We start from the raw sequence: 144,179 nt of genomic DNA, 5'->3' as shown, positions 1-144,179 counted from the left end.
TGTTATTTGGACATTTATATAGGCTGCTAGTTCCAGGAAAGCTTTAAATAGTTTGCGAAACTCAGAATCAGCATTTTGTGGCAAATCATAAGCAAGGTTTCTTGTCATCTTTACTAATTCTAGTGCACTGCAAATATCGATTTCTTTCGCTTGAAGATTTTCTTGAGAGATTCTAGGTCAATCTCATCTGTTTTGAAGTGAAAATCGGAGCTTGGAATGAAGGACAGTATTCCGTATAAAATTAATAAAGTTTGTCTTGAATGTTCACCAAATTGTTGGCTGACACAAAAGAGCTGCAACAATTGGAGTCAACATTTCTTTGAGAAGTAATACAGTGTTTTGTCTATCGCACCATCTCGTTTTACAAAGTGTTATCGTTCTCGTATTCTCCAAAATTTGGTTTCAACTATTTCCTTGCTCTAGAATAAAGGTACCCTTTGTACTCATCATAAAAAATGTTAGGAAATTTTCACTCATCCTCTTTCCGATTATTTATTTATCTGCTTTTCACTCTTTTCAGTTAAAAATGTTCATTTTCTGAATTTTTCGGGACGGACTGCAGCCCCATTAGCCCCACCTGCGTACGCCATTGCGTTCTATGCTTTCTTTAAGTAGCAGCCACATTGTTGGCAACCGAAATGGAAACTTTATGAATAGTGCACTTCTCGTTATCATTGGAAGTAACGAAATTACTTGATTCGTCTGTGGATTTTATTAGACAATTAATCGATCACTGTTGCGAGGAGTAAATGAAGAAACTAAAACAGAATCCCTGCACTTGCAAATCTCTGGTTCTCATATGCCAGCACAATACACTATCTCTCACCCAGCACCCTAAACAACTTCTAGCCATCACTATATGTAGTTTGTAGAAGCGAAACCACTATTCTCTGTGTAATTTAAGTACTTCTTTCAACATAATTTCTTACATACTGCTATAGTATTATCATCCCTTTATCTTCTATGGCACAAGCATTATCCCCTGCTGTTTCCTGTTAGATCATCTTCTATGGTACACTCACGGAATTTATTGGCTTATTCCTCTAATGACCACCTAGATGAGATGTCAGCATTGTACCTGCGAAGTTTGGCAGCTGGTATTGGTAACTAATGCGTGTAACGATGAATATACAGGTTTGAATTTGTGTTTATTCTTGAATATATAAAAGTGATGTGATATAATTCTATTAATACTTGTAAATTTACTTATAAAGTGGCAAATCCTCGATCTCAAAGGATAAAAAAAGGGGGGTAGAAGCTCTACTAAAAGCATAAAATTGAGATAAATGCCTCTGTAGCATAGTGGTTTAAGCGTCGGATTTGTAATTCACAGATCTGTGTTCGAATCCAGGCCATGTTGCTTTCTTGTATTTCTATTTTTTGACAATCTAACTGGGGTCGCGGTGGCTCAATGGTAGAGCAGTCCCCTTTGATGCATGAGGTCCTTGGTTTAATCCAGCTCGCGCCAAATGAGCTTTGTGATGAACAAACACTGTGTGTGGGGGTTTTCTCGGGGTTCTCACGCTTTCCTCCCACTTTCTTCATTCCACCATGTCCTTCATTTCACATCATCACCGTCTCCTTTAGCCTAGCCGGCATAAACGTGGGACGAAAAACTCAAAGATTTCATTTCGTTTCCTTTGACAATGTACTGATTATGATTACACAGGTCTGCAAAAATAAAACAATGCTAAGCTGTTTCGGTTTATTTATTTATTTATTTAACAATCACCAGATACAGCTCAGAGGCCATTTTACACTGGATATCAACAACAACAATAACAATGGAAAGGATTTGGGAAGGTATCGGCCAGGGCCTGTTTAGTAGGTACCATCCCGGCATTTGCCTGGTAGGACTGAGGGAAACCCTGGAAAACCTCAGTCAGGATGGTCGGTAGCGGGATTTGAACCCACGACCTCCCGAATGCGAAGCCAACGCTCTACCACTTGAGCTACTTCGCTTTCATGTTTAGTTAACTGATTCGTATGTGTTGGGGTGCGCTGAATCCAGGAATGACAACCGTTTTGTCCTCGGACGTTTGGGTTTCGAACAAACGGGTGGTCATTGTTGAACAAAAATATGCACACAAATATGCGATTTACAGAAACCTATTAACAGTGTAACACAAATTAATGTACAGAAACACGTACACACGTGAACAAAATAGTAATACCACCCTTAATCAGATTGATTTTGAAATCGTATTTTTTAAAAGGTCAAATTTGTTTGGAGCTTGTCCTTTTGTAGGTGGCTGCCATAAAATCCCTAAACAACATGCAGCAGTAGTCTGCATCATTTCCTTGTAATGTGGGTCTTTTCGGTTTCCCCAAAACGTTTTGATGACCACAGTAAAGGCAAACCAAGCCTCTTTTTGAGTTGGAGTCATTGAACTAATGAACTCTTTGTCTGATATGAGTTTTCGTACTCTCACACCGTACTCTCATTCATAACACATTACGATATGTATCAGTGATTCCCATCCAGACCAATATACATATATTTTCATGTTTCGGGGAGCACAAATACATTTAATCTTCCATGTTCATTTTTATTTTCGTGTGATGCATTCGCAATTTAGCGATTTCCAGCTACCTGACCACGTTACATTTCGATTGTGCAAAAACTTGACGTGCCAGGAAGAAACGGGGGTCATTTTCGACTTCGGTGCACCCAGAAGCGTAAAAATCAGCTAAACTTATGCAAAACAGCGTTTTGGTTGCAGACCTGTGTTATTGGTTATTTTGTTCATTTGATGGTATACAGCTTCTTGTTGTTCCTAATGTAATAAATGAAAAAGATTGGCATAAGTAGGCACCGTTTAACATTTTTTTTCGGCAAATCAAGATTATCGTGCTAAAAACGCAAGGTACAAGAATTATTAACAATGATGAATTGAACTTAACGATCGAATATTCACCACATGAATAATTTAAGACACACAGAGAATTTACCACTATCTTAAGGCTACCAAGGAAGAGCCTTCGACGAACTATTTAAAAATATACTACACTACTATTATACGCTTTCAAAACTCTTTCTGCAGCAATTTGGGTTCTCTCCTCTCTTTTAAATTCATTATAATCATTGGCATGAAAAGTTGAATAATCTCGTTTGACGTTAAACTTCTACCAGAAACCCATTATACTTTTCTCTTTTTCAGAAGAAATATTCAGATCTTCAGAGGAAGTATTCATAAAATGTTCTTTGTGTCAAACATTTTTGTTGCATTCATTTTATTTTCCCTCTACACTTTCATGATGCATAAAACTGTAAGTGATTAGGTTGAATTTGTAGTTTATTAATGGAAAAAGCATTGCTTGGTATGGGATTAAACTTGCGACCCATGGCAAAAAGAAATAGTGTATACTTACGCTCATTTTCTACTTAAGAGCAACAACAAGCAGTATATAAATAAGTAAACAAAATAATTAAAATAATAATCAGTTGGATTTTAGAGAGAAAAATAAAAGAAAGGAGTACGGCCTGGATTCGAACATGGATCTGTGAATTATAAATCCGACGCTTAAGCCATTAGGTAATGTTTTGGTCTATGTATATAAGGAAAAAAATACTAACCGCATCTAAGATATTATGATATACATAAAAGGATGAGTTATAAATTTGGCAATATTTCGGTCACAATACAAGTATTTTTTAGCCAACGTGATTGATTCGCGAAATCCTTACAAATCACCTGTCCCTTCACCTTTCGTACAATCAGAAGTTTTAGGTTGTTTTCGCGACACTACGAACCCAGCTCGATCGTAAAGCAAAAATTCTCGAAATAGACTTTGTTGCATCTTTATCGTTGCGGCTGCCAAGCTACATACAACACACGACACTGCACAAACTTTCACGGCACAAATTATCGATACCACTCTCGATAGCTTCAATTGTTTCTGTCACGCGACATACAAGCCACGCAAACGACGCATATGCAAATATTGGAAAACTTAAGACTCATCCTTTTATATACAGGGTGTTTCAAAACAACACCGACAACGTTTGGGGGGTGATTCCTGACACCAAGATAAGACAAAAAGTATAGACCAACATGGATGCACAAATGCTTCCTTTCCGGAGTTATAGGCTGTCGAAAACATGAAAAAATGAACTTTAAAGGTTCATAGTCACAAAACTATGGGACCTACCATAGTCGGGTCAAGACTTCACTTAGGAACTAATATCTGTGCTACCCAAAAATACATGTTTCAGAATCCTAGGGTACACACGTAACAATTTTTTAAGAGGGAGTTTGGCTACGGGCATATAATTTGAAGTACTCACCAACTACCTGTATAAAAACTGTTGCTGAAGTACCGCAGAATTCTGAAACATGGATATTTGGTTAGGACATATACTATCATAGTTCCTTAGTGAAGCCTTGATCCGACTACGGTAAGTCCCGTAGTTTTAGAGCTATGGAGCTTTAAAGTTCATTTTTTCATGTTTTCAGCAGCCTATAACTCCGAAAGGAAGCATTTGTGCATCCAAGTTGAGTTGGTCTATACTTTTTGTCTTATCTTGCTGTCAGGAATCACCTCCCAAACGTTGTCGGTGTTGTTTTGAAACACTCTGTATATGTATGTGAAGAAATTGACAAACATAAAAATTGTGTTGTTATTGTAATCACAACCTCTTAATTAATTATTTCCTCTTTTCTTGTAGATATAGAAAGACGGGGACGACAGTTTACCCTGAAATATGGAGAACAAAGGTGTTACCTTACAAATGTGCCTGCCTATTGATGCTTGTCTTAACCACAAGTCTTATCTTGATGTCTCACTTACTTATGTATGAGAACAAAGCCGATTCAAGAGACAATTCAATTTATACACAAAGCACATTTCCACCACCAATGCTTAACAAAACAGCTGCAAGAATGAGTAACTGTTTCAAAGGAACTGGATGTTCTATAATATGCAAAAGTATCAAGGATATGCGAAATCCAGGACAAGTGATCGCTGAATACATTCTTGACAGTGAGTATTCTATGAATTGTGGACCCAGCAATTCTACAGAAATTGAGTTTGACGATTGTCTGTTCCCAAACAATACCTTAGAGATCGGTTGGGTGATCCCAGCTTCTAGTCTTAATAGAATTACAGTAACAAGCCTTACTATACGACACTGTTACCTAAATGAGATAAAATCTGGTGCCTTCTTACAGTTCACGAATCTATTGAAACTTACATTGTGTGAAATGAATACCACAAAATTACAAAGTGGCACATTTGCCGGTCTCGATTCATTACAAACCCTAAATATTTGGGACGAACAAAATCTACACACAATAGAAGCTGGTATTTTGGGTCCCCTTACAGCATTAACATCGTTACAGATGCAAAGATGTATAATGAACGACAAAGTATTTCGAAACGTAACACAGTCACCACAATCTGGAAAAGTATTGAACGCAGATTTCCGAGATAATGTAATTGAAGTACTAGAACCAGATACATTTCAATATTTCACGAACGTCGAAATGTTATTTTTATCAAGAAACAAGATATCACGTATACAGCCTGGAACATTTCAAAACTTAACACAGCTTGAATCACTGTATTTGGACTCCAATCAGCTCACCACGTTACCACGTGAAGTCTTTGCTTCTAAGTTGGAAGTTGAGAATTTGGATTTAGGAGGTAAGAATTCTTGTTATTTTTCTGTTACTACTTACTAAATATATTTTAGTATATTATTTTTAATATTATTACTATTATTGTACAAAGTTCCAAAAGAATAATAGGTTCTATTTTTAAACAGTGGTCCGTATTTCACAAAGATAAAACATATGTACACATATAAATTACTTGCAAAACCAAAATTAGACTTTGGTTCGGCAATTTGGAACAGCATTTCTAAAACTTTGACAAACAAAACAGAATCTGTGCAAAAATGTTTTAATCGACTTATTCACATAGCTATGAATATTTGAATGATTATTGGGGTTTGGAGAGTCTTATGAATAGGAGAAAAAATTTCGACAGAAAATGCATGCAAAAAATATTAGATAATGTACGTATATATCAGTGAATACTGTTTACGAAACATAGATTGTGAAGTACCCAATCAGCATAAGAAATAGCAAGATTTTAGTTCAGCTGTGAATTGGAAATGTGAAATTTTAAAAAAACTGACAGGTTCTTTAAGCACATTTTAGACTTACTGTATTAAACAAGTGAATGTTTTATGAGATCTAACTAATAGTTTTTAAGCAATGACGTTTAGAACCATTAAGCTAAAATTTAAGACTGCTGTTCTTAGCTTTTCGTTGTTTTAGATAGATAGAGAATTTGATGATTTTTACAGCGTTGACAAGGAATTATTTCTGCTTAACTGACTTTTATTGACATTATGTTTTTTATTAGTACTCATCTTTATACTGTTTTATTTATTATTATTATTATTATTATTATTATTATCATTAGTATTATTATTCCATCGAAATGTAGTGCTCTGATACCATGTGCTATATTTTTGCCAAAAAGCTGTTCACGGCACTGAAATAAAGATTATTGTATTATTATTTGTGACTATGTAGTCCTATATAGCCGATTGATTAGTATGCATGGTTTCGTGTTCGATTTCTGCAGAAGCACAGATTTTTCGTGCCACTATCATTCTTCTCACCTTATTAATTTTTTCTTCAAAATATATAACACACCCACATTCATTATAATACACATAATACTACACTTTTTTTACTTTATACTTCCTTGATTTAACAAAATATAGAATTACGAGGATCATTTCATAAGTAATGCACACTATGGCATTATTGCGGAGTGGATGACGAAATTGAGGTAAACATTTCGCCACTTGAAGCTGAGGTCTTGAGGCAGCAGGATTTGTGCTTGTGCGCTCTCTAGTGAACACAGAGAGGCAGTGACAAGTGTTGGAAATGGAGGTGGAAGGTGTCTCGGGTAACGTGTCTATTGAAGGTCAGAGGACGTACACTCATGTCCAAAATTATTGTCGCATGTCTATAAATATGTTGTTGTAGGAATATAATTTGATAATGAATTCGTCCGCTATTTCTTACAATGTTAGTATGCGTATAATCGGCAAAGATATGTATGTGGCAAATTTCATGTCAAAAGAGCAGTAAATAAGAACAATGAAACGAAAATAAAACTTTCTTGTCCATTTAGCAACATTTTTGTTTTACTCATTCTAATTTTCGTATTTATAATTCTTTTCCTATGAAATTTACGACGAATATACATTTCCTGATTATACACATAGTATCAGTATTAAAAGTGCCCTACAAAATCATTATCAAATGATATTCTTACAAGAAGACAGTTATAGATATGCGACAATCATTTTGGACATGAGTGTACATAAAGACTGAAACTTTACGTGGCAAAAACCCCACAGAAATTCACAGTGCCTTACGTGAAGTTTCTGGTGAGAACAGTGGACCGTAGTACAGTTTCTCGTTGGACTACTCGTTTGCGTAGTGGTCGTGTGGGCATAAAGAATGATGCAAGACCAGGAAGTCCGAAATCATTGACCGATGAAAAAAAGTGTGAAACTTGTGTCAGATACACTTGAACAAGATCCCCGTGTGACGTGTAAGGAACTTTCTGACATCAGAGGAATTCCATCTGCGTCAGCATACCGAATTCTGACAAGTGATTTACAGAAGTGAAAAATTTCTGCCGATGGCTCCCCCATTTCTTGACTGCTGAACAGAGCAGACAAGTCTGGACAATGCAACAGTGCTGAAACAAAGATTCAACGTTGAAGGTGAAGACTTTCTGCGTCGCATAATTGCTATTGATGAAACATGGGTCAGAGACTTTGAGCCGGAGTTGAAATCACAATCTAACGAGTGGAGAGCTGCACCTTCTCCAAGCCCAAAAAAGTGTCGCTGATCTCAATCAAATGTTAAGCAAATGATGATTTTTGCTTACGATCACCAAGACATTATCATAACAGACAGTGGAAGAAGTGTCACAGGAGCGTATTATTGTGAATTCCTGCTGAAACTGCGCAGAAAAACGCAAAAAAAAAAAAAAAAACCCGACCGCAGTTCCTCAGGGTGGGTCAACTGATTCTCCACAACGTTCGCCTGCACACTGCTAATGCTGTGCGTCAAAAGCTTCGCGGAAACGATTGAGAAATGTTACCTCATACTCCCTACAGTCCGGACATGAGTTCACCAGACTGTTCCCAAAGTTGAAACAACGTATGCGTGGACGTCGGTTTCCACGTCTGGAAATGGTTTCTGCAGCCGTTACCTGAACCATTTGAAAATTTCACAAGAATGGGGTCCTTGACGGAATACAGAAGCTATTCGGACTCTGGGATTCCATCATTGCCAAGCAGAGAGATTATATTGAAGATTCTTTTCAAACAATAAACATATAAGTCACAAAAAATTAGTATGCATTACTTATGAAATGACTCTCGTAAATTGAAATATAGAAACTGTCTGATATATATTTTCTTTACCAAATGATATGAAGGCTTATCTTATCGTGTTAAAGTGTTTACCTCAGCGAGATCACTTCGAGAACCGCTAGTGTATCTTCCTCGGTCGCTCCAGGTGCGAAAATCAATGAATACGCAGAAATCATATATTTCAAGGTGTCTAGTAAAATTCTACAATGAAATTTCGTGACCTTTTCTTTACCAAATCATAAAATTTCCTAACATTTTCAAGAGCGAATTTGGGTGCGAATTAGGCCGAATTTTCATCCATGCGATACAAACGTGCTTTGCTTGCGATTTGGTAGCGTCTAAAGCCGACCATAGACATTTTTGGTGTTGAATTTTGATGTTTTATAAAACAAAATTTTCTAATCTGTACTTACATTTGCACAGTTCAAAAAAAAATCGTGACCCAAAAGCTAAATTTTGTGACTCTTTCGTGACTTTCATGACCGTTTTCTGATTTCGTGACTGATAGACAGCCTGTATTTCTTAGTTCGTAGCTGACATGAAATAAGAAGTAAATCATATGTCGCCGAACGAACAATTCTCCTACTCACAAACACGATATATATAAACGAAACTCAAACCTTGTTTATCAATCGTCAAACCATCACTTCAGAGAATATAACCCAAGCAGATTTTACTTTATAGTCGTACGACCACTATTACACTCCTGAGCTTATGAATTATGCAAACACGACTCTGAGTGTATACATAATATGAATTAAAAGTAAGTTCAAATTTGATAAATTTTAAATTTTCGGAATAAAATCATTGATAATACAGTCTCAATTTTTGTCAAAGTTACCTTTACTCAGATTTAACTTCGTTTTCTTCGTTCTTAGATAATACGATACAAACATGTTTATTTTAATATGTGATATGCTTTTTCTAATAGTTTTGACTTCTTAATACTACGGTTGGACATTCCTAGATGTTGGGAAAGAACTGACACCGCAGAATTCTCTGTTACTTATTAATTCACATTATGCATAAACCCAGAGGTGTGATAGCAGTGGTCATACCGTTATAAAATAGTAAAGTCTACATAGGTGATATACTGTGAAGTGATGGTTCGACGGCTGATAAATAACAAGTTTTATATTTCTCTTATTTACTAATAACTTTTTAGTTGTAAATGATAGATAGGATCATTTGTTGGCCAACATACCATGAATTATATTTTATTTAATGTTACGAAGGTAAGTCAAAAATTATTCACAATTGTGACAACTCTTCTTACTCATATTGACCTCTGTTCTCGCTCATTTTATTACGCTGTTGTGGTCATGCTATGAAAGTTTGATCCTAATCCTCCATTTGCATTCCTTTTGTTGCAAATAGATCATGGCCGCTGCATTAGAAGTTTGCACCAAAGAGGAATAACGAGCAGTGATCCGGTTTTCGTGGTCGAAAGACGGGCCGCAATCCATCAAAGACTTTAGACACAATACGGGAATAGTGTCTTCCAGCAACGGAGTGTCTACGAATGTACTGAAAAATTCAAAAATGGTCGCACACGTGTTACGCACGAGAAAAGGGCCGGACGTCCATCTACGGCCACAAATTATGACAACATTGAGCATGTACATGACATGGTTCTGTTAGACCAGCGTTTCCCAACCGGTGTGCCGTGAATGGGTCGCTGGTGTGCCGCGAGGAATCGACACAAAATTATTAATTTTATAGCAATCAAATTGCAAAACGTAGGGAAAAATGTATATTTGTATTTCACATTACTATGAACCTCTACTATGAATCTACAATTATAAGTTCCATACCGAGTTAGTGTTCTGTACATTTCTAATGTTGAAAAAAGTATTTGTTACCATTGTTATGACCATTATTGCTTCTTTATTGTTGCAGACTATTTCGTAACTGGAAAATTTAAAATATAATTCAATCCTTTCGACAAGTTACCTACATTTGTGTTTTAAAAGTAAAAAAGATTTGTTTGTTCGTTCGTTATTTAGTGATCTTTCTTCTTACTAAAAGGTTGGATACAGTTTTTAAAAAGAAAGCGTATTTTTAAAAACCTGAGTCGAATATTTCATTGCAATTGTTTTCTATTTTTAAATTAGAATGAAAAATAAGCATAATGATTTACCACGGGGAAAACCACTGATAGAGCTTTCTTCTCTGTGAGAAGGAGATCAATAATCACAGAAGAAATCACTGTGTTTTATATTAGAAATAATAATATCTATAAGTGTGCAGCGAGAATCCAAGTAACACCCGTAGTGTGCCGCAAATTGAAAAGGGTTGGGAAACGCTGTGTTAGACAGACGAGTGACTATTGATGAAGTGTCATATCGTTTAGAAATTAGTCATGGTTCCTGATACACCTTCCGACCACAAAAACCTGATCACTTCTCGTTGTTCCTCTTTGGTGCAAACTTCTAATGGAGCGGCCATGATCTATCTGCAACAAAAGGAAGACAAATGGAGAATTAGGATCAAAGTTTCATAGCATGACCACAACAGCATAATAATAAAATAAACGAGGACAGAGGTCAGTATTAACAATGTGGAAGAGTTGTGTCAAAATTGCAGATAATTTTTGACTTACACTCGTAGTATCTAAGATATATGTGAGTTCTATACAAGGGCGGCCATGTTGTGGTTTCCAAGGGGGGGGGGGCAAGTATAAGCGACGTTTCAAAAATAGTTTCAAATTTTGCTGTAACTAATGTAAAACTTCTATTGGATTTTTTATATTCTGAAGTACAATTTCCTCTTGGGGGGGAGAGGCGAGCGCCCCACCTTGCTCCCCTGATGGGCGCCCTTGGTTCTATGTATTCATTAACTTTCGCACTTGCAGCAACCGAAGATAAAAGCACTAACAGCTCTCGAAATAATCTCTTCAATCCCATCAAGAAAATTGCATTTTTGTTTAAACTTTTCATGACAAGTTCTTCCGACATTGACAGCCAAGCAGCCAAAATCCAACGGCATATGTCTGACACTGATGTACATTGCAAACTGCCTCCTAGCGTCGAAGTTTCTTTATTGAATAGAATTGTCTTACAGTAGCTTTGGATGGATGACGCGTACAAAATATCCAAAGCTGCAACACACAACTTTCTCCTAAATTTAGTAGTGCGGCCTATATTCGAGATTTACCTTTTCTATAATCTCGTGTCAAAAGTCTAGGTGTGGAAAATCGTCTTTGCTGAATTTCATCAAAAGGGAGTTTCAGTTAGTTCACAATGTCAACCAGCAAACAATGCAATGAATGATATGTCATTTACATGGTCGGTCCTTTTAAAATAATAATAATAATAATAATAATAATAATAATAATAATAATAATAATAATAATAATAATAATAATAATAATAATAATAATAATAATATTTTCAACCTCTTTCTTTTTATTATACCTAGATGCAGATACTTATTAAATTAATAGAAAAATCTTGAGTCCACAGCGACGGACTGCTGGTGCTGGTATGTTAGAGCAAACTCCGTACTACGTGAGGAGCAGGAGAACAGAAATGTGCACTAATTTCCGAAGAGAGAAAACTGTTGACGCGCGGTTGTGGTGTGAGAGTGGCGAGAGTGGAAAGTATATTGGATGTGTCGCGATGAACCGTGTTCAAGCTTGTGACGGGTTACAAAACTCAAAAACTGAGATCCAACCTAAATATGAATAAGGAAATACGAAACTGCAACTTACACTTTTGCACATTTACAAAATCTTACATTATAGTCTCCACTGTCCTCCTCGCTAGTCCAGTGGCTAGCGCGTGCCTTTGTTTCACGTGGCTTCAGATTCTATTCTAGTAGAAGTCCATTAAACGCATTGTGGTGGTTCAAATTCCACCTTGAACTGTCGATTCACGTTTCATATAGGGTTGAATCCGAAAAGAGACGTTAAATTACAACAACTACAGTCTACATCTTGGACAATGCAGTTGTTTATCTGACATAAAAATCTGTTTTCACGAGAAAATTGTATTTTCAAATAATTTCAAATAAACATGCTAGTTTCTGTAGCAACTTCTAGTCTCAAAGAACTTTCCTTAACTTACTCATCCTGACGATATAGGTTCCTACTAAACGAATATATCCACTACGGCACTGGTATATTTCTTTTCGCCCATTAAATACTCCTTTATAAGATACTTTTTCTCGACAAAATTTCAATTTTACAAAATGCTATTAGATACGGCAAGCCATTTCTTGACAAAAACTTTAACAGGAAAGCAGTCACAATATTTGTAATTACAGTGAAACCTCTCTATGTTGGCCACCATCGGTTCCAATAAAACGTGGCCAACTTAGACGGGTGGCCAACTTAGAGAAAATAAGTGTGATTGGTGTATTTTTAGAATAGAATTTCTAGTATTACTTGATTGTAAAATTTTAATAAGCAATGGCACGACAGCTAGTTTTAAATAATGTATATACGGTAATCATAACAATATAGAGTACTAGAAAAAATTACTACAGTATGTTTAATATATGTTCTTTTACCTTCCTGAAAACTAGTCTGGTACACTTAGTTATTCTGACTGAAAACACAATAACACAAACAACCCTAAAAATAGAAACATATGTAGGCAGTTTAATGAAATTGATATTGTAGCACACTAAGGTATTCAGATTGAAAACAGAAAAGCAAAATTATAAATTGAACAATTTATGTGCAGTTTATATGACTTTTTTCGACAGTAACATATATTTTCTGTTGATACTTTTCGAAAAAATAGCAAATCAGTTATTATACAAATTTATTCATGGTGGTGCATTCTAAACGTACTTCTTTTATTCTTTTTGGCACATATGCACATCCTAATTTTGTAGTTAACTACCTCTTGTTAATGAGCTACAAGCGTTTTCCTCGGAGCAAAGTATGTTTCATATCTCAAAACCCCCGCTACCTTTCGACAAGCCATCAGGTGCCAATAGTTGGCAATTGACATGGTTAGCTTTAACCTTGAAAATTTTCCGGAATTACTAAAGCTTCCCACTGATGAAAGGAGCTGATATAGCTAATGGTTTTACCAAAACAGACAAGGTAAAGAAATACGTACAAAGATTTCCTTAATTCCTGTACGTGCTTTTTCATATTCACATCTTCCTTCACCACCCCTTTATGAGGGTAGTGTTCTGGTCATTGACCTCCAAGAACAAATCGTGCAAATCTATGTTTCTTTGTGTCCAGTCACAAATACAGAACGTCTGCCTCTCATATGGGAATACGAAAAAGTTAAAGAAGCAGTTCGACTTAGAAATGCTTTTTTTACAATTTATTTCCATTTGTAGAGTTGAAAATTCTAAAAGGAATGGTGTTTGTTTGATCGCGATACGTTCAGTCGTTAGCGAGTAACAGAGGAAGAAAGATTTTGTGATGACGTCATAGGTGGGCAAGTAGCGAGAGCAGGCTTACACACTACACATTACCAAGCATTTCGTTTGTGAGAGGTGCGGTGGTACGTTCTAAGTGCGGTTTCCTTTTCGAGAACTGATTGTAAAGACTTACAAATATCATCTGCATGTAGAAAATGATATCTGATAAACGTATCCTATAAAGCATGAGTTCAGCGTTTCAAAAAAAAAAAAAAAAGTCGAAACCAATATGTAAATAGATGGCGGACGAGATTGCTGCAACACCTAAGTACCTTTTCTTTAAGCATTCTTCCGATTCCCGAACATAAGTATGTTCATTTTCACGTTTTGTTGCAATTTTTAACGCTGACCCTATAATTTTGTGCTTCAAGGTATGTACAGGAGCGCAACATATGATGCAAAAATGAAATAACATCTGTAAAGTTTGCCAGAATACGAAAAACACTTCACCGGTTAAATTTCTTTTATTCTCATAGCTGTCCGCGGAACATCTCTCATCACCCGTTTCATCATTGCCACATGATACAGAGAAATTAAATGATGAATCAATGTCTTGAGGAACAGTCATCGTCACTGATTCCTTCTACAAGCCGGTATTTTTCACTCCCTAATTCACATTGTATAGCTTATTTCTAAAGCAGTATCTTCAGAATCATGAGTGACATCGTCTCTATTACCCTCTAATGCCTCGTCTTGACTACAACCGTCAATTGCGTCTTCTACGATATTTGTACGTTGGTAACTGGACATAGATCGGTGCTTGTTCAATGGCTCGGATTCTTTCTCAGTTTGCGTGTAAATAATTCTCCTGGCATTAGCCAGAAGTGGATCTAGACGGTAAAAACTCAGGGGGGGGGGGGAGTCAGAACCCAGACTATGATATGTATATCATGTTTACTAAAAACTTTCAAAAATGTCTAAATAATAGCTTAAATCAATTCTGCCACGCAAAAACTGGGGGGCCTAGGTCCCCGGCCCCAGCCTAGATCCGCCACTGGCATTAACTTGACTTCTCGAAGGTAGGCTCTTCAAGATGTTTGGAACACGAGTAATTTTATTTGGTACATTTTTTCCCCATTGATTTTCTTGAGCCATAATTTATATCGATCTGGTAATTTCTCACGACCTAGAAACGTAAGAAAAGATACTTTACGTCCTCAGCTTAAATTGCACAAGAATTACAACCGAAATCACAGCAGGTGTTAGGCATTTCTACTTCACAGACACAGCACGCGCTGTACTAACACGTGTTTTCTACTTCACACTAGTGTTTCTTTCAGAAAAAAAATCCGGGAGGGGGGAGGGCAAAGGGACACTTAGTATTCGGTGAGGTTCATTATTTTTACACAGTACTATTATATTTATTACATTATAGACGTATTATTTTGGTCTTCACCGGGGGAATCTTTCAGAGCTCCGGGAGACAGTGCCACCCTCGCACAACAAACGTAATTACTGCTCTCTCTCTCTCTACTCTTTTTTATACTAATGCTATAGGAAAAACAACTAACAAAAACTTCCCTCAAGAATTCAACAGAGCAAGACTGCTAACAAATCCAAAACACAATCTATTAAATCCAATGCACTATTAAAGGTTTATCAGCTGCGTACAAGGGAGTGGTTGCTGACTCACATTGAGTTTCTCGCGTATCCCACCAGTGACGTCCCTATTTACGATTCATCAAAAACAAATGTCTGTAGAAGCTGAACGAGACGGCCTATCAAGATATAAAAAAAAATACGGGTCTCTTATTTTTTGTTACTCTTTCTATTGCAACAAACTTGTTTTTAACTCGAACTGCTCCTTTAAGAAAAATAACAAAACGGTATTTTTCGTGGCCAAGATACGCAGGTAAATTTATCATTATCATCATAGGGGTAAACATTGCTTCAATGTGGCCAACTTCCAAGACAGACAGGTGGCCAACTTACAGAGTAATAAGTAACGAATGTCTTATGGGAAAATGCAGGTTCAAGACGAACTAGGCCAAGATAAGCAGGTGGCCAACTTAGAGAGTTGGCCAAGTTCACAGGTTTTACTGTACATGGCATTTCACTGTGCATAAACCGATGTTTTAACCTCAGAGGTCTTGTGAGATGGTTCTGCATACCACTGGATTAAACAGTAGTCTTGAGCGAAAGAACTAAGACAGAATGTATCTAATCCATGTGTGCATGAGTATATATATATATATATATATATATATATATATATATATATATATATATATATATATATATATATATATATATATATATATATATAAAGCTTAGCAACAGTAAGAATGTTAGAACTTTGAAATCGTGTTCTGGAAATACTGACTGGTTTAGAGAGATCGAACTGTAACAACTGTGTGCGATAGTCTGTGACAAATTAGATGGAACGATACACAATTCAACAAGACAGTGCAACCTGCCACACAACTCATAAGATTCTGGACTTATTGTACGATAAGTTCCCCTGGACGCGTTCTATCGAGAAATGGTGATATGAACTGGTCCCCAAGGTTTATGTTTTATTAGCTTACCTCAATAATTCCCAGGTCTGTGAGAAACCACGAACAATTTGTGAACTGGAAGGGAACATTGAAAGGGAACGCACTATTGTAAGTTTGCCATGCAACATGCGCAAAAGACGTTAAAATCGAGCCTTCAGAATCTATTTCACGAAGCGAAGCAGAGGACATTTGAGCAACATTATTAGACAAACATATAAATGTAGTATTTTAATATATAGAATGTTGTGGGGAGTTTGTGGCAAACTTGTATAAGTGATAGATGATACCAAATGCAAATATTTTTTTCTTATAATTCCATATCCGAGTACATCTCATTCTGGGTCCACAAACCTTCGAAGTTGCCAGCTTGCAATAGGTTTTGTTATTCAGATTAAAGCAAGGCGCCTGAAATGTCTATTAACCCGCTATACTCAAGCTCCTCTACTGGTTGCCTTTCACATGGGTATCAACCTTAATGTCCTAGTGGTAATATTAAACTAATAGGGTCGAAAACGACGCCTAAAATGTGGAATAGAAAAATAAAGATAAGTTGTTTGAAAATTTGAATTGGAACTGGCGAATCTACCCAAATTTTGAATCGATCAGCGAAAACGATACGTTTCTAGCACTTGTGGTTTCTGAGGCTTCTTTGTCGAAATGGATTGGCCATAAATATATAAACCTAGCATTTACTATATTGGTAAAGCCTTCGTAAAGTTGTTATTCATCTTTTTCTTATTGAACGGGAATCTATATTTTATTTTTATTTTTCCAGATAACCCCTGGAACTGCAACTGTTCCCTGAAGTGGGTCCAAGAAGCCAAGGACGCTGGAGGAATTAACTATGGAAACCCCATCTGCTCCACCCCAAAGAAAAACGCAGATAAGAGGTTCGATGAAGCAGAATTTTGCGACGATGGAACAAGCTCGACACCACCAACAGTAACCACACAACGTATTACCACGCCAACATTGACTCCTGGTGCAAGTACATCAAGTGTTGCTGAAGGCACAACGCCTAGTGTTGCAACTACTACGGAATCAGTTAGCAGTGATTTATCAACGCCAAGTAATAATTACGATACTACATCAAATCAATATGTTACATCAACTCAAGTGACTTCAAATACACCACCGGATTCTACTGATCATTCAACTACTCCAGATATTCCAACTACTACGGATAATCCAACTGCTACGGATAATCCAATTACTACAGATCCAATTACTACAGATAATCCAACTACTACGGATAATCCAACTACTACGGATAATCCAACTACTCCAGATAATCCAACCACTACGGATAATCCAACTAATACGGATAATCCAATTACTACAGATAATCCAACTACTACGGATAATCCAACTACTCCAGATAATCCAACCACTACGGATAATCCAACTAATACGGATAATCCAACTACCACAGATATTCCAACTACTACGGATAATCCAACTACTCCAGATAATCCAACCACTACGGATAATCCAACTACTACGGATAATCCAACTACTACGGATAATCCAATTACTACAGATAATCCAACTACTACGGATAATCCAACTACTACTGACGTACCGGTAACTACGGATCCTCCCTCTTCTTCATCAACGGTAGATAACAATTACAATACTTCACCAAATCAATATTTTACAGTTAAGTGTGACGCAGAGGATGATACAAACAAAGCTACGAGAATGCTAAGAAAAAGGAGCATTTCAGAAGTGAAAATCCTCTATGTTGACGCAATTATGCACAACTCACCTATGGAAACAAAACCGGAAGAAGCATACCCATACAACACTCTATTTACCATTAATATTGAAGCGTGGAACGGGAAATTAACTATTACGGAGGCAGAGGACGCGCTGCTAGTTAATACAAGTGGCATAGAAAATGAAACAGAAGCTACTGTTTTATGGACAGACGGAAAGGACTTCAGATGCAATTTGAAGCCTAACTTTCTGTTAAAACCTTACCTACGAAACACGACATATACATTTTGTTTGGTAAGCACGGCCGAGTCCCAATATATAAAAGTATCTCCCACACATTGTAAATCACTGACAACCCAACCTTCATGGCAAGATCGTACATGGATCCGCAACAATGATCGGTGGCTTGTAATCGGAGTAGTTGCAGGAGCGGTTGTCATGTTTGCTTTAGTTGGAGCCGGCACTATGTTCATATTAGCTCGTAACAAACCGACTATACTAAAAAACAAAAGAATAATTCCAGTTAAAGAGACGTATATTTCAGTACCATTTAAAATACATAATAAAAAACCAGAAAGCTTGCGCCGTTCTCCTCGTAAATATAAATTTGAGCCTCGTGAAACATCCTTCTTAATAGAAAAGGGATTAATTAATATTTTGTCGAACATTGACGATTACAAAAGAAAACCATCAATCTCAAGTAGTATTAGTACGATTAGCACTCCAAGTTATATATCAGTTATGAGCTCGGATCTGAATATAATACCCGAACATCTGATTAATTATGAAAATTACAGGAGTTTTGATTCAGAATCGGAACAAGATGTCCTATATCCTTTCGGAACTTACATATAAACTAATTTGCAATGCTTCCAAAGTTGAAACCTTGAATCTGGGAACAACCTATATATTTCCTGAAAAGGTTTGTAAACAAGTTCCAAAACAGGTTTCAATTCCTTGCCCGGAAGAGACCTAGCCCCTTCAGGGGTTCAAATATATAGACCAGCCTGACCTATATGTCCTACATCAAAGTGCTCCGCATGACTAGTAAATTAATAATATAATATGCACTACTCGGAAAACGACCATTAGCAAGACCTAGGTACAGATGAGAGGACACTATTAAGATGGATCTCGCAGAGATTGGAATACAAAGTAAAAACTGGATGCAGTTAGCTAAGGATAGAAGTCAGTGGAGAGCTTTTGTGAACGCGGCATTGAACCTCCGGGTTCCATAGGCCATAGAGTTAGTTAGTTAATATGCACTACTCAATTTTATCCTATAGTAATGATTAAAACCAAAAAAATGACTATTTTATTATAAATATCCTATATTAGTGGACCTATAAAGTTGAGAAAAGCATATTCATAATACGCAGTCAACAACAAGTCATTTGGTATCACAAGTAATGTGACCCATTGTTATGGCTAGATGTGACACATTCGGTGTATTCCAATTTCTGTATTCTCCTCAATTTCACTTATATATGTTTTCAGATCAGTACGTTCATTATATATTTGTCAACTGCTCATCTAGACGAGTTATTAAATAGGCCACACGACACAAAAACGTTCAACAGATTTTGAGTTACTAATTAGGTGAAAACTAGTCGTGGTGATAATTTGAATTCATTTACCCGATCCGAACAACTCTTTCTTTGTAGTTATATAAACCCGCAACGACAAATCTCGAGTATTGAGAGGGAAGATGGCTTCGGCTGGACGTTGTTTGCCAGAGCTTGGCTTGCTTTTTTTTTTTTTTTTTTTTTTTTTAATGTGTGAGAACCATGTAACTCACACGTCACGGTCCTGGCAAGATGATGTTGTCAGGACTTGACCTTTGTTTTTAAAGTGCGAGGGCCACAGAACTCACCCTTTTTCGAAGTTATTGGAAGTTGGACATACATGAACCCTCCATATAAGGATGCGCCCCATCCGGGCAAACAATTGAAACCTGTTTTGGAACTTGCTCGACAAACCCTTTCAGGAAATATATAGGCTGTCCCCAAATTCAAGGTTCAACTTTGAAAGCATCCCTGGTAAGTGTGGACGATGATAAACCCTTTTAAAACTAACAGAAGTTCTTCAAGAATGGCAGACTCTTTAGATTTACATATAACATAAAGGTCAGTAAATCATTTCGATACAATTAAATACAAAAACTGTACACCTTTCTGAAAGTTACAAACTGGGAATGGTACATTCTTTCAAATGTTTCGTATGAAATTAAAAGCGCTAGATTATTTCAAAAATCCAAAATAAATCAAAAATAAACTAAAGGATGGTAGACCCTTTCAAAAGTTGCCTATAATCTAGAAGTGTTTTTGAAAGTTAAATATAAAGTAAAGAACGCAGATACTATCGAAAGTCACATAAATTTGATTACATTCTTTTGAGTTACGTGTAAAAGAAAGGGTGGTAAATCCTTTTCAAAGTCAAATATAAATTCAAGGAAAATAGATGTTTTCAGACGTTATATACAAACTGCCAGAAACTACATATAAAATGATCATTTCTCGATCATCCAAAATGGCAGAAATAAATTAAGAAACTGTAGATCGTTTCAAATGTTACATATAAATTAAGGACAGTTCATTTCTCTCGGTAATTACATACAAGCAAAAGAGCGGCAGAAATCACGCAAAAAAAAAAAAAAAAAAAAAAAAATCGCAAATACACGTATCATGGAAAGTTTATCTAATATATCTTCGCTAATAGGAAGCTTCAATCTCTCACCCGGGGCTATTCACAATACATGTATCAACCAAACACAGAATTGAAACACGAGTCCAGGTCTGGAGCCCGCATTCCTCGATATTTCGACTTTTCTGTAAATCCTCAAAGCAGAACGTTTTTAAACTTTCTGCGACGACTTACAGAAAATCCAAAAACTTTCTGTAAGCATTTTAGTAAATGGCGTAATAAAATTCTAACAAAATTTTTAAACCCATAAAAGCAAAATGTTTTACATTTCTATTTTCTAACCTTTATTTACTTATAGACTTCTTACTTATGGAGAAATATATAGAGAGCTTACAGGCCTGCAAAATAACTGAATAAGTAACACAACAAGAAATCACCACATACATTCACTCATAAAGAATTGCTGGCACTTTTTTATTTTTTTTATTTTTACATCTTAAAACATGACGATGAATCATTTAAGTCTTCTTAAATCCTTCTTACAACTTGTAAGTAATCTTTTTAGACATTAATTTTCTCCAGAAATAGCCTTGAAATGGCTGTGGTATTGACTACCATATTTCTGACATAAATCCTATTTCAAATATTTCCTGTTTCCCTTGTAATCAGCTGATGGTCCATTTATCTGGATGTATGCCAACGTGTCGGTTGTGCCAATCTCTTCAAACGAAAAATCACTGGCTGCAGGGCGATTAGTCGTAAGACTCACAGCTTTCACAAATCGTCCTGAGGAAGCGATTCACAATCACGCTGTAACCACAACGGCAGTGTTACCAAGGACTGGGTAACAGCTCAGCAAGCATCCCGCCACCGGACAGCTGTCTGCAAGGGTCTCGTCGCTACTGCATGCACTGCAGCAATGGCGACTGTAGCGCTCGTATCAGCGATTGTACGTATCGCTTACTCTTTCCGTTCGTGTCAAGTTTATCGACATATTATTATGACTGTCAAACGATGAATTGTTCTGAATCGTGTTTTATTTACGAAGAAGGAAATCTTTCTGCCACCGTAATTTTTATTTACAGAGTAGACATCCTTCTGACGCAGTGATTTTCGTTTAGAGATTAGCCAATCTTTCTGCTGCCCACATTTTCTTTCTGCGACATTGTCACACATTCGCCTGTTGTTCTGCTTTGTGGCTGTAAATTTAGTCTAATTTTACAAATTTTAATACAATTTAGCCTCATATTGGATTTAGACACCCATCCCCCCACCCCCCCGAAATACATTCTATATACTCTACCATAGGATTTCTATAGGACATAAAATACTATATCTAGTACGCTTTATTATAGTCTGTTAAATGACTTTGTGATAAGACCATTAATGATCATGATTTAGCGAAATAGGCAGTATCTAAGTGTACTGAACGGTGACGAAATGTGGGCACTAAGCAAAGACAACAATTAAAAATAAATAAATAAATAATAGCATTTGAAATATGAAGAAAAATACAATAGACGATTATCAAGATCTTCGAAAAACCAATATGAAAATGTTATCGCAAACATATTATGCAAGATCATTAAACAGAGGAGAAAAAAAAGTTAAGACACTACTTGAGAATTAATTGTAGGCTGAGTAATACGATGAAATGTATGGCACAAGTGAAACGAAAGCGGAAAGACTGCAACCGTTGGATTTATTAAAACAGATAATTCTTGTATCCATACGAAGTCTGCGAGAGGACAGTAAGTACATAAAACTGTCAATTTGCGACAAGTATCCTCCCAATGATGTTATACTGGCAGGATAATAATAAGTACTCTTAAAAAATTTATAATACCAAATTCATAGGAATACCAATAGTATAAGACAAACAAAGATTCTTAAATTTTGTTCCTGACTATTTCTAACTTAAATATACACACAGACCTCTACTACAAATTAAATAATTATATATAGTCGATTCATAAAGCGTATTTTTCTCGTTACAGTTTATCTTTTAGGATTTCCACTTATTTGGGGAGCACAAGTTTCCTGACTTTCCCAGGTTTTCCAGGTCACTATTTATAAATTTCCAGGTCTATACATAATATTTAAAATATATATATATTATTCCCGATCAGGGGGTTTCTCATCACCTACACGTGAATGTATACAGCGTGCGTGCATGTAGGTAGAAGAGTTTTGCAAAACGAACCAATTTCTTTTCTAAAATATCCCTTACTAGTGTTTCTACTGGAGTTGACTTGGATATTTCCAGAATATTCAATGTCCTGCTAGAAAAATTTCCAGTATACTACTTTGAACTGAAAAAAAAAAAAAAAAAGTGAGTGCCACGTACGACTGTATGCTGTGATATTTAATAATCTGTAAAATGCGTTGAAAAAGCAGTCTTCTTGAATATTCTAATAGAAATGAAAGCATAAAAAATAGTGGATTAAAATCGAAGAAAGACAGAGAAATAAGTATCTTCTGGACGTTATTTTTCCCAGAATGCCTGTCGTAACCTTCTTTTAGTGTGTGTGTGTGTGTGTGTGAGCGTGTGTCTACCTCCGCTCACCTCTCACAGCGAACCCTTTTCTCACCTAGTAGATTTTTTTTTTTAACATTCGTATTATTTTTTTTGCAAGAAACACTGTTTGATAGAAGACCAATTAATTACAAATATCAAAGACTAATATATTTAACACATTTAGATGTGCCAGATGATGTTACATATATATATATTGATTTCTCTAAAGCCTTTGATAAACTGCCTCTTGACGTGCTCACAAGAAAACTGAAAGTACATAATTTATCTATTAATTTTATTAGCGGCTTCTCTCATATCTTTCTAATAGAAATTTTGTTGTTAGATATTGTGGTTATATCGTTAAAGTTCATGATATTTGCTCCGGTGTCCCTCAAGGGTCTACCTTGAGAACCCTTCTGTTTCTTTTATTTCTAAATGATTTGAACGAGTACATTAATTGTCATTTTCTTATGTATGCTGTTAAATTTATCGTTCTCTTGATTCTATTGATGACTTGCTGTCATTCAAAGTAAAATTGATAATGTCGTGAAATGGTCTTGCAGTAATGCCTTAAACTTCAACAAAACTTTTACTGTTACTTTTTTCCAACAGAATTAATCCTATTTATTATAAAATGTTATTGATAAAATTTTTGTTAAGTATGTTGAGTCCACTAAAGATCTGAGTGTAATATTTGGTAATAAATTCCTATTTAGCAAGCATCTTGAACAGATTATCTCAAAAGCTAGGAGAAATTTAGGCATTATCAAATGGATCTCTCGAGATTTTGTGTTAATGAAAACTTACATTACTTTGTATCTCGCTAATGTTAGAAGTCATCTTGGTATTGTTCTAATATTTGCAACAGAAGCGTGCTGTACTTTTATAATAATGTTGAATCTGTTCAAAATATATTTCTTTGCTTGTTGCGCTGGAAATTTAAGTTTCTGTCATTCAAAACTAAAGATGAAATTAGATACAGTACTTGTACTTGAAACTATCAGAAAGAACTCTTTATGACCTATGACCTTAAATTACCACGCAAAATTCTAACTGGTAAACTACAGTTAATTAATATTGTAAACTTGCATATTCCTTACACTACTGCTAGAAATTACACATTTCTTAAGTACCTACTTTAATTGATGTATCTATATATAAATGTTTGTCTACGACTAATAATTATTCTCCTCTTATCCATGTATTTATTAGAGATTTTTGTATTATCAAAAACCAATTTATCAGATGTCATCTTTCATAATATAGTGATTATTTGATACCTTTATACATGCCCATTTGTTTTTATTTATTTATTTTCATTATCATTATTGAGTTCTAGTGCTTATTGTACAGAAAATTGTTACTGGACCAGGTTGTCTACTAAAATTTCAAAATGAAATTTCGTGACTTTTTCGTGACCTTTTCTTTACCAAACCATAAAATTTCGTAACATTCTCAAGTGCAAATTAGGCCGAATTTTCATACATGCGATAGAAACATACTTTGGTTTCGATTTGGTAGCGTCTAAAACCAACCATAGACATTTTTGGTGGTGAATTTTGACGTTTTATAGAACACAATTTTCCGGTCTGCACTTATATTTGTACAGATAAAAAAAAAAAAAAAAAATCGTGACCCAAAAACTAAATTTCGTGACTTTTTTCATGACTTTCATGACCGTTTTTTTGATTTCGTGACCTTTTCATGACTTTTATGACCGTTTTTTGATTTCGGGACTTTTTCATGACTTTCGTGACCGATAGACACCTTGTGGACCTAAGTCTGTTATTTCTTGATGAATAAATAAATAAATCTTGACACTCCACAAATATTAATGAAATAAGTTAAAAGATGATATTTTATAAAGAGATATTATAAACGCCACCCATTTTCTCTCTCGAACTAGCTACCGTTTAAGTGGTTGACCAGTTAGCCCTATCACCACCTGCACCCAAATGATGGTGCTGCTATCTTGAAGGGCTTCAAAGAGAACTTTTACATTTCTCCAGTATTACACAATGATTTCCAGTATATTTTCAGTATTTCTAGTTTCGATACAAGTTTCCAGTCTTTTAAGTATCATTATACACCCTATCTACCTAATAGCGCTTAAGGTAAAAAGAGAAACCATGTAGACCTACAATTCACAAGTATTCCGAAAAAAGAAAAAAAAAGAAAGAAAGAAAAAACGCGTAAAAGTGAATGCTTAGTATTAGTTGATATTTCCAGTTTTTTTCAGCTTATCCCGAAATTCCCTGAGTTTTTTAGGACTTTTTCAGAAGTAAGCCGAATTCCTTGATTTTTGCAGGTTTTCGAGGTCGATAAAAACCCTGATATTGTATTATTAATTACTGACAAATAAGCCATTGTACTTATAATTTATTTATTGATTCTAAAATATTGATATAATAACAAAGTATTTCAGGATGGAAAAGGAAATGTGTTTCCTAAATGAAGTATTTTAAGAGAACTGCACAAAAGTGAATGTATTGCGTAGAATTACTTTGTAAAATAATTATTATAAGAGTAGAAAATAAGCAGCTATTTATGTAATAATATTGTACTTTTGTCAATTGCATTTTAAGTTATAAATTTACTTGCAAAATAAAATTGTTGAAAAAAATTCGATATTAATTATTGTGAACCTATGTACGTCTCGAACTTAAGAAATCGATCATCAATTAAAATAAAAAATAAAAAAATAAACCTTCAGCAGACGAACAGAGAACAGATCCGTTGTTGAGGTAGACCAAAGATTACTATTGTACCACTTATATTAAATTAATACATTTATCTTCTCTCATATTCTCCACTTTATCAATCTTTCAGTTATTCGCAGGTACCTTTACAAGTTTCAAAACTTGCAAAATGTTAATATTGTAAAATTCTCTATGTTCTATAGGCTAGAGCAAAATATGGTACACGGGAGATTGGACTTTCCCATCATCTTTTATTACAAAAAGTTCCTCTTGAATACAAGAATGTTACAATAAATAAAGCTCCTCTAATTATGTAGGTAATGAAATGAAAGGAACCCAATGACCAGACGTCTTACGGTTTTGTTGATTAGGTTTCTCTCAATGACCGGGCGTCTTAGAGAGGAAAAGGAGCTCAATGACCAGGGGTCTTAGAGAGGAAAAGGAGCTCAATGTGCGGGCGTCTTACTGACGAAAGAGAGCTCAATGACCAGGCGTCTTAGAGAGGAAAAGCTCAATGGCCAGGCGTCTTAGAGAGGAAAAGAAGCTCAATGACCAGGCGTCTTAGTGAGGAAAAGGAGCTCAATGACCGGGCGTCTTAGAAAGGAAAAGGAGCTCAATGACCGAGCGTCTTAGAGGGGAAAAGGAGTTCAATGACCAGGCGTCTTAGAGAGGAAAAGGAGCTCAATGATCAGGCGTCTTAGAGAGGAAAAGGAGCACAATGACCAGGCGTCTTAGAGAGGAAAAGGAGCTCAATGACCGCGCGTCTTAGAGAGGAAAAGGAGCTCAATGACCGGGAGTCTTAGAGGGGAAAAGGAGCTCAATGACCAGACGTCTTAGTGAGGAAAAGGAGCTCAATGACCGGGCTTCTTAGAGGGGAAAAGGAGCTCAATGATCAGGCGTCTTAGAGAGGAAAAGGAGCTCAATGATCAGGCGTCTTAGAGCATGTAGGAAAGGTTAGGTCTCAATTGCCCAGGCATATTAGAGAGGGGTAGGGTGCTCTCAATGGCCAGGCCCCTTAGAGAGTTGGTAGCTTGATCAACCGGGCGATATTGATACTTCTTAAGATGTGCTCTCCTCTTTTATACCAAAATGTTGCTGACTGCTGGCCTCTGAGTCATCTGTCTAATGTTGGCAATGATGGACGACATCATCTTCGTTGCTGTTATCTGTAGAGTGTTTGTTTTCTTCAATCACGTGTAGTAAAAACACATGCTTACAGCACGGTGTGAAGATATGGGAACCTTACAATATTAACGTATGCCAACTTATTGGATCAAAATCCGGATGTCAACATACATGATTATATCCACACTTCGCTCATTATAATAATAAACGTGTTCGCATGAGGTCAATTTAGAGTATAATCTCATAACGAAATTAACCATTTTATTTAGGTAGTGCAATATTTGTTAAGGTAGTAATGTCTTAATTGGATAAATGAAAACTAGAGACATCAGATTAGATAATTACCCAAAACTGGTGCTGTGGCCTTATGACAAAAATTAATAATGACTATCATATTAAATTAGGAGTTAGATTTTGATGTGAATGAAATAGGTACTGAAGTCTAATAATAGAAGTGATATCAATTCGTAACCAGTATATACTCACCAAGCTTTGATCGGAGAAGAATTAAGAGGTCAATCCTTCTTCTGTGATGGTTACGTCAAAACTCTCTCGAGTTCACTTCTCTTTTTGTCCACCTACCTTTTCTTCCTAATTTTTTGGTAGCGTCATTTCTTCCGCTTACAATTACAGTTAGAAGAATTTCCTCATGACTCGAAGTAGGAAGTGTTTGTTATTGAGTTGACACATCGCTGCATAATTTATATCTTCTATTAAAAGAATGTTTTTATCCAGACGTAGTTTTGAGTTGTTACGAGACTTCCTTAATTGCTCTAAACATGTGAACGACCCAACAGCACCAGAGTGTGAATTGAGTTTTTATTTTCCATTTAAAATGTGAAAATTTACAGAATATTAATATCAAGTTAATAAAATATCATTTAAATTTACCAATTAACTTCAGTCACGTTACAATATTTTATGTTCCTAAGTTTGATTATTCGAAATTACTAGCTTTGATCTTGAGTTGGCTACGCTTAATTCAGGGTTGGAAAAACCATGGTTTTTATTGAAAAAAGTTTTTTTTTTTTTTTTGTTTTGTTTAAACCTAGTTTTTTGGGTTTAAACCAGGCTTTTTTTGGTTTTAATAATTCGCTTTATATCACATATGGACAGAAATAAGTTTGTTTCGCCTTAATGTCATTATGCAACAACCGGATTATGCTGCAAAGGGACCCATAAGCTTAAAGCGGAACCCAAACCATTGCTTGCCTTCCGAAAAAAATTTATTCCATTTGAACTCGAAACAGAGACTAATTGGCCACAAATGCGATACGTCTGCCAACTCACTCACGAAGGACTCCTGATAAAAATACATTGAACTAATCTTTACATACTTGTTAATATAATTGTCAAGAGTCATTTCAGAAGGACAAAAAGATAAACAATTGCACAAGTGAAACCATTACACAGAATTACATATGGACAATTTCAAAATACTGCAGAGTACAGAACTAATTTAGTCCAAGTTAGTTCACTACGACTTTAATTACTCCAAGTTAAAGAAACACAACGACTTAATTTCCATATCAGTAAGAAAAGTGAATCAAGATATGAATTAATTGAGTTCACTTTGGCTCTGACCCTTTTATACCTAAATAGATACCAAAGATACTTCTGATTTCAATAAATGCCTCTTGTGGGGTTTGTATGACCCCCCCCTCCCCCCAACAAAAGTACAGCATTTCGATGTATTTTATCAATAGTAAACATTATTAAAACGAAACAATATTTAGAATTTTTCTTTGATTGCAATTGCATAACAAACTATAAAAAAATCACAAAAGAAACATTAATAAACTTATATATATATACAGGGTTTGTATGATAAGTAATGAGACCAGGTCTGGAAACATTGTTTTATTGATCTGATCTGTACAGGGACTTAAAAGCTTTCGAAGTACTCTCCTCTTGCGTCGATGCACTTCTGCAATCGATGTTTCCACGCTGCAAACGCCCCCTGGAAGTCAGCAGCCGGCATGTCCTTTAGAAATGTGGTCACGGCTGCTTGGATGGCTGTGACGTCTGCAAAACGGGTTCCTTTCAAGCGTGGCTTCAGCTTCGGGAAGAGGAAGAAGTCGGCCGGGCTCACATCTGGGCTGTAGGGTGGTTGTGGAAGGACTTCCACCCCAATCCGGGTCAAAAAGGAGGTCACTAAGAAGGCGGTGTGGGCAGGGGCATTGTCGTGATGCAACTTCCACCGGCTAGCGATCGCCGGTCTTTTCCGCTTGACGCTCCTGTGCAGTCTCTCAAGGACTTGTTTGTAGAAGGCGGCGTTGACGGCTTGTCCTTGGGGTACAAACTCCTTGTGGACCACCCCCACATTGTCAAAAAAAACAATCAACATTGTTTTCACCTTTGACTTCGACATTCTGGCCTTCTTGGGGCGCGGGGACGCAGGAGTGTGCCACTCCGCGCTTTGACGTTTCGTTTCAGGGTCGTACTGGAACACCCACGACTCGTCACCTGTTATGACGTCATCTTCAAAGTTAGGGTCACTGTTCATGAGGTTCAACAGTTCCTGACAACAATCAACACGTCGTTGCTTTTGTTCGTCAGTCAACACTCGCGGCACCAGTTTCGCACAGATTTTTCTCATTCCCAATTGTTCCGTCACAATCTTGTGCACTGTTGTGTGGTTCATATCGAGTTCATCAGCAATCAATCTCAACGATAATCGACGGTCTGAGTTCAGGAGATCCCTCACTTTTGCCACAGTTTCGTCCGTAGTCACTGTTGTCGGGCGTCCAGCCCTCTCCAGATCCTCAACGCTTTCCCGGCCGTTCCGGAACGCACTGTGCCAACGAAACACCTGGGCTTTGGATAGGGCTTCCTCTTTGTAGGCCTCCGTGATGAGAGAAAGCGTCTGAGTAGCCGTTTTCCCCAGGCGAACGCAAAATTTGATCGCATAACGCTGTTCGATGGAACCCTCCATGTTTGTTGATTTTCCGCCGTGACAAGAATGTTCACAAGGGCTTTGTCCAAGGCTTGTCCGCGCTCCACTAAGGCTCGGAGCCAACTGACGCGCGGTGCGTTGCTTTGCTCGGACCCCCCCCTACATCCTCCATCACCGACAAACCCGCTCCAGCGACACGCGCGCCGCGGCGCGGCGAGTCTCATTACTTATCATACAGACCTTGTATATATATATATATATATATATATATATATATGTGTGTGTGTGTGTGTGTGTGTGTGTGTGTGTGTGTGTGTTGCTTTTGTGGTATAATCTCTTTGAGTAATGAATAAGGAATTTAGGTCTGAATATAATAGAATAATATACGGGAGTGATACGTGATAACCCACAAATGTGTGTTCATCAAGATTTTACGAACACTTACACTTTTACGGACATTTTTCGTTTTTTGGTTTAAACCAGCTGGTTTAAACCAGGCAACCCTAGCTTAATCCATGTTTTAATTAGTTGGATTAAATTATATATTAATGAAAGAAGGAGATACACTTCTTACACACCAGGTCCTCTGTAGATGCGAATTCAATAACACACAGAGTGAAAAAGTAAATGACTAGACAGGAACTCGAACCCGAGATCTCCAGTATGTCATGCCGACGAATTAACACCACGCCACCTAGTCTGCCACCCAGAGCAGCCGCACACGGTTGTAATTTCATTATAATTTCATATATATATAGGGTGGTAGGTAACTCCACCGACAAACTTTGGGGGACAATTCCTTATATGAAATGAAAGAAAAAAGTTCTGATAAACATAGGTCGAAAAACGTCTCCTTTCAGAGTTATGAACCGTCAAAAATTCGAAAAATCATGTTTCGAAACGCCCTGCCTTAGAAACTATACTTAGAAACTAGTATGTGATCTATTTAAATATCCATGTTTTACCATCCTCCGTTATCGGCGAAACGAACGCGCCATTAGTACTTAAAGGAGTATCTCTATACCTCAACTTCCTTTTTACGAACTGTAAAGGACGTCCGAACGATAACGGACCACGGTAGAACATAGATATTTAGATAGATCGCATACTAGTTCCTTTGTAATTCCTTAAACAGCTTGGGATCGGTCCTGTAGTTTCAAAGGCAGAGCGTTTCGAAACGTGAATTTTCGAATTTTTGACGGTTCATAACTCTGAAAGGAGACCTATGTTTATCAGAACTTTTTTCTTTCATTTCATATAAGGAATCACTTCCCAAAGTTTGTCGGTGGAGTTACCTGCCATCCTGTATATATATATATATATATATATATATATATATATATATATATATATATATATATATATATATATATATATATATATATATATATATATATATATATGTGTGTGTGTGTGTGTGTGAGTGTGAAATTACAACCGTCAATATATGGACACTGGATTGTCCAAGCCAGCAGGAGACTATGGTACAAGCCACTTGGTCTCAGTGGAGAGCGCCGGCTATGAAAGTGAGAGAGTGTATGGTTGTTCTGGGTGGCATAGTGGTTAACGCATCGGCACGGTATGCTGGAGGTCCCAGGTTCGAGTCTCGGTCCAGTCGTTCACCTTTTCACTCTTTGTGTTATACAATAGATTATTTTAACAGTCCTGCACCACGAGGCTATATAAGAAGCGACCTATTGTTGTAAAAAAAAAAAAAAAAATCATTACTCGGGCCTCCAAGGCACGAACCCCCAAACTGAGAATCCGCACACAGAAAGCACATATGATAGCCACTCAGATACAAGGAAGAACTTGGGGGTCCTCTAAGTTTCGAATTTTTTGAGAGTATTGGATCGCCTTGAAGGATTACCAATATTAAAAATTCATTTAAAAGCAATTACCAAGGAAACTGCTCTTAAATTATTTTGATCATAAAACAACAGAAGACTTACGCAACTGGCAGAATTGAAGGAAAGCATGCATCTAAGTAGATGGAAGTTCTATAAAATATATAATGCAAATGCTATTCCTCGAGTATCTAATCTGAATTTTGATTCATTCTGAATATTAATTTTGATATTGCGAGCGATGATAATTAAAGGAGCCTACTATATTTATAAAGAGAAACCTACAATTAATTTATATAAAGGAAACGTAAATGTGATTTGAAGCAGTATTTTCACTGCATATTTCCGCCGTCTAGTGGGGGCCGCGGTGGTTCAGTGGTAGAGCGTTCACTTCTGGTACATGGGATACTTGGTTCGATCCCAGCTCACGCCAAGTGAGCTTTGTGGTGGACAAACACCGTGTGCATGAGTTTTCTCGGGCTTCTCCTGTTTCCTCCTACTTTCTTAATTCCAACATTTCTTCATTTCTTATCATTACCGTCTCCTTTAGCCTAGAGGGCACAAGCGTTGGACATAAAACTTAAAAGCATTTCATTTCATTTGAAAGGTAAAAAAAAAAAAAAAACAAAAAAAAACAAAAAAAAAAAACAGTGAACAACAGTGAACAGTGACGTGTGAGTGACCATTAATAAGTGTTCATTTTTGACAAGATGGCTTGTGCTTCACATAGTTTAAGTCCTTTTAACCATTTTTTATCCATTCACATTTCTCCTCCATATTTTAAATCCTCTTCGAATTGTTTCTAGGCTGAGGATGGAAACAGGGCTTTCCGAAAGCGCTACTTACAAGAGTACTTTTTCTTGCGGTGAGTACTAGCCTTTTTCTTACATTTCTTTCTATCAAATTTTAATATTTTCAAATCTGCAAAGAGTACCTACAAGTAACACAAAACATATAAGAATATGAGGAAAAACAAGATTTCCGATAGATTTTTGTGGATTTGATTTGCCTAACTTTACTGATTCTCCAGGACAAAGGTTTACCTATTGGCCTGCTACGGATATCCACCAACCCGTTTAGTTGCCCTACATTCACGTTTCGACTGGTTTTCTTTTTATTAAATTGAGTAATCCATTTAATTTTACGACCTACTTTTAGTCAAGCATATTTCAAAATTGCAGATGATTTCTATACAAAACAATATATGAAAAAATAAATAAATAAATACATAAGATCAAGCTGTACATAGAAATGTACAATTGTGATAACACTTAAAACAATATAAGGTGTTCATAAACAGATCGTCTTTCAACCACCTGATTGATGCCTCATTTTCATCAACTCTTTTTTTTTTTTCTTTCTTTCTTGTAATTGGTTGACCCGTGGTGCAATTTGTTTCCTTCTAGTTCCTTGTGTTTGCGTGATTTCCTTTCTTGAAAGATTCTTTCGGGCCTTATACATTCCATTGTTTGTTTAATCTTATATTTTTTTCATCAATATATGTATTATTTATACCTCCATAATTAATAAGAACATCATATATACAGGGTGTTTCAAAAAGAATGACCTAATTTTAAAAGTCCATATGTATTGATAAAAACATACTACAAAAATGGGATAAATTGCAAAATAGTTACAAAATCTTTAAATTTTAGCTATGCTATTACAAATGTTCTATGTGTTCACTACCAGCAGCACGAACAACAAACGTTTCCCGAATTATATCCACCATTTCATCGCAAATGCGAGGCGGACCTGAATTCTTACCTTTGCACAAGCATCCTGTCTCTTCAAATCGGCGATACCAACGACAAATGTTGATGGGTGCAGGCGGATCAATGCCAAAACGCCGACGAAAAGTACGCTGGAGCGAAATCAGTGACTCAGTCTTTGCAAACTGCAGCACACAAAACGCCTTCTGTTGAGCGGACGCCATCTTACTTCTGACTGACTGCAAACTGAGAAGACGCATTGACTGGCATCTAACGGCGATTTTCTGAAACTTCAGACCACGCCCATTCAAACAACACTCAATTCCTTGCCGGCACGTCCCATGTTCCGTACTTATTACCGTCTAAAATCAGGTCATTGTTTTTGAAACACGGTGTATATTTATATTGTAATAAGGCTGTGCTCTTGCTAATTTTCAACTGCGCTGCCAGTTGCCATTTTCAACTGCGCACAACATTTAGTTTTACCATTTTTGTTGTTGTGATGTGCTAGCGCTTCTTTGGTTGTTTAGGGTTGGAACATGGTTGCTTCTATACAAGCGGGAATATCGTTGTTCCAGGGAATTTAGTAACTTCAAACATACATCTACAAGGTGAGTTTTGTCTAACCTAAATAATGAAAAGACAATTCAACTCAAACGCCAAAAGATGGCAACAATATCTCATTTCCACTTCTTTTTCGCGGTTAGACCACTGTTACGCTGACCCCTTCAATTTAAAACCTTAAGACTATACAGCATGCCTTCCTGGCCTTCCCAAACTTCAGAAGTTTAGACGATTCGCGGAAAACTGCGAGACTTCTTGTGCTTATGGCTCATGCGGCCATTTTGAACAACTTCATCCAATTTAATGATGGTGTGCTGTGTCGGGACGTCTCCATTTTTCTCGATATTTAAAACTCATTGTCCTAAACTCACGCTGCATCCCAGTGGCAGAGTTATTGTTCTTGAAAACAGTGGCGGTCGGTGGATTGTGGTCTCGGGTGTTGCAGTACGAACGATTGGAGATGGAAGACATAAACTGGACTTACTGATTAATCAGCTTAACTTTAGATGCAAGTTCTATGTGGCATATGAAAATAAATAAAATAATGTTTAAAAGAACTAAAAATTAATGTAGAAAATTTTACCAGATTACTCACCTTATTTAAATAGAAAGTCCATTCTTCTCTCTTTGATTGCAGCAAATCTGTCTATTACACGCTGGTTGAAGTCTGGTATACCCATTATCAGATCTTTTTCAATGGAGAGCATAGCCAATGCTGATAACCTTGCTTGAGACATCGAATTTCTTAAAAATGTCTTAATTCTTTTCAATGTGGAAAAACACCTTTCTCCTTCTGCTGACGTCATAGGTACAGTTAATATCAACTTCAGAAGCTTTGTAGATTCACTGAATGATTTATCTAGATTATTCTGGACAATGAATTCTAGCAAACCCACAGCCCCCGACAGGGATCGAAATTCCTCTGCAGCGTAGATTGAAGACAGTTCGTGACAGAGCTTAGTGTTGTCGAAAAAACTGTAAATTGAACACACTTTATTGACTGTTTCTCTCGGAAAATTTACAGCATACTCTGGAAACATATCTGGTGAAAACAACATTGCTGCCATAAGATGTCCTGTGAGTTTAAACCGGGTTTTAGCTTCGCAAATTATAACATCACGTGCTTCTTTAGCTTCTCTGTTCCATTCTGTACTGTCACTCTTCCTCTTTTTTCATTCTCTCTCTGTAGATTCAATTCCCTTGTTCCTGTCGTCATCAATTTGATTTCTTATTGCGTTAATGTTCTTTTCAAAGTTTAAAATCGCCTGTTGTGCAGAAAAAGGGTCAATTTCTCTTTTTTGAAGCTGCCCAAACAAAATTTCTACAAGTGGCATTATTTTGCTGAAGAAAGATAGCCAAAAATTGAAGTGGTGACTGATACGGATTTTTTTTTAGGCCATCGGCCTGGTGGATTGTATTTGCATTTTTTATCTCATCCATCGTTAGTATCTTATTCATGCACTGGATGATGTCTTTTTTATGATCAAATACGGTATTCACACTTCTAAACATAAAATTCCAACGAGTATTACTTGCCCGAGGTAACCGTTTCTGAACTAGTAAATCTAAAACTGTGGTTCTCTGTGGGCTACCAGAAAAAAAAATGTGCAAATACCTTGTAAATTAGAAAAGAAAACTCTTACATTTCTATTTGCGGAAGCAGCTTTGCTCATAACCAAATTAACTTGATGAGCGTAATAATGTATATATTCGGCACTAGGAAAAGTGTCTTTAACTATTACTTGTACTCCCCCTAGAAGAACCAGACATAACAGATGCACCGTCATAGGTTTGTGCAATTAATTTGCGTGAATTTTCATGAAGACCTAATCTTTGGTTTTTCAATTCTGCAAGCAAATAAGAAGCTAATGTTTCAGCATCGTGCTTTGGTTGTGAAATAAAGTTCCAAAAACGTTCTACTGGTTTGCCCTTTACTACGTACCGAAAAACGATAACCATTTGAAATACATTTGAGATGTCACTTGTTTCGGCTATAATAGCCAGGAGATCAGCTTCTTTATTTCGTGTGTTATTTCTTCCTGACAGACCTCAAACGTTACTTGTAGGAGCTCATTCTGGATCGTTTTCGACGTGCCTTTAAACACTGTAGCTTTTTCTAAATGGTTTCTACGTCTAACTCTGAACTGAAATCTATTAATGCTCTAAATACTCCCGGATTGGAGGACGAGTCAGTTTCATCGTGTTCTCTTAAAACAAGTTCAAAAACGCCACAAAAACGAACAGAGTTTATGATAATATTCAGTACGTATCTGTTATGTTTGACTTTTTCATTGTGTTCTTCCAGTTTTCTCCTATAAGCACTGTCCAATTACGAAGCAATATTTACTTTTCCAAAAAGTGTGAATTTTAAAACACTTCTCAAATGTGAAGCTGAAGACTCGTATTTTTCCACGTTTGAGCATAAATGGTTTAAACTTGTTACGTCTGATTTTGTCCACGACTATTCACCACCAAACAACAAACACGGAAAGCAAAATAGTGCATTTTTTACTTCGCACCCACACAATCAATCATTACTATTGTATATAACTTTTTTGAACATTCTCCTGAACTGCCTTTTACCTGTTTTTAACTAGCAACCATACGTTCTAGCAACCATCTCCTGAACTGCTCTGCATTATGTCTAAGTCTGGCAATGGCCTTCCAAGTTCTTTAATCGCAAGTTTCTCCTCAGCCGAGAGCTGGGAAAATGACTTCTTTTGTAAATTATTTACAGAACTGATTGTATAGAATTGATTCAGAACTGTAAATCATTCACAGATTAGAACACATACACAACTCAATTACTAAAAAACGAAACACAGTCGAGACGCATATGAATCAGGAATGCCACATATACACGCACACACACGTACGTGAAAGAAAAACATTGCAAATCATCAGTCTTCTTTGTAAGCACTGCACTATGAATGGAATATAGAATGTTGCTTCCACATGAGACTAAACAATGCTTATTAATGTTATACGTTCTGAAAAGCAAACTCTGAACCTGACAAATGTAAGGTAAGCATGTAACACGAGTCACAATCAAAGAACGCCAAAACAAACAGCATTGTTAACCACTCCCAAATGCACTGTAGCGTTTCCCATCACACAGTTGTATACGGATAGTCGACAAGAGTATAAAATACATTCATTTTATGAAAGAAATATGTATATACTAAAATAATATCCACAGAGGGGGAGATGTTTTACAATTTTTAACATAAACGTCTGATGGGATAATGTTTTGGAAAGCAGAAATGTGATTATTATTACATTAACCCAGGTTCTAAGGCACATCAGAATTTTTTTCTTGATTGGCAATTCTTGTCAGAAGCAAAAGCACGTATGGTTGCTAGTTAAACGAATTTCGTTGTGTTCGGAAATTTAGAAAACATAGTAAAAAAAATGAAATCTTTGAGTTTTACGTCCCACGGTTATGCCGGTTAGGCTAAAGGAGACGGTGATTATGAGAGATGAGTGAAATGGTGGAATGAAGAAAGTGGGAGGAAACGGGAGAACCCCGAGAAAACCCACGAGCACGGTGTTTGTCCACCACAAAGTTCACTTGGCTGGGGCTGGGATCGAACCCGGGACCCCAAGCACCAGAGGTGAACGCTCTACCACTGAGCCACCGCGCCACCCAGAAAACATAGTAATTCTTGAAGTATGATTCTTTGAGTTGACTTTAAGTTTAATGTCCCGTTCAGCAGCGAGGCTATATGAGACGTGGACCTACTGATTAACGTGGAATCCGAACCACTTGAGTTCCTACCGGGAATCGAACCCGGGTCCCTCGCACCACAGGCGCGTACGCTAACCGCTTAGCCACAAAGGAGCTGAAGTATGATTCTTTATATTGATGTATTAAAACTTTATTTATAAATTACTCTGCTGCTGAACCGAACGTTAAATACAAAACCAACTCAACTCATAAATTACTCTACAAGAATCCTTCATTATCTACATAAGCTAATAATTAATTTGTAAATGCATGTTTACTTTAATTTGCTTTCTAAGCTACTACGTATTTTTTTCTTATTTTATAATTCTGTGATTACTTTTTTTAAAAAGATATCATTATATTGGTTTGCTTCAGCACAGTCCTGTAATTTAAATATATGAAAGCATAAAAATGAATTTCGTTTGTTATTTGATAGTGTAATAAAATTCAGAAATCTTTCGTAGTGCGAAAAGCCTTCTCGTTCACTGGAAACCGTGCTGTGTTGCAGAAGCACTGCAACGATCAGAGCCTTTAACTTCTGAGATAGGGGAAAGGGGGCTTAACATGCGCTCCAATTGCCACGCTGAAGAAATCTGGTCGTTGTATGCTCGCTGCAACGCAATATAAATTAGAGACTCTTGATGGGCTGTTTTCTAGTTTTTGAAAACGGATTTATGGATTTTACAGTTATAGAAGTAAAAAGTATATTATTTAAAACATATATGAGAGTAAGATAAAGTAAAATTTTTCATTTTTTACTACTACTGTTAATAACAATTTTTCTTGAAAAACTTTGGTCGTTGCGCAACGCTGCAACACTAACATTAGCCGCCACTGCTTGAAAACACTCCACTGCAAATGCATAATGACCACTCGGCCAAAGCTCCATGGCCATTCAAAGCTAGAATCGATTCATGAAACAACATATAAAGTAGCTTAGTATTTGCAAGTTGTTGTTTTTGTCGCGAGTTTTTGTGATCGTCTAAATATCTCTGCCGCACCCTGTATATTCAAATGCATTGCACATCAAATAATTGGAGAAAATAAAGTCAGAATTTAAAAAAATGGCAGGACAAAACAAAAATACTGCCAAAAACAAATCCTCAGTTTTCCCAGAGAGATATCAATGATAATTCACAAAAAGTACTTGCACTTACCTGATTTCCAGATTCCCAAAGTTCCCACATTGCTGGATTCTTCGCTGGTATTACCAGCATCTAAGGCACTGGTACTAAAAGCAGAGAAAAAGTACTAAAGCAATGATCAATATTTTTCACATAAAACAGAGTAAGCATAATTTAAAACAATAATTTAATTTAATTTAACTTAATTACATATTTTAAATGCTAAGTATAGCGTTATACACTGTAATATAATTAAATACTTTGTAATACCAGCATAAAGCGTAAAATTAAGTGTTAAATACCGTACGTAAATACAATTATAAAATATCGTAGCTCTAATAATCAGGATTAAATTTAAAACGATAAAGTGTTATTTTTCTCTATACCAATAAAAATAAATTATTTGCCTTGTATACGTATTTTTTATTTCTTTTTCATGATATTTTGGTAACTATTCGCTGTTACGCTTAACTAGAGACGAAAAAAATAAAAAAGAAATATAGACAAGGATTAAAGAACACCTGTGAGGCTCACAGGAACAAAATCTAGCAGTGGCAGACTTATCAATACATCTAATGGAACTAAACGTTCCATAAACAAGGTAAAAATAACTGGTTATTGACTGCATTGAACATTTCATAAACAAGGTAAAAATAACTGGTTATTGACTGTATTGAACGTTCCATAAACAAGGTAAAAATAACTGGTTATTGACTGTATTGAACGTTCCATAAACAAGGTAAAAATAACTGGTTATTGACTGTATTGAAAGTCCCATAAACAAGGTAAAAATAACTAGTTATTGACTGTATTGAAAGTTCCATAAACAAGGTAAAAATAACTGGTTATTGACTGTATTGAAAGTCCCATAAACAAGGTAAAAATAACTAGTTATTGACTGTATTGAAAGTTCCATAAACAAGGTAAAAATAACTGGTTATTGACTGTATTGAAAGTTCCATAAACAAGGTAAAAATAACTGGTTATTGACTGTATTAAATGTTCCATAAACCAGGTAAAAATAACTGGTTATTGAGTGTATTGTACACATAATCTATCTACAAGGTGTCTACTAAAATTCTAAAATTAAATTTCGTGACTTTTTCGTGACCTTTTCTTTACCAAATCATAAGATTTCCTAACATTTTCAAGTGCGAATTTGGGTGCGAATTAGGCCGAATTTTCATCCATGCTATAGAAACGTACTTCGCTTGCGATTTGGTAGCGTCTAAAGCCGACCACAGACATTTTTGGTGTTGAATTTTAATGTCTAATAGAACAATTTTCCAATCTGTACTTACATTTGCACAGTTAAAAAAAATCGTGGCCCAAAAGCTAAATTTCGTGACTTTCATGACCGTTTTCTGATTTCGTGACTTTTTCGTGACATTCGTGACTATGTTTGTGACCTAATAACTCTTGAACCACCCGACTGATCTCGATCAAATTTTCAACATAGGTGAGGTTCGCTGAGTTTTCGGGGTCGCTGAGATGAACAGTGACATTTCAGATGCCATTTAAATCCAAATTCGGTCCCCAACTTGGGAAAGGGATATATATATATATATATATATATATATATATATATATATATATATATATATATATATATATATATAAATGATAGAAAATGACCGATATCAGAGAGGGCTTCAGTAATAGTAAAAAATAACTGACTAACGAAACATATAAATATTTTTTCTTATTTTAGCCCAGCAAGGCGAGTAATTGACGCTAGTAATCTATATAATAAAAGTGAGTGAGAGTTCATGTCTGATTGCATCATCACAATAATCATTGAACAATTGAAATCAAACTTGGAATGAGTATCAACCCTAGCCCTGCCAAGGATAATATAATATTAAATTTATGAAAATACAGATCCTAAGGAGGGAAATGGGGGCGTCAAAATTTAAGGAAAAATTTAGTATCTCACGAATCCGTCAAGCTACGAAGATGAAACTCGGTACATAAACTCTGATTTGTACTTAAACTGACCCGTGAAAACGTGAGCGGTGGTATGTAAAAATAATTGGTATATATTGCAAAAACGATTGGTATATAGTCCAATTCATAGTTTTTAGGGGTAACTGATATGAATAGTGCCACTCTCGATATCGTTTAAGTACAAGGTGAATGACGTAAAACTAATAGAAAATAGTTGATATTAGTGTCCAATTCAAAGTTTTCATTGTCACTGAGATGAATAGTGACAGTCATGTTGTCGTTTAAGCATACATTTGTCCTTCATCGGCATGGGAGTGGGATCAAAAACGGGTGGCATTACGGATTTTTATCATTTCACTTTCATTGTAATGCGTATGCTAAGGGAAAGAGGAAATGTGTTCAAGTATTTTTCACAAATATTTTCTCCTTCTGCGAAAAAGAATAATTTCAGCTCGTAATAATTAAAACTAACCTGAATAATGTTTCTTTCCTGTGTTCTTTTCAGTTTATATTTTAAAAGCTTTCTGCTGTGATTTTTTAAACAGTTTTAAACAGGCTTAAGACTTCTTTATATGCAGGTCTTTACATAGTTCCTGTTGCAACAGTGGTGTGTGTATATGTAGGTATACAAAATATTTTGTATATAGTATAATTTCGTTAGTGCACTAACATCTAAATCAAACTTTAAAAAAAAAAAAAAATTATCCTGTAGTCTTCTACGTTGCATACAGTGCTGTAACTAATTGGCCCGCAATACGGGGATGCCCAGAACAAAATGGGGACCCACTTAAGTTTCGAAGATTAATCTTATGTGAGGATGTTAAAATTATGTAATGTTAAAAAATTGAGGAAGCAACTATATCTCATTTTTTTGTCTGCGATGACGGCAACATTTAAGCGATTAATCAGTAAACTAAAAATCTACAAAACGCTTTACAAAACGTCCTCACAAATCGAATGAATCACTTTTTATTAGAACCAAAAACCCAGAATTAAACCAGGATATCGGTATGTTAGATAAGCAATAAGACAACATTTTATTAACTACAGGGTGTCCAATATACAATGCAACCCGGAATTTGGGATAGTAGAACTTTTGAATCTGAAGCCATACACAAATAATGGTTATACCAAAATGAAGCCATGTTCATGCATATATTTTTAAACTAGGAAGCAACGATTGAAGTACACTAGGAACCACACAGTGTTACCAGAAGTAACCAAAGGGTTTTTTTTCCAAAGGTGTAAACCAATTTGTCTAATACTAAAACCTAAATAAAACGACACATAAAATACTGGTTTGCAAGATATAAAACTGTTTGTGCATCTTTGGGTGGAATGACATAAATTCGTCCTGTTGGTGTTCTCACATCAACCTTTGTAATAATGGCCTTGTTCACAGTAAAGATGTCAGGTTTCTCAAGGTGTACAAATGAAGGTGAAGGGCCACAAGCATGCAGAAAACTAAGTTTAACCCGATTGTTATCTTCATTCACATTCTAAACACATCCCAGCCATGAGTGACATTTGTACACATGCATGCAACAAACCTTGGATATTACTGAAGTATGATTCTTGTTGTTTTAGTGTTAGAGACTCATTTCTTATGTCTGATGAATTTGAGAACAATTTCGTTTCGATAGTATTATGGTTAGCTGGAATAATACAGTGCAACTGTTGTGTACTGCAATTGTGCGAATCTTTTTTAACTGCTGTTGAAGGCGGGACTCTTCTCTATCATACTCATTGTTAATTGTATAATGAAAGTGACACAATGTAATGATTTTGGAACACCGTTCAAACAACTGTCTAAGTGTCATTATCTGAGAATTGTATGAACACTGCAGACTGACACGGGCAGCAAGTCTCTTGATAGTATCAGCGATACCATCACACAGTCCTTTGTCACGTAACGTGGCAAAGAAATGACACTCTGCACAGAAATTAAAAATCACTCTGATGATATGTTTGCAAAATTCTTCCCGTTTTTATACTGGGCTGCAATACTAACTGAAAAGTACGTAATACATGTATTTAGGTGTTCTATTGAAATGGGACATCATGAAGTTAAACAAACGACGTTGGAAAAGATGAACATTCATAATGTCATGTGTAAGGCAATCTGATATTATAACAAAGGAAATGTGATCTATTGCAAGGATCTCTGAATTTCTGTAATAAACAACAAATGGAGGAATGGTGGCCTGTGCATTATTACAGTGGAATCCCCATACTTCATCCTGCAGAACAAATGCATAATTTTCTGCAAAATCACATTATATAATGTATTATTTTTACAAAGTTTCTCTTTCAGATCTTCTAAAAATTCAGACTGTTGGGTGACCATGAAAGAGTGCAAAAGTAACTATTGTATTTTTTCTTCAAATGTTTCCAAAAATTCTTCCATTGGAGAAATAAATATCTGGAGAGTTGTTCTATCTGTAAATGTTCCTAGTTTAAGTTATTTCATCAATTCTACTTCAAACAACTCAGCGAGGTATTCCATGAAGAAATGTGTACCTGGATAGTTCTTACATGATGACATATAACATTTTGTCTGTGTAGGATTGCAAATTATCTGAGAAGACAGTGTTTGTAAGTGTTAAGCTGACAGTTAGCATTACTTGTCAACTCTTTCAGTTTGGAGCCTTCCAACATTAGTTTCATATTTTGGTGAATACTGCAAATACATACATTATGAGCACCGCTTGCAACAGCTAAAACAGTTCTTGGGTTATAACTGATAAAATTTAGATAATCTTTTTTTCAGTTCCGAGTGTTCATCTTTAAATGCTTGATACAGATCCTTAAGGTTTCCTAAAACTAATATTAATTAAGGTATGTTTGAATGAATCCCAAAGTAAAGTCCGGGTAGGAAAATTTTTGTCCACTAGCTTTCACGTCGAGAATGGCCTGAAACAAGGAGATGTGTTGTCGCCATTATTATTTAACTTTGTCCTGGAATACGCTATAAGGAAAATCAAGGATAGGAACCAGGGTCTAGAGTTGAACGGTGTTCACCAGGTTATGGCGTATACTAATGATGTAAATTTAATAGGGGACGACAGGAGAACAATAGAAAGAAATGCAGAGGTTAAACGCTTTCAACGACATGGGTTTAAAAGTAAATGCTGAGAAAACTAAATACATGGAAGTGCGTCGGGACCGTAATACGGCAAATTATGGATACGTTAAAATATTAAATAATACTTTTGATAAAGTGGATATTTTCAAATATCTACGATCAATATTAACAGACGAAAATCATATTCACGAAGAAATTTAAATGTCGACTAAAAGCAGGGAATTCGTGTTATTATTCAGTACAAAATCTCTTGTCGTCCCGAATTCTGTCGAGGAATCTGAAGCTTAAAATATGTAAAACGATAATCATGCCTGTTGTTCTGTATGGTTGCGAAACATGGTCGCTTACTTTGAGGGAAGAACATAGACTGAAAGTATTTGAGAACAAGTTCTGAGACGAATATTCAGATCCAAGAGGAACGGGCATGGGGAATGGCGGAAATTTCACAACGAGGAACTACATAAATTATACGGTTTACCAAAATTGTTAGGGTCATAAAGTCTAGGAGGCTTAGGTGGGCAGGTCATGTAGCTAGGATGAAAGAAAGTAGAAACGCTTTCAAAGTCTTGAGTGGAAGACCAAACGGAAAACGGCCATTAGGAAGACCTAGGCACAGATGGGAGGACAATATTAAGATTGATCTCGCAGAAATAGGAATAGAAATTAGAAACTGGATCCAGTTGGCTAAGGATAGAAATCAGTGGAGAGCTTATGTGAACGCGGCATTGAACCTACGGGTTCCATTTCACTTGACAGAAATCAAATCTTTCTTTTCAGGTAAACAGTGGCTTATATCATCTCTGGTGTAGAATGTTATAACAACGTTCTCAATGTGTTCACCTAGGACACGTCCAGGTCTAGGATTAAGAGTTGCTAAGATGCCACATTCTTTTATTAACTGTTTTGCTTTACTTACTAATTAGTTTGAGGCTCTAAATTAGTTCTCAATCTTTTGAACGCTCCAACTTTCGGAATAACCGTCAATATTTGAATCTTTTTACTGCTTCTGGTGCAAGTACTGAATTTCTCTTTCAATTTCCTTACAATGTCGGATTCCACGTTTTGTTTCACCCTCTTCATTTCTATTCACAATGCGTAAGTGGAAAACCTGCAAAACTTTATCAAACTTTTTCTTACTTTTTTCTGTCAGCTTCTTCTTTTTCACTGTGTACTCACCAAGAGATACAAGACCCTGATTTAATGCAACTAAAGCAGTATTTGGGGCTAAAAATGTGTCTGAATCCTCTGATGACAGTGAAATGGAGAAGTTATGTGACTCCTGTATCTTTGGATGTAGTTGATTCAGCCACAGGTATTTTCTTCTCTGTTAGTTTTTCTCTACATTCATCACATATTTTTTGGTCTGTAGTTATGACACTAATCATATGAACCATCCATATTTACACTTTACGTAAACTTTTCTTGTATCTGGTGTGTCCATCTTTCCTGAATGGATTACATCTTCAGGGTAGTTTAGTCAAGTCACAATACATTTTGGTTAAACTTCCTGTGTATTTTTCATCCAAACTGCCATCCAAGGTTTGACAGTAAGCACTTAACACACATCAATTCCTATCTTGTCACTTATATACTGTCAGGTACAGAGTAATAACATTTCTGGCCTTACCCTGTGATTGGTCAAAATAAGAATGTCTATTATTGGTCTGTACACATTGCTAGCCAACTATGATTGGTTAGAATAAGTATGTTTGCTATTAGCCTGTTCACATTGCCAGCTTACTGTGATTGATCAGAATAAGAATATTTTGCTATTGACTTGTTCACGTTGCTAACTTACTGTGCGTGGCTATAACAACACAATGCTTACAGATATGACATGTGTTTTTATTCATTACGATCCAATTGTATGACCTTCAGTGTTACAACTTTTATAAACTTCATCGTTTAATATGAAATTAAATTAAATCTTTCAGTTTTACGTCCCACGTTTATACTCTAGATGGATGACGGAGGCGGATGATTAAGGGAAGTGAAAGAAGATGGGAGAATCGGTGGAATGAGAATGGGGGAAGAAACGTGAATACTCCGACAAAACCCATGGATATGATGTTGTCTGCCACAAACTAACTTGGTCGAGGATCGAATCAGGGACACCACGCACCAGAAGTAAGCGCTCTACCACTGAACCACTGTGCCCCCCCTCCCCCCTTTCATTGTTTAGTTTGCCACTTGTAAAGTTATTCTCGCCTTTTCAGTGAAAAAAATTTTCAACTGTATGAGATCATTGGTGAAAGAATTACTCACTCGTTGCGATCATTATTTGCAGTATAAACACGATTTTTATTGCCTTAATGCAGCACATAGTTATACATATTTTATATTTGCCAATCCTAATGCCATCTCACTTTGATTTTTTAATATGTTTTATAGTATAGCATGAGGAAGAAAATGTCTTTTACAGAATTTTTGAAAGTGACTTGATTTGAGATATTCAAGATCAAATTTCAGATCACATAACCTTGTCTACAAGTTTCCCGAACATAGGTTTGTTATATATCATTGGGAAGTTTGTTCAATTCCTTGTGCAACAAGCTTTGTTTCAGCTTCTTAGGCCAATTAGAGCCAAAGTTATAGCAATTTCAAAATAGCTACATGAACTCAGAATTGGCATTTTTTTCTGTGAAATTTGACCTTGAATCAATTCAAACCTAAAAGAGATATGGGACTAGTACAAATTGCCACAGTATCTACACTCTGTGATTAAAATCAACTCCCCAAATTTCATTAAAAAAACCTGAGATGGCTGGGTTAAAATGGCACTTAAGTGTGTTGATTTGACTCGTTTAATAAACGACGTTATAAGTATTTACCAAAGACGCAGCTACAGCTGAGATCTACGTTTCAACAGTTGAAAAAGATAAATATGCAGAATGTAGTTCAAATACAAAAAGGACATGGTAGTGAATAAGAATAATATTTAGCGAAATGTCCAGTCAATATGGAATGTGCAAAGAAAAACAGTGGAGGGAAAGTCCTGTCGGCGGGAAGAGTTCGTTATAAAGGTATGTTTCTGTGCCAGCTATGTGAATTCTCTATTTGTGAAAGAACGGAGATGGATGTTGGATTATAAAATGGTAAATTTCTATCTATCTATATATATGTATAAGAGGCTTTTGTGTTTATTTTATACATATTTTATTGCACATGAGAACCTATGTTTTTGATGGAATAGAAGTCATATTTCAAAGCGAAGTTTAATAAATTACTTCGTATATATTTGGCCAATGATTCGGTTTTAAAATGCTCAAGATACTACAGCGGCAAATCAAGACTAAGAGGTCAAGTCTCCCAAGAAGAAGCCTTATAATCGCTTCACGATAACGTTAGGGCCCGTACAACCTACAGTAATTCAACCGGAACGCATCCAGTCTGAAGCTCTAACGTACCCTCATGTGATTTCAATGTTTTGGTATTCAACTTCCAAGGGGGCCCACTTTCAGTCGGACTATGTTCAAAAGAGGATGCAGTATTGGCTCCACTCACCAAAAGCGGTGGCTTAGTGGTAGAGCGTTCACCTCTGATGCATGGGGTCCTTCATTCGATACCAGCTCGCGCCAAGTGAGCTTTGTGGTGGACAAACACTGTATGCGTAGGTTTTCTCGGAGTTCTCCCGTTTCCTACCACTTTCTTCATTCCACCATTTCATTCATTTCTCATTCCCATCGTCTCCTTTAGCCTAGCCGTGGGACATAAAACTTAGAAGATTTCATTTCATTTTTTCAATCACCAAAAAATAAACAGACATACGCCACCTGGTACTACAGTGCAGAAACCTGGATTATTCATGGAAGAAATTCACATTTTTCTTCTTGCAATCCATTTCTAAGCAAGTTTTTCTTATAGAACCTCAAATACCATTCCAATACAAAACATTTTCCCTTGCCCCACTCAAGCTCCCTTACCATTTAAAATTGCTGGCTGTTTCTTACCTAAACAAATATTTGTAATTTAATTGAAAATTGAACCATACTACTTACTTTACTAACAGTAAAGGTCGTCCAAACTCATATCCTGGATTTCCCGACCGTTGCAAATGAGAAAATGAACTTAAACTGTCATTCACATCTATTTGGTGATTGAAAGTGGCTCGAAAACGTTGCGAAATGAAGAATTTTACTTCATCCTCTTCTGTAGTAGGACGAAGTCTGGAATTTAGTTCGTAACGATGCTTTGAGTTCGCAATAAAAGAGGATAGAGTAACCGGTATGTCGGCCACAGCATAAGTCACATTTAAAAATGTAAGTTCTTGACCAGACCAAGTAAATTCATAATCCACGGACACAACCACATTTACACAAGTACCACTTGAGCTGTTAAAATAACTTTTGAGAGGTACATTATCACATTCTGTATCCCTTTCTTGCACGTTTTCTACATCCGGACTGGGATCAATAACTGAGTCAAACAAATCTTCAGATAAAGTGAGGTAAGAAGCTCCATTCTTCATACAAACATATCTAATTGAGGTAGTCGTAGCATTCGTTCCTTCTCTGTCAATTTGTATTTGAGGGTACAATGGTATTTTGTCCTCGGAAGCTGATACTAAATACGTTAAGGGACTGAAACTGCTTTCATTACAAAAATCTCGCGAAATAGTCCTTACACAGTTACTATCGCGGTTGACTAGAAAACGCACTGGAATCGTGTCCATACATGCTCCCCCATGTACATTTGTAGGAATATACAAGTTTCCTAGCGTATTACTCGAATTAACTCTTGTTTTAATTGGTAGACCTACTTTGTATCCAGTATAGGGTGGTTCATGCTCCTCAAACGAAGTATCGATACCAAAACGAAAACTTTTCTTTTTCTTAATAGTTTCAATCTTGTTTCGTTGTTCTACTTTTGACTCCATCCGAAAATATTCGCCGAGATAAGGTGTGTTCGCGACAACATAGCACAATATTTGAAACCAATCGGAAGCATACAACGATGGATGTTGGCAATTCCAATCAAGTAAGTGTTCCGTTTTTTCACCATCTTGCAGTCCTCCTAAGCAGGTAAAGCTCTCTTTTTGTTCTTCTGAGCAATCCTATGTAATGAAAAATAAAAAGATAATTAGAAAAATGTTAAATTATTAAAAATATCTATTTTACTAAAACATTAAATTTCCTTCATTCTATGTAGAATAAAAAACACAAAAACAGAGTATATCGGAAAAGTAACGGATCTTTTTTCTTTACAGATAATCACTAGCGCCATCTATTGAAGCAACGTATCATCGGAAAGCTGGGTATCTGCTCAACAAAACGAGACCACACCGATTAACGGAGAACTGGTGACACATCAGAACAGATTAACGGAGTGTCAAGTTACAGCAAGAAATGTGAGTGTATCTGGTGTCACCTCGTCACAAAAACACGATGGAACAAAGAGCCAATATCGTAAATTTTGTTTCAAGCTGAGTAAAACATTTACACAAACATTGGAAATCATGAAACAAGTGTATGGTGATGAGTGCTTATCTCGTACACGTGTGTTCGAGTGGTATACGCGATACCGGCCTTCGAAGACGACCCAAAGCCAGGCAGACCGAAAAACAAAAATTGTGGTGAGGTGGTGCAACAAATGAATGTAATGATGCGAATTCGACTGTGAGATGGATGGCGAAGGAATTAAATACGACTGAAGACATGATTCACGAAACGATGACAAAGGATTTAAAGAAACAGAATGCACCATGTCACAGAAGCGATGCAGTTCGTGACTTTTTGGCTAAAAAACGAATCTGTCTGCTTCCATATCCTTCGTATTCGCCTGATTTATCACCGTGTGACTATTTCCTACTCCCAAAACTAAAATTGGCCAGGAAAGGAACATTTTATGACAATTATACCCATCCAGTCTGCCGTGACGAGGGTCACTGAGTCGATTCTGATAAAGGGCATACAAAACTCTATGCTAGCATTGGTTGAACGTGCCCAGCGATGTTATGATGCGGAAAGGATGTATTTTGAATAAAAAGAACTACAATTGGTAAAATACCTAATTCTTTTTTTTTATTTATTTATTTAAAAAGTTCCGTTATTTTTCCGACATACTGTGTATACGGCATACAGAAGTAAACAAAACACCCATCACTTGACTAAATGAACAACTGCTTTAGAGACAAAAATGTTTAAATGTTTACAAGTTGTAACGAAGAAATTATAAATAAATAATGCCAGAAAATGGATTACACTAAAGGCTATTAGACAGTTATTCGTTTGAGTCCCTTTCAGCACAAGACAAAATGAGATGTGGGCTTACAGCTTAACGTGAGATCCGAACCACATGAAGCTCCTGCCGTGAATCGAACCCAGATGTCCCAAATCAAAGACGCGTACGCTACCCGCTTATTCACGAGGGAGCTCTATTAGACAACTAACTGTAAACTTATTTTATAATATGTTTAGACATTAAATACCGCGCCGATGAAGACAGAAGCTCTCTTAAAATTCCCATATTAATATCAAGACATATGATCAGGTTAGTTTACAAATACCGGTAATATTGAATCATGCGTCAATTTAATTCAGTAAATAACTATAGTCTGATAGCTACATACTGAAATGAAATGATACATGATTCAATATAAACTGCAAACTTACCTTATCACATGTCTTGACATTAAATTACCGGAATTTTCAATAGTAACTTCTATCCACATAAAAAACTGGTGACAGATAATGTATACGTGATAGCAACCAAAACCGGATATATTCGAAGTACTCATGTATATAGTATGCATGCATGCGTGATTTTACCGACTGTATTATATGGGTGTGTAAATTTGGCGTTAAGCTAGGAAGACAATACAGGTTGAGAGAAAAAAACGAAATCTTTCATTTTAACGTCCCACGATTAAGCCCTTTAGGCTAAAGGCAAGTGAATGGGTGATGGAAGAATTGGTGGAATGACAATGTGGAAGGAAATGAGAGTACCCCACGAAAATCACGGACACGATGTTGTCCACCACAAACTTATTTGGCCGGGGATAGAACCAGAGACCCCACATACCAAAGATAAGCGCTTTACCACCAAAGATAGGTGCCCCTTTACGGGTTGCGGAAGTTAGAAGCAAATATTTGTAACTAGTTGAATATACCTTCGCACGGGGGCTGTATTTGGAAGTCAATGCCTGTGGGAATATCACCATTGATTTCAGCGACCGCAAAAACTATGGATTTGATACTAATATCGGTCATTTTGGGCTATTTTTTTTTACATGTCTGGGTATCCCCCCCCCCCCCCCGCTGACTCCCGGCACCATCCAATTGTAACTAAATTTGCAAGTCATCGTTAATGGAAGTGTTACCATTGATTTCAGCGACTGCGAAAGCTATGAATTCGACACTAATATCGGTCATTTTCTACTACTTTTATATGTCCCGGTAAATGCCCCCCTGAGACCTCCTGGTTCGAATTTTGACAAAAACTTTTAACTTTGGTCTGGAGCCTGGACCAAGGTATTCGTGACTAAAATTTGGTAACTCTCGGTCAATTTTTCTGGTTCCCAAGCCGGTTCCGGTCCCCCCCCCCCCCCGAGAACCCCCTGGTTCGAAATTTGAAAGAAGGGCTTCGTCTTGATCTGGGGCCTGGGCCAAGGTACCTTTGACCAAAATTTGGTAACTCTCGGTCCACTCGTCTGGTCCACAGGCCGCACACAGACAGACAGACAAACACACAAACAAACTCTTTATTTTATTTATATTAGATAATAATTTTCTAAAAAAGAGAAAGAAGCAGTTGCTTAAATGAAGAGATACAAATATCACACAATATGTACACCTCAGTGAGCAATACACGAGGAATTAATTAGAAAGTCAACACAAAAGTGGGTGGGACACCTAACTTACAGCGGAAATATCGTAACGTGCATGAAGGTTTAGTTAAGAAGCCTCGGGATATCCTTGACAGACCGTGATACAGCACTCACTTTTGACGCGAGGGGTCCCACTGATCCCCACCATGTGAATTCGCAGTGAATAACATCGCATCCGTGAGTTTTCTCAGGTTTTTTTCCCGCTTCCTACCATATTCCATGCCACCAATTCTATCATAATCATTCACTGTCATTACGAAACTCATTAGAAGTCATTATATGTCTCCTTTGGCCTAAATGACAGGACGTTAAATGGAGGATTTAATTTTTCCTTTGGGTATGTCAATACGGAAGGATAAACAAAGGTGAACTTGCGAATGATGGGTCAGACTAGTTTTATAGCCAAAGGATTGAACTGAATTGAATTTTATTGCGGTCAATGATGTGATTATACAAATATATATTCATATTATACTAAAAACATAACTACTCTTATAATATTTCCTAGATGATAGAAAATGAAAAGCATGATAAAATATTGAGGTTTCCTTATACAGAAGATACTTTTTTTTTTTTTTTTCAAAATAGAAGAATATAATATGCACAAAAATTACATTTATGATTTAACAGAACTTAGATCAGTTTGCAAGTATTCCTCCACACTGTAAAATCAGTACTTTAGCAACAGAGTACGTACTGACGTTCTAAAACTTTCATGTTTCGAAAGAGATTTAATTTGATTAGGCAAAGAATTAAAGGGTTGTACACCTTTGTATGCAATTGTTTTCGAAAACGAAGTGGTATTAAGAAGAGGAACTTGGAGATGTGACTTCGTTCTCGTATTATATCCATGTTTATCTTAGTTCTTTTTGTACAGTTCTTGTTTCTTGTGGACCAAAAGTAATCTTTCGTATATATACAATGAAGGAAGTGGAAGAATATTTAGGGCTTTGAATAGCGTTCTGCAAGAAGTATAATATGAAGTATTGGTGATTATCCTTATCACTTTCTTTTGGAATATGAAAAACTTTCTTAAATTCAGTGGATGAACCCCAAAAGGCTATTCCATATCTGCTTTTGCTGTGGAACAGCGCATGTTAAGCTGTTAATATTGCTTTTTTGCTTAAAATGGAAACAAGTGACCTTATTAGGAAAATTACAGAGGATAATTCATGAGATAATTTTGCAATATGTTGAGACCAGGACAAATTATTATGTATCAGAGGACCAAGACTGTTTCGGCTGGCTTCGTTATTTTTTCGTCTATTCGAAGTACTGGGTCAATTTAGCGTGGTTAGAATGAAAGTATAATCAGGATGTTTTGTCAGAGTTTAAAAATAGTTTGTTGTTTGTAAACCAGGAAACTAGTTTCGATCTTTGTTTATGAGATGAACCTTCGAGCTTCTTGACCAATAAAGTGGGTGATCTTAGAATGTACGAAGACACACTAAGAAATTTTACTAATCATATCACTTCCTCTTCATTTTAACACGTTGACTGCTGAGCTTGGTCGCATAGGTCGTCGGATATGCTAAAAAAAATATTGTTGGATATTGATGCTTTTGCTTTGTTTTACAACAATATAACAGTTTTACATCAAATATATATGTTTATTGCGCAATTGTTGTAAGGACGCCAAAGGGCGTCCGCAGCATATGCCATCAACTTTTCATCCCATGTGCTACGGACGCCGATACGCGTCCTTCATTATTTTCAATTTTATAACCTGAAACAAATATAATATATAAGAATTTTCACATATATAGTTCAGAACAGCTTGAACAAGTTTTATTTTGTCATGGTAATCATCAAAGCACGGCTGCAAACCCAATCCAAGCTGTCCAGGACACTTCGCGCAATGGTAGGTGCTATCTTTTCCAATGTTCTACTGTTTGCATTTCCTGCATTTCTTTATCAATATTCATTCTTTTGGCCAACAGAACATTCCGTTGGCAGGTGATTTTCTTCCGCTTGGAGAAATCCAATCGCGGAGTTACTTGGGCCTATTGTTTCACTTCCAAAAGGTGGCATATAATTTGTAGACGAAAATCATACAGCGACATTTTGTTCATCGAATTGTATTTGCTGTAAAGGAACCAAGAGTTCAATAACAGTAACTGTAAAAGGTGCAAACAAAATTTCTTGTTCCATCTGATGGTTTTCCGTTCGTATGGGTAATACTCCACCATTAGGCTTTGTCGACCAACACCCTTCATGTAACTGACAAAGTTTTTTTTTTTTTTTTTTTTTTTTTTTTTTTTTTTTTTTTTTTAAAGATGTGTTCCTTTTTATCGTTTGGAAATTCAAATGTATCAACATTAATATACTGTGGATTTCGCTTTCTTTTGGAAGGCCCAATCATGGCGTAGGCATAAAGAAATAAATACTGAATAAAAATTCAGTATAATATGTATTCCATTGGCACAAAAACATAAATCATCATTCAAAAGTTCAAGAACAGATATCATTTTGTTCAACAGTGCCTATATAAACACAAAGCGTTGTAGATCGAAACGAAGGACACTGTAAGGTACCTTTGCTCCTTAGTAATCACTGTACAAAGTGCGAGTGCACTAGTGTACACATGCAGGTATTGGCATGAAAGAGAATCAGCTGCAGTGACAAGCGCCTTTCGGCGTCCTGCGCATATGCCAAATTCAGTACTGGACGTCCTCAGCAGTGAACGTGTTAATTTCTGCAGATTCCTTGCTCTACTTAGCTTGCGGATCTCCCCTGTAATTTTGGTCACGGTTTAAAATAGAAAATAAATAAATAAAACATTAAGGAATAAGAAAGAACAACCTCACTACGGTGGAATACGCTCCAACACTTTGTCTAACAAAGTAATTGAACACTTTGTCTAATAGAGTTATTTAAGTAACAGACAGTTAAGTGATGCGGCTCTAGTAACAGAATGATCCAGAATATATTAAGTGACGGTAAATAGAATTAACACAAACTAGTGCTGTCGAAATCGGTTTTTGAAAAAAGTGAAATTTCATAAAACCGAAATGCCGATTTTGAAAACCGCTTTTGCGTTTCGGTTTTGAAAACCGGTTTTCTGAAAAACCGAAAACCGCAAATGTCACAAAAATTCGACAGCACTAATAGAAACTAGTTACACGAGCACATAAATGCGCTGTAGGAAGGCAAACAGACACATTGAGGTTAATTATGTAGTTGAAGTAACAAAATCAACAGTCTATGGAAATTTTAAGTTCGCAGATAGGGATGGGCACGAGCGAGTTTTCTTTTAAACTCGAAACAGACATCTTTGAGTTCGACTCGAGAACTCGGCTCGATATAACAACGCCGTGTATAAACATGAAAGATACGCGATTTTTATCTAAATACTAACAACTAGACTGCCAATCTCCATCGTCAAGAAGTCTTCAGGAGGCAAGGACATCGTTCACGAGATTCTGGGTTTGAGTTCCGGAGGAGCAAGTATTCGGGCACAAGTCAAAAATTGTTAGAAGTTACAAGGCGCCGGCCAAACATGTTCAAAACTGCTCGGCCCAGGTTTAGGGTTGTCAACCTGCCTGAGCCGAACCGAACCAAGCTGATGGCTCACCCCAACCGAGCCGGTTCGAGTCATCGGCTCAGTTTAGCCGAGTCGAACCGATCCGATGAACTTGTTTCGAAGGAGATGGCTCAACTGAACCAAGTCGGTGGCTCATATTAACCAAGCCGGCTCGAGCTGTTTGTTCAGTTGAACCAAGCCGGCTCGAGCTGTTTGTTCAGTTGAACCAAGCTGGCTCGAGCTGTTTGTTCAGTTGAACCAAGCCGGCTCGAGCTGTTTGTTCAGTTGAACCAAGCCGGCTCGAGCTGTTTGTTCAGTTGAACCAAGCCGGCTCGAGCTGTTTGTTCAGTTGAACCAAGCCGGCTCGAGCTGTTTGTTCAGTTGAACCAAGCCGGCTCGAGCTGTTTGTTCAGTTGAACCAAGCCGGTTGACACCTCGGGTTGGGCTTCTGCTTGGGCTCAAAAATTCGACCGTGCAGGTCTCAGACTTGATGGTAAGAACTACGAGGCAGTCTCGTTATAAAAATCTATTGTTGTCTCGTTATTGAGACGATAAGAGATGCGAGCAGTGTCCCCTCTTGTGAGCAACACTAAAAGTATTCCACATTACTGCTTACATTTCTCATAACTTTCGCTTTCCAGTCTAATCAGGCCATGATTTCAAAACGAGTTCAAACGAGCTGAACGAGCGAGCGAGCCATTTATCAAACTCGATTCCAGAAAATTACCTTTGACTCGTCTCGAGTCAAGTTTTAGCTCGACTCGTGCCCATCTCTATTCGCAGAACAAATGTTACTGTGAACATATAACTCAGTCCATTGTAACAATTCTCGGAAACATATTTCGCGATGATGGGATTATGGTTACTGTTAGTTCCCAATACGCTGGACACCATGCCATTTTAAAACAATTATTCGACACTATTTTAATGGGGCTTTTTGCAGCAGTTTGATTTATCATGTTTGCAGGAGCTAAGAATCTCCTGTTTGCTATAGTTTAAAATAGAATCCGAACCACCATAATGTATTCAAAGCACTGCTATCAGGAATCTAACGTGTGATTCCTTTCAGCAAAGATGCGAGCACTAGCCACTAGACATGCAAGGAGCGCTGTCTCTGACTTGATTTTGGTGATAAGATAATACTTCTCAGATATTCAGCACAATTTAAAATCAAATACTCTAGTGAAAACGATTATTTTTGCAAGGGTCATCACGTGTATAAAATTCTGCTGAGTATCAAAGATGTGTTATCCAATAGTGAAAAGCATTATGTGAAGTTATTTATTCGATTTAGACGCACGTAGAATGGGGGCATCGAAATCATACGGACATCAATAAAAAAAAATTATATACAAAATACGTAAATTAAATTATATACTTGTACATAGATTATGGCACATAAAATGAACACTTTAACAATTTATAACACCTTCTTACCCTTATCTATCAATGTTTTAGAAATTACTAGAGAGTGAGAAACTTCATAAGCTCTGTTATTCTTACCCATGCAATTTTAGAGTGCAAACCAAACGCAAGCCCTTCTAGTAAATGCAGGAAGTAGATATAAGCTGCAGATTAGAGTGAAGCGGTGATCTCAAGCAAGCTTAAAAGAAGAAAAATATGATTAAGATTATACCTGATCACTGCAACAAGATATATCACACGATCCGTACGTAAGATCACAAGGCGATATAGCCACCTCATTATACGCCGGGTGAGGATATCTTCTTTCCAAGTCCGAGAAACCTTTTTTGGTAGCCAATGTCCAATTTATTGGTCGGTACGTCTTAATTTCATCATTTGCGAAAATCAATCCAACTAGAACGAGAAAAACAATATTTATGTAGTACAACTAAACAGAAAAAATAGTGTGATATATTTGTAAAAGTTAATACTGTAGATTAAACATAGCGTAGTGATACTGTACATAGTGCCTTATTTATTTAATTTTTATCTCTTACGCATAAGTGGAGATACATCAGACCAGCTAGGAAAGGACACAAGATTCAAAATCTGCATTATTAGATTTCCAAACTATGCTATGCAAGTGTCAGATGTCTTATACAACGGGGCTTTGTCCGTCCGTCGACAAGTACCACAGCAAAACCAGTACGCGATAACGAGATGCGGTTTTTTTTGCTATCCACTCAGCGTTTCCCGTTAAGTCTCTATTTAAACCGGAAGTGGTTCAAATAAGTCATTTCCGGTTTTAACGTTTGTTGCCATAAAACGGAAATGGTAAAAAATACCGAAAAGCGTTTCTTTTCTTCTTTTTTTTTTTCCAAACGATTCAGCGTCTTAAGCAGGGTTGGCTGGTTTAAACCAGAAAAAGAAAAAAGAACGAAAAATGCTTTAAATCGTATGAACTTCATGGTGACGTTTCCACATATCAAACCATCCGCATTACGTTTATCTACTTTTCATCTTTTAATCAAGGGGGAACGTGTTCAATTCTCGGTCGAACCACAACAAATCTTTCAAGTGTAAACCAAGTAGCGATTCGAGGTGTCCTTTAAGCGAAATTCTTCTCCGTGATAACCTTGGTATTTCATAAGGATGTTAAGCCTAATCATACGAAATGAAACAAAATTATATATTTCTACTTGAATGAATGCCTGTTGTTTTATAAAGAAGCCAAGGTTGCTTAAATATATTGATAGAAATTGGCAAAATTTATCAACTGCCTACGTAACTTCCAACATCCGCTTGGATTTGACTTTGTTTTAATTTTATTGAATTATATCTACATACCAAATTTGTAATTTAATACCTCAGTTTTAGTGTAGTGATTATGATACGTTGACTTTAAAATTTTACATACAAATACATTTAAAGTAATAACAGGATTTTCCCAATGGCTAAGGCGGTAGTTTCCCGATTTATATATAATTCTGGTATAATGTTTTTACTTGTGTAACTGTTTATCTTTTTGTCCTTCTGAAATGACTGTTGACAATTATATTAACAAGTAGGCCTATGTAAAGATCAGTACAACGTATTTTTATCATGAGTCCTTCGTGAATGAGTCGGCAATCGCATTTGTGACCAATTAGTCCCGGTTTCGTGTCCAAATGGACAATTTCTCTTTGGATGTAAGCCGAGAAGCGGTTTGGATTCCGCTTTGTGACCCTTTCCAGCATAACCTTGTTGTTGCATAATAACACCAACGTGAAAGAAACTAATTTCTGTCCATATCTAATATAAATACATAGAGTAAATTATTTAAACCAAAAAACCGGGTTTAAACAAAAAAAAAACTTTTTTTTTTTTTGGGGGGGGGGTTCAATAAAAACCATGGTTTTTGCCAACCCTGGTCTCAAGTAAACATATTAAAACTATCGCAAACACTCTACGAACCAGAACTGGTTGAAATTTAATATAATTTTCCGTTTCAATATTGCTATCCACAGAGCAAAAACGGTAAGATATCGAAATGCGGTTTTCTGCAATCGATTCAACGTCCAGAGAATAGATTCTTCATTTACCTTCTATTCAAATCAGAACTGGTTCGAATTAGCAATTCCAGTTTCAACGTTTATCCCCATAGAATCGAAAACGGTAGCAGATAGCGTGGTCTTTTGAAAACGATTCTACGTTTTAAGGTAACGTATCATGACTATCTCGAATATTTTACCAAAACTGGAAGTGGTTGAAATTTAGTAATAGTTCCGATTTCAGTACTGAATTTCATAGAGGAATAATGGTAAAAAGTTTTCGAGATATGTTTTTTGCAATTGACTCAGCGTCCCAAAAATAGTTTCCAACTCTTCCGTTAAGCCTCTATTCAAACCGGAAGTGGTTAAAACTGTTGCACATACAGATCTTTTTTTTATGTGCTTTTGTTTATCAAGTTTTCGTTTAGTGACGTCAGGGTGAGTGACGTGTATTACCTTACGCCCTCTAGTGACAATACGTAAGGGCAGTTGTAGCGAGATGCACACACACACAGTTACAGTTCGTGTTATGTATGAGTGCTGTGCGCTGGAAGTTGCTGCTCTGTAGGAAGCAGTCGTATGCAACTATCGTAAAGTGCGGTCAACACAGATCGTGTGCTTGTCTAACACAGATCGTGAGTTTAAATAGTAAGTGAAGTGAATATAATTACGTGCTCCGGTGTGATTTTTATAGCTACTGGAAGTTAGTACTGCAGGAAGTTGGGACGTGTATAATATTGGACTCCAGCCTGTGCACAGGACTGACTGACAGTGTAAAAATCACGTCGTATCTTCTAGAAGATAGGAAGATCAAGGGGAGCATTACCTGTAAGAGAAGGTTTTTCCTTTTTATCCACGACGACGAACGGAAACCACGTTTGCGGAAATTGAGGTAAGATACTCACGTACTTTATTTAGTTTTTTTTTTTTTTTTTTTTTTTTTGTAAAATTTCCAACATACTGGTTATGGGCCCAGTGTGCTTAATAAGGCCCAGTGTGCTTACTGAAATTTTTCCGAAATTGCTGTATCTGGTTTTAAGTGCTTGAATAGTGCAACGAACGGCTTACGCATTATTTTTAGGCGTGCTAGTGACATATGCATATTCTAAGTGAAGTGCAACTAGTGTGGTGTGAAGTGCAAATAGATTTATTGCATTTTATGTTTCCTAGTAGTAAAAGTCGAGACGCTTGTATTCAAATACACCTAGTAGGTTAGTTGGTCTGTGTCAGTTTTTTTTTTTTTTCTTCTTTCTTTCTTTAAACACGAAGATGGATTTGTTAAAGAATATAAAGCCGTTATCGTGTGAGAAAGAGTGGCCCGTATGGAAAAGAAAAATTAGGGACTTATTAGAATACCATGAAGGGACACTAGAAGTTATCGATGGCAAGTTGCGAAAACCGGAACCGTTAGAAGATTCCGCTTCAGAAGCTCAAAAGAAGAAATATAGAGCAGAGGCTGACGTTTACCGGAAAGCTAATAGTTATGCCAAGTCGATGATAACTAGTGCAGTAACGGATGAAGTCTACCAGAAGATAATGGAGAAAGATACGGCTGAAGAAATGTGGTTAGCTTTAAAGAAGCTATTTGAGGCAAGTTCCACAGATCAATTGTTCAAGATTTGTATGGACTTTTTCGCCTTTTCTTGGAGTGAAAGTGAAGATGTTTCCACACACATAGCTAAATTGAACAGTTTGTGGATGGAACTTAACAGTGGATTGAAGGACAAAGGACATACTGAATTACCGGATCTTTTGTTGATCTGTAAAGTGTTACATATCCTACCCAGTACTTTTGAAACTTTCAAATCAAGTTGGATGTTGCTGACCAAAGAAGTACAACGTACGTTTGACGAATTGACTACACAATTGTGTATGTTCGAAAGGAACTTTGTACAGCGGTCACCAGTAGGCAAGTACAAGGGTGCGTCTTCAGAGCAAGAAGCATTAGTAGTGAATCAACCGAAGCAATTACAGAAGAAGGTGAAGAAGGACGATATCTGTAATTACTGCAGACGAAGAGGGCATTGGGTTCGAACGTGCAAAAAGTGGATTGCAGATGGGAAACCGCCTAAAAATAAGAAGAAGAATCAGAAATCTAGTGAAACCAAGTTGACAATTGTCTATTCTGCGAACGAAGAATGTTCTACAGATGAAAATGGACCTTTCGTTTGGTGGATTGACAATGGTGCAACGAAGCATGTAACACACACACCCGATTTCTTCCTCAATTATCAGAAGTTTGAGAACCCGAGTAGTATTTCAGCAGCAGGTAAAGAGAAGCTGTTTGCATTAGGGAAAGGTGACGTCAAAGTGCTTTCAAAAGTGAAAGGTAAGAAAGTTGACTTAATCCTTACGGATGTGTGGTACGTTCCGAATATTACGAAAAATCTGTTCTCAGTTTTGGCCGCACAGGATAGGAATAGGAATAGTAAATTTACGTCCTCTACCACAGAGTGTTTGTTAGAAGTGGACGGAGTTGCTATCGTTCAAGGCAAAAGAAAAGTACAAGGGGCATTGTTCAAAGCGCAGTTTGAAACAGTACCCTCAAGTAATCGTGAAGAAGTGAATGTTGTGATGTCTGATAAAGCTCTTTTACAATTGTACCATAGCAGATGGGGACATCAGGACAAGCAACATATCAAAGATTTAATGAAGAAAGAGCTGAATATTTCTGTGAAAGATGAAAATGTTCTCTGTGACTCTTGTGTTTACGGAAAAGCGCACAGACTACCGTTTAGTAGTAGAAAACCTTCATCTTCAGTGGGACAGTTATTATCAGCAGATGTCTGTGGTCCCTTTAGTGAATCGTTTCAGAAATACAAGTACTTAGCTATATTCAGAGACGATTATTCAAAGTACAGGTTTGGTGTTTTTCTACATCAAAAATCAGAAGTGAAAGATGCCTTGAAACAGGTGTTAGCCAGTGCCAAGGCAGAAGGACATACCATTAGAGAGTTTCTTAGCGACAACGGAGGAGAGTTCGATAATGCCGAAGTACGGAAGATACTCAAGGAGTATGGCATCAATCAACGGTTCACAGCGCCTTATACACCGGAACAAAATGGGGGTAGTGAGCGTGAGAATAGAACCATTGTGGAAATGGCAAGAACATTCCTTTACTCTAACCAAGAAGTGCAATTTCCGCAAGAGATGTGGGCAGAAATGGCCTCAACAGCGATCTACATTCTTAACAGGACCGGAAAATCTTCACAAAAAGGTGTCAGTCCATATGAACTTTGGAAGAAGAAGAGACCAAGGATTAAGCATATGAGACAGATCGGTTGCAAGTGTTACGTGCACATTCCAGTACAAAAAAGAAGAAAGATGGACAGGAAAGCCAAGCAAGGATATCTCATTGGTTACAATGGAGATGAAGCATATCGAGTCTGGATTAAAGAAGAAAGAAGAGTTATTATCTCCAGAGACGTCATTTTCAAAGAGAGTACACTTGAAGAAACGTCTCGAGAAGAAGTGCAACTACGAACAAGGGACGTTCAGAGTAGAGAACCGGAAGAGATCTCAAAACCTATAGTCAAGCAAGAATCGGCAAAAATGAAAGATGATAAACCGCTAGTGTTTCCCAAGCCGAGTACGGAAGAGAAACTTAATGGTCAGGGCATAGTGTTGCGAGACCGAGCTACTCTGAAGAAACCTGCAAAATACGACGATTATGTGATGGCAGTAGAAGAGTTAGTTAATGACTTAGACAGTCCCAGTTCCTATGACGAAGCCATACAAAGCAAAGAAAGTTTTGAATGGAAGAAGGCAATGGACAAGGAAATGGAGTCGTTGCGCGAGAATGAGACATGGGAACTATGTGATTTACCGCAAGGAAAAAAGGCAATTCCATGTAAATGGGTCTACAAGGTGAAGAATAACCCAGATGGTAGCATTGAGAAATACAAAGCGAGACTAGTGGCGAAAGGTTTTAGTCAGAAGAAAGACATCGATTACAAGCAGACTTTCAGTCCAGTGGCAAAACTTGGTACAATAAGAGCCATGTTGAGTGTAGCAGCGAATGAGGGACTACATCTACTTCAATTTGACGTATCCACAGCTTTTCTCTATGGAAATCTAGAAGAAGAAATATATATAAAGCAGCCAGAAGGGTACCAGGATGGCTCAGAAAAGGTGTGCAAACTTAAGAGAAGTCTGTACGGATTGAAGCAAGCACCCCGTTGTTGGAACAGACGATTTGGTGATTTCTTGTTTAATCAGGGTTTTAAGAAAAGTGATGCTGATCCATGCCTTTTTATTCGGGAAAGAGATACGGATAAAATTCTCTTAATTCTTTATGTGGATGACGGCCTGGTCGCATTTAGTAATAAAGAAAAAGTTAATGAATTCCTAGCGACGCTGAAAAGCGAATTCAAGATAACTGTTCAAGAAGAGGCTCACTACTTCCTGGGATTGGAAATAGAGAGGCGTGACAATGGCGATATCAAAATACATCAGACAGCATACACCAAAAGACTGCTTCACAAGTTCCATTTTGATGCGTGTAGAGCAGTAACAACACCTGTTATTAAAATGAAAACATCTGAAGAAGAAAAGGTAAACAAAGACTATCCTTATCGCAAGGCAGTGGGTTGTTTGATGTATCTCATGCTAGGTACGAGACCAGATATTGCTTACAGTGTGAGTGTGCTTTCAAGAACGCTTGAACATCCTACAGACACTGATGTCATGAGACTAAAACGTGTATTTAGATACATAAGAGGTACTGTTGGGCTAGGAATTGTTTATCAGCATAACAAGAATACAGGTATTCTTGAATGCTTCAGTGATGCTGACTTTGCTGGTTGTGAGAAAACAGGGAAGTCAACCACGGGAGTTCTTGTGCTGTATTCTGGAGGAAGTATAAGTTGGTTGAGTCAACGTCAAAGTATGGTAACAACCTCAACCACAGAAGCTGAACTAGTAGCAGCTACAGAGGCGGCGAAGGAAGTCATCTGGCTAAAACGGCTTTTCCAAGAGCTTACACAGCTGGAAAAGATGCCCGTCATTCAAGTCGATAACAGCGCAGCGGTGAGACTTGCAGAGAACCCGGAATTTCACAAGAGGACCAAACATATTCAGACCAAGCAGTTCTTTATTCGCGAAAAGGTGACACAAGAAGAATTAGGGGTGAACCAGATCTCAACACAAGAACAGCTGGCAGATTTGCTGACAAAGCCTATCATGAGAAATAGGTTAGCATTACTTTGTAACAAGATAGGCCTTGTAAATTAGAACATAGTTAGTTGTACATTAATTGTATATATATGTAAGTACCTTTGATATTATCCATGTATCATAATATTGACGAAAACTTGTCAACAAGGGAAAGTGTTGCACATACAGATCTTTTTTTTATGTGCTTTTGTTTATCAAGTTTTCGTTTAGTGACGTCAGGGTGAGTGACGTGTATTACCTTACGCCCTCTAGTGACAATACGTAAGGGCAGTTGTAGCGAGATGCACACACACACAGTTACAGTTCGTGTTATGTATGAGTGCTGTGCGCTGGAAGTTGCTGCTCTGTAGGAAGCAGTCGTATGCAACTATCGTAAAGTGCGGTCAACACAGATCGTGTGCTTGTCTAACACAGATCGTGAGTTTAAATAGTAAGTGAAGTGAATATAATTACGTGCTCCGGTGTGATTTTTATAGCTACTGGAAGTTAGTACTGCAGGAAGTTGGGACGTGTATAATATTGGACTCCAGCCTGTGCACAGGACTGACTGACAGTGTAAAAATCACGTCGTATCTTCTAGAAGATAGGAAGATCAAGGGGAGCATTACCTGTAAGAGAAGGTTTTTCCTTTTTATCCACGACGACGAACGGAAACCACGTTTGCGGAAATTGAGGTAAGATACTCACGTACTTTATTTAGTTTTTTTTTTTTTTTTTTTTTTTTGTAAAATTTCCAACAAAAACAAACCATTTCCAGTATCAACATTTATCACGATAGAACAAAGCGGTATTAAATGGCGCTAAGCGGCTTGTGGTAAACAATTTAGGGTGTCAAGAGAACATAACATCACAACCTGTAACACTCCAGCAAAACCGGAAGGACTTCCGGTATCAATACTGATTTTCACAGCACAATAACGGTTCGAGATATCGAGGTGCGATTTATTGCAATTGATTCAGCTTTCGAGGAATATACTCCGTCTTCTCTATTAATCCTCTATTCAAACCGGAAGTTGTTCAAATCAACCATTTCCAGTTTCAACATTTATGGCCATAAGACAAAAACGGTAATATATAGCGACGAGCATTTTTCTACCATCGATTTAGGGTTTCAAGAAAAAATACCATCACAACCCACATCCCTCGACCAAAACGCGTAATTTACTCTACTTCCGGTTTCAATACTAATTTCCGCATAACAAAACCGGTAAGAGATATCGAGATGCAGCTTTTTGCAATCGATTCAGCTTCCCAAGAGTAGGTTCTATCTCCTCCCTTAACTCTTTATTGAATCCGGAAATGTTTAAAATTAACGATTTCCAGTTTCAACCTTTATTGTTATAGAACAAGAATAGTAAGGCAAAGCAAGTAATGGCTTTCTGACATGAATTCTACGTCCGAGGAACTGGTTCTATCTAACATATATAAAAAAAATAATAAATATAAAATTGATTTATAACGGTGTAATGGGTAAAGTGTATTAGTATATCACAATAATGGAACGGGTAGTATAGTGGGATTATGGTTATAGTGTATTGCCTGTCACATGGAGACCATTACCTAAAAAATTATGACATTTTATTTAGATGTGATAAATAGTAGAATAAAAGAGATTGAATAAAAATAATAACAAGAATACATAATGTAATTAATTCATATTTAGAATAAAAGAAGCAATTACATATAAGTTAAATGCACAAATATATTATGGTACTAAAAGAAAGAAGCATATAACAACTACAAAAGCATGTAAATTGCTAATAGATAATTTTAACCTGTTATATAATACCATACATAAGTTATACTTTTATTTTGAGTTTATACTTAATGTTCTGACGACAGCTATTCAGATACTTCATGTTGAAGCTCTGAACGGAACGAAGCGAATTTGAAATGGTGGAAGCCGAATGAATGATAGTTGAAAATGATTCCGAATGAATTGTCTTTGCTTTATAATTTTTTTTTTTATATATACTTGTAAATGTTTTTGTTTGTTACAACTAGTTGGCACTATATTTTTGTATTTTAGACCAGTTAAATAATAGTTTTTTGATAAATATTATTGTTATGTATACATATATAAAGTGTTGGTTATTTTTGTCTTACAAAAGCATGTAAATTGCTAACAGATAATTTTGACTTGTTATATTATACTATACATTAGTTATACTTTTTTTTGAGTTTATATTTAATGTCCTGATGACAGCTACTCAGAGACTTTATGTTGAACCTTTGAACGGAACGAAGTGAATTTGAAATGGTGGAAGCCGAATAAATAATCGATTGATTCCGAATGAATGATCCTTGGTTTATAAAATTTATTTTTTTATACTTGTAAATGTTTTTGTTTGTTACAACTAGTTGGCACTATATTTTTGAATTTTAGACTAGTTAAATAATAGTTTTTTGATAAATATTATTGTTATGTATACAAATATAAAGTGTTGATTATTATTATTATTTTTTTTTTTTTGTTTGTTTAGTTTTGGAAAATTTGTGTATTTGTTCACCAGAACATTACCAGATTTTTTTTTCAAATAATAGATTAGATCACAGATGCACATATTGAGGTTTGCTAGGTGTTACGTTATAGCTTGTTGTGGAAAAGTTTATTTTTTAGTTTATACAACCTTGGCCTCAGGTTATTTTTATTTTTGGATGTTTTGACTATTCTCTCACCTTCCGTGTACCGAATATTCGCACTGAAAAATATTATTTTAATTGTTTATTTTGTTTTATGTTAATAAAAAAACTTAATGCAGGAAAGCCATAACATATATAAAAAGATAATAAATATAAAATTGATTTATAACGGTGTAATGGGTAAAGTGTATTAGTATATCACAATAATGGAACGGGTAATATAGTGGGATTATGGTTATAGTGTATTGCCTGTCACATGGAGACCATTACCTAAAAAATTATGACATTTTATTTAGATGTGATAAATAGTAGAATAAAAGAGATTGAATAAAAATAATAATAAGAATGCATAATGTAATTAATTAATATTTAGAATAAAAGAAGCAATTACATATAAGTTAAATGCACAAATATATTATGGTACTAAAAGAAAGAAGCATATAATAACTACAAAAGCATGTAAATTGCTAATAAATAATTTTAACCTGTTCTATAATACCATACCTAAGTTATACTTTTATTTTGGGTTTATACTTAATGTTCTGACGACAGCTACCCAGAGACTTCATGTTGAAGCTTTAAACGAAACAAAGCGAATTTAAAATGGTGGAAGCCAAATGAATGATAGTTGAAAATGATTCCGAATGAATTGTTTTTGATTTATAATTTTTTTTATACTTGCAAATGTTTTTTTAGTTTGTTACAGCTAGTTGGCATTATATTTTAAAATTTTAGACCAGTTAAATAATAGTTTTTGATAAATGTTATTGTTATTATACAAATATAAAGTGTTGATTATTATTATTATTATTATTTTTGTTTAGTTTTGGAAAATCCGTGCATTTATCCATCAAAACATTACCATATATATATATATATATATATATATTTTGCAAACGATAAATCAGATTACAAATGCACATATTGAGGTTAGCTAGGTGTTACATTATAGTTTGTTGTGGAAAAGTTTATTTTTCAGTTTACACAACCTTGGCCTTAGGTTATTTTTATTTTTAAATGCTTTAACTATTTTCTCATCTTCCGTGTACCAAATATTCACACTAAAAAATATTATTTTAATTGTTCATTTTGTTTTATGTTAATAAGAAAAACTTAATGCACTATTAAGTGATAAATTCATTTATTATATAATATATCTTTGACCTTATTAAATCTATTGCAACCAGTAGTTATAGATCTACTACTTCAACTTTGAGAATTGAATTATGAAAGTTTGGAAGTCTACCATAGTTTCACACTGTGAAACAAAATTCATTTGTTTTTATTATTATGAGTGCGCATGTGTGTGTGCGCCTGTAGCAGCAACGGGAGATAAATTTTTAACGAGCGACTCCTAGAAGTTTTCTTTTGCAAGCAGTTTAAGTGAAATTTTGTCCAGAACACGCTGTTTCTACAATCATGCCATAATGATGTCCCTCTCAAGTAAACCAGTATCAAGGAGTGCAAACGTCGCTCATAAAATTCTGAAAGTCGATTTTATCTCAAAGGCAAAGTATATGTAATTTTCTGTTGGTACATCCATGAGCGTCCATAAAGGGGACAAGAAGAAGTGACCGACTCTCCTAGGCAGCCAGAAACTTTTTTTATGTATATTAGGGAAAATTTTAAAAGCTTCAAAAATACATGAACAAACTGTTTTATTATATAACTTGGGCTTAAATTCCGTTAACCACCGCCAGCACATAAAATACACATTAGGTTAGGCTGTGTTCAATTCATCATATTATAAGTAATCACGACGGGGCTTAACGGAACTTAACCCATTGCTTGTATAGAGTAAAAGGAAAAAAAAAATAACAACTTTTGTGCTGCAATGTATCATGGCCTACGTACAAGAAGCGAAGTGACTTCGGTCGACTCCTACTTCAGAGGTGGCCAAGATGTTAACGCGGTCTACCAGTCGAAAAGCAAGTAGTGAGAAGTAGTCCCCAGGTGTCTGTGCTATAATGTACGATCACTGTTATTTCTTGTAGCAAGCTACTGAACAGACAAGTAGACCGCCAGTGACTTCTGAAATGAAACGTACCCCTCAAACCCTGGCCACCGTGACTTACTTTACAAAACCTGCAACCCAAACTTTACATCTTTTTTCTCGTTTTACAAGTTATGTGGGATGTCACTCGTCACCCGCCTTTTTTTAAGTGTATAACGAGAACAGTATACATGAAATTATTTAGAATGTACATGTAATGAAAGATAATAAGACATGGGGTAAGTGCAGGAGATTAGGTCCTCAAATATAAAAAATACGTAAAATGCACAGGAAAGAAATGGTGAAGTGGTTTCTTTTCGTAAAACTAGTGGAAACTAAAAAAACTTGATGTGGTATTCTGAAATGTTAAAAGCTGCGTGTTGTCGGTACTATTTCGAGTGGAGGCATGCTGACGTCAGACATTAGGGTGTAATAAGGAAATTAATACCACGTATGAAAAGATGACAGTTCCATGTGACGGATGTGTTATTTTAATTTTGAGTTTCGTAACAACCTATGTTGGTGAAGAAGAGTTATTACGTTCTGTGGAACGGCATGAATTATTGCAAGAGTAGGAAGTGTCGTAAATATAGGAAGGCTTTCTAAATAAAGAAATGAGAAAACAATTACATGTTTAAATGTTGATATCCTGTTGGTTGTGTGAAATGTCATTAGAAAAATCGGCGAGTGAAAGGTATTTTTTTTTTTTTCGAAGACAAAGTTATCGATAGAGAAGGTGTTATTATCTATTGGTGCAAAATCACAAGAGATAGGAGACATTTGTTTTGCAACGACCATAAATGTGACCATCACACATTGGTGGACTGGAGCAGTTTCTGTAGGCAGGTGTGTATGGATTGGATGGTCAGAAATTTTAGACTAATAGGTAGAGTGAGAGAAATCATTGAAATAGATGAGTCGAAATTCCAAAAAACAAAGTATAACAGAGTTCGAAGAGTGGAGTTTTTATTTGTATGTGTGTGTGTTCAGCGAGGTAAGGTGCAGTTTTTCTTAGAGCCAGTAAATGAAAGGAACAAGGAAACACTACTTACCGTTACGGTATACAGAATAAAATTATACCAGGAACAACAGTCATATCTGGTTGCTGGAAAGAATACGATTGTCTGAACAACGAATATAAGCACCTTCGCGTTCAAATTAGATTCCTGACAGAAACAATGACGTATGAAATAGTGAGTAAGTTTATTGTGTCGTGTGACAGCCACAGCGGATATGACACAAGATAGAAACAGGTGTAGAACAGCGATCCGAAATGCCGATACCACGTAACTGGGAGAAAGGGCTTAGAAAAAGAAGAAGAAGCAAGTTTCTGTTCACTCTTAAACAACAGAAAGCAGGTGGAGTAGTGTGAAGTACTCAATACCGGCATTCGAAAGGGAGAGGGGCGGAATGAGCATATGAAGGGGCATTTATCAGAGTACCTATTCAAGTCCTCTACAACAAACGATACAGTGGTTTTAGATTGCCAATTCAGCCATTTCCTGGCTAGATATTTTGAAAACTTGGCTAGCCAAAAATTTTCGGAAAAGCACTTTCTAGCCATTTTTGTGTTACAGGGCTCATAGTGGTCTGGTCTCTTGTAAATAGTTGAAAAGTGACCAAAATCTCATCATGTTCCTTTTTCCTTTGTCAACTTCTCCATCACATCTCTCTTTGTTGTTTTGTTTCATCTTTTCTTCTTTACTTCTTCTTTCTGAGCTTCCTTCTTTCTTAGATTTTCTAAGTATGCTTTGTAGTTACGGTACGCAGACTTAGCAGATGAAAGAAGCTTCTGAATAAGTGGAACCAGTTCTGGCCTATTTTCGAATTTCTTCATCCCAGACATTATATTTAACTTAGCATTGAGGATTCTCAAAGCCATGAAATATTCAAATTCATCACCTACTTTTAAAAAGAACGTACGAGAAGCATAACACACGACGAACATGATGAACCACACAAACACACACACACAACGTTGAGCGGAAAGTTAACTATTGCGAGAGAAAACTAAAAGACTATTATGATAGAAGAAAGAATAGACACAGAAGAGTTCTCAACCCCACCTTGAGAGCTTAAGCATCCACCAACCATCCACTGTGCTTTAGAAAGAATAAAAGCTGAAGTGAGAATAAAGCTGACTGTTTCACATGTGGCAGCAAGTATTAAAGCTATCAGAAGAGTAATGAGTAACAAGTTTCTGCCATTTTTCTTAGAAAACTGCCAATGCAAAACATAAATCGCACGAAAAAAAATCACTTTATCTCCACCCCCCCCCCCCCCAAAAAAAAAGTAACTTTTAGTGACCAACTTGGAAAAAGTAACTTTTAGTTTAAAAAAGTGACTCGCTATAAGCCCTAGTGTTATATTATTTTAAATTATTTAACTCACAGAAACTTGACAAATATATGAAATAATATAACATAGCCGCCATGTTCCCTTCATAAATCGACGATCATTGGGTATAAGTCGCAGTCACTGTTATTGCAACATCGTCCTTGACTTATTTGGAGAATAACCGGGTCAGGAAAAATGTGTAAGTTTCAAAAAAGAAATTCAGAATAGACTTTTTGATAACATAGTCCTACAGAAAAGTCACTTCTCAGTGTCAATAAGGTATTGAAATCAGTGAACTGCCGTTTAGCGACTTAGCTTTGGGATTTGAAGATAATATTGCTCTCTCATTTATAAAATTCTTAAAACAACACGTCCCGCGTATTTATACAAAAAACTCACTGCTAGGTCAACTATTCACACTCACTTAACACGCAAAAGAAATACGTATGATATTCCGCACCATAGACTCAAGCAAACCACTGCGGCATTTTCAGTATTAGCACCAAGGTCATGGAATGCTGCTCTACCAAATGTGGTAAAAGAAGCAAAAACATTTAATTCTTTCAAGAAAATGTTAAAAATTTATTTACTCAGCCAACAAAATTTAAGTTCAGGTACCCATGATTTGTATTCTATCACTTGAACCACGTAAATGAAATAAGACTTCACTTGGCACATATTCTTTATTAAATAATCATGCATTGTAAAAATATTTCATCACCCTCCCCCCTATATTGTGAATCACAAGCATAACTTATTTTGTCTCTATGTTATTGATCGGTATGTGTTTGTTTTCATGTTTGTATTTGTATGTTTTTTTTTTCTTTCTTTCTTCACTCGTAGTACTTGTGCGTGTATGTGTGTTTTGTTAAAAGTATCACTTTTTGTCTTTTCTTTTCTTTTCTTTTTTTTTTTTTTTAATCATCTTAATGTATACCTGTATTTTTGTTGTATATAACCGTATCTTTCGACTCAATAGATTGTATGTTTTTTGTATAACTCAATGTACTTCCTTGACAAGGGTTAGGTGGTAGAGCAGCAATATGCTGAACCTCGCCCGCTTGAATAAAGTCTTTTTCAATTCTATTTCAATTCAAAATTTAAAATCACAAACCTCATGAAATGGATAAACAAGTGTACGGGTTAAGTGCCGGAGAGTAGGTCCAGAAATACGAAAAATGCGTAATATATGCAGAAAAGAAATAGTAAATCGGTTGTTTTTCGTGAATTTCGTACAAACTAAATATTTTGACATGTTAAAAGCTAAGTCTTGTAAGACATGAAGGCATGCTGACGTCAGACATTAGGGTGTAATGAAGCAATTAGTTATCCCAATTGATAGGTGGCAGTTTCATGTAACATTTCGACTTTCAGTTTTATTAGAACGTATGTTGGTGACGAAACAGGAGTTATTACGTTTTGTGGAGAGACACAGATTATTGAAATTGAGCAGAAAGTATAGTAAATGTAGGAAGGTCTTAAAAAAGAGAAATTCGCAAATATTTAAATGTGAACATCGTAGTGATGGTGTGAATGTACTATGGAAGAAACTAACCTAAGCTAGTGTTTTTAGCTACAACCTTGGTTACGCGTGTACCCACCGTCGTTGACGCGCCTTCATGCACATAATCCCTACCATCGCGCTGGCCTTTTTAGACGCAAAACGGTCAAATCCTCCTAAATCGAATCTCTATCGAGGAACGCAACTTTTTCCTTTAGAAACAATTTCTAAGGTAATGGCAGAGAATTTCCCGAATGACGAAATTTAAACCTTTTAGAGCTTACACATGTTGGACTTACTCTGCGACACAAAGGTCAAGTTTTCAATTGATGTATTTCGACAAGAAGTAAATCAATATAGAGATGTTGGAGAAAAGAATCCATTTTCATTTTGTTTTATCATACTAGCGCTTTCACATTCGAACAAGAAAAACAGCGCGTAATCACCCAAATTAATATAGACAAATATACTCAGGATCAGGATGGAAACAAAAACGTTTTCTCCAATTTTAAGAGTGACCTTTGGGTTTACAACTGATGCAAAAGTGCTGCTCTTCATTAGAAATTCCAGTCCGTATCGCAACGAGTTGGAACGAAAGCAGTCTACACATAGGTGCATACAACCGAGACAAAAGGTCAGCCTCTTTCTGAAAATAATCATGATGATATCTATTTTCTTAATTCTATGTTATTGTAGGATGTCTCAGGGCGCAAGCTTTTATTCTAAAGCCAATTCTTGCTTTCAATTTTAGCCACTTTTCTTGATGGATATTGGCAACACTACAGTGGTCCATTGCTTTTTGAAGGTAATATCGGAATTGTGAGATTCATAAACGTAAGCAATTGCAGTAAATGTGTTAAGAAAGCAACTAACCTAACCTAGTGTTTTAGTACCATCCGCATACTCCTATACCCACCGTCGCTCACGCGCTTGCTCCCTATGGACGCGCTACTGCGTGGACCCACCAACTTCACCCTACCCTAATTCAGTTAACTAGCATTGATGCCTTTTAATGGCTAACTATTACAGGTTGGTTTGTTTTTTACACTACTTTTATGACATATGTCCGAATGCGGTATTTAGACGCAAAACTTTAAAGTCCTTCTAAAGTTAATCTGCATTAAAGAATTTTAGAGAAACACTTTCTAAGGTAGTGACACTGAATTTCCTAATAAATTATAACCATTTAGCGTTTTAAAACCTGAAAATATTGGACCTACTATGCGGCACAAAGGCCAAATAAAACTTGTTACATCTTAACACAAAATTTTTACACCATTAACTTACGCATAACAACTTGTTTAATGAAGATTGAAGCAACGGTCATAATTGCTCAATGGTTTGAAGAATAGTTGGTAAGACAATAATAAATTACGCGCGTAGTCTGTTCTTCCTTCGCTCCCGGTATTTGTTTGTAAACAATGCGGAACAGATGACTATACAAAGCGCGCTACGATTACAATGTTGCCATCACACATCATACACTGCTTTCATTTGTTCCTTGGTAAAAGAAAGTTTAAAGATAAATCGGTGAATAGAGATAAAAATGTATTATTGTGATAGATTATTGGATGCTTGTTAATAAAACTTAAAACCAGTAACTTAGAAATGTTACTGCGCATATTTAGAAAATATTGCTGTCTTTCTTGTTTTTTTTTTAAACTTGTGTGAAAAGAAATGCTCTTTAACTTCTTTTATTCATCGCAACTCACATAAGGCATTACCAGATGGAGAACTACCAGCACACGTGACTACAAATGTAATATTTTTCTTACAATACTCGTCTCTTAATGGCCTAAGGAATATTATTCTATTAACGGATATCAACCTTTATTTGGTATGCTTGCACAGAAAGATTTATTTCCTAATTCACTGAAAAGTATATGTTCTGCGAGAAGTCAAGGAGTAGCTCAGAAAGTTCCAACGATGCGCAGGAGAGTTATAACTGATTTTGTTGTTGCAGTATTTCTGAAAATTTATTTTCTTGTTCCTAATTGGGACAGCACTCTTCGATATTTCTCGATGCTTGGAACACGTTGTGTTGCTGTAATTTGTAGATTGTTCGCAGGCGAGCAACTAGAGGGGGATAAGGGGCCTGGTCCCCTACACTTTTGGTGACCCCTCCATACCTCAATACAAAATGCTATTATTAATACAAAAAGAACAATTTAGATATTTGTAAGAGTATATTTGATGACTTGCTCCCCCTCCCCGCCCCCGAACATATGCATGCCTCCCCAAACCTCTGTGGCTGGCTTCTGGCCTTTGTTGTTGTCCAATTAGTTTGTTTCTACTTTGATTCCTCGGGTCTGCTGCTACATCAGTATAAAGCGGTGCGCACTTTCTTGCACTAAGGAAATCATCTTTGTATTTGTCTTGTTGCTTTTGTTTACATCTTCACATTTTTATCTGTTAGTACCAGTGTGCGAATTAGATAATCTATATTGGGGGGGATAAAATTAGGCCAAATGACATAGTCTGAAGGTTCAAATTTCAAAATGAGACAATAAATGCCTTACCCCCCATTATATATATATATATAATGTGTGTGTGTGTGTGTGACATCTGTAATAAATAAGAGATTTATTAATTTAATAAATCTACCGACAATAACTATGCATATATATATTGTCTGACATACACACACCCCACTAAACCTTTCTGAACGTGTTTTAATGTTGTACTCACTCTTGTCCCCGTAGCTCTCTAAGGTTTATTTAGTTAATAATTTGGCTCGAGCGATAGCCATAATCACAAGCATATGTTAATTTTTCCACTCATATTGAAAGCTTCCACTTTGCATTAATACATACAGGTTGCAAAAAGAAACCTACTTCAGTCTTGTGAAAACCACTAAAATTATCAGTTAAACCGGACATATCTTTTTTTTCTTTTTCTTTTTTTTTAAAGAAAATCTAGATATTAGCCTATCAAATAAGAAATGGATTGTTGCTGGTCCCGATTTTTCACATCAAGGTCAAATCGAAGGCCAAATATTTAAAATCTCTCAATTCAAATTTTGAGCTTGTGCTTCTACTTCCCGCTAAAGCTGTGCTCATCACGACTTTTTTTCTCCAAATATCGATTCCGTGATGGGCACAGAAAGTCAACACTTAAAAATTACTTTACTGTTAGGTTGAAGATGAGTTGATTCAATATGGGCTACGTTGTTCAAATAAAGTAAAACATTACACTGAAGTTTTTTAGAAAACATTAATTGCGTGGACAGCAAACTGTACAGCGAAAAGATGGAAAATGAAGGGTTAACTTTAAAAAAAAAACCGCTCCAGTTGAAATGCTTATACAGACACGGACAATGACACGGAGAACCAGCCGTATTAACAAATGCTCAAAAAAATCTTGAATTATTCGCTTATTCACCTAAAACTCACCTTCATTAACATGTCTGCTCACTAGGAGCGTATCCCCCAGCGTGTACGTTAACATATACTTACGAGAGAATACCTATATCTCAGATTTTGAGTACAGTTTCAAAAGTTCATTTCCGTAAACTGTAAAAGCAGTGATTACTATGCTAATTATCACAAATTAAATGCAACTTTTGAGTTGCATACACACAACCTACTAGGGAATGAAGACCATGTGCTAACAAAGAGTACACTGGAAAATGAAATAAAATGTTATAACAAAAATTAAAATAAGATGATAATCGATAGAAATATAGAGGATGAATATGACATATCCGAACTTCGCCAAGTATGGTAGAAGAAGCTATTTGTTTACTTCTTCTTGGTCAACCGCTAAGAACATTTATAAATCTATATGTGGCTTTGTTATACGCAATTAGTACATTCAAATTCACAAACGATGACGAACTGAAGGGTACGAAGGTACAGTTGCAAGTAACAACCGTAGTCATAATAATATAGTTCTACTAAACAACGTTGAAAATAGTGGGTAATTAGGTGGTAAGTAGAAATGACCAAAACTGAACAGTTTACATCGATCATTTCGAAATATAGCTAGAAGATTAAATTTACAAGAAATAACAAAAATCAGTGAAATTTGGAGTTATACTAAGCATAGTTTGAGGGGGAAAGCGAGCATCTCCGGTGGGGATACTTCAGCTGACTTCTTTGGGGGGGGAACAAAATGTGATTGAGGGGGAAAATCCCCCTCATCCCCCCCGGTAATTCGCACCCTGGTTAGTACTAAAATAATATCACGCGGTGGTTGTATCTTCAATTAGTTTTGTTACTAGCTTGCTCTGCGATGATTTATTCCAACATCGTTAGATCGTCATTTGTTTTCACTTCACTCATTCGATTCACTTTATTATTGAGCGATACTTCAGTAATATACGTTAGATATTTTGTTGTATAATTTGTAAATTAGTACAATATAACCTTGTATTTAGATATTCCAGTATATTCAAATGATCGATTATAAACTGACAAATAGTTTGCTTTTCAAAGGAATATTAAGTTTTGTTACTTTTTATTCTTTATTTTATTAGCAATTTCGTAGATATAGCAATTCACCATAAGACTCTAAGCAGTTTCCCTAGTGTGAGGCACGTGTGAGATACAGAGTTTTTTCTGAACCGACAGATGGCGTACAAACATGGCGATAATTGTTTTGAGCGCAGAAAATAGACCTAAATTCAATCGCAAATGTTGACTAGTTAGAATCAATACATGAGCGAAAGGGTGTGTTTTCAACAAGCAGCTAGTTCTAAAGTATTTTATAACGCAATAAAAAGAAATCAGTGCAAATGTTCATTGTATAGATGGTTTTCTATAGGTGTGAAGATTATTATGTCGTTTGTAACAACTTGATATCTCTAACCGTACTGGAGATATGGTAATCAATGGTAAAGTTTTTAACACTACTTAAAATGATATAATTCCGTGATTTTGTTGGTCGTATTTAGAAGGATATCGGGTTCAAGCCCCCTTCCCGAAATAAATTTGTTAGTTTTTCTCATTCCATGTACATCAATAATCCTTCTTACCGTTCCTAAGAAGGTCATTGATTTTCCATTTTCTTATGCTCTTTGTTCTGAAATAATATTGTGTTTGTCAAATTTCGTTCTATGTAAGAACTGCGTTCATTTTTTCTTTCTTTCGTCCATTCTACTCTTATGTTTCTTTTTACATAGTTGTTACTTTCTTTCATTTCTCCTATCATACTTTCGACCGTTGTTAGCTGTGATTCAAGTCGACCGTCGTCAGTAACATCAAAACTAAAGAGGAGCTAATAAGCGAAACTGGTGTTCCACACCAACTTGCACGGATGTCAACATAAGGAGACTTTAGTTATTATAGCAAAGGAATATATACATCGTTTAGTTATATGTTTGAATTAAAGAAAATAAAGAGGGAGGAATAAGTAGCCCAGGAAATTAGGTAGGCCAAGAGGGTGCTTCCTTTTCTTCTATGAATAGAATAAAAGGTTAGATTCACTATTAAATTTTTGAGTGTATCATATCACATAAGGTTCACCAGTCTGCAATTCTTGAAATTGAAACTTCAATTTATGTATGAATTAAAATATATTTAGTACTCAAACTCAGGTGGACAATTGTTCCCCTGCTTCCCCGTGTTGTGCATAGCCCCCCGAAACAAAATCACAAATACACCATTGGGTATTGTCAGTGGCGTATTTAGGATTTTGTTCCGGGGAGGGCTATGCACAACACGTCCATAAAAACTTATACCTTTCCTTTGGGTGCCGGCAAATTTTAATGAAGTTGTGCACATAACAAATTTATTTCGGGGGGGGCTTAAGCCCGAGAGCCACCCCCTAAATACGCCACTGGGTATTGTTATAATGGTATAGAAGCAAGATAAATCAAAAATTGCTTTTTAAAAAATCTCACAATACTCTGTTTTAATCAGGGGTAAAGGTGAACCTGAAAAGATATGGGGCACTTGACGGCACGTCGTTCCCGTGCCTATCATTGCTCAGTGTATTTTTTTTTTAAGTGGGAGAACATCTTATATAATTTTTGGAAGTGAGGGAACGACGTCCAGGAGCTTTCTCCCTTCACTTTTACCCTTACTTTTAATTCATATATCAAATTTTACCATTTCTTACATCTTCGTAATAGTTTGAGACAGGGGTGCCCACAAGGGGGGGCTATGACGCAAACTGCGTCATTGAAATTTTGAGGGGGGGTTAAAAATCTATATAAATATGTTTGATGGGGGGGGTAAAATTAATCGAAAAGAAGATTTTTTTCATGGAAGAACACCTACGGATAGACAATTGGGGGGGGTGCGTCATGGACATAAGGGGGGGTGGGCACCACTGGTTTGAGATATAAAAATATTATCAAACAGTCTATTGAAATCCGTATACGTAGTTGGAAATGATACCTAAAAATTTCTTCGAAATAAATTTCTTTGAAAAAAAAAAAAGGTAAATTTTCTATTCCTTATAACTTTGTTTCCATTTGTTCGAAATATGTCACATGAAGACCGTACCTAGTATTTGAAGAGGGTCAGAAATTAGTAATCGATTTCGATGGTGAAGACTATATTCAAACCAATAAGTGGTAGAAATAAACCATATCTGGTGGTTTTTACGTTCATCACTATACAACAAAAATAGTAAAAGGTAGAAAGAAGCTGTTTTCTGCAATCAACTAACAAGCAGAAAGCAGACTTTGGTAAATGAACTTTGGGGCCATTTTTTGCAAGGGGATAGCGCACATTTAAATAATATGCGGCGAGTCGAAAACTTTAAGACTAATTTTCTCCGCTATATTAGGCTATTCCGCTCTCCCATTTTGTGATATGAACATTTTAAATGTGCACTATCACTTTGCAAAAAAAATGGACCTAAAGTTCATTTACCAAAGTCTGCTTTCTTCTTGTAAGAGTTCTAAGAATACATTTTATTTGCAGCTTTAACCTTCTATTAAAACTGGAAGTGATAGAAACTCACTGCAACTTTCGGTTTTAATGTTGATGTATATGGCATAAGAATGATAACAAATAGTGAGAAACTTTTTTCTGGAACGGCTTTAGCGTTCTAAGAATAAGTCCAATTTTCTCTCTCCACCCCGTATTAAACCCGGAAATGGCAGAAATAGACCACTTCCGGTTTTAATGTTGCTCACCATTGAATAAAAATCATAATGGATAGCGACAGACAATTTTCTCTAATCAATTAAGTGTTCCAAGAATATATTCCATGTTCACTATATAACCTCTCTATTAAAGCCGGAAATGGTAGAAATAAACCATTTCCGGTTTTAATCATGATCGTTTTACAGTAAAAATTGTAACAGATAGCGAGAAGCTGTTCTCTACAATCAACTAAGCTTCCCAAGAATATACAGTAAAACCTGTCTTCAGCGGACCCTTTATTAAACGGAAAACTGTCTTAAACGGAAATATTTCACGGTCCCATGAATTTTGGAGAACAAAACGTGTAAAAGTCCCTTCATTAAGCGGAAACTGTGTTACGCGGACAACGGAAAGAAAAATAAACATTTAACGGAAAATTCTGAGTTCCGGACTACAGCGTTTAGACATTCTGTGAGACATATACATTGCACTGTCTGCGATAAAATGTTCGTTCATTTGTTAAATATTTCTGGACAGTGTTGACCTTCCCCAACCACTACTCATATTCACCCCCACACATTGTCCTTAATCCCCGCAACTTAAGCAAGAATCATACGGAATGTCGGAAAGAAGAAAACGAGATAGAGGAAGAAGAGGAATACGATACCGAGTTCGAAGAAGAGTGTAGAATAAATACATATCAAGACGCTCTCAGAAGTTTAAAGGAACTGCAAAAATTTTGCCTTACGGAAAAATGATTCTGATTCACTTAGTATAATTTCTCAGGCTAAAGTGTATGCGGAAAGTCAAGCAGCCAAGCAGCAATGTACACAGAAAACCCTGCTTGGCTATTAGAAAAATAAAGAAAACGTGTGCATAGTATATTTTGTATTCAATTTAATTTTTTGTGTATTTATTCGTAGAAGAAACAAGTACTGTAATCGAACAATGTACATACAGCAATATATTTTCTCAGTATGCCCCTTTATAAGCATGTATTAAAAAAAAGAAAGAAAGAAAGAAAGAAAGGAAAGGTCTACCTCCACTAAGCGGAAACCTGACTTTAACGGAAATTTTTGCAAGTCCCGCTCGATTCCGCTAAAGACAGGTTTCACTGTATTACATTTCCACTAAAATTTATCTATTAAAACCGAAAATAGTAGAAATCACTTCCGGTTTCAATACTAATTGAGAAAGTACTATGCCACACAAAACCAAACTCCTTCACGTGGTATACACGTGACGTTGCTATCGTTATAATATAGATGATAATAGAAGATATTAGATCCGTTCTGATCTAACTGGAAGTTGTATTTATTGGTGTTGTCATTTGTCTGAATAGTAGAACTGTGTGTAACAAAACCTGGAAATTTAACCGTTACATCCTAATAAACACATATGTAAATATAGATATCTAAAGAAAACTAAGCGTCACATACATGAGAAATGATACTTTATCGACTAAGCAATTAGTCTTGCTAATGACCTGCACAACTTTATTATTAGTAGGGCCCGGATAATTATTTAATTACATATTTTTGTAGGGGTTATATTTTTATACCAAATCAGTGTAATAATGTCATTTGTGACCCATAGTGATTAAAAACACCCATTTGAAAGTACATATATTAGTCTGGAGGAAAAACCCTACTTTTGGACCAAACCAAAAATTTCAGTATGTCAAATGTTTTTCAACGGTTTTTACCTCATTTGAGGGTGCTGAATCTGAATCTGCCGGGTGTACAAATGTACACCTTGAGCATTTTGAGTAATTCAAGATGGCTGCCAATATGGCGGCTGCAAAAGTGATAGGAATATTTTTGTATATTTTATCAAGATGGGTATCAAATTATATGTTTTTGTGGTTGCAGATTCCAATAATAATGTCAAAAATGTTATGAAATTGATACAAATCGAGATATTCAATATGGCGCCCAATATGGTGGCTGCAAAACAAGTTTATGTTGTCGTTTCTGAAACCTATTTTTGATTATATGATGGCATTACTGGAAGAAAGAGCAAAGACCAGCTGAACCTGCAAACTTTGGTTGGATGTTGTAATTAAACTTGTTTTCACTATGATGCTTTACGTACGTGCAGAGAGAGAAGGTGATTTTCCGTTACATTTAGTTGCTATAAGGTTGATATTACCATATTTTTTTTCTGCTGGTCACGTTAATTACGCTAGATATGGTCTTCTTTATCTGCGGTCAATGGACCGACTTCCAAGTGAAATACTAGAACGATTTATGAAAGGCGAACATGTTCTGCGTCACAAACCAGGTATGTGGAATGCTATATGGTCAGATATGTTCATTGAGAATACATTTATGCGTTATGGTCATGGACCAGGAGGAATAATCGGATTTACACTAAATCCATCAGCAGAGAAGCGACGGGCTTTCAGCCTTCACACCTGCAGTCGTTTAGTAAATGACATTTATGTCATGAGAGACGAGATAAGGAAATAACTAAGCATAAGGAAGAAATGCCATCTTGAGTAAAAGGAGATGCTGCAGACCCTACTACGTTAAAGGAAAAGCTGTCTCATTGTATAGATCCTTTGAAGATCGATGCTCACCAAAAAACTATTGTGAATATTGTGACAGGGAAAATTTGTTCCCAGAAAGAGAATGTTGATAATGCTGTTGAGATAGGTCAGAAGGTGTTGTGTTCTTACCAAGAAAAACTACCAACTGGTTTTCACGATCCAATCTCAACAACGGTTCGTAATGTTTCCTGCGATGACGTCCAAAGAACAGCTAGTATTGGTGTCATTGACACAGAACTCTTGTACACGCGTGCAATGTGTCTCACATCTACAAGAGATATTGATGCTAAAGGAGTGAGCTTGCCGCTGTCCCCACCTCTTTGATGAATATGGGACTCCCAGGTTCTTCAAAAGTAAGTCAAAACTGAAACAAATATTACAGGTAGAGAAAAATCTATGAGATCGTACAAGCACGAAGATGCTATTATACTTGATGGCTGTGCTGTTGTGTGGGTAATAAACTGGCCATCTAACGAAACTGTTCTTGACTTCATAAAATTGTATCGGTCATATGTGCTTGAAAAATTGAACAAATGCATCGTGTACCTGATATTTGACAAATAAAAGGAGTACAGCACCAAAGGAGGAATAAGAAGCATCAGAACAGGATCAAGATGTAGCAGGTATCATAAATTGTCTTTCAACACGTCCTTGCCCTACCAACAAGTTGTGCTAAAAGTTACGAAGAATAAGGGACAACTAGTACGGCTGATCTGCAAGTATCTAATGACATAAGGGTTGCCATCAGATTCCACCAAAAGCCTATTCATCACTGGACCAGAAGATGTTACAACAGGAATAACTGCTGATTGTATCAAGGAACGTCCAGATATGAAAAACACTCACAGAAGAGGCTGATGTCATAATTATCACACAAGTAGTGATGGTAGTCAATCAGATGGACAAAAAGTGTACAATAAATGTAATTAGTGATGACACGGATGTTCTTCTCCTCCTGATGCACCACTACCACATACAAAAACTTACTTATAACATTTTTATGGAAGCAACTCAAAGTCAGAGGGGAGTTATTGACATTGGATTGTCTGTGTCCAAAGACCGTAATATTGTTTTAAACTTACTAGCACTTCATTCTCTTTCTGGCTGCGATACAGTTCCTACTCTTTATGGCATTGGAAAGCAGAAGGCAATGAAAGTACTACAAAGTGGGAAGGAGCTTAAAAAGCTTGGAAATAAGACGTCACTACTTGAAGATGTGATTCAGGAGGCAACTGAGTTTACAGCTTCTTGCTATGGTAGTAGGATAACTGGCCCTACAATGTCTGATGTCAGAAGAGATGTCTGGGTGAAGAAATTATCAAAGAAGACTGCCGTACATATGCCGAAATTGAAGAGCTTGCCACCAACTACAGAGACATTCTCTGAAAATGAAAAAAGAACTCATTTCTAGGCTTGTATTTGGAAACAAGCAGATAAACCAGACCCACCAGACATGGATCCGACACAGTTTGGATGGTATCGTGATGAGCTGAACAAAACATTGGAACCAGTTACTGTACCACCGGGAACTGTGATGGCACCGAAAGACATCTTGAAGATGGTGAGTTGCGGCTGTTCTGAAAACATGTGTAAAGGACGTTGTGGCTGTGTGGCAAATCATAATAGCTGCACTGACTTCTGCAATTGTTTAGCCTCTAAACGATGCCAGAATATCTTCACACGTCAAAATACTAGGAATCTAGAAGACGAAAACATGGATACGTCTTCTGACGAAGACTGACAAGTGACTGATCTGTGATATTTATTATTTTGTTGCGGAACAACATAGAAACTTCGGCATTTTGTATTGTAAATGTACATTAATGTGGCCAGTAACATAATTCTTGATTAAGAAAACGTCCAGGAAGAAAAATATAAGAAAATCTTCAAACCTAAGCTGTGTTGTTTGTTTTCTTTTGCACACAGAAAGGAATGGTTTTGTAAATAAATATAGAGAAGTACAAAATGTGGAAAAAATGATCTGGAGCGCAAACAAGGTGAGTTGCGGTGACGGAGAAAGCATCAACACTCAATCCAAAACTTCAGTATACCAGATATTGTTCTAAGTATGTACCTAGCTCGAGGGTCGCGATCGCGAATCTGATAATTTCATATTGAATATATTGATTTCTATCAATTTCATAAGGTTTTTTAAGTAACTATTGAAATCTACAACCCAAAAAACATATAATTCGATACCCATGTCGATACAATACTCCAAAAATATTCTTTTCAATTTTACGGCCGCCATATTGGGTGTCATATTGAATATCTCGATTTGTATCAATTTCATAACATTTTTGACATTATTATTCGAACCTGCAACTCAAAAAAGATATAATTTTTGATACCCATCTTGATAAAATATACAAAAATATTTCTATCAATTTTACAGCCGCCATTTTGGCCGCCATCTTGAATTACTTAAAACGCTCAAGGTGTACATTTGTACACCCGGCAGATTCAGAGTTAGCACCCTCAAATTAGGTAAAAGCCACCGAGAAACATTAGACATACTGAAATTTTTAGTTTCGATGGATTTCCTCCAGACTATATTTACATATTTAACACTTATGTACATATAATTACATATTTTACTCATGAGCACATAATTTTACATATTTCTTGATATTTTCATGTTTTATAGGAATTTTCCACACAAAAGCTGTTCAACAATAGACTTTGAAAAGAAGAATACACTCATCTCTCTTTGAATTTAAAGTGGTTGCTTTATTTTTAATTTTTATTATTTATTTATTTATTTATTAATTGTTTCACTTCGTTACACCCTTTTAAAATAGTATTGAAGCGTAGTTCGGCGGATTGGTAGGGAGAGTTGGACACAACCGTGTTTGATTAGCAATCGTACACTCTCGGTCGCGGTAGTTGCGCTCACATCCTTACGTGAGATTAATAATTTAATCGAATTACTATCGCGACGCGGTTTTACGATTGCCTATCATGTTGTTGTCGCAAACTCGCCCCACTAATATTTTCCTTCTTCGAAAAATATTAAATCAGATGGGGAAGTTTGCATTCACGCAATTGGTAACACTGAACTCTTGATTGACAAAAGTGAAGCGCCTGCCGTCACAACGCATGGGTGCACCTGCGGAAATTTTATTGATGTATTTCTCAGGAAATATCGAACTCACAGGTTCAGCATCCAGATATTTGGGTTCCTTAGTAAGTGAGCTTTCCAAATTGTATTACATATTTTGTTCCGTAAATTTTACAAATTCATGCACCTATAAATATGAATGCAGCAACACTCGTGGTAGGTAGTTATTACAACCTAGCATTGCATTCTGTTTTTGTCTGGGCAGGATTTGTATAAGGCAGGCGCGTTAGCAAAGGTGAGTATCCGTATAACGGGAAAATCGTTTGTTTCAACATTCAATACTAGTAGATACACAGATCAGGGGCTTTATGCAGAGTCGTTTTGACGTCTGATTAGCGTCATACTCCAGGCCTGACTGCTGCAGGAAATATATGTTTATTCCAAAGTTGGGCGTCCGCTTTCGCCACGTTTTTTCGCTGTTATCTCCTTTGCATACTTTCTGCAATTTGTTATTAGGTTCATTAATCCGTGCTCTTCACAAACTTTTAAAAGATTTTGCTCGTTATCAACGTACTGCTTCACAAATGTTAAAACTGAAGGATCATTGGCCTTGTACATTCGCCATGTTGATAACATAAATGCTCGGTTCTTTCCCACAATGCAACTGTTCGGTTACCTTGCGCCAAGTAGTTCCCTCCGCTCGCCGTATAGTCCCATGTTTATAGTCGCTTATATATAACAAATAGATAGATTATTCGAGACTCTTATATATTATCAAGCACACAAATGATCAAACTATCCATATCTTTACTGTAAATTTTAAAAATTTTGCTGGAAACGGACGCCCAAATTTGGAACTTAACCCAACTCTTTAGTATGGCACTATCGTCACATAGTACGGATTAAGGTACGAGTTTCAGACTCACATTCGAATAATGTTCCAGAATGGTCAGAAATGCCGCATTGTCTCCTTATGTTGAGGACAGTAAATTGATTTAAATCAAGTATTTCCAGAAAGTCATTCGATTTAAATAAATCAATCCTTTGTATTTCTCTTCGGTATATTATTGAACCGTTGAAATTTGTTTTTCAATAGCACTTAGTTTTATCAACCATCCATTTACAACTGAGTGACGCAGCAGGAAATTGATCAGAGAACACTTTTCAATCTTCACAATTTTGGAGTCATTCGGAACATCTGAATATATACTTTGCATTTTACAGTGATCAAAGTAACCTAGATAGGATATAATTTCATTATACAGTGTGATTCAACATGAATAATAAGTTCTACCAGAAAACTGATACAGCAGTTTAGACTATGCTACACGTCAAGAAGTATCTGTTATAGTTTTCACATTACATGTTTAGCTGATTTACTGACTTGTCAAATTTAAGATTGCTTTATTATTTAATTTCATAATTGACTTTATTTCAGATTCTGATCGAAGATTAATGAATCGCATACTTTCTGCGGTAACGGAAGTATACAATAGAGAATCTGTTAAACTCACTGATAGCAGGAGCAACAGAAATTAACTCCAGCTGTATTCCTGAAGATGATCAAATATTCCAAGTGCTTCCATTAACTTCAATGGAAGAATTCGACACATGAAAAAAAGCTGGAGAATCGGGCATACCAGACAAAATTAGTAAGTGGGGGCCGCGGTGGCTCAGTGGTAGAGCGTTCACCTCTGGTGCTAGGGGTCTCGGGTTCAAACCCTGCTCCCGCCAAGTGAACTTTGTGGTGGACAAACACCGTGTGCGTGGGTTTTCTCGGGGTTCTCCCGTTTCCTCCCACTTTCTTCATTCCACCATTTCATTCATCTCTCATCATCACCGTCTCCTTTAGCCTAACCGGCATAACCGTGGGACGTAAAACTCAAAATTTCATTTCATTTCATTTCAAAATTAGTAAGTATACACAATTACTTTAAGAAACGATGGAATACGCTATTAGCAATACCAATAGTATTCTTATCTTGATGCATGTTTTTTTTTTTCTAAGCTGCAATTTTTTTTTTAAATGATAATGGTGTGGAAATGAATTCGCATTGACGTTTTCCGGTAACTTCTGAACTTTACGTCTCGTTAGTTTCTCTTATTTTCTTCTTCATATTTTGTTTTTTACAACTGGGTTCAGCAGTCACAACTTTTATCTTTTGTTTTTTTTTGGGGGGGGGGGATTTTAACAAATGAAGGGTGCAGGGGAAAAACCAACTGAGTCAAAAAAATCAAAAAATGAGGTTATGTTGGCAACAGATAGTGCATAGCTTATATTTTAACATGCCGAAACATGCAGGCAAATAGGCAACTCTGTCAAGAGATATAGCAGTCGAAAGGAATGTCATGCAGGGGAAGAAACAACTGCGTCAAGTTGGTACAGGCTAAAAACAACTCAGTCCGCTAACTGCAGACGACTAACGCATGCATTGATAGGAAAATAACAGCCAGTGGAAATAATGATAAAAAAACTAGCACTACTAAAAACAGGGAAAACTGTTAACGGAGAAAGCTCTTCACTTGAAACAAGCCGAATAGTTTTACAAGCTAAAACATAAAGCTAAGCAAGAATCTAGAAAATCGAATGAAGTGGAAGCTATATGTATTGATTTTGAAAAAAAAAAAAAAAAAAAAAAAAATTCCAACCCCTAACATATTAACTGGTGAAGTGTACTTCAGATGCCAGCTGACATTTTACATTTTTAACGTGCATGTACTGTCGAATGATGTTTCTGTGATGTACACATATGACGAAACTACTGCGAAAAAAGGTGCGGATGATGTTGCGTCGAAACTTAGCCACTTCTTTGACATTTATTTAAGCAAATCTGTCAAGACATTATATATATTTGCAGACTCATGTGGTGGACAGAATAAAAACCACACCATTATTAAGTTCTTGCATTACGTTACTGTTATGCAAAATAAGTTTAACACTGTTGCTGTAACAGTTCCAGTACGAGGCCAGTGACTAAAATATGGGTCTTATACCAAAAACTGCAAGAGCCGAAACACCAAAATGGGTGGAGGGCAGTTCTTGAGGGATCACGAATGAAGCCCAGCCCTTTTTAAGTCATACAATGTGAGCAAATCTTGCTCAACGATTGGGACAACCTTTTGTCTTCTAAATTCTACAAAAAGAAATTTTGTTTTTCTGTCAGACCTGTGAAGCAACTGCGATTCACTAAGTCAAAGTCTCTATCAGTTGAGCATAGAAACGCCTACAACGGAGCATTTTACACGTCTAACGTAAGGCAAACCGATGTTGAAATAGAAAAAGGGAAGAAGAGAGAAAGAAAAAATGTACTCCCCGTCGAAGTTTTGACTGTACCAGCCCCAAAGTACGTAGCTCCAATAGCCTTGACAAAAGAGAAGAGCAATGATCTTAAAGTGCTAATGAAATTCTGAGAGGAGGAAGGTTCAAAGAAATTTTATGAGAGTCTCCTTGCTGCCAATAAAACTGCTGCGGTCTTTCCAGATATTGGTGTCCCAGATGCAGAATCCGATTTTTAAAAGGTTGGATAATAATCTTTTTACCTAGTGATTAGTTTTTGCACTGCTCTTTAAAATAAAATTATAGACGACTTGTGGCCGAATAGTTTTACATTAATTTTCAATGAATATTAAGAACAAACCATAATCAAATCATAACTTGTCGCAATTCACAAAAGTAATGAAACGTAACAATTACCCTTACAACAATCAAAGTTCATATAACAACAATAGTTTTAGCAAAAACAGCTATTATAAAATTGGTTCATTTACAGAGGATAACTACTGTATATTGTGTGTGTGTGTGTGTGTTTTGCAGCATGCTACAAACAAAGCGCTAAATTAAAGAACTGTTCTAAATTCAAGAATTTTAGTAACTATGGGAGCAGCTTTATTTTTAGTTTCATCAAGTAGAAACTTTTACTTGTAATGCTGTATCTTATTCTTTTTTGTATGTTCAATCCTTAAAAAGGCTTTAAAAACATAATCCCATTTTCAATTTATAAATATACAGGGGAAAAAACAACTCAGTCCCTGAGCACTAATATAAAAGCAATCATACCTATGTTGTTAATATATTTTACGCAGTAATTATTTAAAAACATAATAACAATGAACCAATATGCGAAAATGAACCGTAACCATTTTCGTAAAAAATCTGTGTTTTATGTGAAAACGTTTTAAACTTTGTTTTTGCTCTCCTGTAAAATTTCAGTTTTGTGACTCAGTTGGTTTTTCCCCTGTGCCCTTCAAATGTAATAAGATTCAGGGGTGGATAACTTAACGTAACTGTAACGTAACGAAAATAGCTCTCTGTAACAAAATTATTGGTTATTTAATGTAGGTAGGTACAAGATATAACACCAATTTTCGTTACGACGCCGTAACGTTATTCGAGCATGTAACATTATTGTACCGTAACTAATTGAAGGAACAAATCTGTTTCGGATATTTTTTTCACGCTTGGTGGGAAAAACTCAACTGGTACCAGCAGAATGAGATTCTTTCCTCTGTGGGTATCTAATGGAACGAATATGAGCAAAGCAGAAGCTGTTTTGTTACAAATACTATTTGCCACAGATGAGCAGACAGGTTTGGTAAAGGTATTGTGTTCATCAGTTACAGATCTTATCAGATCTTTGGAGAGCTCCTCGGACATGGTATCAATTGTATTGTTCTTCAGAGGGTGACATTGAATTTCGTTCTTCAGGTGGTGAAGCAGAACGAAATTTCACTTTCATATGTTGTTATTGCAAATCTAAAGTAGAGACAAGGAGAAAAAAAAAACAAACAAAAAAAAAAAAAAAAACACTTGAACGATTTCTGTGAATATCATAGGAGAAAATCAGTCACATACAAGGAAAAAGGCAGGTGGAACGGGTAGCAGGGTCAGGAGGAAACAGAGTGAGACAAAAGTAGCAAAGGGGAGGGAAAATAGACAATGTCTTTCATTTTTCATCTTGCTTTGTTTTCATAGCGCTCTTTGCTGTCCACAACAAGAGTAGGATTACTTGATGTAAGAACTGTTCCATGAATGGTGGGGGCAAGCCTGTGAAAATCATATTATTATTATTATTATTAAAACAAAGACCACAAAATAACTAGGATATTGCGTGATGCACGGCCACGTCATTGGCTATCAGTCTGCACTATTTTTGGGATATTTCACCGTTGTTTGCTGATTCTTAATCCAGGCACATCCCCAATTTGTTCACTATATTAAGTCAAACTATATTATTATTATTATCATGTCTAGGAGCGTAGCCTAGTGGTTAGCGTTCTTCCTTCCCAAAAGGGAGATCCTGGGTGCAAAGCTCGTGGCCTACTACCCTGACCGGCTTTACCAGCTTTTTTCGCTGTTCCACAAGGTGAATGTCGGGATGTTATCTTTAAGCATAAATCCTGCCTGATTTTCTCCTTTCCTTTTTCCATTACTGATGTTAAAATATTCTGTTGTAAATTGGCCTTAGGCTGCATTTGAAATATTTTTACATAAATAAATGAATGTTTAGAGCACGCCAGGCACGCACCCATAATTGTTTTGTTTGGAGGGATCCGAAGATTTTTACGGGTCTAATACGTATATGTAGTATTGAACCTGTGTTATTCAACATCCGAAAAGACGACAAGTAATTGTTAATTAGTGCCTCCTGTTAAAAATGATAGAGCTAGAGATATTAAATAAAATTTTTTAGGCTATATAAATCATTTCGATGATAAACACGTATGCTTATATTAAGAAAGTTCACAAATGTTCGTAGAGTTACGAAGTTTTATGGGGAGGAATCTGAATCCGGTGGATCCCCACGTAGGTCCTGGTTTCAATTCCCAGTAGGAGCTAAAGTTTTTTTCCGGTGTTGATTCAGTATCTTGAGACAATGGGAAAGCTTACGGTAGACTAGCGGAGTCCGGTTACGTGCTATGTGCCTTCCTTTTACTTACAGGAATAATGCTGTTGTTTGAGGTTGCAATTCATCAAGTATAAAAGCGGGAAGGGACTTGGTAAAATCAATCTCATGTTGAAAGTTTACACATGTAGGCCGGGTCTAGGATGTTTCGGTGTAAGGACGCTTGGCTGTAAAGGACATTTCGGTGTATAGCCTAATATTTGATTGCATTAATCATATGCTTTTTTTTTTTTTTTTCTTTAACCCAGAAGTAGGGTTTCGGTTTTATTTAGGCAGCTTCGAACTGTATTCCCTATTACACTTTGTTGGTTTGCTTTGTGAACAATCATGAAGTGTCATAGTGTAGCAACTCTGGAATAGTGTAAACTGATTAACATTGTTATTGACTCTCATTGTTGTTGAGACAGGATGATAATATAACACCAATCCATTCGTAACAATAATTTCTATTCAGAGGAGTCCATACGCGAGTTTTATGGAATAATAATCAAATTTACTGCAAAATATTCAGCATTATTTCTAAACAGAAATTAATATATTGCATAAAGTACTGAATAATACCTCAAAGGAATTTTTGGCGTGGGAGACCCGGGTTCGATTCCCGGTGGGAGCTCATGTGGTTCGGATTCCACGTTAATCAGTATGTTCCGTCTCAAAGCCTCGCTGCCGAAAGGGACGTTAAACTCCAAATCAACTCAACTACCGGCAGTGTCACCACAAGAAGTAAAAGTCTTATCAATAAGCTTATATTAAAAACTTCACTCTTTGATCAGTTTTCTTTTTCCTCTTTTTAAATACAGAACAATCAAAATAATGCTATTCTCAAAGGACATGTGCCCGGGGAGTAAGGTGTTTACTGAATCTTAAGTATGAGGGAAAAGAAAGCAGACTGAAAAACCTGGAATTTATTTACTAGTATAATGGAGATTCTTTTTAAGCCCGCCTTAGATCCCCTGTCACCAAGGATGTTTAAACGTTACTCGAGCGTAACTCCAAGACCATCAGAACTGAAGAAGAAGAAATACAGGTACAAAAGGTACCGAGAAAGAAAAAAAAACATAGAAATGGTACTCATCATAAAAAAAATATGTCTACTTACACAAAAATGTTCTGGAAAATTTCAATACGTTTCATATCGCTAAAATCAAGGAACAAAACACCTTGGGTTCGAGAGAAAACTGGTATTTATTGGAACCAGTTTTATCTTAACAATCTCAAGCAGGTACGACATAGGTGAGTATTTGGAGTAACGCTAATCCCTTGGTGACTGTAACTACAATACCAAAATGCAGAATGTTTCAGTGAGTAACGTTGCGCAGAGTAACGCTATTCAGAGCGTACCATTTTAAAAGTTACACTGACTAATAACGTTATTAACTAGATGCAGAAATGGATTACAAAATAGTAACCGTAACAGATAACGAATTGTAAATATTGCACATTTCGTTACGTTATCCACCCTTGATAAGATTTAGTCAATTTAATATAACACTGCTTTCTTTACTTCACAGCACAATCGGTGCCAAGTGGGCTTTGTAGCGAGCAAACACCGTATGCGTGGATTTTCTCAGGGTTCTTCCATTTCTTTCATTTAAACATATCATCCATCCATACACCTAGCAAGTGAACGTCCCGGGACGCGAAAAAATCAGTAAGAAATAGGGGAACGCTGATCACTATCTTGCTGAGGTGGTGTATGCCATAGCCCCCTACTTCGAGCACTGACGACGAGTAAAGTAATATATAGTATAGAATAAAATCTTAAAACAGTTGAGCGTGTTATAACTTTGTTCTTTTTTAATTTTACAGGTGAAGATGTTAGCTACAATTGGAGGGGTTGATGTGAAATCTCTTGTAATCAACATTTTGAGAAGACTGATTGCTGACTCTCTTGCGGTGCAATTTTCCTTTTCTGGGAGAGTATTTTCCAGCAATACTGTTAAAAGGCCCTTCTCTTGTACAATTCTGTGCAAGACAATATATGGTAAATATTTTCTCATTGAGCTTTCATGTAGTCGAGTAGTTTGTCTTTGTTGTATGCGATTCTGGACTCATTTCTGGTGAAATGTATTTTTCGGTATTAGCCTAACATCATGAGGTAGTTAGATAACTATCTGAATTAAGGGGTAGCGGCTTGACGTCCAGAAAACCACAAAGAATTGAGCTAGGAGTCTATGCACTAACAACGTATAACCACTTGAGCATGTTCTTTGGCCTAGCTGTCTATCCGTTCAGATGCTATGAATTTACTTTCTTCAAATTTATTGTTTTTATTGTGCTAGTGTAGTTTGTTATATTATATTCACAAAACAGTAAAGACGTGAAATTTTCATCCAAAATAGAGTTTATTCATAAAACATAATGAAGACGTGTAGTTTCCATCCTAAGTAGTTTATTATATTCACGAAACCTAATGAAGACATGTAGTTTCCATCCCAAATAGACTTTCTCTGATTAATACATTTCATACAGTTGTAATCTTGTACTGTTGTATTTTTAATTTCTCTAGAATTACATTGGAAATGCGATTCCTGCAATTGTAATTTTATTCGGATTATGTTTTTTATGAGTATATAGAGGAAAACAACTTAAGCCGACCTTCCTAACTTTTAAATAAAATTGCTCTTCCTAAAAGAATTCTAAGATGCATCACTAAACTCAAGTAAGTTGAATCCAAAATATAGGAGAACCTGAACATACGTGAATTGTTAGGAATAACTTTATATTAAAAGGCGCTGAAATCAAAGGACTTTGGATGCTTTTGGAGTGTTTGTATTACTGAGTAAATATATCATAAAGCTATGCTGTATATGCACCGTAAATGTGAAGAAACGTTTAAGAGCGTAGCCAATAACCCTCGAAGCTCGCATATACCTTTTGCAGTTTCTTACCTGTTCCGGTTCTCCCAATCTATACCACATACAATTTTATATTTGCTGTCTTCTACCGATATTAGCTTGTGCCCGTGCTTTTTTTTTTTCTCCTGTTTGCTTATCCATTGATAAGCCATATGGCTCGAGAGATCACTGGTTTAATGCAACGCAGTGTAATATACGCAGTACTTGTGTAGTAAGTTTTGCAATTACATATTACATCGGTTTATAGTATCAAACTTGGTAGTAGATAGATCGATTTTCACATATTGCTGTGTAAAACACTAGGTTACACATCTAGAATGCTGCTATCTTTGTGACTAGCAAACATTTAATTAGCAGTAACTTAAGGAAATGATCAGATGTATATTAGGGAACATTTTCATACCTTTGTGCATCCAATATAACAATGTTTCCATCGGAGTTTTAATGCATTGTTTACCTTCAGTGCTGAGAAGCAACGTTGGTTTACCTCTTATATTTTGTAGTTTGGCGAAACCAGAAGACCCATTTAATTAATTTATTTATTTTTTCATACATGGATTAAATTTCGTTCAGGGGAAGCGGTGGCTCAGTGATAGAGAGTTCACCTACGATGCTTGGAGTCCCTGGTTCGATCCCAGCTCGCGCCGTGTGAACTTTGATATTTCTAAACTTGGTCACTGTTTTCCTTCCGTCTTGTAATGAGGACGCTCAGATGAATTTCCATCGAAGGATCCTATTTCTTCAGTTTCTTGTGACTGTGACGTCACTCAAAAACTGTTAGATTTCTGTACAGTGGCTGTTAATAGTTTTGCATAAAATTCTCTTCCGTGTTTAGGATAGTTATTGCTTTTACTTTATACGGAGTAACTCTTATTTTTCAGTAACATTTTTAATTCCTCTCTTTTAGAAGTTTTTGAATAAAAGAAAAAGTAAATTTTTCTGGATATCGTCCCTTTTCTCCACTGGAACGTGGTAAACGGTACTACTGACATGTTCGTATTACACACCTGACCCGGGAAATTCGGAAAATACTGATTTTTTTTTTTTAAATCACCCCCTCGGAATAGTTATAACCCTCGAGCCCAGGTCCGGGTTCACGTAGGGATCTAAAAAAAAAAAAAAAATACTCAAAGGCGCACACAATCCGTATGCAAAATTTCAATGCGATATCTTGAAAACTAGGGGCGTGAAAAATTTTGAAATTTGTTTTAAGAAGAAAATGAAAGTAACGTCCCTCCGCCCCTACTTGGCGCCGCTAAGTTGACCATCTGGTTGCGAAACACATCTGGGGTGCTCTTTGGCCCATGCTTGATTTGGCCAATAAACAACTGCTTAAATACCTGTTATAAAACCTAAATAACTGGTCAAAGACAACACTACTCCATGATAATAAATGTTATAAATCCTTAAAGGGATAGGGATTTATGATAGCTGAAACGTTAGACACGGCCTTAAAGATACAGTATGTACCAGCTCATTATTTATTTTCGTTGTACATTGTTTCCTTATCTTTTGCGCGAACGTGCGCAGAGGACTCTATTACCTTGCAGGAATGTATATCTGTCAAACACAGACGAGAGCTTTCTCCGTTTCCCGGATAATGCTTCTGTTTCGATCCAATAGTTGTACGCTTTTTGTAGTTTGTCTTGCATATAACGCACTAGACGCTTTTGTTGCGGGAAAGACATGAGAAGCTATAGAACAACTATCTTCTACAGCTTCAATGGATGGTTCTAATTTAGAAACATCTTGCTCTTCTAAATCATTATCAGTATTATCAACCTCATCACCATCTTCATCCTATTCCAAGTCGTCATCGATCACCATGTCTCATTTACTTTCATTTTCTTCCAACAACTTTTTAATTCTTTCAAACACATTGTATTCCTCTGATGATGGATCATCATTGCAAGCTCCGAACTCGCGAACCAATTTCATCACAATAATCGAAGGCTTCACATTTCAAACAAATCAAATATAATGCGACACGATAGACGCTCGAGAAAGCCACCTCACCAGTGTTCGTAGGTTTCTTTAAGAAAATTTCCCTCGACTGACAAAATTTTCCCTTTTCTTATCAAAGTTTCCCCTAGTTTATTGAGTGCGCAATACCTACGATAGAAGTTACGTGATGAGATTTATTTAGCTATATTAAAGGAACTGCAAAACCATGTTCCGTGTACTTTTCACTCACCTTTTTTTTTCTCACAAAAGTATGCACACCAATGCACCCAGCCAATATAATGAAATCTTTGAGTTTAACGTCCCACGATTAATGTCTGTAGGCTCAGGGAGACGATGATTAAAGCAAGTGAATCATGATGGATGAATGAGAAAAGGAAACGGGAGTACCTCGGGAAAATCCACAAACACAATCTTGTTTACCACAAGCTTACTTGGCTGGGGATGTAAAAAAAAAAAAAAAAAAAAAAAAAAAAAAAAAAAAAAAAAAAAAAAACCTCACGTACCAGTTCTACCACTGAGCCACCGTGTCCCGCAACAGTGGGTGCAAATTATGCTACTTTCAGAACACACAAACTATTGCTAATGTATTGGTTTGTTTCTGAAGAACAAAGAAAAATTTAAGCATTGATATTGGTCAATCAGTCAGCTACAGAATTTCCCTGGATTTCTTACGTTTTATCTAAAATTTCTCTTTTTCCCTTTTTGGGCCATTCCATCGTCACGGGAAGGACATTCACACTACATTTTTGATGCTTTAAAGTTTTATATTTCTAAAAATATAACATAAATCCTGCTAATTATATGATACATGAGCAGTACAGACTTAGGAGTATATGTAGCTGATGTTTTCGGTACTTTTTTCTGTTTAGAGTAGAAAATATTAATTCCTAATCGTCTGTCACGGGCGGGGACGAAAAGGAGAAGTGACTTTCGACACACCAAATGAATGTTACAAAACTCTGTGAATTCTTGGCTCAAAATGTTTTTATTTCAACGGAAATGTATAAATAATGAAATTTTTTTTACCAAACTTCACTTAACGAGAAATTTGCCAAATATTTATATTAATGAAAAAACTCAACTTTACTGTGTCACGGGCAGGACACATCGTTGTCACGGGCAGGACACCGTGTGAATTAACACACAAAATCTCAATAAGAATTATTTGAAAAGTGAAATAAAATCGAAAATAAGTCAATTTCTGCTGTTCTGATATATCACTGTACACAAATAGTTCTATTTACTTTAGTTGGGACTCGCTTTTATCACACAATATAAAAATATGTAGCACACTTATTTCTCACCACCTACACTTTAGGAAATGGTTTTATTTGCCCATTTACACGCACCTTGTAGGGAACTTCGTACAAAACACCGTCTAACAGTATATAAAATAGGTGCTGGTATCGAGTGTCCGTGCCGTGGAAAATCAGCGCCCGGGGCGAGAGTATACGACGGCGCCCCCGTAAATATGAATGAGATCGACAGACCAGCCGCAAAGCGTCACCATGGTTGGCGCCATGCGTAAGAAAATTTTCAAAAATAAACCCTGCTTTTCCTTGATTTTGAGCACTATTTAATACTTTTTCCTTCCATTTTTTATATATCTTTTATTTTTTCCTCCTGAATTTTGCGCCCCCATACTTTAACGCCCGGGGCCGTCGCCCCGCTCGCCCCTTCCCCCCAACGCCACGGCACTGCTGGTATCACAGGTATTATTTAATTGAAACGCATGTAAGACACTTCAACAGTTTTGAAAATTTCACCGCAATCGCTTACGGTCTTCATACGAATTTCCTTGACTTCTTCGTCCTCTTCCACTGGGCTATGTGAGATAGTTGCATGCAAGGATCTTATAAAATATATCTAATATTTTATAAGATCCTTGGCTGCATGTCTATGCTTTCTTTTTCTGTCCACTAGAGAAAAATTCCATCAACAAAAATGTTCCTTGTGTTATATCTTCAACAGCTGGCCTAACACAAGCCTTGTTAACATGCAAACCTAAGTCGTCGCTCAGGATAGCTTCATGGCTTTCGGAATCATCATTTTCAAAATCTGAATAAAAGTCTGTTAGGAGTTTAAAGATTTTACACGGAATGAAGCTCTGATTTAAAAGTTCGACGAACTACCAAATTTTCGCTGTCATATTGCAGGAAAAACTTTTTTGATTGGGGACATTCAATTGACAAGAGCATTTTCCCGTCTTTTATTCAATAAGTCTTTTATTCTGCTGATGATAGTAGTAAAACAGATATATTTTGAAACGAAGAGCTTAAAGCTGCTACGAAATCAGCAGCACATTCTACAATTACTTTCTTTTGTTTCACAAAGTTCCATACTGGTCATTTTGTACGTACTCCAATCCCATCTACTGCTCCCTTGAAACGAACAGAAAGGTGACGCTAATGATAACATTTATATGGCACTTACTTTAAGTTAAAACATCATACTGACAGTAATAGATAATCCTCTATTTAAGTAAATAATGTTCATGCTTAGAAAACTTTATTTTAGTACACATGGAATCAATTTCTATCATGAATAATCAATGGCATGCCCACTGTCACGGGCAGGACAAGTTTTCAAATTGAAATAAATCGAAATATGTTATTAGCATTAGTCCAAAATTTGGCAAATGTGAAGTACACATGCAAATTGTTACTTCTACTAAGTACGAACCACATTCTCAAATTTAGTAATTCAGTACAATAACGTTTGGTAGTTTTCTGTCACGGGCAGGACACGCAAATTGACGTTTATATCTTTAATGATATTATAAACAATTTTTATCCTGTAAACACTTTTTCAACTGTATCTTGTAGCAAAAAGAAGCATCTTGAATAGCTCGAAGTTACTTCAGCCAAACATGCACAAATTTCCGTAAAATGTTGCCGATAACAAGAATAAAAAAAATCCTCGCAGCTGTCATGTTACAAATTCACAATTTAGATTTAAAATTTTACGTGAATTCTAAGTATAAATAAGTTTTTCTTTGTGAAAAAGTAAATTTCGTTCTATTTACTTCATATATATGTAAAAATGCATTGGTTTTGACAGTTTTCGAAAATTTGGGTTCAGGCTCACTTTCGCGTGGAATGGCCCTTTTACTAAATTTACCTGTGAAACTTCCCTAGATTAGGGAAATTTTCTTCAAACTACGAAAACTGCACCTCACCCGATAACTTATTTTCCTCTACAATTTCCTTGCTATATTCGTCTGCAGTCAGTGCTCGTAAGTTTCCATAAGTAAATTTCTTTGGACTGACACAAAAATTTCCCTTTTCTAATTAAATTTTCCGTGGTTTGTTGAGTGTCCAAATAATCTGTGAAAAGTTATGAGAAAAGATTAATTTAGTTATATTAAAGGAAGTGCTAACCAAGATTCTTTTAAGGAAGCGCTAAGCATCTGCTATTTTTAAGATGTTTTCCTTAGCTACTTGGTACTTGGAAAACACACACACGTATATTATATATATATATATATATATATATATATATATATATATATATATATATATATATATGGTCCATGTTCCGTTAAGGGGGTCCAAAACTACACTGGACCCCCTTAAGCTAACCTAACCTGACTTGACCTAAAATAACCTAACTTAATAGAAGCTAATATAACGTTATATTATGTAATCAAACGAAAATCAACAGAAAAAAATGAAATGAAATTTTTGAGTTTTACGTCCCAAGCTTATGCCGGTTAGGCTAAAGGAGGCGGTGATTATGAGAAATGAATGAAATGGTGGAATGAAGAAAGTGGGGGGAAAAGGGAGAACCCCGAGAAAACCCACGCACACGGTGTTTGTCCACCACAAAGTTAACTTGGCGGAAGCAGGGTTTGAACCCGGGACCCCAAGCACCAGAGGTGAACGCTCTGCCACTGAGCCACCGCGGCCCCCCTCAACAGAAAAAAAGTGGTGTCAAAGACACTGGACTCCCTTAACGGAACATTGACCATATATATATATATATATATATATATTCCAATGTATCAAATTTTATTGTGTTATTGTTTATATTGGTAAGTTTATCATTTTTCAAAATGTGTCTATATTCTAAATGTGTGTTACTACATTGTTTCGACCAAAATTGTCAATATAAAGAAAAGCAGGATATTTTTGCTTTCAATTTTCTTTCTTTTTTTTAGGTACCAAATGGACTGAAAGCTTTTGTATTAAACTTCATGAGATCAACATCATGAGATGAAATGCAAGCAAGTTGAAAGAGCACCGAAACGAGATGAGGATCAAGTTGATAGAAATTTATTAAAAAGGCGTTGTACACAATATATAATTAGACTTTTTCTACACAAATATCACACATGATTATCGATTAAATTTTACAATGAGGCGAGGGTCATAAACAAAATTATCCTCAGACACATGAAGACACGAAGATAAAAACCATACACAAAAAAGGCCTTGCACACAATACAGTATATTAAACTTTGTCTAAACAAATATCACAAATGATAATCGATTAAATTTTACAATGAGGCGAGGGTCATAAACAAAATTATCCTCAGACACATGAAGACACGAAGATAAAAACCATACACAAAAAAGGCCTTGCACACAATACAGTATATTAAACTTTGTCTAAACAAATATCACAAATGATAATCGATTAAATTTTACAATGAGGCGAGGGTCATAAACAAAATTATCCTCAGACACATGAAGACACGAAGATAAAAACCATACACAAAAAAGGCCTTGCACACAATACAGTATATTAAACTTTGTCTAAACAAATATCACAAATGATAATCGATTAAATTTTACAATGAGGCGAGGGTCATAAACAAAATTATCCTCAGACACATGAAGACACGAAGATAAAAACCATACACAAAAAAGGCCTTGCACACAATACAGTATATTAAACTTTGTCTAAACAAATATCACAAATGATAATCGATTAAATTTTACAATGAGGCGAGGGTCATAAACAAAATTATCCTCAGACACATGAAGACACGAAGATAAAAACCATACACAAAAAAGGCCTTGCACACAATACAGTATATTAAACTTTGTCTAAACAAATATCACAAATGATAATCGATTAAATTTTACAATGAGGCGAGGGTCATAAACAAAATTATCCTCAGACACATGAAGACACGAAGATAAAAACCATACACAAAAAAGGCCTTGCACACAATACAGTATATTAAACTTTGTCTAAACAAATATCACAAATGATAATCGATTAAATTTTACAATGAGGCGAGGGTCATAAACAAAATTATCCTCAGACACATGAAGACACGAAGATAAAAACCATACACAAAAAAGGCCTTGCACACAATACAGTATATTAAACTTTGTCTAAACAAATATCACGGCTTAAGTTTAGAGATGCCCCTCCAGTCTGAATGTGCCCTTGGACTTCGCAACATAGAAAAAAAAAAAAAGCTTAAAGTATTAAAAAGTGTTACATTTCACTTATGTTCAGTACTCTGTGGGCTTCACAAAATTTTAAAAGGTTGTCTTCATTATTTTTGCGCATTCGTTACTCCTGATCGCCATATTCGTCATATTTTACAACTGCCATGCTGCTAAAACCTTCCGCGAATGCTTCCGCATCCGGCAAATAGTACTAACTTGCACATATCTTTTCTCGCATTAAACATAACTCTTCTGCCGAACCCACATTCCTAGACATCAAATAAAAATTTCAAATTATCATTTCTTACCTCATTTCTCCTGTAAATTTTCCTGATTTTTATAAAAAGCGGAGGGGTAACTCTAAACTTAACCCAATATCACAAATGATTATCGATTAAATTTTTCAATGAGGCGAGGGTCATAAACAAAATTATCCTCAGACACATGAAGACACGAAGATAAAAACCATACACAAAAAAGGCCTTGCACACAATACAATATATTAAACTTTGTCTACACAAATATCACAAATGATAATTGATTAAATTTTACAATGAGGCGAGGGTCATAAACAAAATTATCCTCAGACACATGAAGACACGAAGATAAAAACCATGAACTTAGGTAATTTCGTCACCGGAAATTTCGCCACCGGAATTTTCGTCACGGTAATTTCGTCACCGGTAATTTCGTCACCAAAATATTAGCATGTAGGTTATTTCGTCACCGGAAGTTTTGACATAGTAATTTCGTCACCTGTAATTTTGTTACCAAAATATTTGAATGTAGGAAATTTTGTCATGGTCATTTTTCCACCTTTGTTGAACTAAGTAGAGACAAAGTAAACGACCAAAACAGCTAATCTTATCTTAATCAAACTTGGAAAACAATTCAGTTGGTGTTCGACTCTGGAAAATCGAAGTTTCGGATTCTCGACGCAGGAACAAACAATAATAAAAGAACATAATGTAAGTTTCAGCAAATGTTAAAAGCACAGGCAAAATGGGCAGCTAATGGATTTATATATCACTATTTACAAATATTAAGTTTTCAAAATTTCAGAACAGAAAATAGAAAAAATATAACTTGTTATAATGCAATAAGTGTTTTACATGTTGATTTTCTACTATTCATAACATGATAGGAAACAACAAGCAATTTTTTTTGTCAAACATTTAGTTCCAGTGTTATACGTTGTGCACAAAGACTGGAGCCGTTTCTACAAAATCTGAAACACCCTTCTAGTTTTCTTTTTTAGTGGCTGACCCACAGCATCCTGAGGTAGCGCAGTTGAAACCGTTGCGTCAACTTGTTGAATTAAGTACTATCAAAATAATCCAGAAGTTCCAGCTCTTTCTCCGAAGCCTCTGGAAATAATGATGCACATCTTCTACGGGAAGAAATGCAAATCCATTCATTTTCTCGCATAATAGACGAAAATTTTCATTGCTCTTGTACCGTTCTGTGAATCCAATCTCTTGGACCTTTCTCCACGTTTAGTGAGTCAGGTGAAAAAAAGCAATGCTGTACACGAGTTGAGTTTCCGAAAGTTGCCTTTAAAGTCTGCATTTCCTCCATCTCGAAATCCATAACCATACAGGGTCCGGGTATTCACTAAATTCACTGCACTGATGCACCACCGCACAAAACAGTTCTTTATATGAATGTTGTGTCTCGCTCTGCATTAGGGCATACACCTAGTAAAGGAAGTCTCACTTCAAATAACATATAGGGCCTACTTTTTTTTTTTTTTAAGAGCTATTGAAAAGTAGTCCGTCCACCATCCATGTTTCACTTCTCAATAGCTCCATAAGGCTATATTTAAAGGAAATTGTTAGAAATATTTACCGTATATGTTTTTCTTCCTTTATATAAATTTGTTTTCTTTACATATATATCCAATAACAATTTGCCAATGTTTAATCAGAATTGAAATATAACATTCTTCTTTCAATAGCTCCTTTAAAAAATCACTCTTTTCACATGACTCAGTTAACGTGGATGAAGGTCCAAGAGTTTGGGCTCAGAGAACGGTACAAGAACGGCGCAAATTTCCGTCTAGTTTGCGGGAAAATGAGCGGATTGGCATATCTTCCCATATTTGTTTGCAATTTTCTGTTCTGAAATTTTGATATTGGCGAAGCTTAATATTTGTAAATAGTTATAAACCCAATAGTTCCCCACGTTGCCTTTGCTTTTAACATTTGCTGAAGCTGGCACTATTTTCTTGTACTGGTGCTTGCTCCTGCGTCGAGTACCCGAAACTTAAATTTTGCAGAGTTTAACACCAACCGAATTGTTTTCCAAGTTCGATTAAAATAACGTAAGTTGTTTAGGTCATTTACTCTGCCTCTACTTAGTTCAAGAAAGATGAAAAAATAACCATGACAAAAATTCCTATTTGATAATATTTCTGACAGAATCACTAAAAACTTTTCTCTCTTATCTCAAATACGATATACAAAATATGACTATTTAATAATAATAATAATAATAATAATAATAATAATAATAATAATAATAATAATAAAAATAATAATTAATATTATTATTATTATTATTATTATTATTATTATTATTATTATTATTATTATTATTATTATTATTATTATTATTATTATTATTATTTTATATTTCGATTTGCTTCAGTTGAAGATTAAAGAAAGCAATTTCAAAAACGTTTTTGATTTAGACCTATTCATTGTACTTGTATTCTAAACTCTCTAAATATACATCAAATACGTATAGACGGGGAACTCATACAGGTATCTGACACTTGTAAATTTTTAGGGTTAAAATTAGACTAAGTTAACATGGGATGATCACGTGAATGATTTGTTGAGGAAACTAAGCGCGAAAATATATCTTATACGTAAAGTTAGTAAGATTCTAACTACAGAAACCTTGAAAACAATTTATTTCGGATTGATCCAGTCAGTTCTATCGTATGGAATCATTTTCTGGGGTAATACCTGTTATGCGAAGAAAGTATTTACAATGCAGAAGAAAATGTTACGAATAATGTTATCAGTTCCGTTTCATACACCAAGTAGAACACTGTTTCAGAAACTTAAAATATTACCATTGCCATGTATATACATTCTCGAAACAACATCATTCATACATATGAATAAAAGTAACTTTCAACCCGATTCGGACCTACACCAGTACAACACAAGAACAACCAATCATATTCATATACAAAATTTCCGCCTAACAAGAACTCAAAATTCGTTACACCACATAGGAATAAAACTTTATAATAAATTACCAGATCGTGTCAAACGAATGCCAAACTTGCAGTTTAAAAGGCACCTCAAGTTACTGTTACTTAAACATCTTTTCTATGGTTTAGATGAATATCTTCAGTGTGATCTTTCTTTGTAATGTAAATATTAAGATTTATTTGACTTTTGAAATATATAAAACAACATACAATTTATATTTTCTCTAAAAATACACTTTTAGTTTTATTGTTACGTATATATTTTGTATTATTATTATATATATATATATATATAAATTTTAAATAATTGTATTATTAATTGTAGCGTTTCTCTTGTAATTATGATTATTATTAATTGTAATAGTATCTGTATCTGTTGACGAAGCCATGAACGCTAAGTTCTTACGGCGGAAAATGAAATAAATAAATATTATGTTCTAAAAGACACTGGTGATGAAATTATCATGACAAAATTTTCGGTGACGTAATTACCTATATGGTAATATTTTGGTGACAAAATTACCGGTGACGAAATTACCGTGACGAACTCTCCGGTGACGAAGTTTCCGGTGACGAAATTACCGCCGCCCAAAAACCATACACAAAAAAGGCCTTGCACACAATACAATATATTAAACTTTGTCTACACAAATATCACAAATGATAATCGATTAAATTTTACAATGAGGCGAGGGTCATAAACACTTATCCTCAGACACACGAAGACAGAAAACTTATATAAATTTTATGTCGACACTAATGTAACATTCATTCTCACTTCTTGGATGGGTAAACCCCACCTTCGGTTTATTCTCATCATCTGTCCCCAAATAGCTCTCGATAGATCCATTCGCAGAGGAAATCTTGCCATTGACATTAGAGCTGGCTTCAAATGAGGTCATAATCATTTTTGTAGTTGCAAGTTCTTTAACGTAAAGTTTCGAAGCATACGATCCTACTGACTTCATGGTCACCAATCTCGCAACATAGTCACCAACTTCTGGAACCTTCAGCACAGCAAAGACTGGAGATTGAACATTGGTTTTCAAGCAAAAGGAAAAGTTCGCGATGCCTTTCTTAATGTCGCTATGGTATACATCTGCCTTATGGGTCTTGGAGACATGGTCCCCCAAGTTTGAAGCCTCACATTTTTTCCTGCAAGTACGTTTAGGACACCTGAATAATCTAACTTCACCCTCTTCACTCATGACGATACTCGTACTTCAAATTTATCTAAATTAACCTTGACTAAGTAAGTTTCTTTCCTTTCCTTCTACCTCAAACGAGGTTTTTTTTTTCTTTCTTGAAGGCACAGATCTTGCATCCTTGATTGCCTATATCCTGAAATTGAGATAATAAAATTTATTATTAAATAGTATGTTTAATTTTTAAGGTTGAACACTATATGACTGTTTCTTTTTTTTTTTTTTCATTTGCTCTTCACTATCTTCGCAGGATTGTATAATAATATCTGATGAATTCCTTGATTGTTATATATCTTCCTTTTTTTTTTTTATAAGTTTAGATTGTTCTGAATCATGAATGTGATGAGATAGCTTAATATATCAACATCTTTTGAATATAATATCATACTAATGTTAACTGGCAGAGTTTGCATAATTTTTACTACTTGTTGACAAAAAATAATTCTATTTTTATTAAATAGTTCGCACTGAAATATCAAATGATTGATCGAACCATGATCTTTTTCACACCAACATAGATTATTCTCTTTTTTTTAATTTGATGTAATTTTATAGGAGTTAATATTGTATGAAGAAACATTCGGATGAGTATTATCACTTTGTGATTTGTAAAATTGTTACCAGGCAATACAAAAACAAACGAGAATCTTCCAATTGTTTTTAATTCTGTAGGAAATATTTAATAATACACACACACAATATATATATATATATATATATATATATATACAGGGATTTATTTGTAGCCAGGGAAGCCTGGGAATTTCCCCCCTTCTAAGTCTTGACTTCCCTGCCTCTAAGTTTAATTCAGTCTTCCTAGCCTGGAAAGATATTTTTCCCCTTTCATAGGCTACATAATCTGTTTTAAAGTACAATAATTCAACTTCATGTTTTAGTAGCAATCAAGGGCGCCCATGTTGTGGTATCCAAGGAGGGGGGGGGGGCAAGTACAAGCGATGTTTCAAATATAGTTTCAAATTTAGCTGTAACTAATGTAAGAATTCTATTCGGTTTTCAATATTCCCAAGTACAATTTCCTCTTAGGGGGCGAGCGCCCCACCTTGCCCCGCCCTGATGGGCACCCTTGGTAGCAATTCTTTATAAATATTCCCCCCTTCTACAAAATCCACAAATAAACCACTGTATATATATATACGTTGACTACAACAATGAAACGGACAGTATCATTCGTTAATATTTGAATCAAATCAGCTTGTTTTAAACTATTTTAAATTAAATTGATATAATAAGCACAATTATGTCCAATAATGACAGAACGAAAGGTTACCAAAAAACAGAAGTGGGAGAAGAGGTTCAATATGCAACGAACATTCATGATATAGATTGCGAGTCGGATGCCTCTTGCCAGAAGGAGGATGCAGGTCCGAATTTGGACACATCTAGCAAGCCAGATGAAGCGCAATGTTCATATTGCCATAAGTGCTTTCTAAGCCAACGAGGTCTAGCCATACATATTAGTAGACGCCACCGCGAATCAGTCAAGAAAAATCTATCTTCTTCCAATGCGAAAACTGCCATTACCTATATTTCAAATATATTAACACACGAAGCGATTGATGAAAATTCAACCGACTCAACAGCTAAAATAGGCGAACTGTTTATTTTTTTTTAAGTACCACATTCCTACACTCCGACGAGTTCCCCGAGGCGCCAGACCAGATATGGCTCACCATGGGCGTCGCCAGAAACTTTTGCAGGGGGATCAAGAACAAACGCTATATATATATATATATATATATATATATATATATATATATATATATATATATATACACAGAATGTTCCATAATTCGTGTAATTTTCTACAGCACTGGGAGAAGATAAAGTTTTCACACTATTAACAAAAAATTTGGCACTCTTATTGAGAAATATCTGAATGTTTCGAATTTCTAAAGGAAATAGGAGAAAATTGCTGTTTAGCTCCCCTTTTGGGGGTGTAAACACAAAAGTTCATTTTCCTTATGGGAGATTCAATGTTAAATTTTGGAATCAGTTTTCTCCAATAATTATTCGTAAAGATATTGGAGCATATGATTTGTATTTGTTACAAAATGCAAAAACACTCATTCACAAAGCTAGTAAAGCCGTCTCAAACATTATTTTGGGGCAAGGGGCGTAAAAAAGCGGTGAGTGATGTTACCAAAATCCCAAAATTTAATTTCGGAGTGCCAGTAAACGTCAGATTAATCACGAATGTCACAGAATTAATGCTCCAAACCTCCTTACATGTAAGAGTGACTGATAATGGAGCTACAGCCCCTTTTCAAAAATGAGAAAACAACCATAAATATCCTTAGTAGGGACATACGAGAAGAAGGTTTTTTTGTCAATGAATGTGAAATTTGGCGTCATTGTAGCAAAAGAGTAAGCGTTTTTGAAAACTGGAATGCTATTTTGGTAACGCACCGCCTTAGGGGGGCACAGGGGGCGAAGCATTAGATGATGGGTCTTTATAAAAAATTCAAAATTTTGTTCCGGAAATGCCAGTGAGCGTCAGATTTTTCACAAATGTCACAGAATTAATATTCTAATGCTCCTTGCATGTGCCAGTGACTTATGTGGGGCTATAGCCCCCTTTCAAAAATAAAAAGAAATCATCATTAATATACCTAGTAGGGACATACAAGAAGAAGGTATTTCTTGTCAATTAATGTGAAATTTGGCGTCGATGTAGCAAAAAAGGTATGGGTTTTTCATATCTGGAATGTTACTTGGTAACAACCGCCTTAGGGGGGCACAGGGGGCGAAGCATTAGATGATGGATCTTTATAAAAAATTCAAAATTTTGTTCCGGGAATGCCAATGAGCGTCAGATTTTTCACAAATGTCACAGAATTAATATTCTAATGCTCCTTGCGTGTGCCAGTGACTTATGTGGGGCTATAGCCCCCTTTCAAAAATACAAAATCACCATTAATATACCTAGTAGGGACATACGAGAAGAAGGCATTTCTTGTCAATTAATGTGAAATTTGGCGTCGATGTAGCAAAAAAAAAAAAAGTATGGGGTTTTCATATCTGGAATGTTACTTTGGTAACCACTGCCTTAGGGGGGCACAGGGGGCGAAGCATTAGATGATGGATCTTTATAAAATTCAAAATTTTGTTCCGAAAATGCCAGTGAGCGTCAAATTATTCACAAATGTCGCAGAATTAATATTCCGATGCTCCTTGCATGTGCCAGTAACTTATAATGGGCTATAGCCCCCTTTCAAAAATTAAAAAAATCACCATACATATCCTCAGTATTGATATACGGGAAGAATGATTTTTCTCAATTAATGTGAAACTTGGCGTCGGGTTAGCAAAAAGTTTTGCGTTTACCAAATCTGGAATATTATTTTGGTAATGTACCGCCTTAGGGGGGCACAGGGTGTGAAGCATAAGTTATTGGATCTTTATAAAAAATTCAAATTTTATTTTGGAAATCCCAGTGGGTGTCAGATTGATCACAAATAATGCAAAATTAATATTCCAATCATGGGCGGCGATTAGGGGGGGCAAAGGGGGGCAGTTGCCCCCCCACTTTTTTGAAGTAGCACATTAATGTATATAGTTTCATTTGGAAATGTAAAGTTTTTGTATGCATTACTGTTTCATAGGAAAAAATGGTGCTATATAGTATTTGCCGTTGCATGACTACGTATTGGTTGCCTTCAGTAAAGTTAAGAAAGCTACAGGAATTGCGTTTTAATTGCCACGGAAAATAACCCAAAAATTAACCTATTGGAGCAATTCCAATTCCAGCATACTTTCAATTTAGGGATATAGAAGCAAAAACTGCTAAATCCATTTTTCAATTTTGTCAGGAAACGAAGGAAAAGTAACGCCCTTATATTTCAGAATTGCTGAATATTTTCTTTTGTTTAGTGGTCACTAGTTAATACAAATGAGTGAAATCAATCACTAAACAAAACAAGTTGTTCAACAATTGTGAAAACATGAGGGCGACACTTTTTGTTCGTTACCTGACAAAATTAAAAAATGGATTTACCCGCTTCTTACAAGGGTTCGATATGGTAGTCAGCCGCTTTGAAACTAATTGAGAGAACATTTCGCAAAAAAGGAAGTATTTCATAAGTTATTCTTCAATTGCACAAAAATTGACAGTTCCTAAAATGTCTTTTCTTCTTTCTAAAGTAATGAATATTGATTAAAAAGAGCGTATTAAGAAACAGCTTCTACCTTTTCCATTGTTTTGTAGTGTAATATACGAGTGAAATGGTGTGTTTAGGGGAGTACGAGTGTATATACAATTAAATTTAGTGAATTCAACATAATTCTAGGTTTTAGGATTATTTTGTATAAGTGGAGTGTGAAGTGATTTTAAATATTGTGTTTTGATATGTTCCAAGAAAGTGAAAGCTGCCCCTAATGGCAACGAACACGTTTTGGGAAGCTGCAAAAGCAAATTCTTTAAATGTGGTAGCATATGTAAGTAGTATTTACTGTCTTTCATTTTGTAAGAGTAATAACATACATTTAATAGCATCTGTGGAATTAAAAATTAAGTTGCTCATTAATCCCCAGTTTCAATACAACTTCTACAAAACAAGACTCGTTATTCATTGCTATGATTAGTACAAGTATTATCCTTTCTATTTATTTGATTTGTAAATTTGTTATTAAATAATCTGATTACACAATTTCCCAGACAGAATTTTAAGATGTTCATGAGCAAGGAATCAAATCTCTTCTTACACTTTCGTTGTTTTAAGAGTACAAAGGGCTAGTATCTACCTCCGTTGCTTTTGTCAATTTACTTAATAAAATATGAAATACGATATACGGCATTTTAACCGAAAAAGATAGTATCCTATTAGTTATACAACCCCTCGTCAAACAAAGTGTTAGAAACACCCAGGGAAACTAAGATTGATATACACATATTCAGATCATGTTTTGCCCCCCCACTTTTAACGTCCAATCGCCGCCACTGATTCCAATGATCCTTGCATTGGCCAGTGACTGATATTGAGCTACAGCCTACCTTTCAACAATTACATTAAAAATTTATGATAAATATCCTTAGCAGGGACATACGGAAGAAGCGATATTTTGTCAATTAAAAAAATGTGAAATTAAGTGTTGTGATAGTATAAATCTGGAATATTATTTTGGCAATAGGAGGCACAGGGCACGGAGGGTAATTTGGTACCTTTGGGGGTCATAGGGGGAGGACTGATAGAAATTCCAAATTTTATTTTGGGAGTGCTCATGAGTGTCAAATTAGTTGCAAAATGCACAGAATTAATACTCCCTGCTTTTATGTATTATATGTCAGGAAAGTAAATGTACACCTATTCTTCGAGTCTGGCATTCCTGCGCTCCATCCATGGAGAGTATGAGAATTAAATCAATCAAATGTTTACTCAGGAGCAAGAAGAAAGTCTAATCTGAATAAGACATTGCAGAGGTGCACAAGCTGTGAATACAAATAGTGCATAGTGTAAATAAAGGACGACACCGAAAGAGAAAGCCAGAAACAGCTGCTAAACGGAGAAAAAAGAGTAAAAATGGTCGAAGTGGGAACATAAAACACAAATAGAACAAATACACCGACATCTCAACGTTCACCAAACCATGATGTTGGTGTAGTGGTTAAGGTGCTCGCTTACAAATGCAAAGTACGCCAGTTCAAATCTCCGACAAGGACATTTTTAATTGTTTTGTTAATAATACATACAGCTCATGAGAGATGGTAAAAGGGGTCGTATTTAATCTTTCGTAGCAATTATTATTGGTAATGTTTAGTACTGATAATACTTTTTGTCTTTGAGTATTGCTTTTATTCTTCTCTTCATTTCGAAAGAGAAGAATATCCGAACAAATGCCACCAAAATCCCTCTTATTTTGAATGTAAACGCCATTTGCAATTAGTAAATAATAAAAATTGAATGTTCCGACGTAGCTGCAAAAAGTAAAAAAAAAAAAAAATGGAAGTGGAAGTGGAGGGTTCAAAACCCATACTCATGGTTATTAAAAATACAATCACTATATGCCTTAAACCTCTCTACCATGTTTCTACGTTAACTAGTAAGAGGCTTGAGTTTAGGTTAGGCTGGTCAATACGTTTTGCAAAAAGGCCCGGTTTAGCTCTGACGCAGCACAGGTGCGAGAAGGGAGAAGGATGCAAGATACTTTTTCTTTCTCCCTCTGTGTGTCTATCTATCTATCTGTCTGTATATATATATAACGCTATTTGTGAATGCCATAACCACCATAATTTTCAGCGGATTGAGACGAAACTTGGCACAAATATTAATTGTTGAAATATCTCGACTGAGTTCGTTAACCAGAATAATCAGATGAAAATTTTCAAAATGTTCCTTCAAACTCTTAAAAAGTTCCAAGGGAACCAAATTTCGCCCATAAATGGGTATTCACAAAGTTTGAGTAACTTTTCCTCTTTTACTGAAGTATTTGTGTGCAGGGACTTATCCTCTTTTATTGAAATATTGGACCCTATTAATCACCTAAAGAAGGTTCACGCCCTTTCGCTACGTCAGGCATTTTCTTTTGCATGGGGGGGATATTTTTCTATCGGAACAAGATGATTGTTAGTTAGGATATGAAGTAACACATTGAAAGTGAAGTAGCTTGTGAAACGTGTCCTTTGAAAGAATAATATAATAAATGTGCTTTCCCCTAACACAGAGAACTGTAAATCATGTATTTCGAGTTCGGGAGCGTGAATGGCGAGGATAGTGATAGGCAAAGTGAGTGCTAAGTATAATAATAATAATAATAATAGGTGTTGTTTGTAGCAAGGCAATATCTTCCTCAATTCTTCTTCAAACGTAATGATTGTAACACCATATCTCCCTTACAAACAAAATATTAGCAATTTATATCGAGAGAACGGTAAATGGTAGAGTGATGGGAGTAGTGTTGCCACGAAACGAGACGAGACGAGACTTCAGGCTGTCTCGTCTCGTCTCGTACAAATCATGTCTCGTCTTGTCTCTCGTCTCGAAAAGATATACTTGTCTTGTCTCGAAGAGGCCTCTCTCGTCTCGTCTCGTTTGTCTCGTCTTGTCTCGTAAAATATTGTAGCATATCATACGAACGAAAGTAAAATGTAGCAGGCTGTACCATGCTTATCAAGATACAACAAAGTTATTACCCAGAACCAGAGATGGAGTGGGTCAGTGGTTCAAGTTTTCTGAGTGGGTCAGTGGGTCGTGGGTCAACAGCATGTGACCCACCACCCACCGTGACCCACTGCGACCCACCACCCACAATGACCCACTGCGACCCACCGACTCAGTATGATCTACCGGCCCACTCTGCTCACTGCATTGTAGACAGTATCTTCTGAAGACTGGTAAATTTGTCTTCGTTTTACTTTCAAAACCTTCATTTCCCTACCTTTTCCATTTGTTTCTCTCTATTTACCTGAGGTAAGTATATCTAATCAAGTGAAAAAAGAACTTCAGGTACTTTTGGATATTGATATTTGTAATTGTAATAATAGCAATAAGACTTATACTACTACTTAGCTTTCGAGACCTGTGAGTTTCTAGAGGAGCTAACTACTGGAAAAAATACATTTTTGAGTCACTGTAATATATAAATTATTATATAAAAAATTGAATGTAACTATGTGTGTTTGATCATCACGGTCAAATTGCAAAGTCAAATGAAATGACTTTTGGTATATACTTAGGTCTTAATCCAAACTGGGGTGTTATATTGCTTTCATTATAATGCATAATATCCCAAGGAGGTAGTGAGGATCCGAATTTTTGCGGGGAAAAAATGAGTATCTCGCACGCTGTTAAACTTACGGAGCTGAAATTCAGTGTATTAACTCTTTATTGAAAATAAACAGAATGTGTTCTAGCATTTTTTAAATTATCCTTTATGGGGCGGGGGGGGGGAACTTTCTATATATGGAAAATTGGTAGTGAGTTGGTTTGTAGAAATGATCGAAAACGATCGATGTTATTTAAGAAAAAAATCAGAAACAAAAAATACAGTGCTTGGCTTCATATATTCATTACTTTCTACTATAATAATTGCCGAAGCTTATGTTTATTATACTCGCGCTCATGGCTCTTCGAGACTCTGCCCACAGACGTTACAGGGCGGCTTTAAAACAAAAATCAAACGTCTCATTAATGCAGGAGGAATATAGAAAATTACGAAAATGTTGTAATCAAGAAGTTCGTAAGGCGAAAATCGAATTTGCTAGAAGTCTACTGAGCCATACGACTCAACCAGGAGAGCTATGGCAAAAACTGAAGTTGCTAGGTATTGGTGTCAAAGCCAAAGTCGATAAACTTCCAGAACTCCATATAGACACAATAAATGAACAGCTATGCTATACATCAAATATCACACCAGATAAAATCAATACTTTGAAGAATATTACAAAAACAAGCCCTGTAAAAATATATTTAACCTTCATCTCGTCACTGCTCCGGAAGTCATGAAGGCAATAAACAAAATCAAATCACCTGCTTCAGGAGCTGACGACCTGTCAATCATTCTTATTAAAAAAAATATTACCGTTCATTGTAGATGTCATTGTGCATATTTTTAATAGTTCCGTCACAACCGGAGAATTTCCGCTCTCTCACGTTCGCCCATTGCCTAAAACTACAAATCCAATAAAAGCAGATCTCCGCCCTATTAGTATACTCCCTGCACTCTCCAAAGCGTTAGAGCATATAATACATGACCAATTAACTAAGTTTCTCGAAAAAAAAATCTTAAATCCGTTTCAGTCAGGTTTCATATCTCAGATATTTACTTGCACTGCTCTAGTATATCATTGATGACATTCGTGCCGCTATGGATGAACGCCAAATTACACTGTTATCCCTACTAGATTTTTCTAAAGCTTTCCAAACTATAGACCATGACATACTGATTGCCAAACTGTCTTCCTTCTACAACTTTTCCCAGTCAACTTTATCTTGGTTTAGCTCTTATTTATCAAATAGAAAACAAAAAGTTGTCACTAATAATACATGTTCCAATACGAAACTTGTCCCATGTGGAGTCCCGCAGGGTAGCGTCCTAGGACCTCTTCTGTTTTCCTTATACATCAACGATTTACCTGAACACATCACCCATTGTAAATATCACTTATATGCAGATGATATACAATGCTATCTAACCACTAATCCCCTAAATTTAACCACCGCGATTGATCACTTAAACAGTGACATTGAAAGTATCTGCATATGGGCACGTAACAATGGATTGCAAGTAAACCCAACCAAATCAAAATTTATCATGCTTGGTTCTCACAAACTGCTCCCCACAATCAATATTACAAGCCTACCGAATGTTCTTGTAAACAACGCCATTCCTGTAAGCGATAGCGTCAATAGGCTAGGACTCCACATCGATAAATTCTAAAATTGGTCAAACCATATTAATAGAGTATGCAAGAAAGCTTACGGCTTCTTTCATTCTCTTCAGCTTTTAAAAAACCTCCCGGAACCCATTAAAGCGTCCCTGATTCAATCATTGGTAATCTCTCATTTAGATTATTGTGATGCAGCATATGTTGATTTAACCGAAGGTCTGGCAAAACGTTTACAGCGCATTCAGAATGCCTGTGTTCGCTTCATATTTAATAAAAAGCGCTCCGACCATATCTACCATTGTTATCAGCAACTAGGATGGTGCAATCTAAGCACCCGCCGCCGCATTCATTCTCTAACACTTTTATATGAAATAATTAATTGTAAAAAAAAAAAAAAAACTACTTATCTATCCTCTAAATTTAAATTTCTCGGCGATACTCACCCACTAAATACCCGTTCTAAAGGAAACATAACACTCGCCGTTCAAACACTCAAATCTAATTTCTTTTCCAAATCTTTCACACTATTTGCCACCAAAGCTTGGAATGACACCCCTGAAAGCATCAGAAACTCTGGTTCAGTGTTGACTTTTAAACGTCGGCTTAAAGAATATCTTTCTAATGAAGATCTTCAGAGAAAAAAAAAAAACTATTCCTTACGTTACCATGCAGTTCTTCGTTTTTCTTTCTCTCTCTCTCTCTCTCTCTCTCTCTCTCTCTCTCTCTCTGTATTTCTTCTTATTTTCTTTTCTTTTCCCTTCTGATACATGTGTATGAACGTATACATTATACACAATCACTTAAGTATGTGCATCATTTTATCTATACATAGTCAATCAAAGGAATTTATTTTATATGTTATATATAATCAAGATTGATTTCTTCATTTCTCCTTGTATAGTTTAACATGTCTTCAGCATTGTCGCTTGTTTCTTTTAGTGTTTATTTTATATGTAATAAGTTCCATTTTCACTTTTCATCTTTTATTTTCTTTGTATTGTTCTGTATGTCTGTAACTCTTTAACGTGCCTAAGTGTATATCCTTTTTATTCTCGCTGTAAAGAAAAAAGACTCTATTATGAGATCCCATTGTAAAACAAAAATGTAAATGATTGAGTATAAGAAAATGTTATGCCTTAACTCCCCATTTTAAATAATAAATAAATAAATAATAATAATAATAATAATAATAATAATAATAATAATAATAATAATAATAATAATAATTTGCACACAACATTCCCTTCCATACGAATTTTGATTTGGGAAGCCACTGCTCAAACATTTATCATCATACATAAACAGTCATACAACTGTGTTAAGTTGCTATCCCAACCAATGGCAGAAGAATAAGCTGGGCTCACATATACATTAAGGTATACTATTATTCAACTACACTCAGTATATTCTTACATATAATCACTTAGTTATATTCATTTACATTTTATATCGTAGAGATTCATTTTTCAGACACCCAATTTTTTAAATACGCCAATCACCAACGACGAGATGCCTAAATTCCACAAGAAAGATCCATAAATTACATCACAAAAAAGCAGAATATAGTATTTTTCGAGGGTATGGGTGTGTGTCTGTGTAAACTTCCTTCAAGAAAAATATTGCATTATTAGTGACTTTATAAACATAATAATATGAGTGAAATTGTAATTGAATATGAAACATTATCAGAGAACTTATCAGTGTTGCCAACAAGTTTTTGTATAAGTCGCTAAATTGGAGATGAAATGACTCCAATTTTGGGTGAAAAGTCGGTAAAAAAATTTTTTGGGGAATTTTGCCTCTTTCATATATATATATATATATATATATATATATATATATATATATATATATATATATATATATATATATATATATATATAAAATTTCAGTTTTATATATTTTTAACTTTATGATCAATTTTGCTTCAACGATATCAAAAACGAGTTTAGAAAAATGAACAAAATTAAAGGTTTAGAAAAAATCTTACACGCTACACTTCTACTCACGCTTCTACAGATAATCTGTTTGCTATCGGTAATGTATTATTTGTGCCTCTAAACAGAAGCTCTGTAAACTAAAGGACATTAAAAGCTGGAGTTGGTCCCCGTTAGAAGGTAAGAGATAACAACAATCAAAGCGGGAATATAGAGATAAATATTACGTACTTTCCCAGCTCGTCAACATCTGCACTGATTCAAATAAGCAAAAGAAAAATAAACATATATCTGAACTGATTCGAGTTAGTAGTACTTATTTTATGACAAATTGTTCGCAGCGCAAAAGTCGCTAAATTTGTAAGTAAGTCGCCAAATCGTAATTTCAAAATCACCAAAAAAGTCGCTAATCGGAAAAATTATTTTTGGTCGCTGTCCTGGAAGGCGAATCCCCTAGGTTTAGCGACTTTTCCCCCAAATTGGCAACACTGGAGCTTATAATTGTGAACTTGAAACAATATATCAGTAAATATAAAACAATATCAGCGAGAGCTAAAAATGCGGTAATTTTTTTTTTGGACTCGGCGGGCTATATTGACGCTTATTATACGTCACTCAATTCTCGCGAACACAGTGCACAATGTGGATGTGCTGCCTGACGTGCGTAAATTAGTTACTTTGTTGCAACTATTGTTTATCTGTTATTGATTGCTAGTATACAAAGTTTTCCTTATATTAATAAGCCGTTGTTCTTAATAGTCATTGCGTATATGCATTACTAGTAGTATATGCACAAGTAGTATATGTATTACTGTTAGAAGATATCAAAAAACAATAGATAAAATCTACTACTTAACTGTTCATAGTTTTATTTTATAGTGCATAAACTAATAATAATAATAATAATAATAATAATAATAATAATAATACTATGCCAGCATAAAAGTTAATTTCATCACATGGCAACAAGCGATGCATGTTTTAACTTTATAAAAATTAGATGTCATGATTTTCTCGGAAAGTACGCGTAACAACTCGTCTTCATTATGTCATTTTGTTTGTTTATCTTGGTGTGATATACTGTATGCCTTATCGCTGGATAATATCACAGTAAAACCAGAATTAAATATTAGGAGTACGTCATACTTTTGGGCTATATCTCATTAACCATGGAAAGATTGAGTAGTGTATACTTCCGGATGTACGTTTCAGCTTAACTTGTATCATACATTCTTAGGATTTCAAAAAGGAAATTTGTCTCTTTGCATTAGAATAAAATTCTTAGGATTACAAAATGGAAAGGATTACTAAAAGGAAAATAATTTTTCCAAATTCCGAAACATTTGCGAAATCGAAATCTTCTAAGTTCAGGATTTTTCCGAATTCCAGAGTTTCTCCGAAATCGGAATTTTTACGAATTCCGGATTTTTGCGAATCCGGAATTTTTCCGAAATCCGGAATTGTTTCGATTTAACTTTCCGGATTCCGATAAAGTAAAAAATCCGGAATTGGTCATCCCTAGTAGAGTCTTATATGTATACATCTTATGGGTGGTTATACAGTACAACCCCTCAAATCCGAACTAATTGGGGCTGAAGCCTGTTCGGATTTCGGGGGGTTCGGATTACCCGGGAAATAATATTACGTACTTATTTCGTCACTGAATTGGCAGTAAAACAACGACTGAGGTTAGACAGGGTGGCCCAGTGGTCGAAAGGGCAGTGACCTTGACTGGCGGGTGTACAATCATGTCCAAAATGATTGTCGCATATCTATAACTGTCTTTTTGTAAGAATATGATTAAATAATGATTTTGAATAAGCATTAAGTCTAAAAATGTTAAAACCTTAAAAAAAAACTAAATTTGTGTGATTAAATCATTTTTTTTTAATTTTCCAGCTGTAGTTATTTTTTTGTTCTCCTGAGAACGTGTTCGGATTTGCCGGGTTTTCGGATTTCCGGGGTTCGGATTTGAGGGGTTGTACTGTATATCCAAGTATATAATACAGAGTTGGCGTGGGTCAATGAAAACTTGACCCACCACCCAACGTGACCCACGACCCACTGACCCACCACCCACCGTAATCCACTCTGACCCACGACCCACCGTGACCCACTCTGACAAACCGTGACCCACCACCCACCATGAACCACTGTCATCCACTGTGACCTACTCTGACTCACCAAAATCCATCGTCATCAACTCTGAACACGATCCACGGCATCTTCTTTTCTCTAAAGAGTTTACCTAGTAATAAAACAAGACTGTGAAATTGTCACTAATCGGAGTTTGAATTTCTAGTCAATTGCTCAAGCACCACTCTGTTACAATAACGGTGGATCTGACCTTTACGGTATTGTTTGTCATTGAGGAAATTCAAACAGTTTGAGGTGGGGGGGGAATTAGTGTGTGCCTAAAATATACTTGTACTAAGAGAGTATTCTTGCAAGTGTTAATTTCTCAACGAATTCAAAAAGAAACTTCTATTCGCAGGAAAATACCCCTGTACAATATGGAAAAGGTTATGGTTTCTCAGTTCGGGTACCCTATCTGAGAGCATTTCCATAAAGTATGCTCATAATTGTAATTTGTGTAATCACTAAAACACCACGTTAAATTTAAGTTACAAATATGCATAATTGCAATTATTATGAATATTTATTCAAAATAGTTTACCTAAAGCAAAGAAGAGACTTACTAAAAATTAGATACAAAGTTGAATAACACAAATAAGCAATTAGTAATACAATTATACATTTTCAATAACTCGTAATTTTCCACCTTAAAACAAATCTGAAATCGGATTTATTTCCTGTTGGTAACTTTTTCGTGGTAAATCATCCGCAGCGAAATGATGTCCATCTTTCAGCCAAGAAATAACTAGCTCGTCTACTTTGAGCTTGTCTAGCGGTGGGCTATTAACATTGATGAACAACAAGTTAGACAATGTTTGAGCACTTAGTCTATTTCTAATATCAGTCATCTGTAAATTCATAAGGGGAAATCCCCGTTCGCATTCTATTGTGAAAATTGATCATACTTCTACCCGATTTCTGCAACTTCTCATCGACAATCTACTTGTTAGACTTAAGTCTGATAACGATTTTTCTTGGTCAGGTTTGAAATACTCAGCAAGAAGTATCATCTCTCTATCACCATACAACATCTTTTCCATATCGACCATGTCAGTTAGCAAAGTCGACTCATGGAGAACAGAAACTTCATCTACCACGCCTTCGATAGGAAATATTGTGAATAAATTATCAATTAAAGCCTGATAAACTGATGATTTCTTATTTGTTTATAAATGTAATCTTTGTAATTACACATGAAGGTTTGATGCCATTACCAAGTTCCCTCCCCCGTCTAGAAAGCGAAAGGGAACGAGGTTCCTGGAAAGTATTCAGAGGTGAATGGGAATTTTCCTCCTTCTTCCCCTTCAGTTAAAACACTGCTGTTTTCCATGGGCGAAATTACGATGAATTTCAATTGAATTATCATAGTGTAGTTATTTCCTTGTTCAATTATCGATACTTTTCAGTGGAAAAAAGGATGAAATTTGAAAGTTCCAAATCAAGGTAAGTAGACCAACGTAAAGGGGGGGGGGGAGTGTAAAATTTTCCATATAATTATGCGTACAATCCAAACTTAAAATTTCCGTGTAATTAAGCTTACAGTACAAATTTCTGTGCCTATTTTTCTCACAACTTTATGGGTTGATTGTCCTGTGCTGTAAGCGCTCCATAGAATAAACAAGCTTCAGCAATTATTATAGTAGAAAGTAAAGGTTATATGAAGCCAAGCACTGTATTTTTGTTTCTGACTTTTTTCTAAATAACATCGATCGTTTTCGATCATTTTTACAAACCAATTCACTAAAAATTTCCCAAATATAGAAATTTCCGTCCCCCCCCCCCATAAAGGAGAATTTAAAAAAATGCTAGAACACATTCTGTTTATTTTCAATAAAGAGTTAATACACTGAATTTCAGCTCCGTAAGTTTAACGGCGTGCGAGATACTATTTTTTTTTTCCGCAAAAATTCGGATCATCACTACCTCCTTAGGATATTATGCATTATAATGAAAGCAATATAACATACCAATTTGGATTGAGTCCTAACTATATACCATTTGACTTTGCAATTTGACCGTGATGATCAGGTACACAGTTACATTCCATTTTTTATATAATAATTTATATATTACAGTGATTCAAAAATGTATTTTTTCCAGTAGTTAGCTCCTCTAAAAACTCTCAGGTCTCGAAAGCCAAATAGTATAATAGTATAAGTCCTACTGCTATTATTACAATTAAAAATATCAAAAGTGCTTGAAGTTCTTTTTTTCACTTGGTTAGGTATGCTCACCTCAGATAAGTAGACAGAAACAAATGGAAAAGGAAGGGAAATGAAGATCTTGAAAGTAAAATGAAGACAAATTTACCATCTTCAGAAGATACTGTCTACAATGCAGCGAGCAGAGTGTGTCGGTAGATCATACTGAGTCGGTGGGTCGCAGTGGGTCATGGTGGGTGGTGGGTCACAGTGGGTCACACGCTGTTGACCCACGACCCACTGGCCTACTCAGTAAACTTGACCCACTGACCCACTCCATCTCTGATATAATAGAGTGGTTTTGGGTAAATTGAACATACCAAGAAAATGCACAGGGCAAAGTTTCTTGCCTCCCTGGAAAGACTGAGCAAGTTGAGTTGGATGTCAAGAGAGCACAGGAAGGGAATAATCGTACCGAAGAATAAAACGCAGTTTTCGTAGGTAAGTAATAATTTGTGTATAAAATGTATTTTCATATGTTTGATATAACTTTTAGATATTATAGTTACAAACAGCAATCAATTGCTATTAGAACAGAATTCCAAGGTAAGATGGAAGCATGGGGTATTCGCGCTTTTCCATACTCAGCATAATGGCCGCCGAATTCAATGTCTCAGATATACGTATACATGTCACATGGATATCCAAGAAGAAGGGGTTCGATGAACCCACTACTTCGAAATCATTTTTAACTTACAAGTTACTAAACAAAAATGCACATTAGTGATATGTATTTATCAAAGTAACGGTAGACAATTAATAATATTCTCATTATTTTAATCGACTTACCAGGTGTTTTATAAAGAAATATATATGAGTGACCCGTCTGAGTTTTTTAAAAATAATTTATCCCAATATTTTATTCTTTATAACGGTAATCAGACCGCTAGTGTTATATCTTTTGCTCGTAGAGCCGGCAGTATTGATAACATGACAAGCAGTGTTTCTAACAACGTGAAGAATAATGTCGCTAAACATACTGCAAGAAGATACTAGAAAAATTAATTTTAATGGAAACAATATTAGTTTATACGTTAGACAACATTTAAAATGTCTCTAAATCCCTACTATAACAATGGTAAATGATCCAGTTGTTGCTAAAATATCTTTACAAATTTCCAGATCAAGCGACAAAGTAGCTACTTTGGTAACTGTGATAACGACAACCGCTTCAAGTTTCCGCGCATGCGAATAAATGTGATATATAAGTCCATCAGCTCAAAAATTGTCCCAATGATCGAGACAACATACTAATCCGTCAAAGCTACTGAAAACATGGCAGATCACTTTGACATGCTAAAGTTTGTCAAAGTTTTACATTCATGGCTGAATTATCTGTAATGTCAAGAAATCGAAACATTTCCTTATGTCAACCATTAGAAGGCAATTCATTTGTACACATTAAGGTATGTTCAAATTAGAATACGCATTACTCACTGGTTTTGGCAAATTTTGGACTCCATGTGTGAACATCGGACCTCCACTGAGCGTCCTAAGGACGTGTATACTGTACGAGTTCAAACTGGACTCAAACGCCGAAAGAGAGAAGGAAGCTGTTTAGGCTGAAACTGAGACTACAATTCAATGAGAGTAGAGAAACAATTCGCCAGCAACTCCATCAACTTGTGAAGCATTACAGGTTGAGTCGATGTGTCCCGCATGATTTGAAATCGGGCAGCTAGCAACACCAGCAGACACCTGTGTTTCTTTGCTGTCTTGTACGAGGGAGGAGCCATCTCCGGACAGCGTGTTGACATGTGATGAGAAGTGGATCCTGTACGAAGCTCAACGGCCCCGTCATCATTGGTTAATATCCCATGAACCGGTTCCAAAGCAGTCGAAAGCAGCACTGCACCAGAAAGTCCTCCTGTGTGTTTGGTGGACTGTTCGCGGCATCGTGCATCGGGAACTGCTACCAGCTAGTCAGAGCATCAATGCAACTGTATACTGTCAGCAGTCGAGACGTGTTCCAAAAAAACCCAAAACTCTGGAGCCAGCACTTCTGAATAGCAAGGGGATCTTCCTGCTACAGGACAACGCTAAGACCCACATAGCTACGGTGACCCGGGACACTATTTTACGCCTTGGATGGGAAACACTATTGCATCCGCCATACTGCGCCACATTGCACTGTCTGATTAACACCTGTTCCATTCCTTGGACAATCACCTTAGAGGACACCAGTTCAAATTTCTAGTAGAGGTGCAAAATGAACTTGATACTTTCTTCGTTTCACGGCCCACAAACTTTTCTTGCGATAGAATCCATGGCCTTCTAAAACATTGGGAGAAGGTCGTCGATGCTGATGGGGACTATTTTTGATATTTCAGGTACGTCTTTGGTGACTTGATGTTCGAAAGTGGTGGGTGAAAAAGCTTCAGAACTTTCTTGCTTATCTTTATAGATGGGTGAGCAATGGTGGAAAATCTAGATCATAGAGGAGTCTCTTTGGGCTTTGCAAGTTAATTCACAGGCCAATCTGAAATCAAGTACTTGTAATTGTGCTCTAATTGATCAAGTTATAGGACAATCACTTCACTTGGAAACAAGCAGGTATGTGTTTAATTACAATCTGTCAACTGCCATGCATGTCACTCTACAGGTGTATATAAACACTTCTCAGACGCCACATACCAACAATCAGAACCATTAAACTTATTAACCCTAGAATGGACGGTTGAAAAAAAAAGTTATATGAACGGACGGGTTGAATCTACGAGACCCAGAAAAAATCTTACTTAATCATACATATGCACTTAAATTTATTTATTTATTGAACCAAACTGTACATTGTACCTTTCTTTTTCTGAAAATGATATATAAAGTAATTTTAAGCTGATAGTTATTGTTTATGTAGTAAATTTACAGAAACTTAGGCATGTGACGTAATATTTCCCATTATTACAAATATATAGAAAATTGTGAAAAGTATACAAGAATTTTTAACCTACTGAATTTCAGAATATTCTAACTTAAATTTAAATTGTACTCTGTGTTTTGGTTTTTAAGTTCAACACATTTTCCACATACCATTTGTGTGTTTTTCAAACATACCTATACTTTGCAATATTTGCAAAAATATTTGGTTTTGCTGTCTCGACACTTGTAAGGTCCCCTTTTTTGGGGATCATAAGTTTCACTTGCGTGTGTGATGTTAGCGGCCTTCCGGCCAATCCCTTATATGCATTGGCAGTCTTTTATGTTGAGCCCTTGTCGCTATTTGAGGTCTAATTAAAAGCAATGCAAGTTCTTTGATGAACTTACGACGTGTGAGTTACTCAGGATCCAGTGCTTTGTTTTCTTTCAAAACGATGTATACATGCAAATGAGTGACAGTATTGTGACTTCTGGTCGACAATTCAAGGTAAAACGATTTTGTTCCATTTTGTTCATTTATCTCGTCCAACATATTTTGATGCTGAATCACAGTTCTCATAACCGACTTCATTTTTACCATCACCAACATGCAACATTTGTCCAGACAAAGAAAAATATTACGACTATCAGATAACATTTCAACAGAATTATCTTCTAAATCACTATCCGTGTTATGTTCACTCTCTAACTGGAAATCTGGATCTGCATCGCTCATCGAATTCACTATATTTTCTTTCCAAATCATGTCGTTTTTCATAATCATTTAAAGGACGTCAGCCATTTCAAGCACTCAAATACATTGCAAACAATATCCACATACATATATACATTAGTTATATGTAAATTATTCAGTAAACTAGATGACGCTTTCACGAGAAACGTTACTCAATATGCAACAAATGAAGTTTCCTCCTGGTAACTATATTGATTCCAAATAACTGACGTAAACGGACGAGTTGGGTCTCACGGACCCAGAGTAATTTTAATCCTTCGCTTTACACAGCCTAATGACAACAGAAATGACATGTGCATACCACTGACATCTAGTGACATTACTTGAAAGGTATAAAGAAGGACTTGATTTTAGCTGAAAAATTTGTCAGAAATGCAGCACTTTTACGTATGTATGGGTCTGAGAGATCCCACCAGTCCGTTGTAGGGTTAAACATTAAGGCTTGTACCCAAGGGCGCCGATCTTAGTTATCCCGCATCCCCCGGATATTGGGTGTCCATGTATTTTTATCAATATGTATTTTATATGAATTTTTTATTGTTATATGTATTTTTTATGAATGGGCCCCCAAAGTTACAGAAAAGTCGGCGACCTTCCTTGCACTGTACCTTTCACTCAAACCTAGAATTAAGTTTCAATTCATGTCAGAAAACTTATCAGGAGTATAGTAGAGAGGTTTTGTTTTGTTTAGGTTAGTGCAACCTCTGGTAACGCACCCCAAATACGATTTCATTGGTAAACCGAAAGCATAACCACATGGTGGAGGTGCCGAGTATTGCCTCTGATCTTTTCAACATGGAACTAGAATGAAAGTTGGGACGTATTTACCACCATTTGTGACGATTTTATTTATCACAGTGAATATGAAGAATATGGCTTACTAATAACACGAGCTACGAACCAAGATTGGGACAAATACTTGATCCAATTAAAGATTCCAGTAATAAACTGTCATAAGAAATCAGGTTTCACATCATATGCCATTCCATACCACATCATTTATCTTCAACAGTAGTGGATTTTAGAATCACATAATATGCATGTAAACAATAGAAAACAACAAAGACAAAATCATATTGTTTGGAAATATTGTTACGACTGTTTGGTGGTTGCAAGGCAACGAGCACCTAATGTTTCTTTTAACTTAAGAAGTGTCACATAATGTTCTTTTCAGGAGAAAGCTGGCTTTTTCTAGTGGCACGACGGTGTATATACAATGTTCCGAGCCCCGGCCTCGTGGTCCGGCGATCCTTAAATCGAATTATGAAGAGTGGCTTCTTTTATATTTGACTTACACAGTGAAATGCTTATACACTTTTGCCTCGTTCGTATTCAGTGCTATGTCGTTAGTGCTTGTCCGCTAGCATATCCCTCCTACATAAAACCTAACTGAATCTTAGTACATGTCATAGTTTCGCAGGACTAAAATCAATAAATAATAGCTGCCAGAAAAAATCAAACATTGGAAAAGAAACATGAAAAAGAACGATGTTTTTTTATTGAAGAAAAACTTCACAGAAAAAAACCGTTTTTTACAACACTATCTCGTATAACCTTTCCTCTAAAGTATGTCAACTTTAAGTTCTTGATGGATCCCGCAAAATAATCAACAGAACTTGAGTCGAAGCCCTCGTAACTTGCAAATCTTTTGCTTCTTTCTACCTATATACTAGCAAAATTGTCTGATTATTCCTTTCGGACACAGGTCATTTTTGGCGTTTCTCTACATTTTCAGTTAGTGACTTATTGCTCAAAAACAGTTTATTCAATTGATATGGTTAAGGCCTTGTTTTTTTTTAAATGGATGTGGATATTTTTTGGTGTAAGTTACATTGAGGGAAGTGTATGGGGTGAAAATTTACAAAAAAATCCCTAACCGAATTTCAAAATGCTCGTATCTTGCACCACTGCTGCCATATGGGTTCAAGTCACTTAAAAAATTCTTAGGTGTGTTGACAATGTACAGTGAAATCCTTAACTCGCTGGCTTCCATTCAAAGAGGGAAACAAAAAATTCTCTTTCATCATACACATGATATTTTGACACTTTTTACGCCTCAGAAGCAAAAATGAACAGATACTGATAAGTTTGTTCCGATGTAGCGAACAAGTAAGAAATAATAGAGACAAAACAAATAATTTTCCCAAATTTCCTCCTAAAATCTGGAATTAAATTTTTGTAGCTGGTAACATTGCTACCAGACACACACAAACTATCTTTAACATTGGTCACCACTAATATATCCTACAAGTATCGTGAGGATATTTAAGGAACAAAGCTTCTATTACCAAAAAATATATTACGGTAAATAGAAAAGTAGGGAAAAACTATAAGAATCAAGTGTTAGAACCTAAATACGGATTTTCCATGCGCTCCCTAATTACCCCATTGTAACGATCTTTACCCGCGTTTGTTCAGTAAGGACAAATGTTCGACTGGCGTAAGCTGACTTGCACTCGGACGTATAGATACCGATTTATAAAATATTTCTAAATTTTTTGTCCAAATTTAGGGAAATTTTAATTTACCTAATTGGCAACACATCGCGCAGGCCCGTCCAATTAATGTGAGCAATTAGGTATCTACCTGGCAAATCTTAAGGAGGCCTCTACAATGAAGGAATATATACGGAAAAAAGAAGTAAAGGAAATTCGAAAATTCTCAAATATTTGACGGCTGAAATTTGAGAAGGAAATTCGAGCCCGAGAAGAAAAAGAAATATGATAAACTATGGTCCAACCATATTTGGCAAAAATATCTCGATATCTTAATTAGTGTCCACACAGAAGCGGATTAAAAAAGTGACACACCCGTATGTGCCACTTTGGCCACCTGGGTCCGAAAGGGTTATTGTAGATTTGATTACATTTTTTGACTAATAACTCGTGTTGTTGTAGTAGTAACAGTCCCGACTAATAATAAATCGTTGTTGTAAACAATCACTTTATATGGAAAATTTTCTCCCCTTTTTATATATTAGTTCCAATATTGTTGTTGAGAAATGCAGGGTGTTTCAAAATGAATATCGGGATTTTAAGTCTTCGTAGTACTTATTACATGATCCGTACAATTATAAACAATACATAAAGTAAAAGAGCACCTTAAACAGTCTTTGCTACAAGTGTTCGATGTGAGATTCATTCGCCACACGGGACACATCTAGTCGATAGGCGAGAAAGGCCCATAAACTTTCCGCCATATAGCACAAAACACATTCAATTTAGTGGAGTCACGTCGCAACTGTACCATCTCCTGAGGATTTGCTGACCGCCAGATGCGAACATTGAGTATTCACATTAGCTCTGAGGTAAAATATCGATTTATATCTCAAGACAACACGATCTCAGAAAATTTTCATTGTGAAATTGGCACGTAAACCGTAGCCTGTATGTAGGCTTTAGACCCATAGCAACTGCAAACGATAAAGACATAGTTGCAAGCGTCTCCTTAATATCCTTCGCACAGACGGTTGCACTGTAACTACAGATTCAGTCTTTATTAAAACACAAACAGCTTTCTGCTCTCTAGTCTCCATTTTTAATACTAGCTCTTTCTAATGGCAAAGGAAACAATGCATGTACATGCGTGCGTACAAAACTGAGTTGCTCTTTTATTTGATAACATATATATATATATATATTAATTGTAAGTTAATTGTAATAAATACTACAAAGTTTCAAAACCCTAATATTTATTTTGAAACACCCTGCATTACTTCAAATTGAGTCATCCTATATTCATGTCATGTATATACATATCATCAGGGCCAGCCTTAGGCAATTTGTCGGCCCGTGCAATGGCATAATTTTCTGCCTCCCCCTTTCTCCAGAAAGAACAAATCTTAAAAGTCACGATTTTATGTGTGCTACTCCAGCATGAACAATGAACAATGAACAACGATATCATATATCTAGTCGTCAAATTATTTATATACTATATTTAGAAAAATACTAGTAGGGAAATTAGTATTAGCTTTCACCTTTAGACAAGTTATTTGAATTTTATAATGTTCGTGACATTAATACTTATTAAACACCTGCTTCCACAAAAAACAAAATTTAATTTCTACTTTTATTTCTAAGTTGATATTGACGAAACTTGCTGAAACCCAAATTGTTAGTAGGTATGGTATTCACTCCTTGTCTATTGACTGACGGCCGTGAGATTTGATGGGAAAAATCCTGTTTCTGTCTCTTCTTAAAAATCAAAACTATTTTGAAAGGAAGACATTTCGACACCAATCACAACATTGAGAGGACCAGAGCAGAGCGTTTGAACGTTTTTCCAAAAGAAGTCTTCGAGAAATGCTTCCAATCAGAGATTCAACGTTGGGATAAGTACACTGCTAGCCAAGAACAGTACTTAGAAAGACACTAAATCAAAATTTTGTAAGCTCATTTGTTTCTAATAAGATTTCTCACCGTACTTTTCGATAACGTTTTGCAATCTATAAAATTCACCGTACTTTTCGAAATCTATAAAATTCACATATCTAGAACGATGCGCTATATATAACCACCCTTAAAATCTATGAAATTCACACATCTAGAACGATGCGCTATATATAACCACCCTTAAAATCTATGAAATTCACACATCTAGAACGATGCGCTATATATAACCACCCTTAAAATCTATGAAATTCACACATCTAGAACGATACGTTATATATAACCACCCTTAAAATCTATGAAATTCACACATCTAAAACGATGCACTATATATAACCACCGTTAAAATCTATGAAATTCACACATCTAGAACGATACGTTATATATAACCACCCTTAAAATCTATGAAATTCACGCATCTAAAACGATGCGCTATATACAACACCCTTAAAATCTATGAAATTCACACATCTAAAAACGATTCGTCATATAGTTATTTATATACAACCAACCTTAAAATCTATGAAATTCACACATCTTGAACGATGCGCTATATATAACCACCCTTAAAATCTATGAAATTCACACATCTAGAACGATGCGGTATATATAACCACCCTTAAAATCTATGAAATTCACACATCTAAAAAACGATTTGTCATATAGTTATTTATATATAACCACCCTTAAAATCTATGAAATTCACACACCTAGAACGATACGTTATATATAACCACCCTTAAAATCTATGAAATTCACACATCTAAAAACGGTACGTCATATAGTTATTTATATACAACCACCCTTAAAATCTATGAAATTCACACATCTAAAACGATGGCCCATATATAACCACCCTTAAAATCTATAAAATTCACACATCTAAAAACGGTACGTCATATAGTTATTTTTATACAACCACCCTTAAAATCTATAAAATTCACACATCTAAAACGATGCGCTATATATAACCACCCTTAAAATCTATGAAATTCACACATCTAAAACGATGCGCTATATATAACCACCCTTAAAATCTATGAGATTCACACATCTAAAAACGGTACGTCATATAGTTATTTTTATACAACCACCCTTAAAATCTATAAAATTCACACATCTAAAACGATGCGCTATATATAACCACCCTTCAAATCTATGAGATTCACACATCTAAAACGATGCGCCATATATAACCACCCTTAAAATCTATGAAATTCACACATCTAAAACGATGCGCCATATATAACCACCCTTAAAATCTATGAAATTTACACATCTAAAAACGGTACGTCATATAGTTATTTTTATACAACCACCCTTAAAATCTATAAAATTCACACATCTAAAACGATGCGCTATATATAACCACCCTTAAAATCTATGAAATTCACACATCTAAAACGATGCGCCATATATAACCACCCTTAAAATCTATGAAATTTACACATCTAAAAACGGTACGTCATATAGTTATTTTTATACAACCACCCTTAAAATCTATAAAATTCACACATCTAAAACGATGCGCTATATATAACCACCCTTAAAATCTATGAAATTCACACATCTAAAACGATGCACCATATATAACCACCCTTAAAATCTATGAAATTTACACATCTAAAAACGGCACGTCATATAGTTACTTTTATACAACCACCCTTAAAATCTATGAAATTCACACATCTAAAACGATGCGCCATATATAACCACCCTTAAAATCTATGAAATTCACACATCTAAAACGATGCGCCATATATAACCACCCTTAAAATCTATGAAATTTACACATCTAAAAACGGTACGTCATATAGTTATTTTTATACAACCACCCTTAAAATCTATGAAATTCACACATCTAAAACGATGCGCCATATATAACCACCCTTAAAATCTATGAAATTCACACATCTAAAACGATGCGCCATATATAACCACCCTTAAAATCTATGAAATTTACACATCTAAAAACGGTACGTCATATAGTTACTTTTATACAACCACCCTTAAAATCTATGAAATTCACACATCTAAAACGATGCGCCATATATAACCACCCTTAAAATCTATGAAATTCACACATCTAAAACGATGTGCCATATATAACCACCCTTAAAATCTATGAAATTTACACATCTAAAAACGGTACGTCATACAGTTACTTTTATACAACCACCCTTAAAATCTATGAAATTCACACATCTAAAACGATGCGCCATATATAACCACCCTTAAAATCTATGAAATTCACACATCTAAAACGATGCGCCATATATAACCACCCTTAAAATCTATGAAATTTACACATCTAAAAACGGTACGTCATATAGTTAGTTTTATACAACCACCCTTAAAATCTATGAAATTCACACATCTAAAACGATACGCCATATATAACCACCCTTAAAATCTATGAAATTCACACATCTAAAACGATGCGCCATATATAACCACCCTTAAAATCTATGACATTTACACATCTAAAAACGATGTGCCATATATAACCACCCTTAAAATCTATGAAATTCACACATCTAAAACGATGCGCCATATATAACCACACTTAAAATCTATGAAATTCACACATCTAAAACGATGCGCCATATATAACCACCCTTAAAATCTATGAAATTTACACATCTAAAAACGGTACGTCATATAGTTACTTTTATACAACCACCCTTAAAATCTATGAAATTCACACATCTAAAACGATGCGCCATATATAACCACCCTTAAAATCTATGAAATTCACACATCTAAAACGATGCGCCATATATAACCACCCTTAAAATCTATGAAATTCACACATCTAAAACGATGCGCCATATATAACCACCCTTAAAATCTATGAAATTCACACATCTAAAAACGGCACGTCATATATAACCACCCTTAAAATCTATGAAATTTACACATCTAAAAACGACGCGCCATATATAACCACCCTTAAAATCTATGAAATTCACACATCTAAAACGATGCGCCATATATAACCACCCTTAAAATCTATGAAATTCACACATCTAAAAACGGTACGTCATATAGTTAATTTTATACAACCACCCTTAAAATCTATGAAATTCACACATCTAAAACGATGCGCCATATATAACCACCCTTAAAATCTATGAAATTCACACATCTAAAAACGGTACGTCATATAGTTATTTTTATACAACCACCCTTAAAATCTATGAAATTCACACATCTAAAACGATGCGCTATATATAACCACCCTTAAAATCTATGAGATTCACACATCTAAAAACGGTACGTCATATAGTTATTTTTATACAACCACCCTTAAAATCTATGAAATTCACACATCTAAAACGATGCGCCATATATAACCACCCTTAAAATCTATGAAATTCACACATCTAAAAACGGTACGTCATATAGTTACTTTTATACAACCACCCTTAAAATCTATGAAATTCACACATCTAAAACGATGCGCCATATATAACCACCCTTAAAATCTATGAAATTCACACATCTAAAACGATGTGCCATATATAACCACCCTTAAAATCTATGAAATTCACACATCTAAAAACGGTACGTCATATAGTTATTTATATACAACCACCCTTAAAATCTATGAAATTCACACATCTAAAACGATGCGCCATATATAACCACCCTTAAAATCTATGAAATTCACACATCTAAAAACGGTACGTCATATAGTTATTTTTATACAACCACCCTTAATATCTATGAAATTCACACATCTAAAACGATGCGCCATATATAACCACCCTTAAAATCTATGAAATTCACACATCTAAAACGATGTGCCATATATAACCACCCTTAAAATCTATGAAATTCACACATCTAAAAACGGTACGTCATATACTTATTTATATACAACCACCCTTAAAATCTATGAAATTCACACATCTAAAACGATGCGCCATATATAACCACCCTTAAAATCTATGAAATTCACACATCTAAAAACGGTACGTCATATAGTTATTTTTATACAACCACCCTTAAAATCTATGAAATTCACACATCTAAAACGATGCGCTATATATAACCACCCTTAAAATCTATGAGATTCACACATCTAAAAACGGTACGTCATATAGTTATTTTTATACAACCACCCTTAAAATCTATGAAATTCACACATCTAAAACGATGCGCCATATATAACCACCCTTAAAATCTATGAAATTCACACATCTAAAAACGGTACGTCATATAGTTAATTTTATACAACCACCCTTAAAATCTATGAAATTCACACATCTAAAACGATGCGCCATATATAACCACCCTTAAAATCTATGAAATTCACACATCTAAAACGATGTGCCATATATAACCACCCTTAAAATCTATGAAATTCACACATCTAAAAACGGTACGTCATATAGTTATTTATATACAACCACCCTTAAAATCTATGAAATTCACACATCTAAAGCGATGCGCCATATATAACCACCCTTAAAATCTATGAAATTCACACATCTAAAACGATGTGCCATATATAACCACCCTTAAAATCTATGAAATTCACACATCTAAAAACGGTACGTCATATAGTTATTTATATACAACCACCCTTAAAATCTATGAAATTCACACATCTAAAACGATGCGCCATATATAACCACCCTTAAAATCTATGAAATTCACACATCTAAAAACGGTACGTCATATAGTTATTTTTATACAACCACCCTTAAAATCTATGAAATTCACACATCTAAAACGATGTGCCATATATAACCACCCTTAAAATCTATGAAATTCACACATCTAAAAACGGTACGTCATATAGTTATTTATATACAACCACCCTTAAAATCTATGAAATTCACACATCTAAAACGATGCGCCATATATAACCACCCTTAAAATCTATGAAATTCACACATCTAAAAACGGTACGTCATATAGTTATTTTTATACAACCACCCTTAAAATCTATGAAATTCACACATCTAAAACGATGCGCCATATATAACCACCCTTAAAATCTATGAAATTCACACATCTAAAACGATGTGCCATATATAACCACCCTTAAAATCTATGAAATTCACACATCTAAAAACGGTACGTCATATACTTATTTATATACAACCACCCTTAAAATCTATGAAATTCACACATCTAAAACGATGCGCCATATATAACCACCCTTAAAATCTATGAAATTCACACATCTAAAAACGGTACGTCATATAGTTATTTTTATACAACCACCCTTAAAATCTATGAAATTCACACATCTAAAACGATGCGCTATATATAACCACCCTTAAAATCTATGAGATTCACACATCTAAAAACGGTACGTCATATAGTTATTTTTATACAACCACCCTTAAAATCTATGAAATTCACACATCTAAAACGATGCGCCATATATAACCACCCTTAAAATCTATGAAATTCACACATCTAAAAACGGTACGTCATATAGTTACTTTTATACAACCACCCTTAAAATCTATGAAATTCACACATCTAAAACGATGCGCCATATATAACCACCCTTAAAATCTATGAAATTCACACATCTAAAACGATGTGCCATATATAACCACCCTTAAAATCTATGAAATTCACACATCTAAAAACGGTACGTCATATAGTTATTTATATACAACCACCCTTAAAATCTATGAAATTCACACATCTAAAACGATGCGCCATATATAACCACCCTTAAAATCTATGAAATTCACACATCTAAAAACGGTACGTCATATAGTTATTTTTATACAACCACCCTTAAAATCTATGAAATTCACACATCTAAAACGATGCGCCATATATAACCACCCTTAAAATCTATGAAATTCACACATCTAAAACGATGTGCCATATATAACCACCCTTAAAATCTATGAAATTCGCACATCTAAAAACGGTACGTCATATACTTATTTATATACAACCACCCTTAAAATCTATGAAATTCACACATCTAAAACGATGCGCCATATATAACCACCCTTAAAATCTATGAAATTCACACATCTAAAAACGGTACGTCATATAGTTATTTTTATACAACCACCCTTAAAATCTATGAAATTCACACATCTAAAACGATGCGCTATATATAACCACCCTTAAAATCTATGAGATTCACACATCTAAAAACGGTACGTCATATAGTTATTTTTATACAACCACCCTTAAAATCTATGAAATTCACACATCTAAAACGATGCGCCATATATAACCACCCTTAAAATCTATGAAATTCACACATCTAAAAACGGTACGTCATATAGTTAATTTTATACAACCACCCTTAAAATCTATGAAATTCACACATCTAAAACGATGCGCCATATATAACCACCCTTAAAATCTATGAAATTCACACATCTAAAACGATGTGCCATATATAACCACCCTTAAAATCTATGAAATTCACACATCTAAAAACGGTACGTCATATAGTTATTTATATACAACCACCCTTAAAATCTATGAAATTCACACATCTAAAACGATGCGCCATATATAACCACCCTTAAAATCTATGAAATTCACACATCTAAAACGATGTGCCATATATAACCACCCTTAAAATCTATGAAATTCACACATCTAAAAACGGTACGTCATATAGTTATTTATATACAACCACCCTTAAAATCTATGAAATTCACACATCTAAAACGATGCGCCATATATAACCACCCTTAAAATCTATGAAATTCACACATCTAAAAACGGTACGTCATATAGTTATTTTTATACAACCACCCTTAAAATCTATGAAATTCACACATCTAAAACGATGCGCCATATATAACCACCCTTAAAATCTATGAAATTCACACATCTAAAAACGGTACGTCATATAGTTATTTTTATACAACCACCCTTAAAATCTATGAAATTCACACATCTAAAACGATGCGCTATATATAACCACCCTTAAAATCTATGAAATTCACACATCTAAAACGATGTGCCATATATAACCACCCTTAAAATCTATGAAATTCACACATCTAAAACGATGTGTTATAAAATTGAATATATTACCACTTCTATTTGCTAGCTATTTTTATTAGGTAAAGAACTTTTTTCTTGTAACTATAATATTTAGTTCGTTCAATAATGATTGACACTCCCCCGTATAACTGGTGCCAAGTAGCAGTTGGAAATGTTTGTTGACATATGCATTAAGATAGATTATAGTTCTATCAAACACCACTACATGGTTTTGTTTCTTTCCTTAGGTAGCACAATGTAGCAGCAGTTGTTCCAACTTGCCAGGACGCTGGTGGACAGCGAAAAGACAGCATGGAAGCAGACACACATTAGCAACGGTGGACAGTGTTGTTTCTCTGGAGGGAAGGACTGAATGCTTCAGACATCCATAACAGATTATTAGCCGTATGTGGGGACACAGCACCAAGTCGCAGATCCGTGTTTCGTTAAGTATCCGAATTCAAAGGCAAAGGCAATGCTGCAAAAAACAAAAGCACTGGGCGTCCTGCAACTTCACGCAGACAGAGCAATGCCGCGCGATTGAATGACTTGATAATGGAGCACAGGAGAATCACGTTTGATGAATTAGAGAAGGAAAGTGTATCACGGGGTTCCCTCTACAGTATCATTCATGAAGATTTGAAGCTGCACAAGGTGTGCACACAATGTGTGCCTCATAACCTCACCGTTGCACAGAAACAAAATCATGTGGAGATTTGCCAGCAGTTGGTGCAACAGTACAGTGAAAATCCGACCGAGTTCTTTGAGCATCTGGTCACCGTCGACGAAACAGGGTTCCTCTACGGGACTCCAGAAAAGAAACGACAGTCCATGGAATGGAGGCACACTGGAAGCCCTCGTCCCTAGAAGGCACGCACGGATGGGACTATTCTTGCGGAAACAAGTGGCGACCGTTTTCTGGGATCACGAAGGGATACTGCTTGTGGAAGGCTCCCTTCCAATCGCCCATCGACAGTGAGAGCAATTGCAGTTCAGTCAGACTCCGCCGACGCATCCAACAAAGCCGACAAGGCAAATGAAACAGTTTCGTTCTTTTTCAACACGACAATGCGCGACCACATCTCAGTCGTCAGACAATTGCCACGGTGTATGAAGTAGGGTTTAGTGTACTGCCGCATCCTCCATATTCGCCGGATCTGGCTCCTGGCGACTATGCTTTATTCGACATAATTAACGAGGGCATGAGAGGTAAAAAGTTCAACACAAATGATGAACTCCACGCATTTGTCCGCCAGTGGCAGAGATACCCCCAAAGAATGGTTTGCTCACAAATAAAGAAGTTTCCAGAACGGTGGCAAAGATGCATAGACATGGCCGGGAAATACCTCTAAAATAAACTGTAATCGTTTGTTCAATAAATGGTTCCTGTGAAAACAAATTAATTGTAGTGCCAATCATTTCTGAACGCCCCAAGTAAAAACAATATCGGGTGCCTGTTGCATTGCAACCACTCAACAATCATGACAATACTTTGAAACAATGTGATTTTATTATTTTGTTTTGTACCTGTTAGCAATGTTACATTGTTGAATTTGTTGCGTTTTATGAGCACGTCACGGACTGAATATATCGTTTAAAAATCATTCGTTCCTTTTTTTCTGATTTTTTAAAAATGTTTGGTACTTCACCGGATAGTCATGAGCTAAATGGTCAAAAATGGTCTGTTTATAATTACCATGCGACTCATGCAAAATGTTATCGAAAAATATGGTGAGAAATTTTATTAGAAACAAAAGAGTTTACATAAAGTTTGATTTAGTGTCCTTGGAAGTACTGTTCTTCGCTAGCAGAGCACTTATCCTAGCAATGCTTTTATGACAGGAAGCATTTGTGGAAGGCTTCTTTTTGAAGGGTGTTCAGCTGCTCTGCCGTGGTCCTCTCAATTTGTGATCAAAATGTCTTCCTTTCAGCATGGTTTGGACTTTCGAGAAGGGACAGAAGTCATATGCTGTTCAATCCGTAGAGTACGGTGCATGTGAACAAACCGGATTTTTTCCATCAAACCTCACGATCGTCAATCAATAGACAAGGAATGAATTTGGTATTTACTTTTCTCATTTGCAAGTCGGGGGTTAAAATTCTTTGCATAGACCCGTACGAAAGTGGGTTACTTTCAAAAGATCTGGAATAGACATTCCCCTGTCTGAACGAAATTTTTTTGCCACTTAATGCATGTTTTCTTCTGTTTTTGAAGTTAATGGACATCCCGAAAATTACTCGGCTCCGAACGAATCATTACGGCTTTTAAATTGCTTAACCAAATCATTTAATCACACTTGCAATTTTCAGAGTTGCAGCATTAATCCCATATACTAATTTTAAGATTTCATGAATTTTTGGCACTTTCTTGTAACTTGAAACAACTTATGGTTCAGAGGTTCTTGAAATTCATTTTGCGAGACAGACACTGTAAACACAACCTCACTCTTTCGGTTCTGGACCCTAACAAGTCAGAACGTGTTCCAACTTCACACTGCATGTCTCAACGAATCAGGCTATAGGACAAATTACATCGAATGGTTTTAGCATAAGTAGTTGCTGCTAAATATTTGGTTCACCGTATTTTCGAATCAAAGTAGTTGCTGCTAAATATTTGTTCACCGTATTTTTTAATCACACCTCATATATACCTTTCCTTTAAAGTATGTCAACTTAATTAGAATTAACTTTAAGTTCTTGATGGATCCCGCAAACTATCATAGTCCTGCGAAACTATGATATATACTAAGATTCAGTTTGGTTTTATGTAGGAGGGATATGCTAGCGGACAAGCACTAACGACATAACACTGAATACGAACGAGGCAAAAGTGTATAAGCATTTCACTATGTAAGTCAAATATAAAAGAAACCACTCTTCATAATTCGATTTAAGGATCGCCGGACCACGAGGCCGGGGCTCGGAACATTGTATATACACCGTCGTGCCACTAGAAAAAGCCAGCTTTCTCCTGAAAAGAACATTGTGTGACACTTCTTAAGTTAAAAGAAACATTAGGTGCTCGTTGCCTTGCAACCACCAAACAGTCGTAACAATATTTCCAAACAATATGATTTTGTCTTTGTTGTTTTCTATTGTTTACATGCATATTATGTGATTCTAAAATCCACTACTGTTGAAGATAAATGATGTGGTGAGGAATGGCATATGATGTGAAACCTGATTTCTTATGACAGTTTATTACTGGAATCTTTAATTGGATCAAGTATTGGTCCCAATCTTGGTTCGTAGCTCGCGTTATTAGTAAGCCATATTCTTCATATTCACTGTGATAAATAAAATCGTCACAAATGGTGGTAAATACGTCTCAACTTTCATTCTAGTTCCATGTTGAAAAGATCAGAGGCAATACTCGGCACCTCCACCATGTGGTTATGCTTTCGGTTTACCAATGAAATCGTATTTGGGGTGCGTTACCAGAGGTTGCACTAACCTAAACAAAACAAAACCTCTCTACTATACTCCTGATAAGTTTTCTGACATGAATTGAAACTTAATTCTAGGTTTGAGTGAAAGGTACAGTGCAAGGAAGAGCGCCGACTTTTCTGTAACTTTGGGGGCCCATTCATAAAAAATACATATAACAATAAAAAATTCATATAAAATACATATTCATAAAAATACATGGAGACCCACATCAATATTCGGGGGGTGCGGGATAACTAAGATCGGCGCCCTTGGGTACAAGCCTTAATGTTTAATAATAAGTTTAATGGTTTTGATTGTTGGTGTATGGCGTCTGAGAAGTGTTTATATAGAGTGACGCATAGCAGTTGACAGATTGTAATTAAACACATACCTGCTTGTTTCCAAGTGAAGTGATTGTCCTATAACTTGATCAATTAGAGCACAATCACAAGTACTTGATTTCAGATTGGCCTGTGAATTAACTTGCAAAGCCCAAAGAGACTCCTCTATGATCTAGATTTTCCACCATTGCTCACCCATCTATAAAGATAACCAAGAAAGTTCTGAAGATTTTACACCCACTACGTTCGAACATCGATAAGTCATCAAAGACGTACATGAAATATCAAAAATAGTCCCCATCAGCATCGACGACCTTCTCCCAATGTTTTGGAAGGCCATGGATTCTATCGCAAGAAAAGTTTCTGGGCCGTGAAACGAAGAAAGTATCAAGTTCATTTTGCATCTCTACTAGGAATTTGAACTGGTGTCCTCTAAGGTGATTGTCCAAGGAATGGAACAGGTGTTAATCAGATACCCCCGTGTAGGATTTTCTTTGCTTGCTGACTTCTATACTATTTTCTCTATAATTATAATCTCTTATTAGATTTCTAAGGGATAGCATATTTTATTGTATTAGAAATTCCTAAATTATGAGAGTGCGCCAACTTTCCGGTACACCTGGCTTAATCTCCAAGGGTTGGCGGGATACAGTGGGTGGTAGCATTTTCATAAAGCTATTGTCTTTTTAATAATCCTATCCTTGGCACAGACTTGCACTTGCATTTGAAGAGACATCTTAGGCTACGCATTTAGTAGGCCATCTGTTTCGGCATTTTAAAATACATCTTTGGCTTTGGAGTCGACCATTTGTGGCATGATTTTGAAACAATTTTGTGGGTTGTCTGGGGTAAAATAATCGACCACCATCGCTTACCCCGAACAATCCCAAAAGTCACGAACATGAGAAATCTCAGATCGGAGATGTTTCAAAGAAAATTTATTTACATCAGGTCTTTAAGTCTTAGGGAAAACACAGCATAACAGAACAAAAGCAAATTACTATTAATGATTATGTATTAAAATAAAATAAAAATAATCAAAATATTGAAAGAAAACTAACAATAATTGACAATGGACAAAATGACTTAAATAAAACGAAACATTTCAAAAAGGATATAGCTCATTCTTTATAATTCAAAAGATCCTCTAGAGCAACATGATTAACAATATGTGTATGCCAAGTGGCACCTGTTCTAGTATTTGTACCTTGAAATTTTCTGTCATGGCTCCGAGGAAATTTTAAAACGGTACTTGAGCCATTACAGGATTAATGTTGTCTAGTTGAAAAGAAGTTACGATTATAGCAACTCAGTCAATAACAAAGACAAAGACATATTTACCTCCTATAAGGTGACGTACCACGAGAATCAACCTCAGCTGCTGGTAGTTGGAGAGTGGCTCTCGAATTTTGTAAATTTTTCTTATATATTTCGCAGATAGGGTGTTGGCCGGAACATACAGTCACACAATGTTAACTGACGCAAATGGTAAGAAAGGGGGGATCGAATAGTATGATTAGGCGGAGTTTATGGTGATTCCTTTGACATATTTATTCGTGATTGGTTATGAACTTTGAGACGGACTGATTTTCCGCCTCAGTTAATTATATATTATTGTTCTCTGTACGGAAGAATGCATAAATATTTCAGTAACTTTTACACCGAAATTTCCGAAGCTTGTAAATTCCGTTGCAAATATTGCGATTTGCGTTATTCAGAATGTGCGAAAGCACCCGGCGCGAGGCTAGCTTGCGTTAGTCAGAACTTGCGAAAGCGCACCTGGCGCGAGGCTAGCTGATCAAGGAAGACGTAACAATATGAGTTTTTCTACAATATATTACGCACAACATTACGCTGAAGCAGTGTTAAATAGATTTAATGTGAAGAAACAATAATACGAAAACATTCAGAAGCCATACAGTGTTTAGTGTGTGTTAAAGGAACTTCGTTACTTGTATAATTACAACAATATCGTAAAATATAAAAAGCCGTGTAACATCAACTTGCTGATACACGTGTTTAAAACTGCTGAAGTGATGTATCAGTGGGAGCTTGAGTTCTTGGTGGCTTGTTTTACATCTTCCGTCTCTTCTGCTTCATATGCAGGTAAAGTTTAGATAATAAGTCTATTGATATCCAAGATGTTTTGGAAGAAACTCGTTTTATCTGCATGAACAGTGGGACGAACTGCATGGAAACACATTTCTAATTATATTTGAAATACTGTGGTCTTCATAGAAGTATAAACAAGGAAATTCATCATCTAATATTCAGAAAGTGATAGTTTATAGTGCATATCATCACGTGGAAACTCTTGAACCAAAAGCCAGCTCTCAGGGGACTTGTGATTAAAAATTGTAAGGTCCGGGTACTGCTGATATTTTTTTTTCATATTAATCCAACGACTTCTTATTGGTGTATTGAGGTAATCTATTGCATGAAGCACTGTAATTTAACAAGGGATCTATTTACATGTGAGCAGTCTCGTGGCAAATTATTACAATGAGTGCTTAATTACAAACGTGTTTTCCCGCAGTGAGCTCCCACAACTTCGATAATCTTCATTCCTAATAGCCTAAACGTCCGTCCTCAATCATTAAAAATTCAACAACCAAAAGTATTTGGAAGGAATTTATGTATGTTTCTTGGTTGTGTATTGTAAGAATTTCTATATATCTATTGGTACTTCTTGTTATTATCAGTATTTAATACAGTATATAATTTGCTTCGAAATATTTACGCTTTTATGCTAACGACGTTCTTTCGATTTGATGTTATCGTTACTATTCCATAAACAAAGTGGGTTATGTCAGTGGAGATGATACCAAAGAGCAGTTCCTCTCAGATAATTTGTCAGGTTCATTCTACGTATTTCAGTGTAGTTTAATCAGAATTGGCTTCTGATAAAAGAACGTGTATCTCCTCGATGCTCTCTAGTCAAAACTTGGAAAGTAAGCGTTTACCATCAGTTTCGGCGAATCTGCCTACTTCAATCTGAAAAGTAGTTACGAAATATTTCTATCACGCCTGATAACTTGTTAAAGTGCACCATCAGAGTACAGTGGAGTCCGTTAAGGCTATGGACATAAATAGATGTTAATACAGTGGAGTTCCGCCTACACAGGTTACATTTCAGATGTATGAAAGGTGAGTGACGGTTGCTGAGTAAATTGAACGTATCACCGGTGAATATATTTGGGTGACGGTTGCTGAATAAATCGCACGTCCCGCTGTCAGAGTAATACTGACTTGTTTTGTATTTTAAAAGTGTAATCCCGTTTGTAGTGGTTCGGAACTAATTTTTGATAGTATTACTATTTATTGTAAGTCACGACGGCTGCGCTGATACATTAATAGTAAAGCAAAGAAGTAAATGTTATCACTCTTACTGCTAATTGTGTAATTAGAGCAAATTTGTAGGTGCATTGTTTCACGCTCTTATCAGAGAAAACAAAGGTGTGTAAGGAAAATCATTAATATGTCCAAATTTGATAATTGAATGATGTAAAGCAGTATACTTGGCCGGTGCTATTATGTACGTCGTCATTGTCTTGTGTCCCTGAGAGTGGGTTAGTGCGTCGTCTTTCTGAAGTTGGCTAGAGCTGCATATCATTTCCCAGATGTCAAATTTAGTCATTCATCACCTTGGATATAACAGACTTATCAGGTACAACTACGTGGAAGAAGATTAAAGGAAACTCGAAGTCTGGAAACTGAGTTGATGTTCATGGACTGTTTTTTTCCTTTTTTTCTTTAATGGTTAAAAATTGACATTTTTTCCTTTTCTTCGTTTTTATTTTTCTGTTTCTCCAAAGACATAACTTTGTATTATCGAAGATTTGTGAACAATAAACATATTCCAATTGATATATATATGTTTCCAAAAATACCGATAGAATAGATAGACTGCCAACAGACTATCGAGGAATAATGTAGTAAGGTAAGATTAATTACATTTCTTATGCTATTATTTATTATAAGTTAATAATTTCATTTGGTTGCACCAGAATGCAAGAACCTTAAAAGGTTATCCAAGTCAAACACAGCTTGTAGAACGTAAGAGAGAGTAAGTTACAAAGTGGCGACCCAGTGTCAGGATTAATTGCATCTGGCTTGCAAACTGAAAATAAGGCTATTGAAGGTAACATTCGTTAATTATTAATGGTTGAGAGGACAAAAGACGGAATGAAGAATTTTCGGAGTTGTTGGAGTGTTTCTGTGGGAAAACCATTTTCTATGATTTTGAAGTTC

General features: G+C 35.8%; 2 protein-coding genes across 3 annotated transcripts; one reads left to right on the top strand and one right to left on the bottom strand.

Annotated features, from left to right (window-relative positions):
* Positions 1–36,631: 36,631 nt before the first annotated feature.
* LOC145660773 (tectonic-2-like) lies at positions 36,632–73,764 on the bottom strand. The gene is made up of 5 exons (XM_081726179.1): positions 73,624–73,764; positions 56,890–57,071; positions 47,904–48,958; positions 38,907–38,980; positions 36,632–36,786 (listed from the first exon to the last, which is right to left on the bottom strand). The coding sequence occupies exons 1-5, from the start codon at positions 73,661–73,663 to the stop codon at positions 36,632–36,634; spliced, it is 1,506 nt and encodes a 501-aa protein (XP_081582305.1). The 5' UTR covers positions 73,664–73,764.
* An 11,189-nt stretch (positions 73,765–84,953) lies between these two features.
* LOC145694513 (uncharacterized) lies at positions 84,954–102,344 on the top strand. 2 transcript variants are annotated; one of them, XR_014133014.1, is made up of 4 exons: positions 84,954–85,110; positions 86,424–86,637; positions 92,704–92,872; positions 99,871–102,344. XR_014133014.1 is itself a non-coding variant. In XM_081770825.1 (3 exons), exons 1-3 carry the CDS (start codon positions 85,024–85,026, stop codon positions 99,927–99,929), a joined length of 321 nt encoding a protein of 106 aa, XP_081626951.1. In that variant the 5' UTR covers positions 84,971–85,023; the 3' UTR covers positions 99,930–102,344. The 2 variants fall into 2 exon arrangements, 1 of the variants encoding a protein (XP_081626951.1); XM_081770825.1 differs by lacking the exon at positions 86,424–86,637 and having other exon boundaries at positions 84,971–85,110; positions 92,698–92,872.
* The last annotated feature ends 41,835 nt before the right edge of the window (positions 102,345–144,179 follow it).

Source organism: Thermobia domestica, chromosome 9 (genome assembly GCF_964235325.1).
Source record: "Thermobia domestica chromosome 9, izTheDome1.hap1.1, whole genome shotgun sequence".
Classification (NCBI taxonomy): Eukaryota; Metazoa; Arthropoda; class Insecta; order Zygentoma; family Lepismatidae; genus Thermobia; species Thermobia domestica.
The sequence above is the reverse complement of the archived record's forward strand: the minus strand, read 5'-3'. Positions and strand labels throughout refer to the sequence as shown.

Excerpts from the sequence above, each read along its gene's own strand:
- LOC145660773 (XM_081726179.1), bottom strand. The coding sequence starts at position 73,663 with ATGACCGTTGCTTCAATCTTCATTAAACAAGTTGTTATGC. Across the intron at positions 48,959-56,889 it reads TATCTTGTTGCAGTGATCAG|GATTGCTCAGAAGAACAAAA; the intron begins GTATAATCTTAA and ends TTCATTACATAG. Across the intron at positions 38,981-47,903 it reads CGACCTTTACTGTTAGTAAA|TACCAGTGCCTTAGATGCTG; the intron begins GTAAGTAGTATG and ends CTCTGCTTTTAG.
- LOC145694513 (XM_081770825.1), top strand. The coding sequence starts at position 85,024 with ATGGGTGCACCTGCGGAAATTTTATTGATGTATTTCTCAGGAAATATC. Across the intron at positions 85,111-92,697 it reads CCAGATATTTGGGTTCCTTA|GTGAAGATGTTAGCTACAAT; the intron begins GTAAGTGAGCTT and ends TTAATTTTACAG. Across the intron at positions 92,873-99,870 it reads TCTGTGCAAGACAATATATG|GTACCAAATGGACTGAAAGC; the intron begins GTAAATATTTTC and ends TCTTTTTTTTAG.